Below are 139739 nucleotides of genomic sequence, written 5' to 3' on the forward strand. Positions count from 1 at the left end.
GGAGGGGGGAAAGCAGACATACCAGACCCGCCATACTAATCCTCTTTTCCAAAGGAGTGGCCCCATCCTTGCGAAGTGTAACCAAGGGTACTCAGATCATGGCACAGCCTCAAATGAGGAGCTGTGGGCTTTGTCCAGTTGGGGGGGGGGGATCTGGAGTGTGTTCCTAGCATGGTTATCTCTCGCTTGGACTACTGCAACGCACTCTATGTGGGGCTACCTTTGAAGGCGACCCGGAAACTACAATTAATCCAGAATGCGGCAGCTAGACTGGTGACTGGGAGCGGCCGCCGAGACCACATAAGACCTACACTGGCTCCCAGTACGTTTCCGAGCACAATTCAAAGTGTTGGTGCTGACCTTTAAAGCCCTAAATGGCCTCGGTCCTGTATACCTGAAGGAGCGTCTCCACCTCCATCGTTCTGCCCAGACACTGAGGTCCAGCTCCAAGGGCCTTCTGGCAGTTCCCTCATTGCGAGAAGTGAGGTTACAGGGAACCAGGCAGAGGGCCTTCTCGGTGGTGGCACCCGCCCTGTGGAACGCCCTCCCAGCACATGTCAAAAGAGAACAACTACCAAACTCGTAATCTGGGGAACCGGGTTCACGTCTCCGCTCCTCCACATGCAGCTGCTGGGTGACCTTGGGCTAGTCACACTTCTCTGAAGTCTCTCAGCCCCACTCACCTCACAGAGTGTTTCTTGTGGGGGAGGAAGGGAAAGGAGAATGTTAGCTGCTTTGAGACTCCTTAAAGGGAGTGAAAGGCGGGATATCAAATCCAAACTCCTCCTCTTCTTGCTTAAGAGGCTCCCGCGAGACCACAACCATGAGAGGACCTTAAAGTTCTGATGTGTAAACACAAAAGCACATTTGAGCTCAGGGGAAATAATAGGTAGTGTTGCTGTGGGGTGGGGGTTTTTTTGAGGGGGGTCTAACTGGATGCTTGGATGAGAAGTTTGATGCCTGCAGGTATTCAAAGAAGATAAATCACTATATGGGTAAAACCCACAAATTTAAACTGTTTCAACTTGTATTTTAATAGATGTGCAATTGTTTCTTGAACATCTTAACCAGAATGTTTTTTTATACAGCCCGTTTACTCAAGGAGGTTTTTATTGTATTCCCCTTAATCATAAGGCAAATTCCATTTTATCTCATTTTTTGGCAATTAAAGTGTCCATTTGAACTGGGCTATCAACTTGTTTTGCTGCATCTACTTGTTTTATATATAAAATAACGTCATAAGTTATCCAATTTTGAGAATAACTGCATATAATTTTTTAAAAATTTGGTTTTCACAGTGCTGCGTGGTCAGGAATTGTTCCTCTCTGACTAACCCTCCATCCGCTCGCATCCCATCCAATGCTCTTTTCAAAATGACTTGCTGGCTTCCCCAATGTCCACACCCTTTGAAAGTGGGTGGTTAGCAGTTCTGCCCCACTTCAAACCTGCCTAGTCTCCACTGCTGCCCACCAGAGCAGAGCTCCTCCTTGGCAAGTGGCAGCATTTGCTGCCCTCGAATGTTACCCTGAACAGCTGTCACCTGACAAAGCCTGGAAATCCCAACTATGAACAAAAAAACCAACAAATGAATTGTTACAAATTAAATGACGCATGTAATGATCCTGATGAACCTATGTGGGCAGAAACGCGGAATCAACCTGCAGACACTGTAAGGAGAGTAACTGATCCAGGATCTCCTCCAAAGTCTCTTGGGACCACTTGATCCAGTAAGCCCGTGTTTCCACGTGCAAGCTCATCCCCAGCACCGGAATGAAGGAAAAGCACAGAGATTGGGGTGGTGTTGGGGGTTCAACCAAAGTTCAAATCCCCACTCAGTCTCAGACCAGGAACCATATTGCTTCTTCTGCTTCACAGCTGGTTCTGATGGTGGACTAGGGCTGCCCAGAGCTGAAATCCTAAGCGATTAGCTGTCCGCTTCCTCCCCCTCCTCCTCGTTTTGCTCCTCCTCCTCCATCCTTTCATCCTCCTCTTCGTTCTCATCGCCTCGGTTCTTCTCAGGGTCTTCTGCATCTCCCTTCTGGTCTTTGTCTTTTTTCTTTAGCTCTGAGGCTCCCTTTTTGCCTTTCTGCTCACGCCTGTAAGCTAGAAGGACAAGCAACTGTCAAAGCAAGCCCAGGCAGTGGCTATTATCATCACACACCCGGGCACAGGAGAATGCGAACCAGAAGCTGAACAGAGGACACTTGAACATTTACCTTCTAAGGATTCCTTTAAGGGGACAACAAATCTCTGGAACTCCATCTCCTCCATGGCTGAGAGGACGTCTGCAGCATTCAGCGTCTTTCTTTTCCCCTTCATTGCAAAATTGTTGGCACTAATTATGGAGAAAGCAAAGGAAAAATTACTCACCCGTCACTAGTAAAAATCTCCTACCAGTCTTTTTCCCTTGGAAAAATTAAACTTTTAATAATTCTCTTCCTCCTGCCCCTCATAAAATTAAACAGCAGCAAAATGAATGGCTACACAGTGCAACCATGTGGTTTCAAAGCTTTAATTAGTTTTTTCCCCAGGTGACTATCCATATGAAAAACATACATGCACATATATCAATGCACAGCTCTTTTGAGGGTACTAAAACAAACATCTTAATTTTCAAGACCAACATTGTTTAAATAACTTTTTATGAGGAGGCATGGCTTGCCATGGTGCAAGATAGCAGCATGACCTAATTTCTCCCATCAATTGGACCAATAGAACTTGTACTGAAGCCTTTGTTGATATACAACAATATTTGCGTTGCTCTATACTGTCCACCTTATGGAGGTTGAGGCTACTGGAAGGCTGGAGCGCCACCAAATTTATTGCATTATGTTTGTTTGTGTTATTAAAACTGGTACGGTCATTATTCTTATAAACAACATATAAATTGCAAGTCAGCGTTGTGAAATGTCACACAGGAAAGGTGTGTGTTGAACAATTGTGAAGGGACAGCCCAAGCTCTCTTTCCTTTTTGTAGACCGAGTGAACACCAAAAAAAAAAACCCTACCAACATGACCGCAACCAGTTCCACTAGCCACATACCACTGTCAGTAAGTAAAAATGGTGAGAGGCTTGAGCTTATCCAATCAGGCTCATGGGTCTCACCAGCAGCAGCACTCACTCACCATGATGTGGCGTACAACACAAACACACTGGCAGCTCGGGAGATCGCACTTCGGGCTTCTTTGGAAATATTTACTCCATCAGGAAGCTGAGGGGAAAGAGGCGTGCGTAAGCCTGGGAGATCCATGTCGCGTCTGCATTCAGCAGGCACCAGTTGCCCACAGCGTTCTGTCCCTCTCCCATCAAGACACGTCTGACATTGCACTTCTGCCACTGATGAGGGTGTTTTCTCTCTCCCTCTATGTCTTGCACACCAGCCACTAGCGCCTCTGTCTTCTCCAATGCTCCAGATTCCTAGCATCTTGTCCTCTTATTCATGGCTCCCACGGCACCAAAAGTATTTTTACAGAATGTTAACCATGTAATGAAACATGACAAATACGTAAAACCCAAACCAAGGCTTGGCACGGGAGTGTGTTACATTCAGCAGAGAAAATGTTAAAGTAGGTTATCCGGGTAGCTGCAATAAGATAAAGGCAGGTAAGTAGAGAGGGAATGAGAGAACAAGAGGTGAGGCAGACAGGACTTGTAAGATGTACGGAAACACAAACCTTTAACAGAAGTCATCGGAGCCACAAGAAGTACCAAGAACAGGGCTCAGCCACACTTCCATTTGCTCTGAAATTTCTAATCACGGGTCCAAGAGGTTTTTCTTTGGTTCTGCCACTTTCCCCGGAAAAACCTGCCGTTTGTACTGCTGAACAAAGGCCACAGAAAACCCCATCGATGTTTGTTCTGATTCAATAGCAAACGGTGGGTTTTCCTGGGGAATGTGGCTGGAAAAACAAGAAAAGAAGCTACTTGCACTTTCAGGAAACATCTGAAGGCAGCCCTGTATCAGGAGAGTTGTAATGTTTGGGTATTTTTGGAGGGCTGGGGAGACCCAGCCAGACAGGTGGGGTATATTGTTATGTTTGTTGTTATTATTTTCATCATCATTATTATTAATTGAGTTTATATAACACCCTATACTGGTAGGTAAAATATAATAAAATTATTATTATAATTTTATATTATAACAATAAAAATAATGATATAATTGTTGTTCTTGCCTGCAACCCTGGGGCAAGTGGTGGAAGTGTGCCTGAGCCCCGAGAGACTGCCTATTACTCACGGCTTCCTTCATGATGCGAGTGATGACAGCGTTGGGCAGGTTCAGGTCTTCGGGACGTTCTGCCATGGCACCCCCGGAGCCTGGGGAAAGGGGGGACACGGCGGCAAATGGGTTATTTAAGTTTAGGGAAGCTTATAATGTTTGGTACATTACTGTATTTCAATATTTTGCTGGAAGCCACCCAGAGTGGCTGGGGAAGCACAGCCAGATGGGCGGGGTATAATTAAATTATTATTACTATTATTATTATGCGCTCTCTCTCCCCCCACGCATAGCTGCCAACTTTTCCCTTTTCTTGCGAGGAATCCTATTCAGAATAAGGGAATTTCCCTTTAAAAAAGTATTTGAAGACTCAACAAAGCGAACTGGACTCCTTGGCTGGCTTTGAATAAACATTCACAAACTTCTTTATTGATGATATATCAGCTAAATAGTTTGAGGATCTATACCGCAGTACCTCGGGTTAAGCACTTAATTTGTTCTGGAGGTCAGTTCTTAACCGGAAACTGTTCTTATCTTGAAGCACCACTTTTGCTAATGGGGCCTCCTGCTGCTGCCGCGCCACTGGAGCATGATTTCTGTTCTCATCCTGAAGCAAAGTTCTTAACCTGAAGCACTATTTCAGGGTTAGCGGAGTCTGTAACCTGAAGCGTATGTAACCCGAGGTACCACTGTACAACATGCAGAAAACAGCATTCTCAGAGAAACCAAAGACTGGAACTGAGGGAAGCCGGGGGGGGGGTTGTGTGGGAGTGAGGAAAAATGGGGGTAAAAATAAGGATGATATGTTTCTGGATAATACGTTTTGTTTTAATTTTGAATACAAAAAGTTGTTTTAAAAAAGGGAAATCTTGGCAGCTCTGCCCCCGCGACGGCCGCCCTCGGCCTCTGGGCGGCTCTTTCCCTCGCTCCGCGTCCCTCACGGGGCCCAAGCGGCCGAGACAGGCGACCCCCGACCCCCTCACGGACAGGCGCCTTTGGAACTCCCCGCGCAGGGAGGCCGGGCTGGCGGCCCTGAGGGGAATAATCGCCTCAACGGACCGCCGCCGCCAGCACTGCCCGCCCACGGCCTCCCCGCTCCCCGCCCCGGCTGGAGGGCGGCCCTTTCGGCCTCCGCAGCCTCCCGCGCGAGGGTGCCCCTGAGCCTGCACAGAGCGCGGCGCCCCCTCACCGCTCGCCGCAACGGCCGCTCGGAAGGCGCGCCGCGAGGGGCCTCCTCAGCACTCCCGGCATGCAGCGCGCCTGCGCACGCGCGGAGGGAAGGAGGGGGCCTCGTCGCCGCCACGACGCTTCCGGCTCCTCTGCGGTTCTTTCCCCTCACGCCGCCCCGCAAGCGGCGCCCGCGAAGGAGCCGCGGAAATGGGGCGGGGGGGGGCGCGACCCTCGACACGCTTCGCGTCGGAAGCTGCCACGTAGAAAGCCTGACGAGACCGAGAACGACGGCCTCCGCGGCCTTTGTCCCGCATATGGCGGCGGGACGAAGGGAAGCCGGAAGTTGGGGGCCGCCAAGAGTGCGCCGCTGGTCGGCTTTGCTAAGAGGCCTCCGCGCCTCTCTGTCCCGCGCGGTGCACTATGGGAAGGGAGAGGGAGGGCGCTGGACGTTGCTTAGCAACCAGAGAGCGGCCCGGCTTAGCGCAGGTGGGGGAGAAAAGGCGGGAGAAAAGGGCGGGAAAAGGGGGCGAGGGCGGGGGGAGGGGAGCCGCGGAAGCTTTTCCTCACAGAAAAGGGCGGAGAGGGGGCGAGGGAGCCCCTGAGCATGCGCAGAGTGCTCCCCCCTCACACCTCGCTGGTTGACACTGAGACTTTGTTCCTCTCCTTCTCAAACTCAGTTTTCTCCTTCCATTCAATTCGGGTCCTCTTTACCTCCTTCCATCTGGAGACCTGGAGCCGCTTTGCAGCATAAGGGGCAGGGAAAAAAGGGGGAAATCAAGATTATGCGACCCCCGAGCGAGGGGCGTTTTTAATGTTTTTTGAGCTTCTGTTGAAAGCCGCCCAGATTAAATAAATTATTATTTAATAATAAACAAATATTATTATTATTCATCATCATCATCATCCCTTTCTTCTCCCCAGCCCCCCTTCTGACTTTTGCCAAGGCCATTTCCAAGCCTGATTCAGGGTTTGAGGCGGTGAGATTTTGGTTTTATTTACTCCAGGCATGTCGAAAGTCCGTTTCGGGGGCCTAATCCAGCCCAACAGTCGGTTTAATCCGGCCCTGTGGCAGTTTATTTCCTGGGGCAAAATCCTAAAAAAAAACCTCAACAACTTCAATCCTAAAAAAAGTTCAACAGCTTCATTAAATCATTAAAAATCATTTTAAAAAGTCAACAACTTTGCTTGGCCCTCACGGCCCTTCACTTCATCAAATCTGGCCCTCTCTGAAAAAAGTTTTGAAAATTTTTTGGACACTACTCCGTTTTTGTTGTTCTGTAGTTCCAAACATGTTTTCTTTACTCATTTGTTGTACTCATTTCCTCTTCCCTGAGGAAAAGCCTACAAACACTGCCGGTGAAATAAATGGGAACTGAATTCATTTCTTTTTTTTTTTTTAATGATATTTATTAAAGTTTCACAAAGAAAGAATCACATCAACAAAAAAAGAAAAATTCAAGAATAAAAAGAAAAATACACAATGCAAAATACAAAAAGAAAAAAGAAAAAACAGTTAAAAACAATTCCCTCTTTTCATCACTACTTTTACATTTACTTGTTTCCCGGACCTCCTCATACCTCCCTCTTTTGTATTCCAATTCAGTTTGTTAGTCCAGCAATTCCTTTCCCTCCTTTTTAATCCCAATCCTTAATCTTAATATAGTATAGCAATAAATTTTTACCTATTAAAAACCAATTTTTCCATTCTTTTAACCTTTTTAATCCTAATCCTTAATCTTGATATATTTATAACTTTAAAGCCTGTACAGCTAGAAGCCACTTAATTTCAATCCAACATCACTCTAACATTCATTAATTTTGCAATATTTCTGTAAATAATCTTTGAATTTCTTCCAATCTTCTTCCACCGACTCTTCTCCCTGGTCACGGATTCTGCCAGTCATTTCCGCCAGTTCCATATAGTCCATCAGTTTCATCTGCCATTCCTCCAGTGTGGGTAGCTCTTGTGTCTGGGAACTGAATTCATTTCTGTTCCATCTCTGGACACAAAGGATGTCTGAGGGGGATCACAGACATTTTGACTCTTCTTTTTTCCTTTCCCCATAGGGTCTCCCTTGCCTCCCCCTTCACAACAGCCCTGCAAGGTTGCCCTAGGCAGAGACACGGTGGGTGAGCAGCCAAAAGCTTAGTTTCTGAGCGGGCGATTTGAACCCAGAGCCCCCTGGCACCATTCCCACCACATGCACACAATAAAAAATCAAATAGAAGTTGAGGAGCAGCAAGTATCAGCGTAGCTCCTAATACCTGTAACTAAAAGTTTGTGTTTGTGTGTGCGTATTTTAAAACGTGCAGTAAACATTGCAGTTATAAACTAACTTTTTTAAAAAGGGATGAAAGAAAACAGTGCAAAAAAACACAAGAAAGATATGCAATGAGTATAATCAGTTTCAGTGACATACATTATTATATTTGTATATATAAATATTATTGTCCTACATGATTATCAGAAACCTACTATATTCTGTATAAACTCCTTCCAAACGTCAGTATATTTAAATAAACCTTTCACATTTCTACACTAACTTCTCTGTCCGTAAGCCCTGCTGAATTCCATTGGATTTATTTATTTAATGTCTATAGACATCCAGCCGTTCTCTCAGATTGGGACTCGAGACGGCTGCCAGCGTATTTCAAAACACCACCAACAAAATACAGAGTAACAAAAACAGACCACTTAAGATGACCGGTAAAAGAATAAAGCCAGCCTTGAAATAACGATTGTCCTGATAGCGGACTTACTTCCGAGTAGATGCATATGGGATTGGCTCTTCCCCTACACACGCCACCTGTTTTATCCGGACAACAACTCTGCAAGCTAAGTTAGGCCAGCAGAGAAAGATGGAGGGAGAGCCACCAGCCCCAGGCCATCGGGAACCAGGCAGCTTCCCATCCCATCCAGGGCTGTTGTGATTGGTGTGCAAGGTCTTCTGGCCCTGGGCATCTCTTGGTTTAAAAAGCACAACAAAGATTCTCTTGCACCCACTTTGTCTCTCTTAAAAAGTTGTGTCTGCCCGGTCAGGATTTCACCAGCAGCAGATGAGGGAGTCAGCCAGCATCTCTGGATTGTGTCCCATTGGACTAAAGAGAACTTTTATAGATGAATGTTCTTCCATACTTCTAAATACGATATTTTTTTTGCATATACTGTATGCAGTCAAAATGGCTGCTCCAAAGTAAGAACCCAGTTTAAGGTGTCTTAAAGGAGGGGGAGGGAGTTTTTATGCATGCAGGTGTGTATTTATTTTGTAAAGCGCCGTGTGATCCTCGGATGAAGGGTGGTATATAAATTTGATTAATAATAAAATTACTTTGCCATCTTTCCCCTTTGCAAAGGCTAAGGGCAAGTAACCAGAGGAAGGTTTTGCCATTTTTTCTTCAGGAAATAAGCAGGCTATTGGATGGGAAACGAATGGCTTGAACACCTCTTGACATGCCCTGGTTGCCTTGATTTCTGCTCATATGATTTGGACCAGGAAAGCTCTCTCCATCTGAATGAAGGGGAGGTTCTCTCTCAGGCTTAGGAAGCAGTCAGGCTCCTAACTAGCACATTGAATTGCATCTGGAATACTAAAGACCCAAGACTTAGCTATACAGCTGTAAATATGTTTTAAAATGCAATATACAAATGTGGCACTAGATGGTAACAGTGAGCTATGCAAAATTCATTGTATTTTTTCAAAACATTTTTTTTTTTTTAAAAAAGCATTTCCACAGCGTTTTTTATATGTGTGCAAATTCCACCCCAATGGGGTTCTAACCAGAAGCAGGACAGTTACTGGCCAGCAGCCTGTCCCTTCTGAAAAATTTGCTCACTGTTTCCGCTTGTTTTCAGGCTGCTCTAGAAAGCCAGGATGGCGACCATCGATGCCAGTCAGTGGGATGAAACCATTTGTGATATGATTGCCTGCCAACACCCTCCTTGCTGGGAGGCAGTCCAGAGGATCGTGAAAGGGCAGCCCCGGATCATGTTGAGAAGTCTTGACTCTCCAGAGGGAGATTCCCCCGAACCTGAAGGTAAGCCAGAGAAATTCTCACCCTGCACAATACGCTAAATTTATTGATTAAATTTATATATCGCCCTTCATCCGGAGATCACAGGTTTACAGTATAAAAACATAAATGATGTAGCGTAATAACAAATAATAACAATTTAAACAGGAACCTCCTCATCGTTTAAAAGGCCCAAGATGATGATGATGATTAGTTATTAAATGTATATGCTTCTGGTAGCGATTGGATGCCAAACTATACTAGCCAAGTTTGACCCTATAGCCGTTGCAAGCAGTAAGCTGGAAGTGTCGCCACTCATACCTTTCTGCCTTTCCTTCTGTAGCTGGAGTGCTCTTCTCTTTGGTTTTTCCATGTTTCAGATGAACTGCCGACACTAAAGATTGTGGACCTTCCCCTCAACTATTCTCAGAGAAATCAGATAAGATGTGCTGAAAGTTTACTTTCCATCTCGAAAACTATCTCAAGCATTAAAGGTTCTAGAAGTTATTCGAATACCACCCTGAACAATGTTTTGATGCCCCCAATTTCACGAATCAGGTTAGCACACCGAGATTTCCCATAAATATGTGCTTCTGGAATCACAGGCTTTGGGTGTCTGACGTTTAATGCATTCTTTTGCTACTCCCATGAATTAGATCCATTTTGGTGCCCTTGGCAAAAAATCCTCATGACAGCCACCCCCCCCCAACAGACAGACCCCCCATTGAAACAAACTGGAGCTGAGCAGATACGTTGCAGTATCATTGTGGAAACCCCATACGTTTATTTTTTTTTTTTTAATGATATTTATTAAAATTTCAGAAAAAAGAATTACATAAAAACAAGAAAAGCAAAAACAAAAGACAGAAGTAAAAATACAAGAAAAATACAAAATACAGAATAAAAGAATAAAAAACACTTTTAAAAAAATAGATCAATCTTTCCATGCCTTACATTCATATCCTTGTTTCCCTGACCTCCTCATACCTCCCTTTTTTGTATTCCAATTCAATTAGTTAATTCAGCAATTTCTTTCCCTCTTTATTTTCTCTTAATCCTTTAACTTAATATACTATAACTTTAAATTTTCACCTGTTATCAATCCATTTTTACATACACCTTTATAGCATTACTGCTTAAACCACCTAACTTCATTCTAACATCATTCTAACATTCATTAATTTTGCAATATTTCTGTAGATAGTCTTTAAATTTCTTCCAATCTTCTTCCACCAACTCTTCTCCCTGGTCTTGGATTCTGCCAGTCATTTCCGCCAATTCCATGTAGTCCATCACCTTCAGCTGCCATTCTTCCAGAGTGGGTAGGTCTTGTGTCTTCCAATACTTTGCAATAAGTATTCTTGCTGCTGTTGTGGCATACATAAATAAAGTTCTATCCTTCTTTAACACCAATTGGCCCACTATGCCCAGGAGAAAGGCCTCTGGTTTCTTCAAGAAGGTATATTTAAATACCTTTTTCAATTCATTATAGATCATCTCCCAGAAAGCCTTAATCCTTGGGCACGTCCACCAAAGGTGAAAGAATGTACCTTCAGTTTCTTTACATTTCCAACATTTATTGTTGGGCAAATGATAGATTTTTGCAAGCTTGACTGGGGTCATGTACCACCTGTATATCATTTTCATAATATTCTCTCTTAAGGCATTACATGCCGTAAACTTCATACCTGTGGTCCATAACTGTTCCCAGTCAGCCATCATTATGTTATGTCCAACATCTTGAGCCCATTTAATCATAGCAGATTTCACCGTTTCATCCTGAGTATTCCATTTCAACAGCAAGTTATACATCTTTGACAAAATCTTAGTTTTGGGTTCTAACAGTTCTGTTTCTAATTTTGATTTTTCCACCTGGAAGCCAATTTTCTTATCCAAATTATATGCCTCCATTATCTGATAATAATGAAGCCAGTCTCGCACTTTGTTTTTTAATTTCTCAAAACTCTGCAGTTTCAGTCTATCTCCATCTGGTTCCAAAATTTCCCAATATTTTGGCCATTTGACCTCCATATTGAGCTTTTTCAGAGCTTTCGCTTCCATTGGTGACAGCCACCTTGGGGTTTTATTTTCCAATAAGTCCTTATATCTTATCCAAACATTAAACCATGCTTTCCTGACAGGAAACCCCATACGTTTAAACGAGGCTTGCACAGTTGAGCTTACTGGTGGGTTGTGCCCTGTGTCAATTCATGCTTTTGCCCATGTGGTTTTTCCAGTTCCGAAAGGTATCCCTTCCCAGGACTGAACTCCAGGATGGAAACTCGTGCTTCCCACTTCACACCGATAAGTTTCACCTGCTTGAGGCAAGCTGAGAAAGTGAGTTCTCTGGATTGCTGGGAAGCCGGCTGTGGGTTGGGAGGTTGGAGAGAGACAGTAGGTCAGGAGGGGCAACTTACACATGGCCAGGGTCCTGCTGGCTCAGCACCAGCAGTAAGCACTTCCAGGAAGAGGCTGCTTCACGCTGCACTCTCTCCCTCTCCCTCTCTCTGGCTGCTTCCACAAGTGAAATTGCCTACCAGCCCTTAGGTAGTTTATTATTTTGCTCCATCCCCAGCCCCTCCACTGGCCCTTTAATTGGTAATTTCCTCCTAGCTTTGGATACAGTTGGCACTTTAATCGATTCCTTTCCCTTTGTAGCCTGAGTGCTCCTACCTCCTGCTTTTTAACTTCCTACATATTTTTATTACTGTGATTGCCCACTTAACGACATTGATTACTGCAGTTGCTCGATGGGATTTCTTTGTAAACAATTAGAGCCTTAGGATTAGAAAGGGACCTTGAATTCCATCTAGCCCAACCCCCTACTGATGCTGGAAACTTACCGCAATTGCTAGTTAAATTAATTAATTTCCTTGAACTTGCAGTTGCCGAACTTTTGTTATGCACCTCCTGCCCAAATAATGCTTGGATATGCATAATGGGAGAGCTCATAGCCTTCCCTAAACTCCTAAAAAGTCTTTATATTATACATCTTTCTTTTTATCTCACACATGCTGTTTACTTACAGCATTGCCTGAAACCTTGAATTGCTCCTGACGCTGAGCTGGCTGGGCCCCAAAGGCATGACTTGGGGTAAAGCAGCTTCCTGTGTTCCTAAGCAGGCAAGAGCTATGTGTTCCTTCTTGCCAGCTACATCACAAAGATTATTTAATGGCCAGCAGTGGCACTCTACTCATGAAATATCACAAACATTGACAAAAGCAGCTGCAGAAACCACTTCTTGGGAAATCTTAGTTGTGTTTCTCTAGTGACCTTGTATAAGCTCTTTGGGGGCATTTGGCTAAATGGAGCATCTCATTTTCCCACATGTATATGATAGATACAGGTGACGGACTTCAGTGAGTCTGCTGTGCACGGGCTGTGCACACACCTGCCCCCCTGTGGAAGCTTGGTGGTCACATGGGTCCCAGACAGGCGCCACAGGCTTCTGCGACCTGAGAAGCCGGCCACAAGAGGGTAGGTAGCAGGATGCGGGTCCACATTGTCCCATGTGCATCTTAAGGGTTTCCCCTTGTGCTGGAGGCTTCAGTGGTATGAACTTCCCTTATGGCCTGTAGAGCAGGCGCTATGAAGCTGACTCCCCTGGGCAGTTCCTAAATACAGAGCCTGAGGACCTTACCCTGTAACACCTGTAGGAAATGATCCTGCTCACTTATCTATTTCTTACATCTATATTCTCCTTTTCAGCCAGTCTAGTCATGCCCCCCAAAAGGAGCTCACATGAACTAAAATCCAAAATTAAAACTGAATGCCACGTACTCTGTGGGGAGTGGGAAGTCTCAGCTGGGTATAATAATAATAATAATAATAATAATAACAACAATAACAACAACAACAAGACATTATGGGAGGGGGTGCTTGACCAAGGGTTTCAGTGGCTGGCTGAGAGGGGAGTTCTCTGCTGGAGAGTCCTCCTTCCCTTCCCTGCCTGCCTGCCTTCCTCTCTCCTTCCGATAGCCTCAGCAATGGTAGCTGAAGGGCTGGGTGTAGGAAGTTGCCTTACTAGAGATGAGAGTTTGCAAGAAGTTAACTGTGGGGCTTCTCTTTTATTAGAGTGCGGGTGAAAGACCTTGCTTTGGAAAGCACCCTCATGGTTGTGGAGAAGAAGGAGATGGTAAGTTGAGCTTTTTGCACTGTCTAGATCTTGCTCTTGCTTTCTAGGTCAGAAGCTGCCTGCCCAAAGTGTGCTGCCTCTTTCCTTTTCTTGGTGTGCTGGTCTGGCTCCTGTGCCTTTAATGGCAGCCTGTAATGCTGAAATGTAACATGTGAAGCTTTTTCTGGCATTGGGAGAAAGTGTTGAGGGAGCACTCTGCTTGCTACGTTTTTGTTGGCTGCTGATAAAGGCAGGGGAAGGTCTGGGTGTCCCACTTCCAAGCTGTTCCAAGTCTACAGCGGGTGGGGGGGGGGAGAGATTCCATCAGGCTGAATTCTGTGGCAGCAGGTACTCAGTGATGTTGGGTTGGGAGCAAAGGGGAGTACACAAGAGCCTGCCTGTTCCAGGGTGTTTGTGTGAGTACCAGGTGCCAGTGGATGGACCTGCCTTTTTGGAGGGCGTGGGAAGGGCAGGGGTGGTAGGAGCAGTGGGAGAGTGTTTGTGGCTTTCCTCCCCTCCTGCCCACTGGAATTACCTTATTTCACAGAAAAGAAAAAAATCGAATAAAGTTCCTACAGGTGGTCAGCCCTACCTCCTTCATCTAAGGAAGAAGCCAAAGGAACCTGCCAATATGCCGAGGTCAGCTCCTAAACCACCATTTCCCTAACAAGGACTCATGCCTCTTAAAGAGCCAGGCCTGTATCTTGGTCCGCTGGCTTTGGTATCCTGACCCCTAAGAGCAAAGAGAAGAAGAAGAAGAAGAGTTTGGATTTGATATCCCGCCTTTCACTCCCTTTAAGGAGTCTCAAAGCGGCTAACATTCTCCTTTCCCTTCCTCCCCCACAACAAACACTCTGTGAGGTGAGTGGGGCTGAGAGACTTCAAAGAAGTGTGACTGGCCCAAGGTCACCCAGCAGCTGCATGTGGAGGAGCGGAGATGCGAACCCGGTTCCCCAGATTAGGAGACTACCGCTCTTAACCACTACACCACACTCAAGAACCCTCAAGAAGCCCATGCACCACCAGCATCGTCCTCCAGGGCTTGGCCAAGTTACTCCAAATTCTGCTTAAGAGGCAGAAACTGCAACAGCTGGGTGGGCAGAGTATGGTCCCCATTCTGTACTCATCGTGTGCTGTTGTTTTTGCCCTAAAGTATCCTTGCAGGTAAAGAAAAGGATCCCAAGGGAAGCCTCCTTGTGAGTAAAGAAAGGGATCCCAAGGGAAGCCTCCTGGGGGAGAAGAGCTTCTCATCCTGTCACTCACAGCTTGCTCCTGTTGCGCCCCCACTGCCTCGCTGCAAGAGCCTCCTGCATCTAGAGAACAGGAGGGGGGAAGTGGCAGCCAGGAAGGAGGAGCTGGAGTCCCTCTTCACTGTGCAGAAGGCACCCAGTGCAAAGGTAAGCAGTAACTGGGAGGGAGTTGGGTCCATATGTCTTCATTATAGGGAGGCAGCTAAGGTGTGCCTTTGGCCTGATGGTCTCACGTTCAAAACTCCTACAGTGGTACCTCGGGTTACAGACGCTTCAGGTTACAGACTCTGCTAACTCAGAAATAGTACCTCGGGTTAAAAACTTTACTTCAGGATGAGAATAGAAATCACACAGCGGCAGCGGGAGGCCCCATTAGCTAAAGTGGTACCTCAGGTTAAGAACAATTTCAAGTTAAGAATGGACCTCCAGAACGAATTAAGTTCTTAACATGAGGTACTACTGTATTGTGTTCAAGCACTGTTGCTTTTCACATTACGGCATCCTTGACACACGGATAAGGTGGGGTAGGGGAGGCAAGTGCTTCTGACTTGCCCTTCAGCTTTTACCTGCCTGCCTTGCCCTGAAGACCTGTGGGGCTGCAGATCTTCTGCCAGGGAGAGGAGCCCTGCCTCCCCACTGCAGTGCCTCAGTGGCCTTGGGACCATCTGCCTGCTGAACCTGCCAAGACCCCTTGTGGGATTCTTTGGCTGGAGTCCTGGGGACGTGGCCTTTCATAAGAAGCTGTGACAAAGGTGTGCAGGCTTCCTTCCCTGTGTTCGCTAGAGCAACTGCCTATTGCTTCTTCAGCTGATGCCATAATCCAGGCAGTGCTTCTGGGGCAGTGTGGTGCTCAGCAGGGATGCAGGTTTTACTATGTGCATCAGTGATTCCACAGTGTTTTTGTGGAAAGGGAGAAAATGCCTTCAGTTTCCACATGCAGCAACTTTTTAAACATTTTGTTGCTGTTAGAGTCATATAGAATAGGAGAATCCACGAGCACAATCCACAAGTCTTTGATAGATAAAGATTATAAGCCTATGATGGCTCCTCAGTTCACCCTGCCTCTAGTACCCAGCCCGACTTTTGTGTGTTCTTTGCATGAGGAGCACTTTTAGTCAAGCAATGTGCTTTTTTATGTGTGTGTGAATTTGTTTTATTATATGTGCTTTTGTGGTTGTAAGCCCCTTGGAGACACCTTAGTAGAATGCGACGAGTAAATGTGATAATCATAATAGAAACAACAATAGCACACCTTGGTGTGTCTGTGACGTGTTATTAAGAAATTGTACGTATTTATTGGCCCATCAAGCAATCGTACACCTGTTTGGTCAGAAGTGGGAGGGAACAGAGTCCGCTGGGGCCAGGAGTGAGTACAGCTGTAGTCTCCTAAAAGCTGCATCAGACAAAACCAAATCCACCTGGGAAGAGATCCTTGTGTCAAATGAAAAGGTTCATAGAATCCACCCTTGGGCTGACCCAATAAAAACACACCTATTTTGCAAGGACTGAGGGCAGGAGGGTTGCAGAAGAGGAAACTGGATGATACTTCTACATCTCCAGTTCATTTCCTTTGCACCAGACTCTTGTAAGGTGGAGAAGGCACAAAATCTATCTAGCTATCTATTCCAAATGGAAGTTTCATTTTGAAGTCGTACCAGGTAAGGATGTTAGTTCAGTTTCTCCTCCATCCTGTTACTGACATGTGGTTTTGAAACATGATGTGGTGGCGGATCAGAACCAGGTTCCATCTCACATGTTTGCTTTTGACTCAGGGGTGGTTTTTGTTGCGTTTGGCTTGCAAGAAACTCATTCAGAGGAATAACCGGCTCTAAACTGCATTCTCTTCTCTTCTTCCTTCCCCTCCATTCTTTAGATTCCCATGAAAGAAAATCTCCTGAGACGGACCCCAAGCCAACTAAAGTTTGCCTTAAGAGGTTTGGATAGCATACTTCTAGCTGTAGGTACTGCCTAAATCTAGCTGTGGGGGCAGGCATCCAATAGATTTTCTAGGAAAGACTGAGCTGTGTGTTCCGGTTTTGCTCTAGACTCTGTGGCTTTCAGGCGTCCAATGCCAATGTTGGTAGAGCAGCAGGAAGTTGTGGATCCCCCTTGCAGTGACGGAGGAGGAGGAGGAGGCCTCCCAGGCAAGGCCCAGCTCCACCAGGAAGGCATAAGTGCTGTCAGAGCAGGGCAGATCTCTCAGGTGGGTTAAGAAACTCCATTTCCTATGCAGGCACCAGCTGGGTATGTGGAATTTGAACAGTGGTAATCAAGAAGATAGGTTTTTTGAGAAAGCAACATGGTAGAACAACTTGCTAGAGACTAGAGAGGTGGGCTTGTTTTGTTAATTATTAAAATGTAAGATATAGAAATGCAGGACAAGCAAAGGAAATATTTTGTAATGTGTAATGATGAATAAAAGAGTGAATTCCCCTCCTCAATCCATTGCATGTCTTTTCAGGGTGGATTTGAGTCTTTCATGGCCCAAATTGGGCAAAAGGTGTAAAACATGTATCCCCAAACTGGATATTAGATATTTTTTTTTGGGGGGGGGGACTCTTCTCTTCTGCATAATTAAGGTTTCCATCACTCTGTCCCCCACCGGGCCATAACAGACTATTCTTAAAAGGGTACCTCATTTATTCACCCCAGCTGATAACCACCACCCCATCTCTGAACTTCCATAGACCACAGATTCTGCCTTTGGGAAAGTTCTCAGAATACACCATGGTGGTATTTTAAAGATGTTTTTGTCCTTAGCCATGAGGGCTAGGAATGCAGACATTTCAGACGCTTTAAGTTTAGTGTGTGTTTTGGTTCTCCAGTCAAATCTCTTATCTATCTTGGGCAAGCAGTCCTAAAGGGTGGGGTAGAGAGATCATTGCCACTTATTCTCCTTCTCAGCCTGCAGAAAACAGCAGAACACAGGTGCCGCCACCACCACCAGCAACAGCTGCCACTGCTGCTGATGGGCAAAAGCCCTCGGTCAAGTTTGAGTCGCACAAGAGCAGCACGGGCGCTTTGTACATGGAGGGTGAGTGCTTCCAGCACCTTCTGTCTTGTGGCAGCTCTTGCCATGCACTGTGCTGTGGAATGGAAAGGTGGGCAGGAGGGTGCAGGCACACCATCTAGGGAGGGGCAGCCCCCACCCCAAAATGTAAATGTGCAGGCCAGGCCCCCTCAAAGTTCCACACTGTCTTAACAACAGGCTAAATGAAGACCAGGCTCCATGGGCTGTTGTTGTGGTTGGGCTGGAGAAAAAAGATGGGCAGAAGGCCAGCAGCCCCTTGGGCTGAGGCCATGGACCTCTGCAGGCTACTTTGCTTAGTGAGTTGGGGTTGTTGTTGTTTTTAATTGATAAAGCCAGCAGTCAAATAACAACAGCAATGACAGATGGACCAATAATTCGCCTGAGGGTGGGGTGGAGGGGAAGAGAAAAGAGGAGAGCCATTCAGGGGCAGGAGAGCTGTATGTTGATCCACATACCATAAGCCTCTTTTCCAGCATGCTGCACACAACAAGCTCTTTCCCAGGGGACTTTGCAGAAGGAAACACAAGTGGCCGTGTAGAGGAAGGTCAGGTCCTGTGAGGCCTCCTCAGTCTCTGCCTTGTGGTGCTGCCCTTTGGTTGTGCTGTTTTCCTTAAGGACCTTGAGTACAGAAGTAGAAATGGAAGGGGGGGGGGAGCAAAGAGGAAGTGCTGTGGCAGAGGATGCTAAAGACATCGGGTTTTTTCCAGTGCTATTGCTGCTCAGAGTAGACCTATTAAAATTAATGGGCCTGACCAACTGAGGTCTGTTAATTTAAATGGATCTGCTTCAAGTAGGATTTAGCTGGATACGTCCAACAACAGCAACAAATTTCTTCGAATGCATCAGTAGCAGGACACCCATCTCAGCAAGCAGTTGGACCATTGGATGGCCAGGGAGTCTGAGATGTTCTAAAATAAGGAAGTTGCAGTGAAGCCCAGTAGATCCTTGGTTTGTTCCTCAAGTGGACTGACCAGCCCCACGGTCACAGGGAGACTCTCCTCCTCCCATACATCTTTCCTGCCCTCCTCATGTTGGAAATCCTCAGGGGGCCAAGTTTTGATCACATGACCAGGAAGCCAGCGTTGTGTGCATCCCTGTCCTTGTGCCTTACTCTGTTTCTGTTTTCCTCTTCTTCCACAGCTGATGGAGAGTTCTGGCTCAAGAGAGTGGCTCAGAAACAAGAGAAGACCCTCTTGCAGTTCCAGTCCATAAACCCCCCTCCTCCTCCTCCCTCCCCACTCATGTCTGAGACCAGCGATTAACCTCTAGGCCTGGCTTGAAGTGAAAAGGCAGCGGGGGGGGGAGGGGGCATGTGTAGGCAGCAGCCTACCGTAGAAATGGATTTTTATTCCCCTTATGGGGATCCCTGGTTGCTCTTCTTGGACTTGGAATCATTAAAATCCCAGCTCTTCCACTTTCCTGCCTGTGTGGCCTTGTCTCCAGAGGAAAAGTCCATGAGAATAGCTTCTTATCACAGCGCAAAGGTAGGAAGCGTGGTCATACCTTGGGATCTTCCACTTCATCAGGTGCATGAAGTAGCCCGAGGAGAACACTGGAGAATAAACCAAACTTGAAAACTGAGAATGAAATGTGTTTGGTAGACTAAGCTCACAGCAAAGGGGCGGGCGGCGGGCGGGTATCTGCTTTTGTCAAGGGAGAAGTCACACTCCGGCAGTAATTATTATTAAACCCTCAGAAACGCAGTTGCATGTGTTATTCTGCTCCAGTTCTGCAGAGTGTGCACTGCTCTCCCACCTTTGTCTTCTCATAGTTGATTGGTCTGAGTCTTGCAAGTGAGTCCACAAAAGTCACTAGCCCATGGAAAATGTTAGTAGCCCAGTCTGCCCCATCCTACCTGTTTGAATCGCTTGTGGCGCATGGGTGGCCTGAAAGGAATAAAAAGGGAAATGACCAACTCTTACTAGCTTATTTCAAAAATGTCTTTGCCTGGAAGACCCCTTTTTCTCCACAGATGACCAGAGGACACAGTGGCTGTTGAAAAGCCTGGTTTAGTGTAGATGCAACCTATACTCTAACCCGGTTGTAGTGCAGAAATGTAGTTTTTCCTCAATCCAGAGTCATTTATGCCCGTCCTCAACATACCACTTTCGATCTAGATTGATCCTAGCATGATCCGATCCTGCCGTCCGCAAGGGTGAGTGTGGCTGCTTGATACACATTTGGAAATGCTCCTCCTGATTAGGTTATGCACGCCTTTCCCTCTTTGCACGTGTCCCAGGAAGGAAGAGGGGGTGGCAGTCCTGCTATATGGCCACCCACCATTTCACTGAGCCAGTAGGACTGCCTACATCGGTTTGCAAGTGGACACACTGCGGAGTAACACAAAATCAATCTGCAGTGAGCTTTTTTTTTTGGAATGGAACCAGTTTCTCAAGAAGTGCTTTTCAGGGGCAGGGCAAAAAGTATGTGATTGATCTATATTGTGGGTGGGCTGCATAGAAAAAGCACGCACTCGGTTTCCATTGATTGTAGGATAAAATTCTTGCATAAGGCAATGAATTAACACAAAGCAGGTGAAGCCAGGTTTTGTTTCTCCCTGCTGCTCTGAGAAGTAGGAAATTCAGGGAGGAGACTAGGAACATCTTGAGGTTTTAGAAATAATGACCCTCTTCTCCCATGGCTTAGGATGGAGGTGCAGGCTCCCTGGGAGGAGATGACAGCCACTTTGCTCTTCCCTGGTTTGTTCTTGGGTGCAGCTTGTGACTGAGGAGGAGAGAGCAGAACCACCAACCTGAGCTTGGATGACAACCTGAGCTAAGCCATGGTTTACTGAGGAGCCACAAAGTGGGTGGGAGCTCCTGGAAGGGGCAGGCAGGACGGTCGCATAGTTTGGCTTACCATGTCACAATGTGAACCAGTGCATTTTAAAAATGACCATTGTGTACAAATGGACAGGGAGGCCTTTCTTGGCTCCAGCCCTGCCCTGCCCATCCAAACAACTGTTTCTGTTGACATTTGCACTGCATGCTATATTCCAAGCATAGTCCCATGACAGAATTGTCCAAGAATATTGAGCTGCTGACGGTTCTATTTTCAGTGCTTTCCCAGGCATCCTTTGGAATTTGCCTTTTTCATCACTGGCACTGGAGCTCAAGTTCTCCTTCCGGTGTGTGTGTGTGTGTGTGTGTGTGTGTGTGTGTGTGTCTGTCACCTCCAGTTCAGATCCTTATACAGTGGTACCTCAGGTTAAGTACTTAATTCGTTCCAGAGGTCCGTTCTTAACCTGAAACTGTTCTTAACCTGAAGCACCACTTTAGCTAATGGGGCCTCCTGCTGCCGCTGCGCCGCTGGAGCACAATTTCTGTTCTCATCCTGAAGCAAAGTTCTTAACCTGAAGCACTATTTCTGGGTTAGTGGAGTCTGTAACCTGAAGCGTATGTAACCTGAAGCGTATGTAACCTGAAGCGTATGTAACCAGAGGTACTACTGTATATATGAAGTTTCCCCAAATGGGCATCACTACATGGAATGGAATCAAATGGTATTTGCCCCTTTTCATTTCCTGCTCAACTCTTTTGGAGCTCTTTGCAACCCCTTTCGGCTTTTTTAACCACCCTGAACAATCTGCCAACTCAACCCCCTCATCCTGCCCCCCAAACTCCAGATCATTTGGGAACAAGTTGAAAGACCCTTGCTGGGGGAAAGAGCTTGACATCCTGCCCCCTGGCTCCCATCCAAGCACCTATTTTGGCCTTGGCGGAAAGGTTTTCAGAAGAGGCCAAACCTTTGCTCCATGCTGGGGATTCTTTTGGCAGCCCTGCTAAAGCGAAGCCGTTGTGGACAGAGGCCCCTCTTGTCTCCCTCCCTCCAAGTTGCTGCTTCTAATCCCCCCCCCATGCTTTGGTCTCTTGGCATCAGACAGGACTGTCTGTTGCAAATGAGACTTCAGTTGGTTCCTCATTCTTGATTTGTGGCCTCTCTAACTCCTTGTTCAGTTCAGTGATCCAAGTAACTTTGGACAAATAACGTTTGACAGTCCAGCCAAAAAACCAAACGCCAAAATACCCCATACGCCAACAGTTCTGGCAACCCTGGGAAGATTCCCATGCATAACCATTTTTGACATTTGCCATTTTTTATGTGCCTGGGTAAAAAAGGTACCTAGTTGTGTTGTGATGGAGTTAACGTCCCTGACCAGAGGTCCTGGCAAATGATTTATGCTGTTCTTGGACTGGAGAAGGAGGAGGCAGGTTATCCAGGTAGAAGGCAGGTTATCAAAAACGGCCTGCTAACTGGCCCTTTTCTGTTGCTTCCCAGGCTCTGAGGGACAAAGTCCTCACTGCTTGCTGGGGGTTCTCTTGGCAACGCTACCCTTCTGAGGAAAAGAGCCTTTTCCCAGGACTCCTCCCCCTCAAAGTTGTTAATTCTCCTTGTCTTCTCCCTCCCTCCCTTCCTCCCTCCCTCCCACTGGCTTCCATCCATGCTAGTCAGACAGTCCCAGTGCAAAAAGGCTTCCCTGCAGCTTCATCCCTTCGTTCCTTGGAGAGCAGGCGGGTTCTTCTACGGGACGCTCACTTGCCTCGTCTCAAGGTAGGTTCCAGGTGGCCCCTCCGTAAGTGCCCCTTTGCTTGGCGACAGTTGTTTGGGGAGGCTGGTGTGATCTGCTTGAATTTGGGGTCCTCAGGCTTGGCTGCTAGTTTGTTTTTAAATATAAACCTGCTTTCTGCAAGGAGGTAGCTGTGCAAATCCAAGGTCTGGCCTTTGGAACAAGGCAGCAGCACAGGGGGCTGGGGAAGTGGGATGCTGGTCTGATGACCCGGAGTTTCCCTTGACACCAGTATGAAAACCCTTCTCTTCCAGGCACTCATGAGGTGAGTTGCTGTTGGCCTCGGTTTCCCATCTGTGAAATGGAGTGAATAGTGGGACTATGGCCTAGTAAGGCTTTGTGCACTGTCCAGCATTTTAAAACAGGAGTTGCCAGACTATGGTCCATGAACCTCAACAGTGGTGTGTAAGCTTCATCCAGGGGGTCTGCAGCAGGTCTGCAAAAATTCGGTTTTTTCTTCTAGCACTGGTTGGCACATGACAATTGCTACAACAGGTAGAAAAATCACACTTAGTCCTTCAAGACCATCAGGTGCTTCTCAAGTGGTCTGTGGGGGGAGAAATGTTTGGGAACCGTAGAATTTCAGAGTTGAAAGGGACCCTGGGGGAATATGCAGCTGTCCCTCACAGGGATCGAACCTGCGACCTTGGCATCATCAGCACCATGCTCTAACCAAGTTTGTAAAATTATGCATAGTGTGGAACTTGCTGCTGCAGGAGACAGTAATTGCCACCAACTTGGAAGGCTTTAAAAGAGGATTAGCCAAATCCATGGAGGAGGAGAGGGCTATTGGCGGCTGCTAGCCAGGATGGCTCTGCTCTGCCTCCACAATTGGAGGCAGCCATGCTTCTGACTACCAGTTGCTGGAAGCCACAGGAAAGGAGAGTTCTCTTGTGCTTGAATCCCGTTTGTGGGCTTCCAGCAGTCATCTGGTTGGCCCCTGTGAGAACAAGATACTAAACTAGATGGGCTTTGGTCCTGCTCTAGCAGGCTCTGCCTAATTTCCTATTCTTGATGCTCATTGCTGCACATCAATCTGATGCCAATCGTGGTTGCAGGAGCAAGCGAAGCTCTTGTTTTTCTGGGCAGTTGGCAACTCCAAAGAATGCAGTAAAAAGGCAGTGTCAGGAAGCCGTGCCTAAAAGATGGAGGGAGTTTCTAGGAGACACACAGTGGCATGTCGGCCAGGCCAAAAGGAAAGCAAGAGATGCTGCGGGCGGGTTGGTGGAGCAGAGCAGGCGGGAGAATTTAAGGGACGCAGAGCGGGTTATCCAAGGGGCTGTCTAGAAACCACTCCAAGCGCCCTTGTCTGGCTGAAGGGTGTGTGTGTGTGTGTGTGTGTGTGTGTGTGTGTGTAGAAAAATGAGTCTCTGGAGGCTGAGAGAGGAAAGGGAAGCTCCCAGGTGAGACAAGAGAGCTTTGTATTTCTTCTTTCTTTTTGTTGGATTTTTTTTTTTCATTTTTATTTAGATTAATCTGTTTTTATTGTATTCTATGCTGAATAGTTCTATTAAAAATAAATGTATACACCCCCCCACACGAAGACTGAGCTGAGATGATAAGGAGCTACCACTCAGTAGGTCATGCCATGTGTCCCTTGATCCCAAGCTGGTCTATGTGAAAGTTCGAATCCCTGCGATGGGATGAGCTCCCTTTGCTCTGTCCCTACTCCTGCCAACCTAGCAGTTTGAAAGCACGTCAGAGTGCAAGTAGATAAATAGGTACCACTCCGGCAGGAAGGTAAACGGCGTTTCCGTGCGCTGCTCTGGTTTACCAGAAGCAGCTTAGTCATGTTGGCCACATGAACTGGAAGCTGTACGCCAGCTTCCTCGGCTAATAAAGCGAGATGAGCGCCGCAACCCCAGAGTCGGCCACCACTGTACCTAATGGTCAGGGGTCCCTTTACCTTTACCTTTATCTTTACCTTTACCTTCCTTGGGGAAAGAGCCCTGAAGCCCCATGTTTCCCTCCCCATTCATTCTTCCTCTAATCAAATGTCTCCACCTTCAGCTCTGCCCACCTGTGGCAGAGAGTCAGAAAACCAGATAATTGGACAATCCTTTGACCTATACAAAAGGAGCCGTGACCTTTCCAATGTGTATCATTCAGTACTTACTGAAATAAAAAGAAATGAGCAGGAATGCAACGTTTTACTTGTGTGTCGTTTGATTTTTATATGAACACTAAACAGGGAAAAGTAAAATAAATGATATAAGCATGTCAAGAAACCCTAAGTGTGCTGCTCAGAGCTGGAGAGGGAAAAACTGGGGGAAAGACCCTGCAGGATAAAGCAGATAAAGAAGGAAAGGAGGTGGGAGGGGATCACCCACAACACAGCTCCAGGGAAAGCATGCAGAGTCCCGTTCAGGAACTATTTTAGGACATGTTCAGAACAGGAATATTTTTTTCTTTGAGTTTGCCATGGATTGACTTTGCTCTGTTTCATGGATTGACTTTGCTCTGTTTTCCTGGGGAAAGGAGCAGGACAAAAAAATAAATAAAAAACCCCAATCAGACTCATCATAATAGATTGATACAAAATACTAGTAATCATGGGACACACGCCAGTGTGGATGGGCCCAGAGCCCTGCTTCGTAGCCCACCTGATCTCTCTCCTTCCCACCCACCTTTCTTTGTATCCTGCCTTTCTGCAGCTTTCAGCAATCCACAAAAGCAATAAAATTCACCAGATCATAATAAACCACAAGGATGAAAATAGCCATTGGCAAATAAAAGCAACAGCTGAAAAAGGATCTTGAGTCCCTGTGAGCACTTGGAAGGACCCACAAGGTGAGGATGGGTGTCCAGGGAGGAGACCCATAGAATGTGGCCACCTGCAAGAGTTTCACCCTCAGGTCCCCACCGCAGTCTGACACAGGATGGTTGAGAACACTGTCCGGAAAGGCTGCTATAATAGTTCCTCCTCCTGCCTATTCAGATAGTGGCCAAAGGCACCAGCAGCTGTCAGTTTCTACCTAGCAAGCTTCTCCCCAGAGCTCTTCTTTCCTTGCAGGTATGGAGCTCGACACCTGTGTGGAGGAAGGCCAGGGGCCTGCACATCTTCCAGAAAGCAGCAACGGCATTTCCAGAGCTCAAACTTCGCCGGGGAAGGCACTGGAGAGGCTCCAGAAGAACCGGAGGAGGAAGATCAGCCACTCCTGCGTTAGAGGCAAGGGTAGGTCCTGGTAGGTGGAAGTGGGCTGGGGGCTGGCCTGGAAGCACATTGCAAAAGGGGAGCTGGGGCAAGTGGAGTCCAGGTTAGCAGAGCCCTGGCAGGACTTTGCAGAGCCAAAGTAAAATCCCCTGCTCCATTTCAAGTGTTGCGTTTCTAAGGGTGTACACTCGGCGTCTTGTAAGGCAGAAAGCTTGCTGCTAAAAAGATTCTTACAAAGACCCTTGTTTCTTCCCTCCCTCCCTCTCTCGAGGCTGAAGAGCTACTGCCAGGCAGAGAGCAGACAATGCATAAAAGGGTCCATGGAAAAGGACCAAGTGAGCAGGGGCTGCAGGAGACCCTGCAGGAGACAAACACTAAGTTTGATGATGGACCTGTTGGCTGCCCCCCCCCCCCGCCCAGTACCCTGCCCCATAGAAGTTTCCGTAAAGCCAGCATTAGCAGTGCGTGAAATCAAGCTGTGACTGTTTGTGTTCTTTCCGGCATCGGGGAGTTAGAAAACAGGCACTGGAGAATATTTGTATGCTCACAGATGAGTAAATAATCACTATAATTCTAAAAAATTGTTAATGTACGTGCATGCACGCACCCACACCACTTAAATGTGGTGCACACCCACAGACACACGCTGGCGGTGCAATTTTGTACTTTGCCTTCAAGGCGGGGTGTCTCTCTCTCTCTCGCTCTCTGGTGTGGGCAGGTGCAGATTGGCTTTCAAATCCACCAATGGGCATCAGTGGTGCCTTTTGTCCTGTTCAAATAGTGGCGGTTAGGCCCCAGCAGCTGCTTCCTCCTCGGAGGAAATGACTTTGAAGCCTCTTTGAAGCTGCCTGGCTCAGCCCAGTGACTGGAATAGCAGGTGCCTCCAGTAGGAGAGAGTGGAGGAGCCGGGGTGCTCGGCTGGATGGGTGGGGGGGGGATGGAGCACGGAGCTGCCCCCCGAGCCTCCCTCTGTGTCAGGTCAGTCGACCAGCTGGAGCCTCCCTGCTATGTGAAAACCTTTGGTGAGTTGGGGTGGGGAAGTGTGGCGCTAGTTGCTGTGGCTGCAGAGCTTGTTGCCAGCAGGAGTCCCTTGTTCTGGCAGGCAGGAGGGGAGTGTGGTGGGAGGTGCTGCTGTTGGTGTCTCTGTATCAGGTGTCAGGGGATGGAGCCTGTGTGCAGCCCTTGCAGCAGAGGCAGGCTGTGGCAATGCTCCCGCCTGCCTGTCTGCCTGCCAGGGGCAACGGCAGGAACTCTCCTGCTCAGTTGCCCTCCGTGTGTGCTCAGTGGGTGGGGAGTGTACCTCTAAGCAGGGAGCTGCAGCCGCTCATAGCTCCCCTTCACACGTGTACACACAGCAGTGTCTGTGCTCACGTTACCTTCCTGTGTGGCACGCATGGGAGGGCTCATGCCATTTCCTCACTGCTGTGCCAGGACTTTGCTGTGACCCCCTGCGAATCTGCACCACGTCAACCAATGGGATTTACTTCCACGTAGAAAGTGGGATAATTTGTGCAATCTCTAGGTCAGGTGTCTTCGTCCTTTTCAGACCCAGGGCCTGTTTTTTACCAAAACATGCATTTGGGGACCAATTTCTTAACCTTTTATGGGAGTTGTAGTCCAAAAACAGCTGGAGGCCCAAGGTTGGGAAATGCTGCTCTAGACTACCAGCCAGTTTCTAGCAAGAGAGGTGCTGGGCTGAAGCTTGTGTCCTCTGATCTGTGGGGATCTCCTTAATGTTAATTTTAAAGGCAGGAGCTCTCTGCAGGCTAAGAGGACCCTCTTTTGTTTAGTACATCTTCAGAGCTTACCTTTTAGAATTAGTTTAACCATGACTGGCTAAATGGAGCCTCCATGTCCAGAGGCTGCCTACCTTTGAATACCAGTCTGTTCCAGCAGCGAGGATCTTCTTACACTCATGTAACCAACTCTTGGCTCAGAATTCAGTCTTGCAGATGGAAACGGATTTGAGCCTGGACAGGACTGGACTCACCCCTGGCAGAGGCACTGCTTACAGGGGGAGCTAAAGCCACATGAAATGTGAAACAGGATGTCCTTTAGCTCTGGTGCAGATGTAGGTACTCTAGCCTTGTCTGTTGTTATTTATGATTCCACGTCTGCTTTCCTGGAGTTCAGTACAGTATTAAACACATGGGATTCAGCATCCCATGAACTGGAGCACTTGCTTGAAAGCCACACATGAGTCTCTGGCCTCTGTGCTTATGAATATGGGCTTCTAATGGTGCCCCTAATATGGAATTTCTCATGCTCCTTTCCCTGCCCTGCTGGCTTTGTTTCCTGGGAGGGGATTCTGCTCCTGGCAAATTCTTCCCTTCTAGGCCTGGTTGTTGGCTGGCAGGATCTGCCAGACACGCTTGGCTGGGTCAGGGCCATTCCGCTTTCACAGCAGGCCCTTTGTTCTGTTGACCGGCTTGTTCCCACAACTTCTGAACTCAGAGTATACCCCACTAGTGAATGAGAAGAATCCAAGATGTGGCAGGCCTTCCAGAGGGGCCGCAGACTGGCCCTTGCTTCAGAATGATTTGGGTGTGCGCTTGCCTCTCTCTGTGGGCTACACAGGTAGCCACATTCATTCATTCTCAGAGACACATGCACTGCCACCTCTATTCATTTCCCAGTTGCAGGAAAGGGTTGTAATAGGGCTCCCCACCCCCACCCCCTGCAGGTGTGTGAATGGTAGAAATTAAACAGGTGAGGAAGCCATTAATCTCCCACTACATCTTTCTACCTGAGAAAGCTTTCCTGGTTGAATTTCAGCATTGCCTGCTGCTGTTTTATGTAGGAGGGTTTCTGTTGGAAAATTTAAAAAATGGCAAGAAACCATGCATGGATGGTGTGGATAGTTGAATATGAAGCTGTCTGTCACCAGGGATAACCACTAGTTTAGGTGGCTTTTGGAAAGGCTTAAGACAAGCTCATGAAGGAGATGGAGAGAGAGAAGGATCTTTCCATAGCTGTCAGCCATGGCTGCGAAATGGAACCTGCAAGGTCAGGTGTAGGCAATCAGATGGTGCATGGTTACAATGAGGGACGGCTGTCACTGCCTGTGAATTCTGCCATCGGAGCCTCTGGCTGGCCTCCATTGGAGAAAGGATGCTGGGCTTAATGGGCTCTTTTTCTGATTCAGCTGCATATATCACCCCCACCCGCTCCCCACTCCCCCTTTCTGTTACATCCCTGGATATTTTGAGGTCCTGGGTGAAGCACAAACGGCCTTGCCTCCTCTTGCCCACCAGGGGGCACCCTCCACGCTCTGGTCTCCCATGGATCTTTGCTGTGTGCCCGGAGGAGGAGGAGGAGGGAAGACTAATCATACAATGAGGATGCCTTGACACTTATTAAAGCAAACCATAAATCAGAGCCGTCCTTAACCTAGTGTTAAAAAGCAAACTGCTGACTTGCTTTGTTTTGCAAACAGTGTGCACACATAAACATACACACACCATGTGCAAACCACAAAAGGGTGCACGGGTTTTTTTGATATTTTTGTGGGTCTGGGGTGTTTCTTTGGTTCATTCTTTCAACTCCTGCTGGCTTGGTTTGGTTGATTCCTTGTTATGGTTTTAGCTCTTCATGTTTTGCTTATTATCTTGGGGGGGGGGCACAAATCTTACTGTGGTTCATTATTATTATCATCTTATTGCATTCTAATTGTTACCCACATTGGATATTTTGAGTAGTTATAAATTTTATCTCTTTGTCATGATTGGGAAAAGTATGCACCCAGTCTGTGTGTCAGTAACGGAAGCCACCTGTTGCTACAGCATTTCCTATGTTGAAGGCCTCCTTGGCTTCATTCTCCATCTCATAACCACCTTGAGCATTTGGGTCAGGAGGATGTAAGAATGTCCCCAGCACTCAGTTGCTCCTGGGGTCCAGTATCATCACCCACAACAACCCCTGTCCTTCCTCTAGTGTTTGCATTCAGATTGTCCCACTGGTTCTCTCCAGGCTCATTAGGAAAGAAATGAAACTGACAATATCATAATTCCCTTATACAAATCTATGGTGCAGCCAGGCTTGTACATTTCTGGTTGTGCCACCACAGAAAGGGTATTGTGGATTTGGAAAAGAAAGGGGCTGGAGTGACTCAGATTACAACATCTGGGGCCTTTTGCTTTAGAAAATGCTAGCAAGGGGCCACATGAGAGAGGTGTACAAAGTTATGCATGGAGTGGAGAAAGCATATGGAGAAAAGTTTTTGTCCCTGTCACCAACCCTAGGACTCATGGGCATCCACAGACTGACAAAAGAAAGTACTTCTTAAAGTTTGTGGTCTTCATGGACCAAAAGCTTAACATGAGTCAACCGTGTGATGCAGCAGCAAAAAAAGCCTAACACTATTCTAGGCTGCATCAGCAGAAGTATAGTGTCCAGATCAACGGAAGTAATAGTCCCACTCTATTCTGCCTCGGTCAGACCCCCACCTAGAGTACTGTGTCCAGTTCTGGGTGCCACCTTTTAAGAAGCATACTGATAAGCTGGAACATCTGCAGAGGAGGGTGACCAAGATGATCAATGATTGGGAAACCAAGCCTCATGAGGAACGGTAGAGGGAGTTGGGTATGTTTAGCCTGGAAAAGAGGAGATATGAGAGCCAACTTCAAATATCCAATCCATTCAAGCCAATGGATTCAAGTTACAAGAAAGGAGATTCCGACAAACATCAGGAATAACTTTCTGATGGGAAGAGTTGTTTGGCTGTGGAATGGGCTCCCTCAGAAAGTGGTGGACTCTCCTTCCTTGGAGGTTTCTAAGCAGTGGTTGTATAGCTATCTGTCATGGATGCTTTAGCTGAGTTTCCTGCACTGCAGGGGGTTGGACTAGATGATCCTTGGGGTCCCTTCCAACTCTTAAGATTCTATGATTCTTCGATTCTTCACACAGCACGTATTTAAATTCTGCCACAGGAGGCAGCAATGGCCACCAACTTTGAAAGAGGATTAGACAAATGAATGAAAGATAAGACTGTTAGTGGCTTCTAGCCACAATGGTTAGAGACAGTAGTATGCTTCTGGTTTTTTTTTTTTAAATTAATATTTATTACTTTTCCAACGATTTAAACAACAAAAACAATACAATACAATACATAAACACTACATAACATTGACACATTAAACACATTAAACTAACAAAACAAAACAAAAACAGTTTAAAATAAATCAAACAATTTCAATATCTTATCTTTCATTCACTTATTTCCACGACCTCCTCACACCTCCCTTTTTGTATTTTACTTCTGTTAATTGTTTCAGCAATTCCTTTCCATCTTCCTCTGTTTTCTATCCAATAATTATCTTAACACATTCTAACCTTATTTTTCCTTTAATACTCTATTAATCTATTTATACGTAATTCCTTATAACATTTCTACTAAAGCCGTATAATTTCATTCCAACATTTTTATAACATTAATTTTACAGTATTTCTGTAAATAGTCTTTAAACTTTTTCCAGTCTTCTTCCACCAACTCTTCTCCCTGGTCTCGGATTCTGCCAGTTATTTCCGCCAATTCCATATAGTCCATCAACTTCATCTGCCATTCTTCCCGGGTGGGTAAATCTTGTGTCTTCCAATACTTCTCACTGAGTATTCTTGCTGCTGTTGTTGCATACATTAAAAAAGTTCTATCCTTCTTTGGCACCGATTGGCCGACCATGCCCAGGAGAAAGGCCTCTGATTTCTTCAGGAAGGTATATTTAAGTACCTTTTTCATTTCATTATAAATCATCTCCCAGTATGTCTTAATCCTTGGGCATGGAGACAGTAGTATGCTTCTGAATACAAATTGATGTTGTGCTTGTGTCCTGCTTTTGGGCTTCCCATTGGGGCAGCTGGTTGGCCAATGTGAGAGCAAGACTGGATGGGCCTTTGAACTGACCCAGTAGGACTTTTCTTAAGTTTTTATGTCTCTCCTCAGGAGAACTGACTGTGGTGCATAATTTGTGTGGGCAGGAGAGAAAGAAAGAGAGAAAAAACTTCTGGATTCTGATGGAAGCCAGATAGCTGCCCCTAGTTTCGTATCTAGTTGCCTTTAATGCAAGTCCCCATTTCACAGATGAGTAACTGAGGCCAGTTAGCGAGTCTCTGCCTGAGGTGGTTCTCAGTGTCTCCCAGATTCCAAGTCCAGCTTCTCTGTACACTCTCAGTCATAACCCCTCTTGTCTCCTCTAGGGCAGCTGAAGCTCTCCATCACGACGGAAGGAAAGGACCTGAAGCTCTATGGTGAGTAAGCAACCTGGGAAGCCAAAGGAACTGAGCAGGTGGAGACAAGCATCCATTGGGTAGCTGAAATGTTCACTTTTCGAGGGGTGGCCATTACACACACACACACACACACACACACCAACTACATTGGTGACTTTGCTTTTTACTGGTGGTCTGAGAGCCAGCAGCCTCAGACAGGAGCAACATGGTCGCTGAAGCAGGGGCATATAGTGCTGGCTGTAAAACGGTGGCTCAGGTGTGGTGGTGCTTGTAACCTACTGCACCGTCCCCATCCCCACAGCCATCTGCATTGGGATGACCTGCATCTATGAGTATCTCCTGAGGGTGTCTGACCCCCCAGCTTTAAAACGGGGCTTTATGCTTAAGAATCCTGACTTAACTGGATGTTCCTTAAAATGTTCAAGTTTCCCAGAGGGTTCCCTGCCCTGCCTGGCTCATCTCTCTCAACCTCTGGGCGTTTTGATTTGTTGCCTTTGGCCAGGTCTCTGCAGCTGACCAGTTTCAGAGTTTTGCTTTACAATACCTGATCTGTCATCACTCAGGTGTGTGCTTGGCAATGGGGTTGTTGGGTGTGGGGAGCACTGAGCCCCTGTTATGCGTCTGGCTCTGCCCCAAGGCAGTGTGTTCCACCTGGCTCTGGCTGGTGGACACTTTTGAGGATTTACCGTAGTAAAGAAGAAAGTACATCTGGGGTGGGGGGTGGGGATACATCCCTGCCACCTGCAGTCCCTGTGGCTGCTTCTCTTCTTGTTCCACTTTTATGGATGGAATGGGCAGAGTAGGAGAGAGAGAAAATTCACTCAGCCAGGGCAGAACCACATCCTGGCTCTTTCTTCTGGGGGGGGGGGGGGAGCCAGTGCAGGGTGGGGATGGAGCCTGGATTCTGCAGCATTGCCCAGAGAAACTCCAGCCTCTCTTCCGCTGTGGTCGCGGCACAGCTGCGCAAGGATGAGACTGAGCTAAAATCAAGATGCAGCCTCTTGATATTTAGCTTGATGGTGCTTTTGGGCCTCCGGCACAGATCCTGTCATGGCGAGCAGGAGGAAGTCAGGCGCATGAAATGCAGTTTGGCATCTGGAAGTGGAGCTGTGCCTGCCTCCAACCAAATGCTCAGGCCTGGGTATTTTTAGTAGGCTTTTACTAATAGAAAACATTACATGCTTGTGTGTACACACACACACACACACACACACACACACACACACACGAGAGGCATCTATAAATCCTTCTTTCCCTCCCACCCTCTTTCCCTCTTCTGCTTTCTCTCCTGCCAGTGATCCTTAGTCGTGGAGTGGCAGGCCGCTGCAGGCAGAGGGGTTTAAACTCATTTCAACAAATTGTGAGGGGGGTGGGTGGGTGTTGTTCTCTGCTAGGTTTAAAGTGGCAGGCTTCAGATCGATTGAAAAATAGGTTGCCCAGAAAACCAGTGTGCTTTGAGAAGATGTCTTGTGGTTTCTCCTTTTATTATATGGCAAGTATTGCAGTGTTATCCACACACATCAATTCTCTCTCTGTCTCTCCTTTTTTCTCAAGCAAAATGAGTTGTTCATTTGGCATGCAGACCTACTTGTTTTTTGTCATCTTAATTGTAGCTGTAAGTCACTCCTCTAAGCACTGGCTGTTAGCAGGCCAGGAGCATTAATTTATTGCCTTTCCAGCTTGCCCTCCTCCACCATAATGCCCAGGGCAGTGCACATGATTCTCTTTCCCCCATTTTATTCTCAACAACAACCCTGTGGGGTAGGTGAGCCTTAAAACCAGTCACTGGCTCAAAGTCACCTGTGGCTGAACTCTCATCTCCCCAGTCCTGACCTGACACCCTGGGCCACCTGGGCTCCTGCAGATTAAACCATGTGAGCTGAAATCCATGGGGTGGGGCCCTGCCTGCCTCCCTCCCTGAATGGCAGGACTCTTTGCTGCTGCTGCCACCACCACCAGGGGTGCATGAAGAGGGGCTTGGTGAAGGGGCTGGGACCGGATCCTGTTCTCTCCTGGAACCCTTTGCAGCCAGTGGGTCAGCTTCTAAGGAAAGAGGCTGAAGGCCAGGTGGAAGACCCCTTGGCCTGAGCTGAGCCTGTAGGCTGGCATGTGCTCTATAGCTGCCATGGGAAGGTATGCTGCACGTGGTCAGAGGCCCTCTTTCTTTTCAAAAAACACACGATGCACATTTCCAGGGTTGAGCCCTGGTGCTCAGAGCAGGTTCCAGGAAGGAAAGCAGGATGGGGTGCCAGGAAGAAAACAAAACACTGGCGACGAAAAGATAAATCCTGGACCTGTTATTTTGCAGACCAAGCTAAATCTGCATGCCTTTGCACACTGTTGTTATAAGAGAAGATTTTGTCATAGATTATCCTGCTTCTGCTGCAGGAAAGGCAGTGGGCGACATGAAGCGCCATTCCTGACCACAATGGGAGCTTTCCTGGACCCCTCTTCACTTTAGTGCCAAACCAGTTTAGCTTACCATCTGTTTATGCTGAAGGGTCAACAGTGCCCTCCCTAAACTACACCCCTAAGGTGTCTTTAGGAGAAACCCTGGAGGTGTTTAGACCAGATCCAGCTTGTAATGTGGATGTGCTTTGTTCACCATGTTTCCCTCACATACTTTCAAGTCTATATTTGCATCCATAGGCACAAAAATACCAAAAACAAAAAAGAACAGCTGAGATTCCCAGGATGCTGAATTCTGTGCCATTCTGGCACCAAATTCCTTGCTTTTATGGAGAATGGTGGAATGCATAGACTGCTGGGTGGTTTCCCAAGCTCAAATTAAGCCCTTTAACTAGGGAGAGGCAGGGCTATCTGCAGGAGGAGAGGAGAGGGGCTAGGGCATTATGCTGAGTCAGCAGGGAGCTGTGGAGTCAAGGGCTGAGTGAGTTAGGCAGATCAAATAGGCTGGAAGCTGCAGGGTGTGTGCGTGTGTGACAGAGAGAGCGAGATAGTGCACAATCTCTCAGTGGATCCAGCAGTCACCAACCTTTTCATGTCCAGGGGCAGATTTGGAATTTTGAGAAGACGCTGACAGCACCAGTCACAAAATAGCTGTGGTCACAAATAAAAAGATACAGTTAATGATGGGAACCTGTGGTTTTTGCTTCATAACTTCTGTTCTCGGAGAGCTGGAGACTTTTTAATGAAAGCTCAGCGTCCGGGACCCCTTCTGGGGACTCCACTGAATGCCTTTGGGGGCGCTGGGTTGGCAATCCCAATTTAACTCTTTTTTCCTGCTCTCAGCAAAAGATGCTATTTCTGTTCACGTTTCAATGTAATTTCTTCTTTTGTTTTTCTCTTCCCTGTCCCCCAGTCATGGAAGCCAAGGGCCTGATGGGGAAGGAGTACCGGATTTGTGACTCCTTTGTCAAGGTAGGATTGCCACCCTCAGGAGGGGTGCTGATGTCGAGACAGTAATCTTTCGTGGTGGGTGGATTCCCCTGAAAGAGCAGGGGAGGAGGAGGGCTGCTCTTCTCTTTCCCCCTCCTCCGAGCGCAGGCCCTCCTCCTTACCAAGCTGCTGACTTAAGTTGTCTGTAGCCATTGATTTTTGCTACATGCATCTATAAAGAAACAAAACCCTTCCGTCTCTTTGCCAGCAGAAGTCTGAGCAGGTGTGGAATGCAGGAATCTCTGCCGCATCTCAGCTGGCCCTTTGGTGCTGGGGATCTTGCAGCTGCTGCCACCGCTGCCTATGCTTTTCTGGAGGGTTGCAAAGGCAGTGTCGGGTTAACTGTGGCAGGTGCAATCCTAAAAGGAGCATCCTCTGCTGAGGGGCACTGCGAGTGGCGCCTGGCTCCATCTGTGCCTCATGGGCCCTCTCAGCCTTGCTGCCTGTGTTACCCAGCCTTAGGATTTCACGACCTCTGTGGAACTGAGCCAAAGCTAGGGGGCTCATCTGGATAACTTCGCAAAATGCAGGCTGTCTGTCCCCTTCTCTCCCCACCCAAAAATCCAGCATGGGATTTTAAAAGCCAGCACTGACATTTCGTTGTGGGTTCCATTCATGCTTTGACATCCAGGTGAGGTTTTTTCCCCATTTCAAAGCTGCCGGTTTCCCGCTCATCTAGGTGTGTTGGCTGGAAGCTTGCTCTAGCCAGAAGAGGGGTAACACGCAATAACAGTGACGCTCTTTCTCTTCTTCTCCCAACGAAGGTGTCGCTTGTGCCAGAGACAGATCGGAAGTGCAGGCAGAGGACCAGGACTGTGCTGGACAGCAAATGCCCTGTCTTCCACGAGCATTTCGTCTTGTGAGTATGGGGATGGGGGTGTCAGCTGCTGCCCCCCCCTCTCTCTCTCTCTCACACACACACACCTCTCCTCTTGTGTCCCAGAGAAGGCCCAGGCTGTGTCACAACAGGCTGATCAGGCATCCTGAGCCAAAGAAAGTGTGTTAGGATTCGCCTTGCTTCTCTGACTCTCAATCTCCCTCCCTCCCTCCCTCCCTCCCTCCCTCCCTCTCTCTCCTCGCCTCCCCCCCCCCATCTCTTGTCAGCTATTATGCCTCAGCACAACTTGCCTCACGCATGGGGAGCTGCTGCCATGAGATGAAGAGCGACAGACACTATTCTGCTGTTTTCTTGCAGCTCAAATGCCTCGGCCCTGTGCACAAAGCTGGCTTGTCTGTGACGGTCAGCCTGTGCTCATACACACACACACACACACACACAAGCGCTAGGCTCCTGCCCTCCCCACTGTTGGAGTTTCTGAACTACACAGCTTCTTCCGGGCTCTGAGCGGCCCTTGGTGTCGTGGGGGGACTTGGACCAGGTAATAAGGGTTTCTCCAAGGGTGCTGTTGCCTGGTGGGGGCGGGGGCAAGTGCTGTGAACTTCCTGGGTTGGATTCTCAGTCTTGAGCAGCAGTGCTGGTGCTGCTGGTGAACATGCATCCTCTTCTCATGGTGCTTGTTAATTTTCGTCTGAACTCCTGTGCCTCTGGGACACTGGCTTTCCTCCTCAGCTCAAGCACACCGTCCACTTGGGCCAGCCTCTTTGAGGACAGAGCTAGGTGAGGGGGTTGGATTGGAATAAATAATGCGAGCTGAAAATATGTACCCAGATCAGAAGCATCCATAAGCTGTGGCCAGCTCTCGATTTCTGCCACAGGTAGCCAAGTCAGTGTGAGAGGGCCTGAGGGAGAAGCCTCAGTCGGGACGTGGTCCTTGCTACCCCCAGGGGCTCATGGTTGCATCCTTTCTGATTTGTGTTCCAGCCCTTTGCCAGAGGAAGATGAGCGGAAGCGCCTGCTGGTCACTGTGTGGAACCAGCCAAGGAATTCCAGGTAAGGAAGATGCAGCTGTGAGACTACAACGCCATTGAGCCTTTGGTTGTTGTCATGGGAGTGGTGTTGCAGCAGAAGCTGCTCCCTTGAGTGTGAGTAGCCTTTGTGGGATTGGCTCCAGAGTCACGGGACTCAGGGTTCGGCTCAAGGCCTCTGAGGGAAGAGCAGGGTCCTCCTGCCTAGCTCAGGGCCAGCTTCTCCTATGGCACCCTGCCTTGCCCCCAGCATTTAAGGTCTTTTGAGCAGATTGTGTCTGTGTGTTGTTCCATCTCACCAAAGGGGTAGATTAGCATCTGCAAGGAACAGGGGCTTCTCTGCCACAGCCCCCAGTGCTGAGCATGAACTCCCTCCCTGTGGATAAAAGTTTGCTCAGCATGTTCCTCCAGCTGTCCTTTGAGAGACGGATGAAGATGGTGCTTCTTCAGAGAATTGTTCATCTGTGTTCCCTGTGCTGGTTCTGTGACTGTTTGCTGAGATGGTTTGACCTGATTCTGATTTGTGTTACTGGAAATAATTTTCATTCCTTTATTTTGTGAGCCACCATAGTGGTATGACCTTTAGATGATGATGGTGATGTCATCTGTACGTGTAATCTGATAGTGAACAGCGTGCGAGAGGGAAAGAGAGGGAAAACATAAATCCATTTGGTATTTATAGAAACTGCAGGATGAATTAACAGTGTCGCTGATGAGATTCGTCTTGGAATTTCATGTCGCCTCTTTCTGACACTGAATAAATATCTCCCATGTTCTTCCCCACCAAATGACATAACTGTAACTGAACGTCCAGCCTTGTCCAAATATTTCAAAGAGGCAGTTTTTTAAAAAATAATACCTACTTTACCACATTAAAATTCTAGGCATCATCACCAAGTGTCAGGCTTTGGGGTGTACTGTATCTGGCTGTTGTAACTAACTAACTAAAGAAAAGATAGTACATGCTCAGTATTTAAAGGATGAGAGAATGTTTAAAGCATGTGTGGCTGAACGAGAGGGCATCTGCTAGTTTGGGTGTTAAAGTGAGTGGCAGATAGGTGCCCTCATCCAGTGAGCCTTCCCTGCCTGTTGTGCCTTTCCATTATGGAACCAAAATTGCATCTCCAACCATGTCAGCACCAGAGAGTTGGATCAGCGCATTGGGGTTTTGCTAGTACCTCATGTGTATGAAGCATGCATCATCCTGATTTGTCATCCTACACTTTCTGGTATGTTTTCGCATCACTTTCCTTGTTGTAGAAAGACCTATCTTTTGTGGAAGTGAGTTTGTTGTGCAAGAGCTCCCAGCCAACTGTAACTCTGCAATCTGAATTTTCTGGTATCAGATTGAATCTCACCTGAAAATGATGGCGTGGCTTACCCATTCTGGCTGGCCGTGGGCCTTAGACATTGCTAGCAGCCACTGCAGCCTGAAACCTTCCTAAAATAATCACAGAATTATAGAGTTGGAAGGAACCCCGAGGGTCATCCAGTTCTATCCCCTGCAATGCAGGAATCTCAACTCAAGCATCCATGACAGATGGCCACCCAACCTCTGCTTGAAAACCTCCAAGGAAGAAGAGCCCACCACCTCCCAAGAGAATCCGTTCCCTTGTTGAACAGCTCTTACTATCAGCATATATAGAAACAGAACAGCTACAATGGCTACAAGGAACCTCTGTTCTTGCAGGCAAACTGCCTTTAAGTCCTGGTTGTTGGGGAGCTGCAACAGGAGCAGACAGTCGTCTTCAAGCCCTGCTTAATGAGCTTCCCAGAGGCTTCTGAGGGACGGATACTGGGCTCTGGGTCTGATACAGCAAGGCTCTTCTTATGTAAAACCCTGCGCTGGATCAACCCACATTGGTGTGCTCTAGCAGTCGGGCTCTTCCTATGCATTGTTATGTAATGTGCTCCAGCAGAGCACGACTGAGCTCTTACATTACCCCAGAGCAGGTCTAGCCAAGACGCTTCTTCCACAGAGCTCTGGGGCTTTGGCAGGGCCCCTGGCCATTGGGACCTCTCACTGCCTCCATTTCTTCCCCTTCTATTTGCCAGGAGGTGATGGGACCAGTGGCCATGATCTTCGTTTTTATGATGTTGAGCTTCAAACCATATTTTGCGCTCTCCTCTTTTCCTATTCCTATTCCTTATTAAATTTGTTAGTGGAGTTATCTTGCCCAGGGCAACCCAAAGCGACTTACAACCAACCAAAATTGTCTCAGCTAGGCAAGTCCTCTGCAGCTACCTTCTTCACCCAGACGCATGGGGACGGGGAATACCTCCTTCTCTTCCTCTTCAGGGTCCCCACCAGGCTCACTGAGTGAGGCCACGGGGCACATGGGCAGCTTCCTGTTTGCTGTGGGACTTTGCCAACCTGCATGGCCGACGGAGCCTGGTGATGTCCTAAAGACGTCACTTGGGGCCAGCCAGGTGTGTGAGGAGCTTGGAAGGTGCAGACCAAAGTGTCTCCTCGCTCTGGTTCAATGCCCAGATCTCCTTGCAGGGGAGACTCCCATGCTGGAGACAAAATGGCGAGAGCCCCCAGCAGGAGCCGTGGGAGCAGCGGCAGCACTGATCTCCATGACTCTGTTTCAGGATTCCTTCTCCCCACAGGCAGAGCGAACTCCTCGGCTGCATGAGTTTCGGTGTGAAGACCCTGCTGAACCCAGACAAGGTACGGGGGAGCCTCCCACCCTCCTGGGTTGTGCGGTGGGGACACAGCTGTGGCACAGCTAATTGTCCCAAGGAGAAGGAAGTCCCTGTCATGCTTTAATGAGATGAGGCGTGACAGCAGCAGCAGCACACCAGTCTTTGCCTTACGGGGGTGGGGAGGGTTGCTGACGTCTTCCCAAGCTGGACAGGGAATTGGGGGTGGGGAGATGTATAAAGCAGGCTAGAGAATCCTGGGTCTGGGCCTGTTGCAGGGCATGCAGTTTCCTCTCTATAGTGGTGGGATTTGGTGTGTGCTTTCACTGAAATCCCCCCATATCAAAAACTAGTTTGCTATTTCTGAACGTGGAAATTCCATGCAGTCATGATGCCTAAATAGAACCCTGGGTGGGATTCTACTCATGAGACCCCTCAGAGGAAGCCCTGCACAAGGTCTCCCGCCAGCACAGCAGGGCTTTTGACCAGGCCCTCGTCTCTCACCCCCACCCCCATGCCCCCTGAAATTGGCTCCCCTCCAAAAAACAACAACACCCCATTAACCAACAGCAACCTTAACTAGGTGGTTTTTTTAAAAAAGTAAAATAAAATACCGTATTTTTTGCTCTATAAGACTCACTTTTTCCCTCCTAAAAAGTAAGGGAAAATGTGTGTGCATCTTATGGAGCAAATGCAGGCTGCGCAGCTATCCCAGAAGCCAGAACAGCAAGAGGGATTGCTGCTTTCACTGCGCAGTGATCCCTCTTGCTGTTCTGGCTTCTGAGATTCAGAATTTTTTTTTTCTTGTTTTCCTCCTCCAAAAACTAGGTGCGTCTTGTGGTCTGGTGCGTCTTGTAGAGCGAAAAATATGTAAATTGGGGAGCAGAGAGTGCTGAGAATGTGTTGTCCACCAGCAGCCATGTCAGAGCTGTGGGCAGAGGATTGGGTGCTGCCCTCTGCTGCCAACTTTAAAATAAAAATGTAGAAACCACATTCAGCAGTTTCCAAACATCTATAGTGACTTTAATTAGAAACGTATTTGAAGCTGTAATGGTTCTAGGGGTTGCTTGTGCGTAAGTAGGTGCCTATCTCCCCGGCTGGGTGCAAACACCTGGCTGGGTTGCCAAAGTGAACCTTTTCTGTCCGGACAGCCACTCACCCGTGGCTGACTCAATCGCTGGCAGAATCCGTCAGTGGGCGTTTCTTAAACTTCTTCCAGCAAAGAAGCTCTTTGACGCCTAGTCTCCTCCTACTCTCTCTGCGCGAAAGCCTTCTGCGCAAGGAGGGCGTAGGCAGCGGAGGACCTCTACTCTCCCCACTGGTCCCCGGCAAGGAGTCATGGGACCGCCTCACCACTTCCCCCATCTGCCCCCCTTCTCCACTGGTGCTACGCTGATTCTCTTCCCCAGAAGATGGGCTGCTTCTCCCGATCCCTGGACGCTCTCTGGAATCCCTCTGGCTTTTGCTCTCTCCCTCCGGCACTGATGGCAGTTCCCTGACAGAAGCCAATTGGGATGTTCATCCTCAAGGCAGATCAGAAACTGGGGTTCAGCGACATCCCCTTTTCAAAGATGGAGATTGAAGGCTTGGAGACGTCCAGTTTGAACATAAGAAGAACCTGCTGGGTGAGGCCAGTGGCCCATCCAGTCCAGCATCTTGTTCTCACTGGGGCCCACCAGGTGCCTATTGCAGAAAACCTGCAAGCAGAACATGAGCACAAGAGCAGGTTCTTATTCCCTCCCATCATTCTGCCGTCCTGTCAGCTGGGCTGCGGAACAGAACACAGATAGGGTTTCCCAGCGTGGATTTTGTTGGGCTTTGCAAATGGGGCGGGTGCTACCTTGGTTTTCTTTAATGATGGGGTGGGGTCTGTGCTCACAAGCTCACATGCACACGAACAGTGATGTGCATTTTGCTAGCAAATAACAACACAGCTGGGAAGGGATTTCTAAATCCTGAAAAGTTTAGGATCTCCTACAGCTTCCTTCTACTGACTCTCTTTCTAACTGCAGGAGATCTGTGGATGGTACTACCTACTGGGGGAAGACCTGGGCAGGACAAAGCACCTGAAGGCAGCTACTCGGCGGCTGAAACAGAGCAGAGGTGGGTCCCTCTGGGAGATGCTTGTGGGCCTCCCTCAAGGGGGGAAAGGTGGTAGGGATGTGTTTCCCCCTGGGGTCCTGTTGCAGAGCTTGTGGACACTGTGCAGGGGAAAGACCTCCAGGCAAGCCTGCCCTGACTGCTCTGGACTGGCCTCCATGGCTGCTGCAGGGAGAGCCAATTCCCCCCCCCCCCCAGCCTGCTTGAGCGACCAGAAGGCACACGCCCCGCCCGGCTTAGTTGGAGGAACAAAGAATCGCTCAGAAAATGGCTAGTCTCTGGGCAGCCCTTTTGCACATTTTTCACACACAACACAGGCCTGTCAGTACAGTGATACCTTGGTTTAAGAACAGTCCTGTTTACGAACGATTTGGTTTACGAACTCCGCAAAACTGGAAATAGTGTCCTGGTTTGCGAACTTTACCTTGGTCTAAGAACGGAATCCGAACAGTGGGAAAGCATGCCTCAGTTCAAGAACAGACTTCCGAAATGGATTAAGTTCGTAAACCTAGGTACCACTGTAAACAATTACGAGTCAGTCCAACTTGGCTGGTTTCATTTCACCTGCTTAAGCAGTCACGGGCTTGGGAACATGTTCAGAGTTCCCTGCATGTTCAGAGTTCCTTTCAGAGCATCTTTGGAAGGTTTGGAGGAAGGCAAAGGTTAAAGGAAAAATCGTACGTATTTATGGGCATTTGAGACTGGCGAGTCTCTCTTCTAAGACAGGCTGCCTGTTGGCTCTGTGGCAAAACAGGCCTCACCTCTGACATCACTGGTTGCTATACAGAGAAACATGGGATGTTGGTTTAAGCTGAGTCAGACCCTTTGGGTCCATGTCGCTCAATATTGCCCACACTGACTGGCAGCAATGGCTCTCCAGGGCTTCAGGCAGGGTCTCTCTCCCAATCCTTTCAGGAAGTGCCATTGGGGATCAAACCCCATGCAAAGCAGGTGCTCTGCCCACTCAGCTACAGCACCACCCCATTGCAATGTTGTGTTTTGGCCAACCCCAAAATCCCACCTCTCTGACATTTCAAGAGGCATGGCTGGTTCAGGCCAGTTGAGGCATTGCTTCGGAGGTCTCAACCGCTGGAGATGCTTCTTCAGAGACCATATAGTGGGCTGCTGTCCATTCAGGTCCCCAGCAGGGGTGAGAATCGCCGGTGCTCTAGGTGGCGCTGTTGAGTTGTATCAGAATATCCATTTGCCCATTGATTTGCCTGCTCTTCCCTACTCTCCTTTCTCCTGTATTCCACCAAGCATTTCAGTAAATTAATTTGATTAATAGCTGGTCATTTGTTCAGTATTTTATGGTTCTATAATTTTAAGATTTTAAAGTTTTAGGGTGCTTTAATGATTTTCCTGTATACTGGCTTGAGTTGGAGGTTCCTAAATATTCTTATAAACATCTTGCCGATGCTCTAAGATCCTATTCTGTGGTCCTGCTCTTCATCCCATCTTTGTGGGAGATTAGGTGGGCAAATACAGGAAACGAGGCCTTTTCAGTGCTGGTCCCAAACTGTGGAATGCCTCCCCTTGGGGGATCTGCCAGACTCCGTCTCTTCCTGTTTTAGGACAGGAATTGAAGAGAGGTGGCTGTTGGTGTTTTTAAGCCAGCAAGCTCCTGTTGTAAACCACTCTGGAGTCAACTGATGAGTGGCAATAAGCAAATCTCTAAGATAACCAAAGAAAAACCAGCTGCTTTAAAGAATTGTTCTACTTTACAGTGGTACCTCGGGTTACAGACGCTTCATGTTACAGACGCTTCAGGTTACAGACTCCGCTAACCCAGAAATAGTACCTTGGGTTAAGAACTTTGCTTCAGGATGAGAACAGAAATCGCGCGGCGGCAGCGGAAGGCCCCATTAGCTAAAGTCGTACCTCAGGTTGAGAACAGTTTCAGGTTAAGAACGGAGCTCCAGAACGAATTAAGTTCTTAACCCGAGGTACCACTGTACTAATACAGCTGTTTTAGTGCTGCTGCGTTGCAGTGTTTTGTATTTTTGCATTGTTTTTATTTCCCACTTACGTTTATTATTGCAGGGTTAGATATTCCTGTTTTTGGAAGCCATGTGGGTACATTTTGCAGAACCATTGGACGCTAGTAACAAATAGCAGAAACTCTCACCCTTGTGATAGGGGTGGAAGAGGGCAGAGAGCAGGAGACTCCTATATTACATAGCTCTCCACAGCAAAGTCTGTGTGTAATGTGTCTTAATTCCATTGCCCCCCAGGATCAAGTCTGCCCCAAGTTGCGCAGATAATGAGAAGCCGTTCCGACGGCTTCAGTGGACATTAGGCATGTAAAGCAGGATATTTCAGTACAGGGAGGTTAGGCCTTCCCTCTTTTTTCTGCAGAGGTGATGGACAGATTCCTCCCTGTTGTTTTGCAGAGCTGATGTTGGCCAGGCCAGCTGCAGCAGTGGCGTTACTGGGGAAGCAGCAGCAGGACGAGAACATGGAGCAGCTCAAGGTAGGAGCATGCAGGTGTGGGAGGCCGGGTTCAACAACCACCTTTCCCAGGGCAGGGAGCGAGTGGATGCCTTGATCATATTCAGCTGCTCCTGCTAAACACCCATGAAGGGGGCAGCCAGTCAGAAAGTGCTTTTTGCAATGAAGTTGAGGAGATTGGGGTGCCTCACCGTCCTCCGTCATCTGCCCACAAGCAGGAGGACTGTTGCAGTGAAAATCCTGCTGCAAATTGCACCCTCCCTCCTGCAGTTCTGCAAGTGTTTTCCTCATGTCCCTCACATGCTGCTGCCTGCTGGGAAGGAGAGGAAGCTTGAAACTCTTCTTGCTTTGACGTCCCTGGCAGCATTCCTGTATCAGTCTCTACAGCCACAGCAGGCGCTGTAACTTTCCCCCTGCTTGACCACACCCCAAAGGCACACTCCTGCATTGTCTCCTGAGACAGGCGGATACCAGCCATTTCAATACAGTCGCCACTATCTGTTCTTTTCCTTTCTAATGGGCACAGGCAGGCAGGAGTCAGGCGGCTGCCCCTCCCTCGCATGCTTAGGAAGGCTCAGCTGTTGGGTTGCTTTTTCCCTCTTACGCAGCTAGCCATGAACCGGTCTGATTTGCGGATCCCCATCAGTAAAGAGTTTACTTGTGTGTGAGTGCGTTATAGAGAGAGATTTTTCTGGGCATCTTCTTTCCTTCCTTGGTTACTTGCAGTCCTTAGTCTTTCTCCTCCACTCTCCCCATATGAATGTGAATGTAAGCCCCCCGCCCTTTTGCACAGCACTAGTGGAAGGCCCCCTCCGACATCCTCTGACTGTTTGTGAGAACCTGGGCCGTGTCTGTGTGCCGGGGAGATTTGCTTCGGTGAACAAAGGCCGCCTGGGTGAAAGAGCTGACAGGAGCTTGACTCCAAACTCACTCTCTCCCTCTCCCTCTTCCCCTCGAGTTCTCAGGAAGCCTCTCCGCTTATCATAAAGCAGCACATGGCAGTGAGAGCTGCCCGGGAGGTGAGGGGTGGCTTCCTGCCATTCTTCTGCTGAGCAGCTCCTGGGTTCTCATGGGCGGCCATGCCAGGATCACAGAGGCTTATTCTCAGCTGCCAGAAGGCAGGCAGGCAGGGAGCCTCTGTTCTGCGCTCGCCAGGGAGAGCGGGGAATGGTTTAGCTTTGCCTGGTCCGGCCGCAAGGCTCCAGGCCGCGGACATGAGCCGATTCAGCGGACTGTGCAGAGTGTGCTCGGAGCAGCGCTACCGGCAGGTCGGTTGCATGCGAACCCAGGAGCAGGTGTGCACGAGGTTCAAGGAGCGTGGCCTTCTCCAGTGGGTGTGTTGAGAGGAGACGGGAGCCGCACCCCACGGAACTGGCTTTGGTGCTGGGAAGGGCCCACACTTCTCCCTGCCAGGGCTGAATAATTCTGTGGACCTGCCCCACTCCTCTGGGTGGCTGACTGGGCTTTCTAAGAGGAGTCAAGGGTGACCTCCTTGATTGTCCCTGAATCATCTGAAGGCTTGGACCCTGGGATGGGTGTTCTCCCTTCCCTGTCAGGGCAGGGAATGCCCCTGAATGTTGCTTGTTGGGGATCCCAAAGGGGTCGAGCCCTGCCATGGCACTCAGATCCTGTGCTTGTGAGGACAGGAGGCTGGGCTAGACAGGGCCTAGTTGACCTGATCCAGCTGCAGCCAGGCTCTTCTAGTCTCACCGCTCCCTTGTTGAGAGAGGCTGGCTTGCCTAAAGGCCTCTGACAGCCCAGTCCTAGGTGGGCTGGCTCAGGGAAGTCAGCCTCACTGCTTTCCATTGAATTGGTGCCCTAGTCACCATGCACTGGGTGGCAGCTCTGGTGGCTTCGTAGCTGAAGTGAGATTCGATCCAGGGAAGTGAGCTCAACCGCACAGCGCCGTCTCTTGTTGCATATTGATTTAGTCTTGTTGTTTGTGTGTGAGAGAGAAAGAGGGAGAGAGAATTGTCTTTTGAGGGTTCAGAAGGAACCCCCTCCCAGCCTTACACGCTGCCTTCATCGCATGTCTAGCAAGAGGCTCCTGGGAATCTCACAGAAGGAGGGCAAGCAGGTGGTGGAGGGTGGTAGGAATCCAGTTTTATTCTGTTTGTCTCCACCAGTGGCTGCTAGTCAAAGGGATGCTGCCTTTGACTCCAGGTGCCCCATTGCTAGCTGCCCTTATTACCAGCCAGCCACGAATTGGACCGCCTGATCTCCCCTCATGTGTCCAAGCAGCCTTTCTTGGGAGCTTTCCCCTCAGTGAGTTCCTAAGGGGCAGCCCTGCTTCTGCCACACTGTGCTCTGAGGATGCCTCTTGCGGTGTGTGGGTGTGTGGGATGCCTCCTGCAGAGGGGTCTTTCACTCTGAACCTTTTGACCCTGTGGCTTTGGAGTGATGAGATTGTGACCTGGAGGGAGGGCGAGCTACCCACGCTTCATCTAGGTCCCCCACCTCTTTCTGGCATCTTGGCGTCCAGTTGGGCATCAAGGAGGTTCCATCAGGTCCATGGGTCTCCAAAAGATGAAGCAGCAGCTAAATAGGGCAAAAGCTGCCCTGTGTGTTTGCCCTGATGCAAACAAATCTCCTACCCTAAAACACCCTGAATAAAGCAAAGGAGGAGGAGGAGGGAGGCAGTGTATCAACATGCAACCCTTCGCAGGCTACTCAAAAGTAAGCTCCGTTGACTTCAGGGAAGTGTGTGTAGGATTGTGGCCTTTGTCAGCTTAGAGGGGTGCAGCCTTTCCAGTTACACAGAACTCCTTTCCAGGTCAGTTCAAGAGGGAAACCCAGCCAGATGGGCGGGGTGTAAATAATAAAAATACTATTATTATTATTATTATAGGGTGGAAGAAGAACTCTGTGATTCCTCTGTTGTGCCCAGGGGAAAACTTGGCTTGGCTTCTCTTCAGGTTGCTGTCGTGAGGTAGTTTGTGTTGATAACTAGTGGATAAAACGTACAATGTGAAACTTAACTCTTCATTCTTCCTGATGAAGTGGGGCTTGAAGGCTGGCATGCTTTTGTTCTTGCTGAAGTGGGTCCTCAGAGCTTGACTGGATTGGGCAGAGGAGGATCCGCTAGGTCCTCCTAGCCAAGTGTTCTGCTTTCTCTCCACAGTGACTGGCCAAGTGGCTGCCACTGCCCCTCCAGGAAGGCCGCAAACAGTGCATGAAGCCAGCAGCCTTCACCCACACGGCTTGTTCTCCATCAACTAGTATTCAGAGATAGACTGCCTCTGAACATGGAGGCTCTCTATACCTGTGATAGAACCATGAATTGCACTAGTTTCCCCTTTAAAGCTATGTTAAGCTTGTAGCCACAATCACAGATTGGAGCAGTGAATTTCACAAGTTAATTACACGTGTGAAGAAGTAGTCATTTTTCCTGCTGGTCCGTTTCCACTGGGTGGCCCTGAGAGAAAGAGGGAAGCGTTCTCCCCATCTACTACTGGTGTGCTTTATGTAATCCTTAAATCCTTTCAGTTGTCTCAGCTAAGCAGCCCACAAATGCTTCAACCAGGGAACTTGGGCTCCAACTTCCTATGGTCGTTCTGTCTGCCTTTTTCTGACTATGGCTCCTTCCCCCCGTCTTTCAAACCACCCTGTGGCACAGCCCATGCACTGCCCTTGGACCTCTGCAGAATCACCAGGGAGTTGCCCTTTTGCTCCCAAGCAGGAAGAGTGTGTCCCACAGCCCCTTTGAACAGACTCCCTCCTCCTTTGAGCAAGCCCTGGTGGAGGAGCTCTTAGTGGGGGTCTTCCTCGGGAACCGGAAGGGCAGATCTTTCCCCTTTGCTGGTCAAACAGGATACGCAAGAGACAGTCATCTCTGGAACCACTCAGGCTCCACATGGGATGCAAGTCCAAGTCTGAACAGTGTCTGTGGTCAGACAGGTTTCCTATCTTCCCATCGGCAGCCCAGTCAAGATGCCTCTGCCTGCTCTCATGGGCCATTGAGCTTATTGGGTGCTTAACATGAGCTTAACATGAGTCCACAGTATGATCGCGCACCAAAAAACAACAGCCAGCTAATGCTATTCTAGGCTGCATCAAGAGAAGTATAGTGTCTAGATCAAGGAAAGTAATAGTTCCACTCTGTTGTGCCTCGGTCAGACCACACCTTCATCCAATTCTGGGTGCCACCATTTAAGAAGGATGTTACAAGCTAGAACTTGTGCAAAGGAGGGCAACCAAGATGATCAGGGGTCTGGAAACCAAGCCTTATGAGGAACGGTCGAAGGAGCTGGGGATGCTTAGTCTGGAAAAGAGGAGATGGAGGGGAGATGATACAGCGACTTTCAAATATCTCAAGGGCTGCCACAGGGAAGAGAGAGAGCAAGATTGGTTTTTCTGCTTTGTTTTTTTTTTATAAGATATTTACTGAAATTTTCAAAGTGTTACCACATAAAATAAAAGCAGTAGAAAATACAAAATAAGCATAATTAACGAAGTAGAAAAAGAAAAAAAAAACAAACCCCTTCCAACCGTATGAATACAAATTCAAAGATAAGAAAAAGTGACAAAAAAGAAAAAGAAAAAAAAGAAGAAAATATAGAAATACATCACACACAATTAAAAAACATTTAAAAACAAATTCATTATTCTCAAATCCTCAACTGTCATTACCTTCTTTCTTTGACCTCCTCCTCCTCCCTTTCTTTGTATCCTAGTTATTAATTATCCCAGCAAATCCTTTCCATATTTCATAATATTCTGTCATTACATTACCCTAAACTGTTTTAATCTTATCTTTCTATAATAAAATAAACCTTAAAGCTTGAAACTTAAATCTTATCCTTACCAACTTCTCATAACCATAATATTCTTTCATAATTCTTTAAACATCTTTACTAAAGCCAAGTAATTTCATTCCAACATTTTTCTGACATTCATCAATTTTATAAAACAGTTCTAATGGTAGAAAAAAGAAATGCAAACAAATCCAATCTTCATCCAGCGTCCCTTCCTCCTGGTTCCGGGTTTTGTCAGTCCTTATTATCCCATCGATCTAGCCCATTAACCTGGCAGCCTTATATCCGAGGCCCTCAAGTCTCTTCCATGTCCCTTCCGCAGCTCTTCTTCATATTTGTAACTGTATTTTCCCTTGTCTCCTGCTCGTGGTAACTCCAGCTTGGCAATATTTTTAACCCTTCTCGACAGGTCAGCCCCTTTTCCATATTCAACACTAAATTCCATATGGTATTTAAAAGCATGTTTCAAAGACCCTCCAAAATTAAGAGCCCCCACAATCCCAAACATCTCACGGCCCATTGCCAGATTTGAAAAGTCCAAACATCCCAGCATAGGGGGGTCAATCCAGCCCCCCATTTCCAAGCCAAACCAAACTTTTTCTTTCCAAATCTGGTTTTTTCCAAGTTCATTTGTCAAATCCGAAAACTCATATTCCTGTTGGGCCTGTTCTGTCAGGACACACTCCTGATTTAATTCCTGAGTGGGCTCCACATATTTTCCCACTGTCTGTTCAAAGTTTCCCACTGCCTGTTCAAAATTTCTAGTCGAAGTCACCATCCAATTCACCTTTTCATGTAATTGTTCCAGTAGGGCATTTGTTTTATAGAAAGCACACAACAAAGCTTCTGAATACATTGTCCTGCAAGGTCAAATGCCTGTTCCCACGGTTGTAATCTGTAACAGCTGCCAGCTCCCTGGAGTTGGTTACAGTTTCACAGTCTCCCTCTAGAGGGAAAACTTCTATTTGTTCTTACAACAAAGTTTCCCTTTTTGAGATACTTTGTCAATATTTGTTGCTTAAAGATGCGAAGGGAAGCAGTGGAATCGCTATGTTTCTCTTCTTTTAGCTATCTGTCAAAAACGCTTGTCTCTGGTCAATGAACTTCAAACGTCAGTCCTGACACCCCGCTCCAGGATCAGGACGGAGGAAAGTTACTTTACTTTAAACTCACTTTAAACAGTCCGGAAAAGATCCCCCTCCTTCTCCTGCTGTCGAATGGGGGTCCACAATTTTAAATGATGAAATCCAATCCTTTAAAGGCGATTTTGTAAGCTCTAGTTTACGTTGTCTTTGCTTTATTCTGTCTACAGAAGAACGGAAGGCTGTCTTCCTGTTTAAACCTTCCCGTTCCGTACCAAATTTAAATAGGTTTTTAAAATCCAATTCCTTTCTGCTCGCAAGTCCTTATCTAATGTCCAGTTGTTCAAAGTCTAAGTACTCACGGGTGCTTATTTTAGAGTCCGAATTGTCCCAGGAAAAAGGCAGCGCTCTCCGGCAACGGCTGTGCGGCTTCGCTGCACGGAAATAGCAGTTGACTCACAGCACCGCGCCACTTCCCCCTCTTCACTTCGGAGCCCGTTGGTGGGTTCCTTAGCGAGTTGGGGGGGCGCTAAAGGTGCCCGCCGAGTCCTATGGTCACAGGCTTCATCCGCCTGTGATTTTTAAAAGGGTCCCCGCTTTGCCGTAGCGGAAAAGACCCGTTTCCCGCGGAGCTAGTCCCTCCTGTTCAGAGAGAGTCCGCTATTGCCGATGGCGCCACCCCGGAAGTCACTGGTTTGGTTTTTTTTTTTTTTCTGCTTTGGAGAGTAGCCTTTCGAACCAGAATAGACTAGAACCAGTGGCTTCAAGTTACAAGAAAGGAGATTCCGACAAATCATCAGGAAGAAATTTCTGACAGTAAGAGCTGTCTGACAGTGGAGGTTGTGGACTCTCCTTCCTTGGAGGTTTTTTAAGCAGAGGTTGGATGGCCATCTCCCAGGGATGTTTTAGCTGAGATTCCTGCATTGTGGGGGGTTTGGGCTAGATAACCCTTGGGTCTCTTCCAACTCTACCATTCTGTGATTCTATACTAAGACCCCTAGACCCTTTTCACATGTGCTACTGGTAAGCCAGGTGTACCTAGCCTTATATTTGTTCACCTGGTTCTGCAGCACCTTACATTTACCCCTACTGAAATTAATTTTGTTAGTTTGGGCTCAGTTTTCCAATCTGTTAAAGGCATCTTGAATCCAGATTTTGTCTTTTGCAGCATTCACTGTCATGAAGGGAATAAAACTAAAATCATGAGGAAATAGCACCAGGGTCATGACGAGGATGCACAGGGCTCCATGTCAGACCTTGGCACATCTCCTGTGGTGCTACCTGGTGGGGGTGTGCAGCTGGTGGGTGGGGTGGGGACCATCCATGCTCCTGTTGTGGTACAATGTGAGTGGTGACAGGATCCTGGCTAAGGACCCTTTTGGTTTGACTCAGCGGCCCACAGGCACCTGTAGTCTCTGAGGCGGCTGAAAGCTCTTTCTGCTGGGGACCAAATCCCTTTGAAGCCCACGCTGCCTAGTGGCCTGGCAAGCCCTGGCTTTTGGAAAGCCCCTTCAGCCTGAAGGCACAATGCTATTTTGAGGAGAGCTGCTGTGGTGCTTCTATCCTCCCTGTGGCAACGGATGTGGGTGAGGCTAAAATAACCTCCTCCTCTTTGTGGTGGTGGAGGCGGCTAAGGTAGGGATTGATAAGATCAGCGCAACCTTTCAGCTTCCTGGCCATGTGTGGCCAGTGGAAAGTTCCTGGTGCTCATTGCTCAAGGAGAGAGGAAAGTGCTCCCCACCCGTGGCTGCCTGCTGAGCCCACCCCAGGGGACTCACTTGGCTTGATGCCTCCCAGGGGGGCTTTTCTTGTTGTGAAGGCCGAACAGAATGGCTGTGGGCACAGTTGCAGGGTGTGCGCTTGGGGTTCGGGCTAGTGGAAGAGATCCCACTTCCCTCTCCTGGGGTTCAGTGAGCATGTGCAGAGTGTGAGTGTGCATGCATCCCTTTTGTCTTTCCCCACCTGCTGCACAGATACGACCAGTGAATGCAGAATGCATGAGGGGCAGCTGTTGCTGTTTGTTAAAAGGCATAACTTCGTTGTTTCTTTCCAGATTACAATCCCCCGTGGCAAGAATGGGTTTGGGTTCACCATCTGCTGTGACTCGCCTGTGCGTGTGCAGGCAGTGGACTCGGGTAAGGAGAGCAGAGTTGCCTGGATGGTGGATTAGTTCGCTTTGCAAAGGGGCTGGGCTCTGGGCTCCAGCTTCTCCTGCCTCTTGGCACTCTCCTCCTGGTCTAGGGAGTGGCATGCTGGCCGTGCACTACACAACACAGGTCCACTTTCTCCGCCACTCATGGCTCCAGCCTGCAGACTTCTGACTTCAGCATTATTTAGGCTCTGGAAGCTGGCAGGGTCTGCTTTTGGACTAACACAGAAACGTGCACCGCTTTCCCTGTTTTCCTTCCTGTCTAGGAATGCTAGGGATTCTCCTAACTCCTATGTTTGAGTAGTTCTGTTTGGCTTCCAAACTGCTAGGTACTCATCCACCCAAGTTTGCTTTGGTGGGAAAGGCTATGAAACCAGTTTGCCTGTGGTGCAGACATGCCCTGTTTCTCCCACCCCACCCTTTGCAGGTGGCCCAGCAGAGAAGGCTGGCTTGCAGCAACTGGACACCATCCTCCAACTCAATGAGCAACCTGTCGAGCGCTGGAAGTGCGTGGAGCTGGCCCACGAGATCCGGTGACTATGACACACGTGTGGAGAAGGAATTGCAGGGGCGGAACCAGGATCCCTGGATCCCTTGGGGTTGTGTGCATGGGTGGAGAGTAAGGGGTCTCTGTGCCTGTGTCTGAGTATGGAAGGGCTGCTTCTGGGAAACACCCAGACATTGGCAAAGGCCTGACGTGTAGGAGATGTGCAGATGTTGCAAACACTTTATGGTCGTCATGGGGCCAGCACAGAGAAGACCTCCCTCGCAACATCTTGAGAATGGGTCTGTCTGTGGCCCTTTCCATCTTGACCTTTCCTCCCACATTTTCCATTACTGAGACCTTTGGAAGAGCCTGTGCATGCTGCTCCCTTCTCTACACCTTGCCAGTATCTGAGGTGCTTTTTGGGAGCATTGCCAGGAGGCTCCGGAAACTCCCTCCCTGGGGAGCCTCCTCAGAACCCTTCATCTATCAGCAAGCAAAGCCTTCTTTGTTTTGGAGAAGGCTCTGGCCTGATTTCCAAGCAAGGGTGGGAGAGACAGGGCAGAAAGGGCGGGGGCGGGGGGACACCAAGAACGAATCTGTGTCAATGCCAATCTTATTTCTTGCAGGAACTGCTCCCGCGAGATCATCGTGCTGGTCTGGCGCATAGTCCCTCGGGTCAGACCTGGCCCAGAAGGTGTCATCCGCCGCTCATCCTGCAAATCGACGTACGACTTGCAGTCACCGCCCAACAAGCGAGAGAAGAACAGTGCATTGCGCTCCCAACACCTCGATCATCGCCAGAGCTGCCACATCGTCTATGGTGGGAACGAGGGCCTGGCACTCAATGGCTGGGAGCGCTACACAGAGCTTGGGAAGGTCTCCCAGCAGCACACCATGCCCTCCCCTTCCCGAACACCATCAACGAGTGGGGGCGACAAGAACTACATCATCCTGGCACCGCTCAATCCAGGAGGCCAGGTATGGAAGCAGAGGTTGGCTACTGGTCAGGTGGCTCATCCCACCTCTTCTCTGGTCTGAAATCCTCCACTTGCACACTCTCCTCTCAGAAGAAGTGCAATTGGCTGGTCAGAGTCTCCCAGATTGTCATTGTTTTCATGTGGGATTAAGTCACATCCTGACAAATTTGGAGTTCTGGCGAAACAAACAGCCTTCCTCCCCTTGCGATAAGGAAAATGGTAGGAATGCGTTCTTGGGAGGGTGGGATATAGCATTTGCCTAATACAGGCATGGCCAAACTTGGCCCTCCAGACATTTTTGGGACTACAATTCCCATCATCCCTAGCTAACAGGACTAGGGGTCAGGGATAGAATCATAGAATCATAGAGTTGGAAGAGACCACAAGGGCCATCGAGTCCAACCCCCTGCCAAGCAGGAAACACCATCAGAGCACTCCTGACATATGGTTGTCAAGCCTCTGCTTAAAGACCTCCAAAGAAGGAGACTCCACCACACTCCTTGGCAGCAAATTCCACTGTCGAACAGCTCTTACTGTCAGGAAGTTCTTCCTAATGTTTAGGTGGAATCTTCTTTCTTGTAGTTTGGATCCATTGCTCCGTGTCCGCTTCTCTGGAGCAGCAGAAAACAACCTTTCTCCCTCCTCTATGTGACATCCTTTTATATATTTGAACATTGCTATCATATCACCCCTTAACCTCCTCTTCTCCAGGCTAAACATGCCCAGGTCTCTTAGCCGTTCCTCATAAGGCATCGTTTCCAGGCCTTTGACCATTTTGGTTGCCCTCCTCTGGACACGTTCCAGTTTGTCAGTGTCCTTCTTGAACTGTGGTGCCCAGAACTGGACACAGTACTCCAGGTGAGGTCTGACCAGAGCAGAATACAGTGGCACTATTACTTCCCTTGATCTAGATGCTATACTCCTATTGATGCAGCCCAGAATTGCATTGGCTTTTTTAGCTGCCGCGTCACACTGTTGGCTCATGTCAAGTTTGTGGTCAACCAAGACTCCTAGATCCTTTTCACATGTACTGCTCTCAAGCCAGGTGTCCCCCATCTTGTATTTGTGCCTCTCCTTTTTTTTGCCCAAGTGCAATACTTTACATTTCTCCCTGTTAAAATTCATCTTGTTTGTTTTGGCCCAGTTCTCTAATCTGTCAAGGTCGTTTTGAAGTGTGATCCTGTCCTCTGGGGTGTTAGCCACCCCTCCCAGTTTGGTGTCATCTGCAAATTTGATCAGGATGCCCTTGAGTCCATCATCCAAGTCGTTGATAAAGATGTTGAATAAGACCGGGCCCAAGACAGAACCCTGTGGCACCCCACTAGTCACTCTTCTCCAGGATGAAGAGGAACCATTGATGAGCACCCTTTGGGTTCGGTCAGTCAGCCAATGATGGGATGATGGGAACTGTAGTCCCAAAACATCTGAACGGCCAAGTTTGGCCAGTCTGGCCTAATACAACATTGTCTCCCCACAAACAAATCAGGATGAAACCTCATTAAGCAGGTTGCCTGGAAGGGAACCCCTTTCACTGCCAGAAGTGAAAATATAAGGCCTTCATCCACAGAAGCCGCTCATGAGATGATTAAAACTGGTCTTGCAGGGGACAACAGGCTGTGGGTGGCTGGATGCTCCAGAAGAAGACCACCTGCATGCAGAGAATTGGATGTCAGCCTGGAGGTCAGACTGCAGCGTAGCTCTTTCCCTGGCACATTTGCTCTCTGTGTAAAAGGAATTCCTTTTATATCAAAGAGAAGTTCATGTGTTGAGTCCGCCCTGCAGGCTGAAATGCAGTAGTTCAGGTGCTGTCTTTCCAGAGGATGCTGCTGGGCCCTTGGCCCTCCATCCCATCATAGTCCTCTGCTGCTGTTCCCCTCCGATAGCCTTGGTTGGGTTTGAGTTGCCCACCTGAGCATGTTGGCTGTGCATGGACTACCTAGAATAGTTCTTCAAGGGTAGTGACATCTTGTCCCAAACAGTGCTGACCTATATTTCAAAAAGAGAAAGGCTGAGATCTCAAGATGCTACATACTGCATCCAGCATTAGAATTGCAGGGTCTTCCCAAGCCCAACAGTGTCTTCTGAGAGCAGGGAGGAGGAGGTAACCCCGGCTCTCCTGTCTTGTGTCTTCCAGGTGCTGAGGCCCATCTACCCGGAAGGCAAGGCCCCTGGAGGTGAGTTAGTGAGTGAGAAGGGGGTCTAGCTCCATTCTTGCCTGTGTCTCAGGTTTTGCTCATTTCTGTGTTGGAGGTCTTGTTTTTCTTGAGGCAGCAGAATATTAAGTGAGGCCAGGAGCAGTGAAGGGAAATCTTAGGGAGCCTCTTTTTACTACTTTTTGTGCTTGTTTTATTGTGTTTAGAGCACAGAGCAATGGAGAGGAGTTCTAGAGAAGCTGGGAGCCGCAGCAGGTGGCCTGTTAGCTAGTTGGGCTCCCGGAGTCCCCAGAGGTTTGCCTTCTCGCAAACAGCATCTCATTACTTGTTGGGAGTCATGTGTATCCCAGCCTTCAGCAAAAGAGGTTGCAGGGGCGGGGAGGTGCCCCAATGTTGTTATTGTGGCAGCCCTGAGATCAGAGGGCCTGGCTCCAGGGAGGTCGCCCAGGGAGCTTCATGGCAGGGCAGGGATCCAGAGCCTCCATCCATGCAGTCCATTAAAGCAACTCACTCCTGGGAATGCAGGGTGGGGGGAGGTGGAATTGCAAAGGGCTGCATGCGAGGAAAGGACCCTGGTCTGGGCCAGGCCAAAGAGTGGGGGCTCTATAGAGGGTTTCTGAGCCAGGAAGTCCCTGCTTCAGATCTCTTGTCACCCACTGACTCACTCCCCCCATGGCCACTTACCCACATCGTCACTACAGAGAGGGTGATAATGCTGACCTGCCTTGCAGGGCTGTTGTAAAAACGGCTGTGCTTTTTTTGCCTGCCACTGTTTGAGACCTGCCAGTTGAGCATTACTGCCCCCTACTAGAGTCTCAGAGGCCTTTCCCCATCTCTGCAGCAAAGGGTGGCGGCTTCCAAGCCATTGCCAGTGAACATGACTTGGTACAGACCATTGTTTATCTGAGAGCAAACAAGCCCTTTCCAAATGGCTCATGGGATGGTCCAGTTTGTTTACTTTGGAGCGGCCCTATCTGCTTCCCCATCTGCATCCAGGAGTGTTTGGGTTCAGGGGGACAAGGGAGGTCAGGGAGGCTGCTGCGCTGGTGCCAAGGCAGGCTCTTGAATGTTTGCCTTTCCCAGGGCAGCATCAGAGCAGCTACGAGGGGCCTGCTGTGTGTGGAAAGGCAGCTGAGGGCAAGATGCCTTGCCAACAACACTGGCACATTCCCCCAGGTGTGGCCCTGAGCACCCCAAGACTGAAGAGGCTCCACATTGGCCACCCAGCAATGGCAATATCCTTAGCCCAAATCATCACAGTCAACACTTGTAAAAGCGGGAGTGATGAAAGCAGGCGAAGAAAAGGCTTTGGGGGCCACTCTGCTCATCATAAGGCCAGCCTGGGAACAGAGAGGCCCTGGTGGAAACGGTACCATCTGAGCTGCCGTGTTGTTTTCCAAGTCCTATGTGGCAGGAGCAGCCACGTAGGAACTTTGCCAAAGCGACTGGCCAACAATGAGCCGGATTGACTCACCGTTTCCGCGAGGCTCCGTTTCCTACTGACTCTTGGAAAGCGTCACGCCCTGAGCAGGCACAGGGGACGGATGGAGAGAAATAAACACATAAGAAGCAATTCCTTGATGTTTCCGGGGAGGCCAAGCTAGTTAGATGTGTGGCGTGGGGTGTGCACAAGGTTTAGTTTGGGCACTTTGCTCTTGGAAAGGGTCAGTGGCATCTGCCCTCTCCTCCCCTCTGCCTCCTGCTCCTGCTTTCCCATCAGAGGGGGAGCTGCCCTGTGTTCCTTGCAGGGGCTTCTGTTCTTCTGGCCAGACCTGATGGTGGCTGCAGCCCAGAACACACTCAATTCATAGGCTGCAGAGTAAGCTCCCTTGAGCACCGTGGGGTTTACTTTTGAGTGAACCTGCATCAGGTTGGGCTGTGCGTCTTGTAATCCTTCCCCTGCTGTGTTTAAGGTGATTGCAAACTGCAGAATGGGGAGAGGATTTTTCTTGTGCTGGTGGACTTGAGCTCCTGCTCACTACTTTCCGCACTGTTTGAGGGTTGGGCTGGGCATGGAGAGTTCTGTGAAGGGACCCCCTGGCCTCTTTTCCTCTTACAAAACCAAGCTGATGGGGGAGTGAGGTGTAGAAGGGGCATCCGGACCATGGCAGAGGCCCTGCTCCTTGGCTCTCTCCCATCCCCTGGCAGGGCTCTGTCTTCTTAATGCCTTTCCCCAGACCAGGGGAAGTGAAGAGGCTGGCATGTACTTAAGGGGACTGTGTTTCCTGATGAATCTTGACAGTTGAGTCAGGCTCCTGACAGATGCTGGTAATTGGACAGGAGGCTCATCCACACTTCCACTTGTTCTGTGCCTAGAAAGTACAGGGCTGGGCAGTTTTCCACTTGACCTGGGCTTTCTAGGCACAAAACCGAGCAGTTTCCCCTTTGCCTGCTCTTTTCCCAGGGAAATTCCGCTCTTTAGCACTGAATCAGAGCAACAGGAGAAAACCCGAATTGCCGTTTGCTCTGACGTGAGTGCTAAAGAGCAGGTTTCCTGACTGGGTGGGGTGGGGGAGCAACAGGACAAGAGGAAGTGGGAATAAACCCAGAGTGGTAATGGCCCACTTGGCCATTCTGATCTGCAGAACTGGCACTGCTACAGGTGCCTCATAATACTCGCTCCACAGTTGTAAGAAATCAGTGTGCAGCACCTACACTTTGGAACTCCTTGCTTATTGACATCATGCAGGGCCTTTGGTGTATGCCTTCTGGTGCTTCTTTAAAATATTTTTGCTTAGACAAGCCTACCCAAAGATCCAGAAAGTTTATCTATGTCTTGATCTCTTTTTAGTGCACTGTTGGTTTTAATGAACTTTTGAATGTTTTTAATTCTTTATTGATAATTTAATAGTTTAAAAAAAAACAAAACTGTTTTGTGGTTTATTTGGATGCCTTTAACAGAGGATTAGACAAATCCGTGGGGAATAAGGCTGTCCTTATAAGTTGCTGGAAACCTCTGGGGGGAGGGAACTGCTGTTTCGTTCAGGTCCAGCTTCCTTGTGGGCTTCTTGCCTTTGGGGCACCTGGTTGGCCACTGTGAGAACAGAATTCTGGACTAGAGGGAGCCCCTTTGGCCTGATCCAGCTTCAGGGCTCTTCTTGTGTTCTTACAAGGTTTTTACTTCAGTCAAGCAGTAAAGGTAAAATGGTAAAGGACCCCTAGACCATTAAGTCCACTCAAAGGCGCCTATGGGGTTGCGGCACTCATCTTGCTTTCAGGCCGAGGGAGCCGGCATTTGTCTACAGACAGCTTTCTAGGTCATGTGGCCAGCATGACTGAACTGCTTCTGGCTCAATGGAACACCGTGACGGAAGCCAGAGCACACAGAAACGCTGTTTACCTTCTCGCCACAGCGGTACCTATTTATCTACTTGCACTGGTGTGCTTTCGAACTGCTAGGTTGACAGTATATTATGTTGTTACACAAATTAATTAGTGTGGTCTTAGTACACACTTAGTACACAGTCCTGCAGCAGAGGGAACAATAAGCTGCCCCCCTCTCCCCCTTTCCTCCAGGCAATCCATGCAGAAGCGGGTCCCAGGGCAAGAAGTCCCGGCTCATGAAGACGGTGCAGACCATGAAAAGCCACAGTGACAGCCGCCCCCAGAACTGCACCCTTGTGAGACCTGGCATCCCACACTCCAGCTATGGCACCTACGTGACGCTGGCCCCCAAAGTGCTAGTCTTCCCCATCTTTGTGCAGGTAAGTCTCAGGGAGGGAGGGGGGAAGGAAGCCCTTTCTGCTGAATAGGCGCTTCCTCCTGTCCCTGCTGTGCTTGCTTCGGTACTACCACCTCAGTAAAGCAGTGCTCTGTGTGCTGCCTCCCACAAAGTGCTATCGGCCAAAGTACTAAAGCCAGGGTGTGGAGTGTGGAAAGAGAAGAGGGACTTGCATAGTTGTGGGGAGAGAGGTGTAAGGAAGACCCAAGGAGGAGGCTCAGAGCCGTGCTGCAGCTGCTGGGCCAGAGCCACGGGCTGCCCAAGCTAGCATCCCTCTTCCGAAATAGGAAGCTCCCAGCCAGGGCTCAAAGCAACATTGCTTTGTTGTCAATTTGTTTCCTCTTCTCCTTTGAGGCAGCCCTGGGAACATTGTTCTAGGGGGCAACTCTAAATCTAACAAGTAAGTAAAGGCTGCTCCTCCCCAAGCCACTGTGGCATCACTGCTTCTTCATGTGGAGGCTCCGTCTAGTCACCCTGACTCCTAGCCATCGATAGGGTTGGGGTTATCCCCAGCCAATATGGCCACTGGGCAGGGACGATGAGAGTTGTGGTCCGCAGCATCTGGAAGGCACCATCTTGGTGGCTCTTGGGTAAGGGTCTTTGATAATGCGGGAGAACCAGCTTTAAGCAACTGTGGGGGAATTGGGAGGTGGGAGGTTTTTATTTTTAAAAAACAAACACACCTGGGGACCAGTAACTTAAAAGTTGAGTTAGAATGTGGCCGGTGTGGACCTACTATGAGGACATAAAAAGCAGGGTAATTAGCCCTGACTGAATGATTCAGAGTGAGTCTTCATGGCTGTGGAGTGGAGCATCCTTTTGTGAGGACCCCTTCCTCTGCCAGAGTCCTGCAGCATTTCCCTAGGAAGGGTCCAAGGGTGCCAGTCTAGGCCAGAATCCTGTTCTTACAGTGGCCAACCAGAAGCTCACAAGCAGGGCCTGAGAGCGGCAGCACTCCCAGCAAGCAGCATTTGGAGGTGCCCTTGCCTCTGATAATGGAGGCAAAACATAACCAGTGTGGCAAGTGGCCATTGGGAGCCATACCCTCCATGCACTTGTCTTAGCCTCTTGCCTCCCCACCCCCACCCCGAGCCTTGATGTGGCCATAGTTATGGGCAGAAATGGTCAACAATAGAAAGTGTCCTTTCATACTGCATCACGGTGTGGTATGCTGGTTTGACATCATCTGATAGGAAGTGCCTACAGAGGGTGGTGAATACAGCACAAGATATTATAGGCTGTCCCGTGAATCCGCTGGATGACATTGCGGAAGAACGTTGCCTCAGGAGAGTGAGGACAATTCTCAGGGATGATTCACACCCTGGCGAGCACTTTCTTGATCTCCTGCCCTCGGGCAGAAGATATAGAAGCAGGATTAGTCGCACCAACAGGGTAAAGAACAGCTTATATCCGTGGGCTGTCAGGCTGCTGAATGAAAAGAGAACAACAGGGCAACTGACTTTCGGGTTTGGTGGGTGTGCGTCAGTAAACGAGGGGAATTAAGACTAAGAGAGCTGAGTGGGGGGTGCTTGTGTAATCTAACTGTATACAAGTTGTACAAGTGACAATAAAGTATTTCAATTTCAAATGGCCAGCATGGCTGCATCTATGCACCTTGGCAAGGGAGGATCTTCCCTGTGCCCAACCTCACCCTGAGATGTTCAGGGGCTTTGAGGAGAGGAGCTGGGAGAGAAGAGCGTTGGTGGCCATTGGTAGCTGGCAGCTGTGGGCCTCTCGCCTCTCCTCTCCTGTGCCCTCCACACTCACACCCCTCTCACAGCAAGCATATCCTGCCTCCCACATGCCTCTTCCATGCTCCCCCTGATCGCTTTCAGTCGCTGTTGTGGCCGCTGCAGCTCAACAGTGATAACCACACACAGGGGCAGAGTGTGAGAGATCTTTTTATAGTTCCTGTGTGTGATGTAGTTGTTGGGGTTGCAAGGAGCCATCACACACTCATACACAACCCAGCCCGCCCACACCAAGCCCTCAAAGGCATCTTGTTTTCCCTCTGCTGGACTTTCCACCTGCAAGATCCGGTTTGTTATCAGGGGCTTCCCAGCCTCTCTGCAAAGAGGAGGTTGGTGGGGCTCTCAGGGGGCTGGCATTGTTCTTCACACCCAAGTCCCAGGTGTGCCTCCCTCCTTCTCTTCCTCTTCTTCCTCCTCTTCCTTTCAGCCTCTGGACCTTTGCAATCCAGCCCGGACACTGATGCTGTCAGAAGAGCTTCTCCTTCACGAGACACGGAACAGACCAACCAAGGTGAGGCTCTGGGCGCTTGCTGGTGCTGGTGAATTGTGTGAGGCGGTGTCTGCTTGCTGATGGCAAAGGAAGCCAAGGCCCCCTCTTGCCTTCTCTGCTGTCAGCGGGATGCTGGAGCCCACCTCCAGAAACATGAAGATGGGACAAAGTGGGGAATATGCCAGGGCAAATGTGCCCCCATTCCTTTGGCAGCAGAAGCACTGAAATGGGGCTTAAAAGGTCTGGCATGTCTTTGGGCTGAGGTGGCTGGATCTCCTCAGGTAGCCCCCCCCCCCAAGAAGTGCTGGTTCCCCAAGGCCAGAGCTGGGAGGAGCTTCCTGCTCCTCACCCTCTTCCCTGGTCCTGCTGCCAGGGGACATCTCCAGCCATCACTTCAGCTCCAGGATTCTTTGGTGGGCTCATCAATTTCTGTGTGCTGCTGAGATCCTCTTAAGGAGACCAGAAGCAGGAATTTGGGGGGCGGGGTGCAGAGGAATTAGCCACCCAGCAGCAAGCAGTGCCAAGCATTGCACATCAGGTCTGTCTCTGCCAACCCTTCTTTGTGGCTGCTGGGGGTCTCCTCGAAGATAGTTGGGCTGTACCGGGCACTTTTTTTGACAAACACTGCTCTGCTCCTGGACATTTTGCAACAGCAGAAGAAGCAGAGGGACATCACTTCTCCTGCCTCCCTGTCCCCGTGCCAGGCAAAGCCTTTGCCCACCAAACGTTTGTGCACCAGGCTGCCCCTGGAAGCTTCGTGGGGGAGGTTGCCACCTCTTCTAACCCCCAGCTTGACTACCCATCTCTGCTAATGTTAAATGTACTCACATTTATATGCTTCCCCCACCCCGCATTAAAAAAGAAAGAAATTCCCCGCATGTAGATAGGCAGTATGTCAGGGGGATGGAGTCCTTTGTCCTGAGGCACTTGCTTGCTTGCTTGCTTCCTGCATGCAGAGGGCTTTCCAGTAGGAAATGGGGAATCCACCCCAACCCCTTGCATGCAAGACCCATGAGGCCCAGGAGGAGCCACACTGCAGACAGGCACTTCTTGATGACAGAGTGGGAGAGGATGGCACCCACCCCTCTCTTCCGAGGAGGAGGCCTTGCTGCGAGTGGAGAGCAGGGGCAGGAAATGGGCCTTTCATGGAAAAGGATGCGCCTTCTGTGGGGTGTGGTTCTCCCTTTGGGCCACTTGCCTTCTGCCTGCTTTTGCCTCTGGTGCAGGCTGGGGGCTTTGGCTGGTGTCTTCTCTCCCAGAGGGAAATGATGATGGTTTTGGTATTGTTCCTGAATTTGTCTGTGATGTACTTTGCATGTCCCTAGAGGGCAAACTGGGATGGTGCTTCTGGCATGATGGCCTTCAGGTGCTTCCAGGGCTTTGCTCAGAAAGGGGGTAAAAGTAAATGAGCTGAAGATGCCACCAAAGGATTCTTTTCTTTAAGAGTGGGGAGAAGATGGTGGGTGGCCCTGGAGGGAGCCATGCCAAAGCCAGTCCTTCCGCCGAATTCTGATTCTGGCTTGAGCCACATCCTGTCTAGACTTGACGGTGGTTCCTTTAGTCACAATCTGCTGAGATCTTGGTCCCGGGTTTCCGCTGCTGTGTGCTACAGGAGGCCCTTGTGCTCTTGGCTCCTTGGCCTGGCACCCTACCATCTCTGATGAGAGAAGGAGAGTCCAGGGGGCTCTTGTGTCAGCAGCCTCCTGACAATGCCATCGGGGCCGTGGGAAGGAGCCTCTGGGATGCTAAGTGGAGGCTGCACGTTCAGGGACAGATAGTTGGAGGCTAAGCCTCAGAAGATCCCCCAAACCTAGCCTGGCATCCTCCTTCCTACGCTGGCCGTCAGACGGAACAATCAGTCGATCAGCTTAACAACTCACACGGGGAGTTTATAGGCAAATGCTCTCCCTAGTTCTATTAAAAGTAATTGCTCTTTGGCCTGCCCATCCATTGTAGTGTTGAAGCAAGAACTTAGCAAGAATTTGGTTTATATAAAACAGGGGCAAGCAAGCTCTTTTTTTTACCAACCTCCTGAGAGTTGCATGCCAGTAGTGGGTGATGCCACACACAAAGGCTCACAGCACCCCCTCCTGGCTGACCTGTGCAGAATGTGTCCTTGTCCATCCCTGCCCTCAGCTGATCAATCTGATGTTGATCTGCACCCCCACCCGGGAGTTGGGCTCAGCTCAGCCCAGTGTTAGGCCTGGCTTATTCTCCCACCTTTTGCCACTCCCACCAAAGCTGGGTGGCCCTGCGTGCCTCAAGTGACCCCCCTGTCCTCTTCCCACCTTGCCCAGGTGACTCTCTTCATCTACTCAGACTTGCTGCTCTTCACCAAGGAGGATGAGCCGGGACGGTGCAATGTCCTCCGAAACCCCCTCTACCTGAAGGATGTCAGAGTGCAAGAAGGTGAGTTGTGGAAGCAGGGGGTTAAGAAAGGACACGACACCTGCAGGTGCCAGGGCACCTCTGCTCCTTCAGGAAGTGGACTGAGAGCAAAGATATGCAGTCCTCTCCTGATTGCTTTACAGCAACTGGTATACTGCTCCATTTATTTTTATATATTTACGTTTTGCTTTAAATCTTGCCTTCCTTCACGGAACTCAAGGCCGTGTACATGATTTCTCTCCCCCTCCCACCCCAAATATTATTTCAACAAGTTTAGGGTGAGAGATAAGGTAAAGACTGTGTCGTCCGGTGAGGTTTCACCCAGACCTGCCTCCCTGCAAGCTGCTGTCATGGCCCACAACCATGGACAGACCTCTCCTCTGCCACTCTGTATTCACCCAGCTCTTTCCCTTAAAGCCCCACCCCACCCTGTGATTGAGGGCTGTGGCCACCAATTGCAGGCTTGAGTTGAGCGTAGAATGAATCCTTTTGCCACTCCTGGACTTAGCACTGACTTGCTAAACCAAGTATTAGGAGGCTGTGTGAATTCTCTCTGCCTGTCCTGCCCGGTGCTATTTTTCTAGAAAAAGAGGTGCTGGAGCTCATCGTGAACTTCTCCCTTATTCTCTTAGAATGGCAATGGCGCCCACCTGAGAGGTGCCGGAGCCGAGCTCCTATGAGGAGAGAGAGCCTGTGATGCTGCCTAAGGCAGCTTCTTTGTCTCTGCTTATGTGAGAGCTTCACTTCTGCGGGCTGAGAAACTCTCCATCTCTTTCCTTTTTGCTGAAAGCAAACAAAAGCAGATAGGAAGCGAAACTCAGTTGCTCAGTTGCCAGGAAGAAAAAAGCATTTTGCTTGTGGGAGCCACTTCAGAGTCAAAGGAAAGCTAAATTCTTCTGATCTGCTTCACTTGCAGCTTCCTCAGAGGATCTGAAGTTCTGCATCCTCTACCTGGCCGAGGTGAGCATTGGACGGAGCACAACCACACTGTTTTCTGTAATCGCATGCCAAATGCTTCCTTTACCTGAAGCGCCTGAAGCACTTCCACCTGTTTGGGGCAGAAGCTGGCCCTCTAGGAAACCCAGCGGGGGTGGGGGTGGGGCAGAAGGTGAGCAGGCTGGGGAAACTTCTTCCAGGAAAACCTCATTTTACCACTTAATAGAAGCAAATGTCAACTGGGTTTTCTCCGGATATATGTTTGCACCAATTTAGCTCTAAAAAGTGGGTTTTCCAGGGGGAAACGACAGAGCAAAGGCAAAACCGCTTGGACCCATGCCTGGAAAGCATGGGACAAGCAGGAAAGCATTCGGACCCAGGCTTCCCACACACGGGGCAAACGGAAATGTGGATCAGCATTTTCTCACCCTTGGAAGAGGTAGTCTGTTGTGTCTCTGGATGAGCCTCTGTTTTTGGATTTCTTCCGTCAAGAGTCCCTGGAAGTGAAGGAGAAGGGAGAAAGTCTAATCAGCTTTTAAAGGGGATTTAAAGGGAAACATAACCTAATCCACACTTTCCAGAGTAATGGATGAATGGAAACTCAGCTACCCTTCCCAACTCCTCCTTCTTCCACTTTTGCAATGCTGTTCTCCAGTCAAGGAATGTATACAAACATACATGTGTATAAAAGCAAACATCAGATAAAAAAATAAGGGGAATTATTTTGCAAAAGTGTGTCTGTTAGGCAAACTTGCATGCAGAGATATGTGAATGTGGAAAAATTCACACAAACATGGTGATTAATTTTCAGCACGCCTCCCCACTCCCCTTTTAATGTCAGAAACTGATGTGGAAATGCAGGGGATGATCCTAACACTGGGCAAATGAGACACCGAAATGCTTAAGGGCATGTTCATAGGAAGGGACGGGTGTCACTGTTGCCCTCATACCCTTTCCTGGGCACCTCCCTCCATTTTAATTCAGAGGGAGAAATGTGAGCCTCACCTGGAATAAATTTGGCAAAGGCAAAATCTAAACATGGTTTGTGTGTGTGTGTGTGTGTGTGTGTGTGAGAGAGAGAGAGAGAGAGAGAGTTTCAGCCCCAGTGCCAAGTGCTGTCTGTTGGTCACAGAACCTCCTGCCCTCCGGGGTTTGTGGAGGGGTTGTGTACACCCATGTAGGGAAAAAGCACCGCAGAACCATCTTGCCACCCCGTGTGGCTAGCAGTGTTTGCACAGCGTTCCCATCTCCCGCCCAGCCCTGATCGAATTGAGTTGCAAGCCGTTAATCCCATTAGCTGTGGGATTAGGAGATGGGCTCCTGAATTGCTCTTGATGGAGAGCACTTGCAAACGTCTTTTCAGATGCCTCTTGGGGCACATTCTGGTGGTGAGCTGCGCAAATAGTGTATTCATTCGCTGCAACAGCAGCACAGCCAATCCTGCCCCCTGCCCAGCCGGCATTATGCCTAGTTAGCCTGAACTGATTTCCCGTAATTCACCCTCTCCTCCTGCTCCGAGAGACACAAGCGTGGAGAGGGCAGAGCTGGCTGAGCACGCACATGTCCCTTCCACATAGAGGAGGCTCCTCTCTTGCAATCCTTCATGGCGCCGGTTCTGCCTCATGCTCTGCCCGCATGGCTCTAGAGCGCAGGGGCTTATCCTCTCAGGACTAGGTGCTGTTCTGTCTGTCAGGTAAGCTTTGGTCTGGATTTAAAGACTAATGCTATGGATCAGGCTAAAAAGAAGTCTGTGTTGCTGCACACAGAGATGTAACTTTGTTGAGTTGGCAGCAGCAGCAGCAACAACAACAACATCTGTGTCTCAGCCACAGAGAGAACCTTGCGATGCCCCTCTGGGCATTCTGCTCCTGCGGGAGGGCAGGGAGGTGTCCTCTGGGCAGTCTGTCCTCCATGGTGAGGCTTGGGCCAATTCAGACAGCCCTCCATGCTGGGCATGTTGTGGCTGCAGAAAGTCAGAAGCGATCCCAGTTTTGAAAAAGCAAGGATGGGGGGGTGGAGGGGGCAAAGCCAGGCCATGTCTTCCTGCTAAATGACCCTTGATTCCTCCTGCTGCCACCCTTGTGGCAAGTGTTCTGGGACCCCCATAGGGCTCCTTTTAAACTTCCTGTGCAGCTGCTGCAAGTCAGAGGAGCAAAGGCGTTCAAGGCAAAGGAGACACCCGGGTGCTGCAGAATACTTTTGTGACTTGTCAGGATGTGGGGTCTCTAAATAAATGAGTGAACTACTTGTCACTGCAACATTCTGCCCATCAGAGCTTGCACATCCTGCTAAAAGGGTAGCAAGATGAAGTGTCGGTAAAGCACGCAGGCACAACCCCTCCCAACTATGATACAATTAAACTGTGCCCGCCTGGCGACAGGCTGCCGTGGCGCTTTGTCTCAGCAGCCCCTGTGGCGGTGAGGGCAACCTTGTAAGTGGATGATAAATCCCTGCCAGTCAGTTTCCTAGCCAAGGAGCCTTTTAGCTGAAAGACAGGTGGCAGCAGTGACGTCTGCCTTGCCGTCGAGGGGAAAGGGGGCTGTAAAACAGGAAGAAAGCTCTGTGGATGGGTCCGTCCCTGTGGAGGGTCGCTTGACAGCCTGGCCCATCGTGATTGTTCAGCAAGGTAACCAGTGAGCAGAGTGAAAAGTCGGCCTGGTTCACCAGACTTCCATCTCCCTTTCCTGCCAGGGCAGCCCAGACAGGAGCAACGGGAGAGCCTCAGCAAGGTCTTCAGTCTTGGATTTTAGCAAGTCTCCAGTGCGAGGGGAGCTGCCCTGCTGGGGGGCAGCCCTTGGGCGTGCCTCTTCTCTTGCTGCCTCTGTTGCCAGAGCCCAGCACAGGGACCTCCTCGGATGGAGGCATGAGCAGCCTCTGTGTCTCTCAGGTGTGCTGGGCTTAAGCCGCCATGAGGGCTCCTTTGCTCGGAGGGACCACGATGCGGATGTTGCCTTCGGAGAAGGAGGCCGGCCTATGGGCCCAGGACTTGGCTCCAGGGTCTGGCTAAGGGCAGGTGTCCTTCTGTGTCCCTAGAAGCTGGAGTGCGTGCTCAGCTTGGAGGCTCACTCCCAGGAGCAGAAGAAGAGAGTCTGCTGGTGCCTGGCCGACAGCATCTCCAAGCAGCAGCCCACGACCCCCACAGCTCCTCCAGCCGAGAGCAAGGTAAGCAACCGGGGAGGGGGTGTGGTGTGCTGAGAGGGGCCCGCATCACTACCACCACCTACCCTTCCAAATGTTGAAACCCCCCCCCCCCAAGAAACCTGAAGTTCAGTCAACCGGTAGATCAGTCAACTAAAGGCATAGATCAATTGCAGTACTGTTGTAGAAAAAAATTGGGATTGGCTGTGTTTTTTATAACAGTACATAGGAAGCTGCCTTTATGGTGAGTCAGACCACCTTGCTCAGTACTGCCCACACTGACTGGCAGCAGCTCTCCAGGGTTTCAGGTAGGAGCCTCTCCCAGCACTGTCTGGAGGTGCCTGGAGTAAGGGAGGGGAAATCTTAACTGATGCACAGCAAATTAGTTAAGGGCAAGGGTAGGCAACCTAAGGCCAGGGGGCTGGATGCGGCCCAGCTGCCTTCTCAATCCGGCCCACAGACAGTCCGGGAATCAGCATGCTTTTACATGAGTAGAATGTGTGCTTTTATTTAAAATGCATCTCTGGAATATTTGTGGGGCCTGCCTGGTGTTTTCGTGGGGCATAGGAATTCGTTCATTATTTTTTTCAAAATATAGTCCGGCCCACCACATGGTCTGAGGGATGGTGGACCGGCCCACGGCTGAAAAAGGTTGCTGACCCCTGGTTAAGGGGATCTTGGATAGCAAAAGGAAATGTTGTGATGGCTGCTCAGTGACTGTGTCTTCCTTGCTTGCTTGCTAATGGCCTGCAATGACTAACTGTTGCCTTCTCAGTGCCTGCTAATCATTAGAGAATTGTTTTCCCCAAAGGCCCCTGGTGGCTGGTAGCTTCTTGGAGGCGCAACCCAACACCAAGGGTGGGCAGAGGCCGCAGTTCTGCCAGTGGATGCAGAAGTCAGTGCAGTTTGGGGGAAGCCCACCAGCTGTGCATGGGGGCAGCTGCCCTCCTCCCCTTTTGCCCTGCCAATTGCTGGCATTCAAAGCTTGACTGCATTTGGACCTGGAAGTTCCTTATATCTGACAGGACCAAGAACTCTGGGTTGCCCTCTCCTCCACAGAAGCAGCAGAAGCCAAGAGAAAGGCACAGTCTTGCTGCTGCTTCTGCTACTGCTAGAAGGGCAGGGCAGGGCAGGGGGGGATTTTCTTTCCACGGGGATTGTAAGTTTTGTCTGGGTACAGAGGAATAGACTGCAGTCGCTGCAGGAACTCAGAGAGTAGTTGGGGGTTGATAACGAAAACCAACACCCACCCACCCACCCATCTGCTTCTGAAAGCCTCTCCCTCCCCTCTCCCCAGGCTCTACATCCTGCAGTGCATCTTGGGAATCGGGCAGCTTCTGCCCTGCTATCTCCTTGTTCTCTGGACCACTTTACTGTCTTTGGGGAAAACCACACCTCCCTGTTTCAGAGGAGGCTGCTTCTTATTTTTCCTTGGCAGACCTCCCATGCTTTTCATGCTTACTGCTCCGGCAGAAATTTAACAGACAAAGCACATTCTGCACAGAAATGAGCAAGGTCTCACCTGTTGATTTCCCTCCTACTGTGCCACTGTTGAAGGCGTGGGAATCCTGCCAGGGGAGAAGGGATGGCATCCAAGTTCCTTCCTCTGCAGCCTGTTTCCTGGTTGCAGCAGGTGCTCAGCTGGGCTGCCAAGAGAAGGCTGCCCCCTGGGCAGGGAGGGGCTGATGTCCACTCCAACCCCTGGCTGGGCAACCTGAGGGCTTTGCTTCCTCAAGCCAGGCCTGCCCTGAAAGCCTTGCTTTTGTTTCCAAGGAGGGAGGGAGGGAGCAAGCAAGCAGTGCCTGCCTCTGGGCAGCCAAGATCAATTGGGCATCTGGCGCTATGAGCATAATTTGAATTGGCTGCTTTCTGGCAAAGGTCCTGACGAATGCTTAATCCAATGACGAAGTGATTTAGGGAGGACAATGAAATCTTGTGTGAGTGTCCCTAGCTCACTCCCAGCCAAGGAGAGATGCTCCCCGCAGAAAGGAGAGGCAGAGCAGCCAGCGGGAGGGCCTCTGCCTCCCTTCGTGGCTCTAGCCCACCTGCGAGGTAGGCACCTGGCGCCTGGTCAGCAGCGCCCGACATCTCTGCCTCTCTGCCCACCTCGGAGGGAGTGAGGAGAGGCCACGTGGCAGCCTCGGAGGCAACGGCGGTGCTTCTGCCCTGCTTTCTGCCCACTCCAAGAAGGGCCTGGGTGATCTCTGGTGGGTATTCTGGCTTTTAGCAATGAGGGTGAACTGTGCCTGAGCAGGGCTGGCACAGCTGCTGGGCGGGTGTGAAGAGCATATGTTGCTCCAGGCCATGGGAGAACAAGGCTTCCTTTCTCTCTGGCTGCTTCTAACCTTCATGCAGGTTTCAGTTGCTCCTCTCCAGTGCTTTAATATGAATGTGTTCGATTGCAGTTCCGTTGGCAGCTGTTTGTGTGCTGCCTTGAGATTTTTCATTTGGGACAAGAGATTTTGAAATGTTGCGAGTAACCGCTTCCCATCCCCAGTGAAGCTTCTTTCTAGGGTGGTTAGGGAGGGCGGACGTAATTTTGCAATGAATGGCCAAGAGGGCAAACCTGGTCTGTGTTACTGAGGGTGAGTGCAGAATCCACTGTGTTTGGATGTGTTCACATGCAGGTGTGGTTGTTTTGGACCAGTTCGTGCTTAGCTGAGAGTGTGATCTCAAGGACTGGGAGTGGAAAGGGGAGGGCTTAGCCTAGTCCCTCCTGTTAAATTACAAGAGTCTGCAAATTATTTCTGTGGTGTTACTTTTTCCCAAAAACAAACAGCAGGACTCAGAAGAAAAACTGTAAGGTTGCCCACCTTTCTGCACTGGTTCTGTTGTTGTGCTTTAACAGCAGCCCAACAGGTAGAAATTAAGCATTTGCCACTGTTTTATCTCCCTGCTGAGAATTTTTTTTTAATTGTGCTGTGCGAGGCAACTGGGGCAAGGCGGTTTGAGCATATAACGTCAATCCTGGCCCGACTGCATTGCTGGCCAATTAGTTTCCAGGTCCAATTCAAAGTGCTGGTTTTGACATATAAAGCCTTAACTGGCTTAGGATCGCAATACCTCAAGGACTGCCTCTCTCCAATTATGGCTGTTTTGCAGAATAAGTACAGGTGCTTTGATTGTGAGGGCCTGTATCCTTTGAAGCTTCCTTAAATTGTGTGAAGAGGTGAGCAAAGGATGCTTTGATTTTCACCAGTGAAATTCAGCGTATGGCTGTGAGCATCCTTGGTTTTGTCTGTTGAGTGTTATGCAATGGAAAAACATTAGAAGTTACGAACATCCCATCCGTTGCTCACCACAGAAGTCACTTCTGCTCCCATTCCAGTCCCTTAACGCACCTTGCATAATTTTTGTTACAAAAACAACGGCCGTGATGCAAAAGGGACAGATGAGGTCGCAGAAAAACAGAGCGTCCCACAGCCTGTTGCCAGCTGCCCAGCCTAGACTTCAGCCGCCCAGCCGCTGCGGAGGGTGTTGTTGGTTGTGCACTTGCATTTGTGGTGGCATCCGTGGTTCTTCCCCCTCCTCATTTAATGTCCCCCAACAACACTGTGAGGTAGAGTAGGCTGAGAGGTGGTGGCTGGCCCCCAGGCTCACCCAATGAGCTTCATGGCCAAGTGGGGGAGATTTGAACCCTGGTCTCTCCCAGGTCCTGGCCCAACACTTGAACCACTACACCACACTGGCTCCCAGTTTTAACAAGGCAGTGCAAGAGGCGGTGAAATGCCTGGGACTAGGAAAAGGGGGGCTGTCCTTGTGAAATGTGAACAACTTGAAGGGTATGGAAATCTCTCTCCTAAGACCTCTGCCGTTTCCCATGTGGAATCAGAGTTGCATCATCATCATCCTCATTGGCCTCGATTGCGCTCACTGGAAAGATGTGGATGGTGAGATTTCCATTCCACCTTAATGTCAACATGTCGACAGTGACATCTTGTGTTGCCGTGGGCATGTTTGAGGGCAAAGCCATCCATGGGCACCCACTGCAGCAGGAGGAGAAGGAGGAGAAGGAAGGTGTTTACATGCCAGAGTCCTCCTTCCCCAAAGACCCAAAGGCCACTGGCTCCCGGTGAGCCACTGAGGCGTGTTGGAACCTGACCAGCTCTGTTTGCTTCCGCAGCCGGAGCCTTGTTTATTGGCTTTTGAGCCTCTCGTAATGATAGGTGAGTCCATGGTGCAATTAAGCACTTCAGCTGGCTCAGAGGAGCCAGGAGCTGGGTGGACAGGAAGGGCTGCTGTCTCAGCCGAGGGATGCTGCTGCTGCTGGGTAAACATCTTGAGGGGAAGAAGGCTCCCCGCCAGCTCTCTGGCTGTGAAAGAGGGGCTGCCCAGCTCTGAGAGCAGCTGTGGAACTGCTCTAGATGTTAAATAAGTAGAGACTGTGGGTGTATTCCTCTGTGTGTGTGTATACCGATAAGTGTAAAAGCGGTGCTTCCTGGTCTATCCTATCTTTACCATCACTCCCTAGGAAGCTGGGGAACTCTCCTTCCTTAGAGATTGTTAAGCAGAGGTTGGATGGACACCTGTCATGGATGCTGATGGCATTGGCAGCAGGTTGCCAACCCCGGAGCCCCCCGGACCCTTCCAACTCTACGGTTTTATGATCAGGACCAAAATGGCCCACAGAACCATGGGATAGTTGGTAGGGATGGGAGGGACACACTCCCACATGCACACCCCCTTGCACAATTCAGATGCCGGGTTCATCAGTGGATGGGTGGGGGAATGTACTTGCTGACCGACACAGAACACATTTTTCAGCCTTCATTTGTTTATAATTTCTAAACATGGAGGTTGCTGCTAATTTAAATGGCTTTAGGGTTGGGGAAAGAATTCGGCAAATCCGTGGAATAATTGTTGTGTTCCTAAGGTTGTTTGAGTTCTTGTGAGATGTGAAAAGGAAGACAACTGTGCAGCCCTTTGCAAAACATCCTTGGGCATGTCCAGACGTCTCTCCCTTGCCCCTCGCTGAATCCCCCCTCCTCCTCAGTATTTCATCACCTTCTCTGTCAAATTCAATGAGCAGGGATGGATTAATTGGCATGATTAAACAGACAGCGGCTTAACCTCCATTTGAAAAGCAGAGCCCCTGTTAATTGGACCTGATCTCCAGGAAGATTCATGCTTTCAACTAGCCCACTAATTCCTGCCCCGCCTGTCTGTGGGGAGGAGAGTGCCCCCCCCCCCCGGTTCAATGATGACACAAAGCAGCCACAGACCAGCCCATAGCCCAGTATTGGCCACTGTTGGGCTCAGGAGCGATGGTGGAGAGATCTGATTGTGTTTCTGTAGGGAGCTGCCTGATTCACCTTTCTCAAGCCAACATAAAATTGCAGTTCCCGCAAATAGTAAGATGCAGTTCTCCAGCCAAACAATATATACAGAATTGCATTGTGTTGGGGTGGTATAGCTTGCAAAAATGTGTATATTAAAAATGTGTGTTTATTAATGGGAAATTTGCATTAAAATGCTGGTGGATTTTTACAGTATTTTTTTTAAGCGAATTGCTGCAGAAATGTGGGAAATATTGGCAAAATGAAGAACATTATTATTTAGTTGCTTTTTTGAAAAGATGAACTCAAAGCAAATTACAGAAACGAACTTTGATACAAGCATAAAAACCAAGCTTAACACTCGCAATAATATACAGAAAAGAGCAGATCCAGCTCAGGCCCACTGACAGGCTCTGCCACCTGCACTCTTGGGAGCCAATCCTTCCTCCTCTAAACCTGCTGCTTATTTTAGGTTGTTGGGCTACTGGGCATCAGTCAAACTCTTGCGGAACTACAAAAAATCCCAATTTGCCTTATATTCCACTCTTGTGTACATCATTTCTTAAAGGCACCGTGGCAGCCCATACTTTTGCAGCAGTAGCAGCAGGTTAATGCTGGGCTCTCAGGACTTTGCAGGAAGTGAAGGGAATGGCAGAGAATTTCAGTGTGGGGTTAAAACATCAGGTGCCAGGGCAGACGGTGCCTCAAAGTCACTGTGGGGAGCTCCCAGCTCCCATCAGAGTTCCTCCTCCTCCATTTCCTTATTATCCACTTGACTTTCAGAAGTGTTTCCCCTGTTTTCTCTACAATTCAAGTGGAAAGGGTAGTGCATTTAGTTGTATGTCTTGGGGAAAAGAAGCTCCCATCTCTCTGAGCAAATAGGCTTCTAATGCGTGTGTATAATAAGACACTAAATCAGAAAGGAATTATTTTCACTTGCTTTTCAAAACAGCAGCTGTAAAACATTGATTCTCCAGATCCTTAATTGATAATTATTTTCAAGTATACCTGTATGCTAATCTGAGGTAGTCATAGTAAAAACAGGAGCAAGGTGGTCTTTAATCTGGATTAGTTCAGCTAATCCACTTTTGCCGGAATTTTTCAGACTAGGTTTGGAAGTGCCGAAACTGCTGCATGCCCGTGTGTGGCATACTGTCTATGCAGCCTTAAAACCACAAAAACCATGGTGCAGTGCAAGTGCATGTGCAAAAACTGTGATACCCGTCATCTCTAAGTAGGGGAGCCTTTAACTGGAGGCAGCATTGAAAAAGGCAGCGTAAATGGAACCAGCTGCTGCTCAAATGGGGGGCAGATTTTCCATGGGAATCTGCTGCTGTTTATCTTCCTGACTGTATATGCTGCAGTGCTGTCATATAAATGATTATCGGACTATCAGTTAGGACTTCATGGCTACTGGATCCAGGAATGGGTCTTAGACACACACACACACACACACACACGTGTTTCCGTCTGCCCTGATTGGGAGAGGCAGGGAATCTTTTCCCTGTTGATAGTGAAGGTCACTTTCCGCCCCCTTCCTTATTGTCAGGTACAAGAAGCTCCCGGGAGCCCCAGAAGAGCCAGAAATAGATCGACAGGCTCTGAGGATCACTATCTGGGGAGCCGCAGCTTCTGCTTCTCCATTAATAACCGTAGAAGGCTTGGCCGGCTGCACGGAGGTCTCCGTGCCAGAGCCTGGCCTGGGGTGAGACTGCTGGGTGCTGCCAAAGGTGCTGCTGTCATTGTGGTTCCTTGCGGGGAGGGGAGGGTGACCTGTAAGAGCAGCAGGCTGGAGAAGAGGGGTCCTGCCTGGGTAAGTGCTTCTGATATATAAGGTCAAGGAACCCAGGAGCTGGGGGCTCATTCAGGCAGGGGGCAGGGTGGCTCTTGCCCCATTGCTGCCTGGCAAGTAAACATTAGCTGGAAGCAGAGCAGTCCCTCCTCTTGGGGCAATGCTGGGAAGACAGCACACTTTGTAGCTGGGGGTCTGCAGTGGACCGGCACCCACTTCTTCACGCAGAGCCCCTGGGCTGCCAAGTCTTGGGGCAGGGGGAGGTTGGACTGGAAACGCCACTGGGCAGATGGGCACTGCTAGGAAAGTGAGGAGCTTCTGAAATACTCCAGCTTCTCTGGATGTTGAGCTTTTTTTAAAAAAATAATAGACTAAAGGTTGTATCCAGTGTGAGTTATATTCAGAGTAGACCCAGTCAAATGGATGGAGATGGCCAGTGGGTCTACTCTGAGTAGCACTCACACTGGTTTCAGCCCCGAGTTTTGGTCAGTCTTTTCTTGTGTCCTTCTGAAGTGCTGCTGAATAATAACAATAACAACAACAATAATAATCTTATATGCCGTCCATCCCCCCCAGCCAATCTGGGCAGCTTCCATCAAATTAAGATACAGTCAACCAAACATTAAAAACTTCCCTATCCAAGGGAGGGGAGTTGATGCCCTCAGAGCCTCCAGCATTTCAGCTGAGAGATGCACCACTTTGAGAAGCAGTTTTAAAAGTAGGATATAAAAATGTAAATTGATGAAAGGAAGCACTTGGCCACATTGCACTAATGTTTGAGTATGTTGATGTTATTTAACGAACACAGTGGGCTGCCTGGCTTAGGGGATTTTATTTGTTTTGTGTGTGTTTGTCTATTTAACATTCAGGAACCAGGGGCAGATTAGCCCAATGTTGCCTACTCTGCTGATGGGAGACTTTCCAGGGTCTGAGGCAGATGTGTGTGTGTGTGTGTGTGTGTGTGTTTGTGTGTGTGTGTGTGTGTGTGTGTGTGTGTGTGTGTGTGTGTGTCTTCCATCATTACTTGCTGCCTGCTCCTTTTTAACCAGAGTTGCTACCAGGGTTTGAACCCAGGGATCCCCTGCATGCAAAGCGCCGTGATGCCCCTCCCTCAGTAAGCACAGCCCAGGGGATCCCCCACCACCACTGCCTCTCTGCTGGTGGAGTTGCCTGGGTGCCACAAATGATTTTTGGGCTCCATCCCTTAAAGAGCTGCTGTGGAGAGGCAATGTTAGGCAGGGACAGCTGATCCTCCCTTGGAATCATAGAACTGTAGAGTTGGAAGGAACCCTGAGGGTCATCAAGTCCAACCCCCTGCAATCCAGGGATTTCCACGCACAGTCTCATGTCCAATTTGAAACCATACTGGACCCTGCTTAGCTTTTTCTTCTGGGCCAAAGCCCCCACCATCCAGGCTAGTTTCAGGACTTGGCAGCTGGTCTTAAAGCTTAGGTTACACATGAGAGTCCTGTTTTTATTTTACTAAGTGCACATCAGGCACCAATTGTTGTATTCCACCACTGCACCGCTTGGCTTTCTGCCTGTGAAAGGCACACTATCACCAGATGTGTGCATCTGCAAATCAACTTCCTTGCTCAGCCAGGGCAAGTGACTCTTTGCCACCTGGCAAGACCCTGACCCCGCACCCCATTCCAGAATGCTCCTTTGTGTGGCTGTTTGGAGAAACCCGGAGAAGCCAAGGGAAGAGGGAAAGCAGCAAGGAGAGATTCCCTCAGACCCTTCCCTTTTTTTCTCCATCTCCATCTTCCTCCCAAATCTCTCCTGAGGAAGGAGTGGGGGGGGGGGGGCAAAGTGTTTTGAAGGGTCCTTTGCTCTAAGTTTGGGAGAGTGCAGAAACTTCAGGAATAGCTCCTGCTTTTTCTTAGCTTCTGTACACCCTTTGCGTCTGCCAGAAGATATTTGGGGAGGGGGGGGGGAATTGTTGTTGGTCAAAAATTACTAGCCAAGCCAAGATTTGCCTGTCCAGTAGGGTGCCTGGTGTTTGCCCATTGGCAGTGTGTTTTCCAGAGCACCCTCCTGTGACCCTGAAGAGCAAGCAGGCGGAGGCTCCTTCTGTGCAGGCACGAAGCTTCCGGGGTCCAGCTGCAGAGGTGCCCTTGCTCTCTGGCCTAGGAAGCTCTCCAGCTCCTGCAAGTGCCACTCCTGTTGCTTGCTAGTCGCTGGGTCTCATGAGTGGCTCTGGCTGATAGAGCAGCTTGCGGTGCGTGACGTGTGGCCTGGAAGAATTTCAGCTGCCCTCGCTGCTGACAGTGGTGCTGTGATAGCAGGCAGCCTCTGTTTGTCTAAGCTGGTTGCGCTGACGTCAGGGCTGGGCAAGCAAGGAGCAGGCCAACCTGATTGAATTACAGAAGGATCGGCCCTTGGCTGAGGAGTGGGGGAGGCAGAGAAGCTGCTGGCCGCTTCTTCTAGCCAGGCAACAACAGCCGACCCCACACATGGCTGCCAGGCTGAAAAGAGGATTAGACCATTCTTGCATCATGCAGGCGTCACTAGTTGCTAACCAGTAAAGAATGGAGCTTCAGTCTCCAGAGGCACTCTACCTGAGTCCCAGGCCCTGGGGACAGATAACTGGGAGTGGGGTGGTGGTTGCCTAGTGCCCTGCTTGTGAGATTCCTGGAGGTGCCTGGCTAGTGGCTGTTAGATACTTCTATTGGACACCAAGATGGCCTCTCAGGCTGACCCACCTTCGGGGCTGCTCTTCTCTTCAGGGGAGCTGCTTCCAGGCCTGCAGGCTGACCGCCTGGAGAGTGGCCACACCTACTCTGCACATGCCCAGGATAAGGGGGCAGGGATCGGCCTGTCCCATTTTCCCATATGCAACTGAAAGGGCTGTAACACATTTTGGGAGCATCCCTTTTGCATGCAGGAGGACCCAGATCCCAGCCGGGTAGGGCAGGGAAGAGAGGGCAGCTGCCAGTCAGTGAAGGCAGAGTGGAGTTAGGTGGACCTACCTGCCTGTCAGTCAAGGGCGGCTCTTTGTTTTGTTTCTGGAACTTGCATCCGAGGAGACCCCTCCAAGGCAGAGACTGAGGCTCCTGATCTTCTCAGGAAGATCTCAGGCACATCTTTAGCTCTTCAGGCCCTTTGTCTGAATTTGCAAGGAATTTAATGTAATCCCCCCCAATATTTCCCAGTCCAAAGGCACTTCTTCATTCCTGTTGGGCCTTTTTCCAATGGGGCAGCCATCCCCCCAAAGAGCGTTTGTAAAATGCTCTTGTGCAGCCTCTCCTAAGGACTGTGGGAAAGCAAATGTCTGCACATGTCTTGGACTGACCATGGCCCCCACCAGTAGACCCAGAGGGCCCCAGCCCACCCTCAGGAGCCTCTGGTGAAGAAGGGCTCTCAGGTAGCAGCAAGTGATGAGGAAGGGGCCTCTGGCTGTGGCTGGAGCAGAGAAGTGGGAAAGAGACAAGCAGTCTGACTTGGCCAAAGGTGGCTTTCTTATAGATTGGCATCCTTTCCCCCTTTGTAAAGGATCTTGGGTCCCGATACAGCGGAACACATGGCAAGCGAAGGCAGGTTTTTCTCTGCCCCAGCTTCCAAATGTGCTGGGACTTGGGGTGGGCTGGGTGATCATAGTTCTGTAGGTGGTCTCTAGAACAGAAGAGGTTTGCTCCCTTCCCAAACAGCAGCTTTCCCTGGACTCTTTGAAGGAAATGGACACCTCTTGGGGGTCACACGGGTGGGTCTCCAGGCATGCCAAGCCCCTCTTCACAGAATTGTAGACCCCTTGCAATGCAGGAATCTCAACTCAAGCATCTGTGATGGAGCAATCCATCTTCCTGCTGCTGCAGTTTTAGACCTGAGCCCCTCTGCCCCCCCTCCTGGTGCCTGCACTACCCCTACCCCCAGCATGTGGCTGACCCTTTTCCCCTCTCTACTTCCTCCCCTCCCTCAGATGCTCGAGCCAGAGGCTGCAGCACCAGGGGCCTTGCCCTCCACAAGGGAGGACAGAACAAGTCCCACGGCCCACGCCATGAGGGAGGACTCGGTGGAGGAGACAATGGCAGTGCCCCAGGACCCCCCAACAACAGGATCCAGGGAGAACGGGGGCCCCAGCCCTGGGAAGCACAAGGAGGAGGAGGAGGGGACCAAAGAGACCCATCTCAGCCCCACAGCCTTCGCCATCCCCAAGCTGCGGCTGGAGGACACAGCAGCCATCGCCACATTTGATCTTGATGGCCCAGCAGACTTTGGGGAGGAGGAGGAGGAGGAGGAAGAAGAAGAGGAGGAGGAGGAGGAGGAGGAAGACGAGGAGGATGAAGAGGATGAAGACAGCCACGAGGCCTACTTGAGCAGAGGGGAGGTGAAGCGCTGCAGCATGTTTGAAGCCTCGGCCGGCGAGCCACCAGCCTGCAGCCTGAGTGCCCAGAACTCACTCCGGCGGCGCACCCACAGCGAGGGGAGCCTCCTGCAGGATCCGAGGGGCGGGCACTGCTTCACCTCCGACACCAGCCTCAACTACGCCGAGGCCCAGGGCCCAGGCACCAGCTGGACACTGCCATCCCCCCAGACACTCAAGAAGGAGCTGGCCAGGAACGGGGGCTCCATCCACCAGCTCACCCTGCTCTTCGTCGGGAACCGGAAGGTAGGGCGCGCAGAGGGATTGTCTGCGGGGAATCTGGGGGACAGTGGGGGTGCTTGGCATAGGGGCAGAAGGTGTTTTCCTCAAGAAAGGCAGGCCCTGGGTTCTGGGGTAGTCTCGCAGCCCCCAGCCGCTGCCTATACCACCTCTAGGGTAGGGGCAATTCTGGCTCCTGCTAGTTGCCTCAGGCAGGGGGTCGCCTTCTTCATTGCTGTCCTTTCATGGCTCATTTGCCGAAAGAAAGCTAACCAAGTGAGAGTTCAGCATTCTGATAACCTATTATCTTTTTTAAATGTTTCTAATCCTTAAGACAGAGAAGAAAGGCTTGTTTCTGCCCTGCAGATGCAATTCCTTTCCCAGGGAAAGCCAATAACTGGCACATTTGGGTTCAGTCCTTGTGCTGCTCAGACCTAAAGAGCCCTAAGGTCACATGCAGCTTCCAGCCAAGACAGCCTTCTCTGCAGCCATCTCCAAGCGCCAGGAGCACCCATAAGCCTGGTGCACAGTCTGGGAGTCATTCTGGACTCACAGCTGTCCCTGGAGGCACAGGTCAATCCTGTGCCCAGGGCGGCTGTCTACCAGTTCCATCTGCTGTGCTGGCTGAGACCCTACCTGCATGCGCACTGTCTCGCCTGGGTGGTGCATGCTCGGTTATCTCCCGCTTGGACTACTGCAATGTGCTCTATGTGGTTCTACCTTTGAAGGTGACTCAGAAACTACAACTAATAACAGAATGCGGCAGCTAGACTGGCAACTGGAACCTGTCATTGGGACCACATAACACTGGTCCTGAAAGACCTACATTGGCTCTCAGTATGTTTCCGAGCACAATGCAAAGTGTTGGTGCTGACCGTTGATGCCCTAAACGGCCTCAGCCCTGTATACCTGAAGGAGCGTCTCCACCCCCATTGTTCAGCCAGGGACACTGAGGTCCAGCACTGAGGGCCTTCTGCTGGTTCCCTCATAGCGAGAAGTGAAGTTACAGGGAACCAAGCAGAGGGCCTTCTCAGTAGTGGTGGGGCACCAGATGTCCTTTGGCCTTTTGTTGCACCCATAACCCTGGAGAGGTCAAACTGAGCAATGCTGCCCAGGATGCCGGTGGGCAGGGAAGCTATGTGCTGCTGCTGCTGCTGCTGTGAGGTTCTTCTGCGCTTTGTCCATTATTGCTGCTGCTGTTTTGTGATTGGTCCATCTGCTGCAGCTCAGCCTCCTTGGAGCCCCCGGCCAGGAACTGGTCTGTATCTAACCTGATTAGCTGCAGGAAGCCTGGCTTGATGGCAGCTGCAGGGCTGAGGCTGCCTAGTTCTGAATTCCTGGTGGGGGCTCTTATCATTTGCTTGCCCAAGATGCATGCGTGTGAGCACATGCTTCACCCCTAGGTGACCCTCCTGAGAGGCAGCTAGAAGCTGACTTCTGCTCTCCGGAGACAGGTGGCTTGACAGCACATACAAGTGGAGAAATGCAAACAAGTCCTTAGAAAAGTATTTCTTTGGAGATAATTTTCTTCTCTCCCTCTTCCTCCCTCCTCCCCACAAAAAGCTGCCTGGGACATGGGAGGGAGAGGTGAACTGGCCAGGAGGCCACTTTCTTTCAGCCTTTTGCACAAACTGTTGGTTGGGAATGTGGCAGTGGGGTGTGTTGCTGGAATGGCTTGACAACCACCATCACCCTCCTTTTGCTTACAGAATGTTTGTTTACATTCCAAGGCATCATGGGGGACAAAAAGGAACAGCCATTTTCCAGTCTGTTTCATAAGGATGCTGTTTGCAGTTTTTGTTTTTGTTTTTTAAAGTAATATTTATTGAATTTTAAAGGGTTACAAAAAGAAAGAATTAAAAAACAGCATATTTAAAAAATACAAAACATCACATCACGATAATAAAAAGAAAAGAAACAAGAAGAAAAGAAAAGAAAAAAAGAAAAGAAAAAATACAATAAATCTTCCCATAACTTATCTTTCATTTGCTTATTTCCTTGACCTCCTCACACCTCCCTTTTTTGTATTCTAGTTCAATTAACTATTTCAGCAAATCCTTTCCATCTTTTCCAGTTTTTGTCCTCTATCTTAATACAATGTAACTTTACTTTCCCTCCTTCACCATTTAGCAATCTATTTTTCCTTAATCCTTTATAGCATTTCTGCTAAAACCACATTATTTCATTCCAACATCCTTCTAACATTCCTTAATTTTACAATGTTTCTGTAAATAAACTTTAAATTTCTTCCAATCTTCTTCCACCAACTCCTCTCCCTGGTCTCGGATTCTGCCAGTCATTTCCGCCAGCTGTTTGCAGTTTTTGACCCCACTTTCAAAACCTCAGAATGCCTTCTGCGATCTTTCTCTATCATCCTCACAGACAAGTCACCACGTTCTCCCTTTCACAGATAGAGAGGCTGAGGCTGAGAGTGCGGCTTACCAAAAGCCAGCAAATCCACGACTAGAACTAGGACGTAAAGCAAAGTTTCCTAGATTAGACCCACCTAGACCAAAGGTCCCCTGAGCTCCAGTTGCTGGTGGGCACCCAGGGGAGAGGACAACGGCCCTCACATCTGGTTGGCTAGTGGGCGAAGCAGGGAATCTGGAGAAGATCTAACCCCACCCCCCACCTTCCACCCCACCCCCCGGAAAGATCCAGTCGCCAGCACTGTGAGCAATTGTTAGCTCAATGGAACTCCCACATTGAAAGGCAGTCTGCCTCTGGATGCCGTTGGCTAGGGAGCAGCAGCAGCAGGGGCAGGGCCTTTGCTCAAGGGTAGACCGTCTGCCTAGCATGCGGAAGGCCCCAGGTTCCAGCCTCATTGGCATCTCCAGGCAAAGTTGGAAGAGCCGTTGCTGCCAGTCTGTGTAGACAATACTGATGGACCAATGGCCTGGCTTAATATAAGCTGCTCCTTGTTTCCTTGATTTCTGTTGGCATGATGCCTTGCTTGGCTGGGGACTTCCTGGTGGCAGGGGGTGGAGGGAGGAGGTTTCTCCAGAGGAATGCAGAGGTCATGAAGGCAGATCTGCTCTCAGCTGCTTAGACTGCAGGCAAGGGGGTCTTATGGTGGCCCTTCTCTGCTCCTTGACCTTCAACCGGAAAGAGGCAGTTGCAAAACTCCTGGTCCTTGGCAGGGGTGGAGCAAGGGGGTGCAGACCACTCTGGGTGTCATCCTGAGGGGGGGGGTGACATTCGGCACGCCCCCCGCCCACGACTCCCAAGGCTACAGCGAGCAGCGGCTGCAATGGCAAAGCGGTAGGCTTGGGACTTGCTAGTGCAGGGGGTGGTGACAAATTTTTTTTCGCACCGGGTACCACCTGACCTTGCTACACCTCTGGTCCTCAGCAGCAGCTCCTGCCCACCTGGTTACCAAAAACCCCCTTCCTCCTTACCGTAGATTCTGGTGGATAAGACGACTTTTTAACCCCGGAAAATCCTCTAAAAAGTTGGGGGTTGTCTTATACGCCGGGTATGGGTTCGCTGGGCAGCGGCAGTGGGCGGCGGGTTTCGCGCCGGGAGGAAGCTGCCCAGCGATGCTAAGCTGGCTTCGCTGGGCAGCTTCCTCCCGGAGCGGAGCCCGCCGCCCACTGCCGCTGCCCAGCGAAGCTGCCGCATATAAGACTGGGCGTATAAGTCGACCCCCCAAATTTGAGGGGTTGACTTATACGCCCAGTCGCCTAATATGCTGGAATCTACGGTATTTCTCAAGCCAAGAGTTTCCCATACTGCGAGGCTGGGCTCATGGTGTGTCTTGGCTGCCTCCTGGAGGTCATTTCCAGGATGGCTTTGGGCATTCCAGATCAGCCCTTCCTTGCAGGGAGAGACCAGAAGGGGCTCATCTACACAGGGAGGAAGCCCAATGTGGATTAGAAGCTGCTTCTGCCTCAGTTTTTTGAGGGGTGGCAGTGGGGTTCTCCACACCAGGTCCTCATCATCCATCTGTCAGCCTGAATGTTTTCCCATCAAGATTTGTTTTTCCCAGCTGAGGGATAATCCAGTATGGGAATTAAAACCAATATAAAATTGAATGTTGCCTTGGAGGGGGTTTACATAGGTAGTACCACCTATCCCCAGCCTCCTATTTTGTTTCTGTCATGTTTATGGGTTGTTGGTTTTTTTTTAATTTCAAAGCACTTTCCCCCCAAAAAACAATTCTTTCTGTGTGTGAATGGGCAAGAGCAGCGCAGGCTTGGAGTGTGTGTGTGTGTGTGTGTGTGTGTGTGTTTGTGTTAGAGATGAGCCATTTTCCCGGCAATTATTGGACAGCTTACATCGAAGCGACCAATTTTCAATTACTCAGTCTGCAAGATCCTGACACAAAGCAGGGCCTCCCATTCCCTCTGTCTGTCTGTCTGTCTGCCTGCCTGAGAAAGGGCTCAGAGGTGCCTTCTCCAGCCTGGCTGTTCCGTGCCCTCTTTGTAAGTTGCTCCTCAGCAGGCTGCCAATGGGGCTGTGGGCAATGCACACACACACACACACACACACACACACACGCATATATTTCATTTTTTCACCTGCTCATTTGTGCAAACCTGGTAGATTGAAAAAGCTATGTTTTAGACATAAAAAGGGACTGCTTTGCCCACTGTGGAATATGCATTAAATGCTGGCTTTGCTGGAAGTTTGTTTTGCAATTCCACATCCTTTTTTTCCCCCTTTTCCTTTTAAGGTGCAAGTGTGCAGGCAACCAAATACCTGCTTGCACATCACAGCCTCCCAAGGCAGACTGTTCCACTGTCAAATGGCTCTTACTGTCAGAAAGCTATTCCTCATGTTTAGTCGGACTCTCCTTTCGTGTAAATAGAGCCCATTGTATTGGATCTTACCCACCATAGCAGCAGAAAGCAAACTTGCTCCATTGTTTTCTTTGTCCCTTCTCCCCCAGCTGGTTTACATAAATGACTGGAATTCTCTCTTTCTCTCTCTGTGTGTAAACTGCACAATTCTGAAACTGACTAGATAAAAAGAAGGACCCGTCTGCATTTCAAGCCACTAATATGTCTACAGCCACTGCTAAGTCATTCTTCTCAGTTTGGATTGAAACTGGGTAGTGTGTGGGTTGGGGAACAACACATAGGCGCGCAGGGTAGATAATGGACTGCAGTTTGCACGCAGCTTCCCAAAGCAGAGCAAATGGGAGTGTGCACAGCACACAGCCTGGTTGGAAGCCCCCCTCCCCTGTGCTGGTGAGGGCTTGCCCCCTTTCTGTCGGGCAGCAGCAAAAGGAAGATGGGCCCCCAAGTGCTCAGCTGCTCCCGCCTGCCTTTCTGCCTCTGCGTGGAAGCAGAGTCTCTCCCTTTCTCCCCTTCCAACAATGGGAGGAAATGTGTTTGGGGCAGGCTGCTTCTTGGAGTGTCTCTGCCAGGGAGGGAGACGGCCAGGCCAATAATCTCCGGAAGCCTCACCTAGCAGGGGAAGGAAGCTGCGGGACCCTCCGGCTCCTTGGCTGGGGAGCCCATTCCCACGGGTGAGCGGAAAGCGAAGGGTGGGGGAAGGGAGGCAAGTGACCAAGAGAGAGAAATTCCTCAGCAAATTCTCCTCCTGAGCTGAGCGTGCAAAAAGGGAGGATTTATATTCTTCCCAGGTTACAGCCCAGTGTTGGACACAACGGGGCTTGCTTCTGGGATGAACTCATACCCAGCCAGATGGGCGGGGTATAAATAATAAATGAAAAAATTAATAATACAGAATTGGGTTGCCTCCTATTTCAGTATATTCAGTGAATGGTTCTTTTGGTTACTGCTACTTATTGGAGCTGGAAAGTGTTGATTTGGGGGCAAATGTTTAATTCATCCAGAAAAGCTGCTGTTTCTATTGCGTTTTGTACATTTTGTACATTGTCACAACTTCTGCCGCAGCCATAAAACGTGGAGGAGGGGTGTTGCAGGAAATGGTTGCAGAACAGCAGGAGCATAAATGCAACAGAACACCCTATATAAAAATGGTGCTCTTTCTAAGTGAGCAATTAGCAAGAATTTCATTCCCTTTGAGTAAAAGGAGTCAGAGACTTGCTGTGCTTTATAAACCGGAGAGAAATTAAGGGAGAAGACCATTTCAAAGAAAAGCTTGCAGTGATTTGGTTCTTGCGTTGTGGTTATTGTTAGAGAAGCAGGAAGAGGAGGAACAGAGCAGGGAGCAGAGATACCCCACGGCAAAGGGTTCAGGGCTCAGCCCTTGGTCTTTGGAGGTGGCAGGAGGATTCCAGGGTGGCTCCCCTCAGCTGCAGCCTGCCTTCAAGGGGCGTCTCACTCCCCAGGGGCGTCTGCTTACCTCCCACCCCCTCCCATCTCATCCCTGTCCTTCTCTCCCCTGCAGCAGCAGCAGCAACATGGGCACCTGCTGGACCCCGACTGGGCCCTTGACCGAGGAGTTTCTTCTCGAGGGGCCTGCAAGAAGACAAACAGGAACCTGTAAGTTGAGGGAGGGGAGGGAACCCATCTCGGGAGGGGGCTGAGGCCAGACCCAGAGTCCCTGCCTGGAGCTGGGGAGGCCCCACACCAGGCAGGTAAAGCCCTCATGTGCCACTTGAAACAGACGCACACCCGTGTGTGAAGATTCCTGGGAGCTGTAGTTTGATAAGGGGGCCAAGAGCTGTTAGGAGAACCTTAGCGCACTACAATTCCCAGGATTCTTTGTGTGTGGTGTGGGGGGTGTTAATAAGAATGCTTTCAATACATGATATGGCTGTGACCCTGGAAACCCAGATCCCAAGCTGTGGTGGGCTCCTTTGAGTGCACTCAATAGTTATTGGGGAGTGAGAGGCAAACGGTTATTTCTTTTACTGTTCCTTTCCATGGAGCTGGGCTGGGATGGGGTCACTTTCTGCATGCTCAAGGTATCCTCCGATTATTCCTCACATGTTCCAGGGCTAATTGCATGTTCATGGATGGGGCTTGCTTGCTCACTCCTGAAGGAAAAGTGCTCTGCTCGTGCTCAGAAGCCCCTTGCGTGGGGGCTTCTTCTGCCAGTCACAGCAGCCACAGAGGAGGCGGTTTGCAGGCCATCCACACCAGTCCCCACGCCTGCTTCATGTAGCCTGGCCCAGAATGAGACCCTGGGTGCTGGGCAGCCTGGGTACAAAGTCAGAAGCAAGAGCTCTGCTTAGTGCAAAGGCACTGCACACTTTCCCCAAAGGGGAGGGATGGGCAAGGCAGACAGACAGCCTCTGGGTCCCTATGGGGATTTCCCCTCTCCTGGCCGGCCACACCCTCTTCATGCAATCTAAGAATTGTGGTTGGGAGGGGTCTCAAGGGTCATCTAGCCCAACCCGCTGCAATGCAGGAATTGTAACTGAAGCACCATCTTTGTTCCTGGGTGCTACTCTTGAGTAATCAGCACTGGGTTGCTGCTCATCCGTTGCAGCCAGCTCTCATTTGTTTCATTTTTACACGAGAGATAAAACAGACGAAGACGGCAACTGGGGTCGTCTATCCCAAAGAGGGGATCTGAACCCAGGACCGCTTGAAGCCCGCCTTACACTCTGGCCCTGAAGAAGTGGGGCGGGGCATCTAAATCAGCCCCTCCTCCTCCTCTGCAGATGCGGGCAAGGCGGTGGGCACGGGAGGGCTTCAGGAGTCCCGCTGCGCATGCTCGAGCGTGGGGAAGCGTCTTTGCGAGGCGCTGCCGCGGGGTGTCGCTCTGGGCGCACTAGTGGAGACGCGGCGGAGGGGAGGATCCGGCGCCCCTTTCTCAGCCCGAGGGTCCGGGGAGGGAGAGGGCGGGGGGCTTCAGCTGCCTTTGAGGTCTCCGCGCATCCAGATGCATCCCTCCGCGCGGGGGGTCGCCGAATGGTACTTGGAGAGGTGAGGGCGGCAGCAGCAACCCCACCGGAGCGCGGGAGATGCGGCTTCCTTGCGAATAGCAGGAGGGCGTGCGGCTTTATTTTGAAAGTACCGGGAAATATTATTTTGAAACGGGCGTAGGGCGCTCAAGGATGCCTGCGGGCGGGACGCCCTTCTAAATCTGCACTCTGCATTTGCTCAGGAGCGCTCTCACCGATTCCCCACGTTGTTGGCTCGCTGGCATTCCAGTCATTGAAAACGGAGTTGGGGGCGACGGGGGGCCTGGGCGCAAATCCTCAGAGCTGGACTCTTGAAATCAGTTTTGGGGATGAGACGAGCCCCCCCGGCCCCACCTCTCGAAAAGACCCGGGTCTGGAAAGGACGTGGGGAGATCAGCTCAGCTCGCCATCAGTCAATCAATCAATCAATCAATCAATCAATAAAATTGGGGGGGGGGGGTTCCCTTTCAATTAGAGCAAGGTGATTGGGGGGGGTGCGGGTATGACGCTTAATCTGGACATCCGCTGCGTCTCAAGGGCGACCCAATATGACCCTAGTCATTCATGCACGTGGAGGTAAATGCAGGTTGGATGGGAGGCCAAAAAGGGATGGTGCTTCTTGCGAGAAAGCTGCCCCTTTGGGAGGGTGGGCTACCCCTTGCCTTGCCCCTACGGTCGTTAACCTCCCCGCGAACCAATCGGGGCGAAGGGCGACCATCGCAGGCTGCCCACGAAATCCCTTCGGAGTAGGGAAGGCGCGGTTCCGTCCCGGAGTCTGCGGGGAAAGGGCCCGTCCGCACTGCCCTTTCTGAGCTTCTCCAGGGCGCCTTTAACTCAGGGCTGCCCTTCTTGCGGCTGTCCCTTGTGATGGGTGCTGGAAAGGGCGCCTCTGGGAGGGCCAAACTGCAGCTCCCGCCAGGATCGCTCTGGGATGCGCGCTGGGGATGCTTCGAGCGTGTAGTGTGGATCTGGCCCGTAAAGAAACGGGAGAGCAGGCTTTGGGCTGCGGGGGTCGCAGCCTCTCCGCTCCCCCCGTGAAGAGGGCGCCCGGACTTGGCACAAAGGTCGCCAAGGAAGCCGCGACCTTCCCCTGATTGACATTTCCCTGCCTCCCCCCCCCCCCCGCGCGCCTCCTGTTTAACCCTCGGCGCGCCAGGAGCTCTATAAATAGCCTCGCCCCGCCCCGGCCCGAAATAGGATCCCTGGGCGGCCCTGGCACGTGCAGCCGCTCCCCTTCCGAGGGGCCGGCCGGCCGGCTGCAGACGCGGCTGTGCTCTGGCTGCGCTCCGGCTGCTGGCGTCCCCCGGAGCGCCCGGCCATGCCCTTCTCCCGCGAGGCGGCCCTGGCGGTGGAGCTCCACGCGGAGATCCTGCGGGGCTCCCGTGGGAGAGGCGGCGTCACGCTCAGCCTGCAGCGGAGACACACCTTGAAGGAGTACGTGGGACACCCCCGGCGGCTGCTGAAGGAGTGCGCGCTCTTTGTGTGTGCTCAGGGGCACTCTTGGCCCTGGCTGGGAAGCCTCTGCGCTTACGCGGAGGGCGGTGTGCTCGCTCGGAAGACTGCGGAGGGTTGGATTCCTTGTCGGGGTTTGCGGCGTTGTTCCTTAGCAGGGCGCCCGGACCCCTCCTCCCTGCCCTTGAGGACAAAGGAGCTGGGCAGGGCTTGTTCCTTTGCTTCCACCCAGCTTCGCTAACCCCGCTGCCCCTTCTGCTTTGCATCTCCAGGGCCAAAGACATGAGGACCCGGCTGGGGATCTTCCGAAGGCGGAACGAGTCTCCTGGAGGCCCTGCAGCCTGCAAAGCGGACAAAGCCCTCAAGACCCTCAAGTAAGGAAGGGGGTGCTAGGTGAGAATAGGCTTGAGGTGTCTCAGGGGTGGTCCCAGACCCCTCAGAGGTGAAGCCAGGCTGGGACATTGTCTCTGAGTTTCTCTTCCCAGCACAGAACTTCACCCACCCAGAGCAGAAGCTGCACTTGAGGTCCCAGATGGAGAACATTCCTGGAGCTTTTTCTCCTCTTCTGGCCCAATCCTGCTCTTCCATTTGTAGCAGTTATATCCTGGGTGGATTTCCAGCATCTTTAGACTGGAGAGGGTCTGAGAGGGAAGTGACGGAAATCCCTGCACACACAAGAGGATTTGTGCTTAAACACATTTTGAACAAATGCAAAAATCTGTATTTCCCAATTTTTCTTTGCGAGAAATCTTTTTTAAAGCATGTGTAGGATTTTCAGACAATTGCAGGTTTTAGCCTTGCTTTTTGAAATCCATTAATTGGTGTAAAGCTTGGAAGGCTGCATCTTGGAAAAATGAATGTTGGCTACTACAGTATAGTAAGAGGAAGTTCAGCAATGTCTGTGTTTTGGGAATGGGGGGTGTTGTTTAGTAGGGCAGAATCAAAATGTAAGCTACTTTCATGTATGTTAATCAAGCAGCATTTGCCTTAAAAATTTAATTTACTTAAGTTTGTGGGGGGGGGGGGCTTAATCCTCTGGGGAAGGGGTTTCCCTTTTCCCTGCCTTGCAGCTTCTCTTTCCTGCCAAGTGACTCCTCCCCTCATTTTCTCCTTCTCCTCAGGCCAACTCCTGAAGAAGCTCTCAAGTGGGGAGAGGCCCTGGAAAAACTGCTTCAGCATAAATGTAAGGCGGGAGGAATTTTGCCATTTCTAGCTTTTGAGAATCACTTCAGTTTCAGAGACACAGAACCCAAACTCCTGAAACATCTGTGACTCTCAGATATGTGCAAAATCTTGTTTTTAAGTGGTACCTGCAATTCAACCCTCCCTTTCTCTGACATTTTTAAAGCACTGTGGAGATAACAGCATCCAAGGCTTGGCAGGGTGTGTGTGTCTTTGTGTAACTCTGAGGGCGATGCTCCTCCACTCCCCATTGGCTGCTTTCACCCCCAGATTGCTCTACCCGGCCAGTGGAATCCCACTGGTGTTGCCTGGCACAGAGGCAGAGCCCACTGGCTCATCTGACACATGATCTCCTTCTCTTGGCTGGCAGTGATGCTCCCACAGTCTTGGCCAGAGAGAGGCTTTGGACAGTTTCTGCCCTCTGAGATTCTTTTCCAAGCTGGGCGTGTTGCAGTTTGTGGGGAACCTTTCTCTGTGCCATCCTTGGATTGTGGATCTGCTGTTTGGTGTTAGGAAATGGTTGCACCTACAGGACTCTCACATTTTACCCTTCTGGTGCCTGAAATGCGCTGCTGGGGGAGACAGGCCTGGTTCAGCCTGCTGTGCCACCTCAGAAGAGGCTTGCTGGTTTAGACCCAAGGTCCATTGAGTTCAGTAATCCGTGTGCCAGCCAGGTGCCTTTGGCCCTTGCCTTCATCCCCTGCGTGTCTGGTCTTTAGAGGCAAACCACTTCTGGCTATGCATCCCAAGAGTTGCCCTTTCCTATTTCCTTAAGAGCAGGCGTGCCCAAACTCAGCCCTCCAGATGTTTTGGGACTACAGCTCCCATCATCCCTAGCTAACAGGACCAGTGGTCAGAGATGATGGGAATTGTAGTCCCAAAACATAAGGAGGACCGAGTTTGGGGATGCCTGCTAAAGAGGAAGGGGCCAGAAGGGGAAGGCTGCTGGCTCCTGCCCCCCCCCCCCCCGGCCTCAAGGCTACTTTCTCCCTCTCCAGATGGTCTGGCCGCCTTCCGTGCCTTCCTGCGCACCGAGTTCAGTGAGGAGAACCTGGAGTTCTGGCAGGCATGTGAGGACTACAAGAAGATCAAGTCCCAGTCCAAGATGGTGTCCAAAGCCAAGAAGATCTATGCGGAATACATTGCAACCCAGTCTTGCAAAGAAGTGAGTGAGTGGCCGAGTGGGGGGTGGGGGGTTGGCAGTCCAAGGCCTGTTGGTGTTGGCTATGCCAAGGTGCAACGCAGACCAAGAGGCTCTGCCAAGGTCTGGGGTGAAATGGACACCTGGATGAAGGATTTTGAAACTTAGCCTTGAGATTTTGCAGCTCAATGCTTATCTTGCGTCCGGCTGATGAACAGGCTTAAGACAACGCCAAAGTACTAGGCCACCCGACCTAAGACACGTCTTTAACTGAAGCTTGTCTATGGGCAATGCTTACAGCTGGAGGGGAGCAACTCAGGTCTAGGTTTGTGCCAGCAAACTGCCTAGAAACTCTCTCCTCCCCAGCAAAAACTTGCTATCACCTCTGAGGGGCCTGTGAAGACTCTTAGAGAAACAGCTCTGAGGCGAGCAGGGCAAAGCCCAGTCTGGTAAAATTCTCAATTTGTGCCGGTTTCTCTGTCCTGGCTGCTCTGCAGAGAGTTTGGGAACTTTCCCGGGGATTGTGTTGGAGAGCCTGGGGATGTTCTCCTCGCCTGACCAGAGTTTCCATTTGGAGAAGGGAATGGCTTCTGTTTAAGTCCATGGAGCTGATGATGACTCCCAGGAGAAGGTCTGCTGGCTGGTCAGCTGCTTGGCAGAGGGGGAGACGATCTAGTACAGGGGCCAGCAAGGTTTATCTTGCCTGGGCCGGATCAGTCCCACGGAGATCCCTCTGTGGGCTGGATCACATGTGCGCCTGATTTTTGGCATCGCGGAAGCAAGTCCCTGTGCCGTGCTGGTTTAGCGCAGTGCGTGAGCGGGCGGCATGGCTCGGAGGCCGGTCAAACGACCTCTGTGAGCCGCTTCTGGCCAGTGGGCCTTAGGCTGCTGACCCCTGATCTAGTAGCTGGCAAGAGGCATTAGTGGGATGCCTTTGCCGTGCCTTTTGCCCACTGCAGGTTCAGAACAGGGATTTGTAGCTTTCAGGAACAGGCAGCATTGGGAAGAGACTGTCTGCCATGGGCACTCTGGCCTCAGCTGCTCTGCCTTATTTTAAAAAGAAAATCCCAGCTCTTTTTGCTGCTGGAAGGGATCTCTAGGTGTATCGGCCACGCTTCCCAAGGGGCTGTGCTGCCCCCCCCCCGACCATTCTTCCAACCAACCAACCGCCCTTAACATAATCGGAGCTTGCTGGATGAGGCCAAAGGGCACCTATCCTGTCCAGCATCTTTCTGTGGGAAACCCTTGAGCAGGATTTGAACACGAGAGCCTTCTCCCCTCCTGTGGTTTCCAGCAACTGGTATTCAGAAGAATTGCTGTTTCTGACCATGGAAGTATAGTCATCCTGGCCAGGAAGAACTGTGAGGGGAGAGAGACTTTGTGTGCTGATCACAGCTGTTTCCACTTGCCTCCCCCCCCCTTCCCACCCCCAGTGATCAGCACAAAGTCTCTCTCTCTTCACAGTCCTTCCTCTAGAAACAGCTCCTTTTCTCTCTCCTGAATATGCCCTCCTGCTATTGTATTTGAGCTGCAGTGGCTGAACGGGGACTTTCCTCCCTCCTGCTCTTGTAGGTCAACCTGGACTCCTACACCCGGGAGCACACCAAGGACAATATGCAGAGCATCTCCCGGAGCAGCTTTGACCTTGCCCAGAGGCGGATCTATGCCCTGATGGAGAAGGACCCCTACCCTCGCTTCCTGCGCTCAGAGTTGTATTTGGACCTCATCAACCAGAAGAAGCCCAGCCCTCCGCTGTAGAGACGGCCTGGCCGGCTTCTGAGGGGAGACTTGTTTCTGGGAGGTGTATGTTTACATGTGATCTGCTGCCTTTCTGGTCGGAGGCCTGCCTGGACAAAGAAGCCACCGCTTCCTTCTGGAAGAGCCGCTTCCCCCCACCCCTGGGGTCAGACAGCTCGGCCTCCTCATTCTCTTCCATCCCAGGAGCTTGCTTTGTCTCTCCGGTACGACGACGTCATGGTGACCAGGAGCTGAAGGCTGGGGGTCCCACCAGACCACTGTGAAGTTCAGAGCTGTCTTCCCTCCCCCTGCTGCGCCCGGGGGCTGTTGCAGAGGGGCCGCTTTCTGAGCCTGGACCCAGAGGGAGTTTGTGGGGTGGCAGACAAAGATGGCTCCTCCTTCCAAAGAGTTGCTGACAAAGGGACTTGGCAGCACTTGGGGGAATTATCGCCCTTGGCACGTGGGCATCTCTGCTCTCGATAAAGAACTCTTTCTTCCTCTTCTTCCTCTGTCTCGTCCTTCTCCCAAGAAATGCTCAAGCAGCCCCCTACTGCTTCCAGTTGTCATCTGTTCCCCTATTTATTGAAATCATCTAGCTGGATGCTCAACAGGTTGTGTGCATGACCACTGCTCAACTGCCTGTTGAGTTTTTTTGTTTTTTTACTTCCAAGTGCAATATTATTAATATTATTACTGTTTTTGTTTATGTGCCTCTTCTCTCCCCCCCCCCCCAAATCTCCCAGAACTTTGCAGTGGAGCGAATGTGCCTAAGTTCTGAGTGTGTCCAGCATCTCTGACGATGCTAATGACTGACGACATCTGCTGTACCTGCAGGCAGCCGAGAGATCTGTAAGAAGAGGGCTAAGGGCAGACTGTGACCGCTGCAGTCAACACACAGAGATGAAAGAGTGCTGTGTGAATGGGATGGTGACTGGGCTGGTTGGGCCTCCAGAGGGGAGAGTGTGCCTGTATGTGTGTCTGCGTGTGTGCGAGGCCCCTGCTTGCCCATGCTTTGGTCCAGGAAGTCCCAGCTGCCTCCTCTGGAGGAATCTGCTGGATGGACGCTTGGCCAAGGGCCTGGTTTACAACTGAAGCCCATCTCTGCAGGTAGCTGTTAATGTTGTGCTGTTGTTTTAAAACCCATCAACTTCTTTTTTTTAATGTCATGGCTATTTAGGATAAATAAAGAGAGAATAAAAGTCCTTAGCTTCTTTTTTTCCTTCCTGTTTCTTCTTTCCCAAGGCTTTCCTTCCAAGCAAAACTTTGTCAGAGACCAATCTGGGATGGGCTTCTTAATTTAGAAATTGGTGTCTGCACTTTCCCTGAAAGGAGGGGTGTGGTTGGGCTATTGGCTTTGGGGAAATGGCACCATTGTCTGCCTGCCTTCATCTCAGCTGTGCAGAAGGGCTCTTGGTGGCTGTCAGTCAAGAGCGCTGGGGAAATCTGCAGCAAAGGATGTCCTGAGCAGAGCTCTCTTGAGGCTGCCAACCAGCCCACTAAGCCCTCGTGATGAGACTTTGTTCCATTCTCCCTGCCCCAGTCAGTGAAAGTTGACCCATGGGGTGCGGGGAGGGTTCTCCTTCACAAGCACGTTCCTTGCAGGGAATGCACTTGTACAGCAGCACTTAGCAGGATCGGGCCCTACCCATCTACTGATATCTTTCAGTGAGGTTGGTGATGGATGGGGCGTGGTTTGGGGGAAATGGTCTCACAGGCCAAATTGGACCCATGGCATGCTGAGAGTGGTCCATGGGCCAGGGTTTCCCCACTTCTAAAGATAGAAGGAGGGGGTCTCTGGGACCTTCTTTGTTCAGATGCCTTTGAGCCCCTGCTTGGTGTCCTGAGATGTTAGCTCTCTGGAGAACGGAGGAGTCCAACCTCACTTCCATTTGGGACAAGAAGGCTCGGCTGGGCTTCACTCTCAGTCTTATGCTCCGAGGGCCTTCAAGCTGAAGAGGGCAGCTAGACTTGAACTCGTGTCTGCCTGGGGCATTTTCTTCACCACTGAGCAATTGGCCCCTCTCTGGCGCTCTCCAAAAGAACAGCAAGAACATCTCAGAGCTGTTCTCAGCCACTTACTTCGTTTGGACAAAGTGCAGGGAAAATTTCATTTCATTTTCCATTTCCTCCGACCGCATTTTTTTTTTTTTTAAAGTCCGAGTTATTTTTAGGGATTGCTGTGAGCAACAGGCCCGCTAAGCAAATAAGAGCTTCACTTTTCTTTCCTTCTGCAAAATGTGCACAGTGGGTTTTGGCAGGAGGAGACCCGAGATGGGGCTCCGTCCTAAGAAGAACATTTTATGAGGCCCCTGAAGGATCTCCCTGGCCTTAATTATAGCAAAGTTAAAGCCACGCTAATTGCCAGCACCACCTCAGCTTTTCCAGCTCCTGACGCTCAGAGCACTTAGTTCTCCCTCAGGGCCTGCGTCTGGGTAGAAAACAAAAAAGTGGCCAAGGATGATGCCACCTTTGGGTAACATGTTGGGGGGAGTGCAAGCAGGTCGGGTGAAAACTCCAGAATTGTAGTGCTAGCAAAATGACTGGTGCATAATTTGTGTGGGAAGGAGGGGGTGTGTGTGGAAACCTGGGATTCTGATGGAAGCCAGGTAGCTGTCTTCAGTTGCTTATCTAGTTGCATTTAATGCAAGTTCCCATTTCACAGATGAGTGAGTGAGGCCAGTTAGTGAGTCTCCCCCTGAGGTGGTTCTCAGTGTCTCCCAGATTCCAAGTCCAGCTTCTCTACACTCTTGGTCACAGCCTCTCTGGTTTCCCCTAGGATAGTTGAAGCTCTCCACTGCCACAGAAGGAAAGGACCTGAAGGTGAGTAAGCTACCTGGGAAGCCAAAGGAACTGATTTCTCACTGCCTCCCCCCCCCCCAGCCTCAGACAGGAGTAAAATAGTGGCTGAAAGGGGGGGAGGGAGACACACACACACACACACACACACACACACACACTAGCTCTGTCTGTGAAGCGGCTCAGGTGTGGAGCCACCAGGTCCTCATCATCCAAATGAGCCTGAACTTCTTCCCACCAAGACAGGGTTTTCCCAACTGAGGGATGACCCAGTAAGAGATGTAAAACCAATATACAGGTAATGTTGTGATGTGTTTTTACTATTTTTTTGTTGGAAGCCACCCAGAGTAGCTGGAGCAACCCTGTCAGATTATTATTATCATTAACCTGAATGTTGTCTGGGGGAGTGGGGCTTTTCACATGGGTGGCACTACCTATCCCCGCCCCCTATTTTTATTTTATTATTAAAGTTTCCCCCCCCCCCAAAAAAACTGCTGTAACAGACAACAAAAGCAACTGATTTCTGCAGGAGCATCATAGGCTTGGAGGAGAGTTTAGAGGAGCCATTTTCCTGGCAATTATTGGACAGGTTATAGAGACATGGCCAATTTTCAGTTACAGTGGTACCTCTGGTTATGTACATAATTCGTTCCGGAGGTCCGTTCTTAACCTGAAACTATTCTTAACCTGAAGCACCACTTTAGGTAATGGGGCCTCCCGCTGCTGCCGCGCCACCGCCACACGATTTCTGTTCTCATCCTGAAGCAAAGTTCTTTACCCCAAGTACTATTTCTGGGTTAGCGGAGTCTGTAACCCGAAGCGTATGTAACCTGAAGCGTATAGAATCATAGAGTTGGAAGAGACCACAAGGGCCATCGAGTCCAACCCTCTGCCAAGCAGGAAACACCATCAGAGCACTCCTGACATAGGTTGTCAAGCCTCTGCTTAAAGACCTCCAAAGAAGGAGACTCCACCACACTCCTTGGCAGCAAATTCCACTGTCAAACAGCTCTTACTGTCAGGAAGTTCTTCCTAATGTTTAGGTGGAATCTTCTTTCTTGTAGTTTGGATCCATTGCTCCGTGTCTGCTTCTCTGGAGCAGCAGAAAACAACCTTTCTCCCTCCTCTATGTGACATCCTTTTATATATTTGAACATGGCTATCATATCACCCCTTAACCTCCTCTTCTCCAGGCTAAACATGCCCAGCTCCCTTAGCCGTTCCTCATAAGGCATCGTTTCCAGGCCTTTGACCATTTTGGTTGCCCTCCTCTGGACACGTTCCAGTTTGTCAGTGTCCTTCTTGAACTGTGGTGCCCAGAACTGGACACAGTACTCCAGGTGAGGTCTGACCAGAGCAGAATACAGTGGCACTATTACTTCCCTTGATCTAGATGCTATACTCCTATTGATGCAGCCCAGGATTGCATTGGCTTTTTTAGCTGCCGCGTCACACTGTTGGCTCATGTCAAGTTTGTGGTCAACCAAGACTCCTAGATCCTTTTCACATGTACTGTTCTCAAGCCAGGTGTCACCCATGACACCTCGGGTATGTAACCCGAGGTACCACTGTACTCAGCCTGGAAGCTCCTGACACAGAGCAGGGCCTCCCATTCCCTCTGTCTGTCTGTCTGTCTGCCTGCCTGAGAAAGGGCTCAGAGGTGCCTTCTCCAGCCTGGCTGTTCCGTGCCCTCTTTGTAAGTTGCTCCTCAGCAGGCTGCCAATGGGGCTGTGGGCAATGCGCACACACACACACACACACACACACACGCATATATTTCATTTTTTCACCTGCTCATTTGTGCAAACCTGGTAGATTGAAAAAGCTATGTTTTAGACATAAAAAGGGACTGCTTTGCTCACTGTGGAATATGTGTGAATATTCTTCAACATCAACTTTGTTGGACTGGTCATGTCTCCCAAAGCAACTACTTTATTCCGAATTTAAAATGGAAAGCGTAATGCTGGTGGTCAACAAAAGAGGTTTAAAGACTCTCAAGGCAAATCTAAAAAAATGTGGTATAAGCACTGATAACTGGGAAGCACTGGCCTGCGAGTGCTTCAGTTGGAGAACAGCCTTTACCAAAGGTGTCAAGGGCTTTGAAGACACTCGAACTCAGGACACAAGAGAGAAACGTGCTAAGAGGAAGGCACACTTGGCAAATCCGAACCATGATCAACTCCCACCTGGAGGCCAGTGTCCCCACTGTGGAAGGACGTGTGGATCCAGAATTGGCCTCCACAGTCACTTACGGACTCATTGTTAAAACCGTGTTTATGGAAGACAATCTTACTCTGCTATGAGGGATTGCCAAAGAGATTTGTGAAATGCTGGCTTTGATGCGTTATGCGAATTCTAATATGTCAAAAATTAAAATGAATGTTCATAAGAGCACAAGGTGAACTCACACATGTAAGTACATAAGCCACATGTCTCCAACAGTACAGGAGAGCAATCCTGAAGCCATTTCGAGCTGTGCTTTTCTGAATATTGCAACCTGATGCGGAGGCAGCGGTTGCTCTCTTCCTGGAGCCCCTCTAGAGAAGCGAGGAGGGAGAAGCGCAAGCGCCACCTGCAGCTCCTGTTGGGAAGTGCGTCTCACAGTCCAGCAGGAGACTCAGGAGACGCAGTGAACTCAGTTTAATATACACTGAAATAAAGTTTCTCTTTATCCAGAGGATATTTCCTAATATTTGAAGGGTGATAGACTGTAGAATATTTGTCTATGTCTTTCCCTTAACATTCGTGCAACAAATGCAGTAAGTGCCCGTAGCTGGAAACTGTCTGCATGTGGGGAGGGGGTGGCGGCGGCTGCTGCGCTCTGGTCCCACTTGTGGGCTCCTTGGCTGTGGGGTGCCCCACCGGTGGCCCCTGGGAGAACAGCGGTGGGCTGGGCTGGATGAACCCCTCAGGGCATGATGACGATGATGATTTTATTCAGATGCTGCCAGTCTCTTCTGACTTTCTCATGGGACACACGTGTCTTGGAACATGCAAATATCTCCGCCCCCTTCAGCCAATGCCTTTAGCCTTTTCAATTTTAGCCATAAGCCGCCTGGAGACCTCATCGGCGGGGGAAGACGGGATGGAAATACAATACCATAAACAAGCTATAGCTTAGAGCCCCACTCTCTTGGGAGCACCCAAAAAATTTAAAGGAAAATAATCTGGATGTACATATCCAAAATATAGGATAAAAAACCAAGTCAAATAAAACCTACATACAGCAGCAGTGGCAAATGGCTTGAGATACCTATTAGGTCCTGAATGGGGTGGCTGTGCCCCTGAAGGACCAGTTGCGCAGCCTGGGAGTCATTGTGGACTCAGCTATCCATGGAGGTGCAGGCCAATTCTGTGTTCAGAGCAGCTGTCAACCAGCTCCACCTGGTACGCAGGATGAGACCCTCCCTGCCCGCGGACTGTCTCGCCAGAGTGGTGCATGCTCTGGTTATCTCCTGCTTGGACTACTACAATGCGCTCTACGTGGGGCTACCTTTGAAGGTCACCCGGAAACTGCAACTAATCCAGAATGCAGCAGCTAGACTGGTGACTGGGAGCGGCTGCCGAGATCACATAACACCAGTCTTGAAAGACCTACATTGGCTCCCAGGACATTTCCAAACACAATTCAAAGTGTTGGTGCTAACCTTTAAAGCCCTAAACAGCCTTGTTCCTGTATACAGTGTGTAGTAAAGTTGCCTCCAGCCGCTCGCTCCTCCCTCACCTGTCTTTGCTCTCCGGCCAGATCAGGTTTCTTGAACAGGGCTGGCAGGCAAAGTTACGTTATACAGAAGCAGGACAAAATCACACCGGTAGAGCTGCCACCACTCCCTCTGTTCCAGGGAACCTAGAGTCACAACCCAGGGAGAAGGCTGTGCCCTGTTCTTACTGGTTATCCCCACTCCACAAGTTGAATCCACAAACTTGCAGACAGAAATTCTACGGTAGAGCGTAACTAAGCGTAAGGCTAGGACTTAGCCTTTCCCCCCGGAAAGGCACACAAACCAAAACAGTTTCTTAATTAAAATTTATTTTAAAAGAACATGAGAAAACATGCTAAAATAGCAGGCACATCTTTAGTAAGTTACAGACAAGAAAAATAAAAACACTGTGAAATCTAGCTAGCTTGCATACTCACAACTAAAGCACAAAAGGAATAGATAGAGTCCTTTCAAGGTTCCGCAGTTCAAAGGCTTTCGCAGTTCTCCATCACAAAGGAGGTAAAGACAGCTACTTAGATGGAACATCAGCAGCCGGGCGATTTGCGGATTGCAGAGCGCACTTTCTCAGCCATTTCCCAGATCTTTTAACCCTGATTCACACGTGGCGTCGGAACCCCCAAAACCAATCATAACTCTTGATTATTTTTAAATTCTCCAATGACCGGCTTGCGGACTAATCAATCTAACTTCTGGCAGCTGGGCCAATTAAGAACCCAGAGCCTCAATCAAAGGTTGTCCTCCCTTCCGTGGCGCCTCTGCAGATGCACATTCCCAGGCCATCAAGGCCAGATAACATCGCTAACGGAATGCGCAGAACTTGGACCCAGGTGTCAGGCCTCCCATTAAATCAGGGGTTTCCTCTCCCATAATAAAACTTTCACACCCTGGGTGCCTGTTAGTCTGGGGTTAAAGGGACAGAACTTATTTCCCATGGTCCTTGTGGCTTGTTGGTTACCCACAAGGCCTCACTCTCATTGCTTGACCAAGGAACAGCTTCTAAATGATACTAGCTTTACTACACCCTCCCCCCTAAGATGAAATTACAGGGTTAAGTCCCGCAATTTCATCCAACATCATATATACATTGAGGTAGTTGGACCAGTCTGGGGGGGCAGCAGCTCCCAAAATCATTAGCACCATCCCCCAGTCTGATATTTACACAGTTTCAAGACAATAATCACCAATAGTTTTTTCCAGCTGAGGATTCAGGCAAAATACACCTTAATACTTCATTTAACAGATTGATACATCCTAGACAAGGTATCAGCAACCACATTGTCCTTCCCAGCAATATGTGTGACGTTAACCTGGAAATCCTGTAAGGCTAGACTCCACCTGAGCAATTTCTGATTGGATGTCTTTACTCTTTCCAGCCAACAAAGTGGGGAGTGATCCGTTTGAACTTCAAAGGGGTTGCCCCACAGATAAGAACGCAGTTTGGTCAGAGCCCAGACCAAAGCAAAACACACTTTCTCAATGGTTGAATAATTTTGCTCCCGGGTTATCAGTTTTTTACTCAGGTAAACCACGGGACGCCAATTTCCCTCTTGATCTTCTTGGAGCAAAACTGCTCCCAGCCCGGTCTGACTGGCATTAGTTTGCACCACAACCGGACGTCTCTGATCTGGGGCCAACATAACTTGGGAACTCACAAGGGCATGTTTTAACAGATCAAAAGCCCGTTGACACTCTTCAGTCCAATCTACTTTGACTGGCAAAGACTTCTTACAACGGTTGGTAAGGGGAGCAGCTAATGTGGCAAAATGATTGACACCCTTCCTATAATAATTTACCAACCCTATGAAAGACTGCACATCTTTTTTCACCACGGGGCGGGGCCAATCTTGAATGCATTGCACCTTGGCCTCTAGAGATTTGATGTTTCCTGACCCCACTCTGAATTCCAATGGAATCACTTTTCCTTGAGCAAACTGACATTTATGTTTCTTCCCGGTCAGGTTTGGTTCTTGCAATCGGGCCAAAACACTCTGCACATGCTTAAGGCGTTTTGGCCACAAATCAGAAAAAATCAACTTAACTTCTTCCAATCCCTCCCATTTTCCTCTGAGCACACCCAAGGGATCTTTTAGGGGTTTGCCAGAACCCAACACAAACTCTGAATTCCTTGAGTAGATTTCAACCAAAACTCCCAACAGATTTTGAACACAGGGATTGGGCAAAATGGAATTCCAAGCAAACCTGAAAACATTTTTGCTCATAACATCATCATCCTGTTTCCTAGGACTGAAATTCTGTAAAAGACCCACCAAATTCAATTTCTTCTTTACACAAACATTTGCATCATAAAACATCTTTTGAAAAGCAATAAACACATCATCAGGGTCTTTAAAGTCCTTGAGCTGTGGGCAAAGAAATTCTTTGTCAGCCCCAACAGAGATAAACTCAGTCTCGCCAGGGGGAGTTTCTGCAGCTTCCCAGCAACCTAGGAGAGAATGACCAAAAAACTCAAAGCTTCCTACGGCGGCTTGACTGGGCTGGGCTGACCCCCCTCCTTCTGCTTGCCTCTCAGCTTTTGGTTGAGAGGGCCCGCTTGCATAGTTCACAGTCTCTGCTACTAGGGGGTTTGCTGCAAGCTGCTGCAACGGAACTGCAGATTTCAAAGCATTTCCCCCAAAAGTAAAATTTGCACTAACTTGGGGTTCAGGAACTGGAACAAAAAGATCCCCCATAAAATCCTTGGAGGTAAACACATCAACAGTTGCAGGTTGGGGAATTAAATTTCCACCACCAGGATTACTCTTCTGGAAGTCAGGCTGGTTCCATTGGGACAAAACTGAGTCTTTTGGTAGAGTCCCGGTAACAGAGTCCATACTTTGAAAAGAAGGCACAACAACTCGATGAACCCTGGGGATTACGTCAGACGTTGAGCAGGGCCAATTAACACAGGGAGTGGCAGTGCGTATTAAGCCAACCCTCCTCCCAACCAATTTCTCAGATGCTGCAGTCCCAGTAGTTTTGTGAGTTATAGCATCAGGCGCTAAACTTCCACCTTCCCCATCCGGGACAAGGTTCTCCTCAGCCCTCAAACTTTGAGATGTTGTTCCCCAGTTCTCCATTCCCTGTACCTGGGTGGGTGAAACCTTAATGGAACAAATGTTGACTGTATGTTGTTGCTGGTGAACCCGGTATCCCAAATCATTACCAACCAGGACAGGACTTGTACACATCTTTGGGTCATGCACTATAACTAACAGTTTTCCTTGAAAACCCATATACGAAATCGGAATAATAGCAGTAGATTGAAAAATCTCTTTCACCCCATAGGGACTAATTTTCATGGGTTTATCCTGCATTTGTATAGGCATAACCAGATCATGGGACACACTGGTAATATCCGACCCCGTTTCTCTGAAAGAGTTCACAGCAATTCCGTTGACTTCAATGGGCGCTGTAAACTTCGAAATAGCCCACTTCACATGCGGCGCATTTGGATCAGCACTGGTACCCACAGGTCCCACTATAACAGCATCAGAAGTGGCTTCAGCTGTTCCAGGAGCCATAACGTCAGGAGCTGCCACACCCTTCCCATCCAGGATCGGGGTTTCCCCAGCTCCGGCTTTTTGTTGTTCCCCTTCCCAGTCCTCTTCCTGCCGCTGAATCAGGTGCACGGCAGGGGTGGAAGTGAGAATAGGAGGCTTCTGGGGGCAAGCCGCTTTTACATGCCCCGGTTGTTTACAAAAGAAACACAGTCCAGAGGTTGGGGACAATTTGGTACGTTCTCCCCCTACTACAACAGAGTCTTTTGCAGGCGCCGGGAAACCTTTGCTTTGTTCCTTAATGGGGGGAGCAACCTTCCCCGTCGAAACTGCTGGTTTGTACACATTACTTGGTCCCTTGTTGGTCCAATGGGAGCGGTTAAGCCTAAAAGACTCAGCAAAGGTGGTGGCTTCCGTTAGAGTTCGTGGCTTTTGGTCCGCAACCAGACTAGCAATTTCTGAGGGCAGGGAACGCATCAGTTGCTCAATTAATATAAGCTGTTTGAATCCTTCAAAGTCCTCCACCCCTTCGGCTGCGAGCCGCAGTTCACAGTTTTGCGCCATTTTTGCTGAGAAAACTGCAATATTGTCACTGAGCCCCGACTTCTCTACTTTTCGAAAAGCCTTTCGATAATTCTCAGGGTGCAATCCATGCCTCTGCATGACTAACTTTTTGAAACTTTCATAGTCATTGAGTTCAGATGAGGGCAGGTGACCCATAAGCTCTGCCAGGTCACCACAAACTAGGGGGCGCAAAACAGCCATATACATAGTTGGCGCAACTCCCATATCTTTGCAAGTTACTTCAAAAAGAGTCAGATAACTCAGAACGTCAGTGGGGGGCTGATATTTCGGGAATACCCTCCAATTAAGAGTACTCAAAGTCAGTCCTGGAGGGGACTGTTGGCGGTGATTTCCCCCCCTTACTGGAACAAGTTCATACCTCGGCGCAGGGTTTTCAAGCACCGGCCCCTCCGGGCGTAACAGTTCAGCTGCCGTTGCGAATCCACGCTTGGGCCGCTGAAAAAACTCCTCCTCTTCCTCTGCCACATACCGTCGTACCGGCACGTACACCTCTTGAGCTCTGACTGGCGAGTAGACTCTACCCGGACTGAGTGACCGCTGTCTCCCCATCCGGCGGACGTCGGGCGCGCCCGCTTCTCGGCGGCAGTCTCCCACAGTCACCTCCTGCAGCTGGTGCAGCAGACCTTTGTAGTCATACGCCATCCGGCTGACTCTCGGCCCCATCAGGATGGATTGGCCCATTTTTGGATGTTTCTCTCGGCAACGGAATCCACCATTCACCGGATCTCGCATCCACTCCACATCATAACCCTCTGAGAAATCCATCTCTTTAGGCTCTGTGTAAACAAGATAGTTCCCACTCGGAAGTGTGGAGGCATCCACTTCCTCACGAGGCGATAGGGGTTGGGTAACTGGCGTGCCCCTTGCTCTTTCCGCAATACAGGACTCTCGCCGACCCTTCCGGACAGTACTTAACTCGCTGGCATCCACCAGCTCCCCCTCTGAATCAGGGTCTTCTGAAAACCAGGAGGCGGATTCCGCTCTGGGACTTAAAGCTTGGGGGGGATTGGTCTCCACAGGAAGGGAACTGCTTCCTCCCACCAATCCCCACTGGTCTAACGTTTGCATGGTGCATTCCTGCGACGACGCGGCATCCATCTCCTAACTATCTCTAGCCAAAAAAATAAACTACCTGTAACTCCCAAAAGATACGTGCCAATTTAAAAAAAATCAAAGTGCCCTTCCGCAGGGAAGCTCGATCCCACCGCTGCCACCATGTAGTAAAGTTGCCTCCAGCCGCTCGCTCCTCCCTCACCTGTCTTTGCTCTCCGGCCAGATCAGGTTTCTTGAACAGGGCTGGCAGGCAAAGTTACGTTATACAGAAGCAGGACAAAATCACACCGGTAGAGCTGCCACCACTCCCTCTGTTCCGGGGAACCTAGAGTCACAACCCAGGGAGAAGGCTGTGCCCTGTTCTTACTGGTTATCCCCACTCCACAAGTTGAATCCACAAACTTGCAGACAGAAATTCTACGGTAGAGCGTAACTAAGCGTAAGGCTAGGACTTAGCCTTTCCCCCCGGAAAGGCACACAAACCAAAACAGTTTCTTAATTAAAATTTATTTTAAAAGAACATGAGAAAACATGCTAAAATAGCAGGCACATCTTTAGTAAGTTACAGACAAGAAAAATAAAAACACTGTGAAATCTAGCTAGCTTGCATACTCACAACTAAAGCACAAAAGGAATAGATAGAGTCCTTTCAAGGTTCCGCAGTTCAAAGGCTTTCGCAGTTCTCCATCACAAAGGAGGTAAAGACAGCTACTTAGATGGAACATCAGCAGCCGGGCGATTTGCGGATTGCAGAGCGCACTTTCTCAGCCATTTCCCAGATCTTTTAACCCTGATTCACACGTGGCGTCGGAACCCCCAAAACCAATCATAACTCTTGATTATTTTTAAATTCTCCAATGACCGGCTTGCGGACTAATCAATCTAACTTCTGGCAGCTGGGCCAATTAAGAACCCAGAGCCTCAATCAAAGGTTGTCCTCCCTTCCGTGGCGCCTCTGCAGATGCACATTCCCAGGCCATCAAGGCCAGATAACATCGCTAACGGAATGCGCAGAACTTGGACCCAGGTGTCAGGCCTCCCATTAAATCAGGGGTTTCCTCTCCCATAATAAAACTTTCACACCCTGGGTGCCTGTTAGTCTGGGGTTAAAGGGACAGAACTTATTTCCCATGGTCCTTGTGGCTTGTTGGTTACCCACAAGGCCTCACTCTCATTGCTTGACCAAGGAACAGCTTCTAAATGATACTAGCTTTACTACACAGTGGTTCCTCGGGTTACATACGCTTCAGGTTACAGACTCCGCTAACCCAGAAAGAGTGCTTCAGGTTAAGAACTTTGCTTCAGGATAAGAACAGAAATCGTGCTCCAGCGGTGCGGCAGCAGCGGGAGGCCCCATTAGCTAAAGTGGTGCTTCAGGTTAAGAACGGTTTCAGGTTAAGAACGGACCTCCGGAACTAATTAAGTACTTAACCCAAGGTACCACTGTACCTGAAGGAGCGTCTCCACCCCCATCGTCCAGCCTGGATGCTGAGGTCCAGCTCTGAGGGCCTCCTGGTGGTTCCCTCCCTGCAAGAAGCCAAGTTACAGGGAACCAGGCAGAGGGCCTTCTCGGTGGTGGCGCCCGCCCTGTGGAACGCCCTCCCACCAGATGTCAAGGCAATAAACAACTATTTTACTTTTAAAAGACAACTGAAGGTGGCCCTGTTTAGGGAAGTATTTAATGTGTGACATTTTAATCTATTTTTAATCTTTGTTGGAGGCCGCCCAGAGTGGCTGGGGAGGCCCAGCCAGATGGATGGGGTACAAATATTATTATTATTATTATTATTATTATTATTATACATAAATGACCATATAGCATATATTCAACACAAAAAACAGCGAAAATTTGTTGTTGACAAAGGGCAGCCGGACATATAAAGGGCCCCATTACCTTTAGTATCCAACCTCATCCAACCTAAATCCGACCCTGATAAACAGGAACCATGAATATATATAAGAAATGCTCTGCATCTTCTCGGGCTCTTTTGGGGGAGCCCCGCCCTGCCGTGGGAAGCGAGCAGAGCGTGGCGGCGGCAGAAACACTCTGCACAAGCTCAGAGGCCCGCTCCCCTCGCCCCGCCCCCTCAGAAGGAGGCGGGGCAGCGAAGCCGCGCTGGAACACGACGCGCCCCGGAGCCCCGCCCCTCGGCCTCTCGGGCGCCTGCGCGGCCCCGCCTCCTCCCTCTTGCGCCTGCGCCGCTCCTTTCCCGCCGACGGGGCCGCAGCTCAGCTCGGAGCGAGGCCGGAGGCCCCCCGTGCGCCTGCGCAGTGCGGCCTTCCCAGCCAGTCCCTCAGCCGGGCGGCCTAGAAGAGGCGGACGAGGCGGCGGCGGCGGCGGCGAGCGGGCGGGCGGGCGGCCGGGCCCATGGCAGAGAGCGCGCTGGGCCAGGTGGGAAAGGCCGCTGAGGGGAAGCGGAGGCCCCGCTGGGTCTCCCGAGGGAGGAGGAGGCGCCGCCTGCCTGCCTGCCTTCCCTTTCCCGCCTCGCGCGGCGGGGGGAGGGGCGCCAAGGCTCCCTCAGGAAATGGGGGGGGAGGCAGGCGAGCCCGCCCCACAGACCACGTGACGCGCCTGCCTCGGGGGGGGGGAGAGGCGGACGCCCCTGAGGGATTTCCAGGGGGGGCCGGGGGAGAGACCGGGGGGCCTTTACGGCCTTCCTCCTCCTCCTCCTCCTCCTGGTGGCCGAAACGGTGTCCCCCCCCCGCAAAAAAAATCCCATTTAAACACCCGCAGCCACCCTGCGAGGCGGGAAAGGCTCAGCGACTGCCCCCCCCCCCCGAGCCGGGATTCGAACCCAGGTCCTGACCCTCGGGCCGCCCCTGCCTCTTCTCCCCCGGGGCCAGGCGCGGAGGGCGGTGGGGCTGGAGGCGAAGGAGGGTCCCAGCCCCACCATGGCGGGGGGGGGGGAGGAGAAGTTGGAGACAAGTCCCCAGAGACCAGTGTCAGGCAGATCAGCTGCTTTGCATGTCGCGTAGTACAGTGGTACCTCGGGTTACAGACGCTGCAGGTTACAGACTTCGCCAACCCAGAAATAGTACCTCGGGTTAAGAACTTTGCTTCAGGATGAGAACAGAAATTGCATAGCGGTGGCGCGGCAGCAGCAGGAAGCCCCATTAGCTAAAGTGGTGCTTCAGGTTAAGAACAGTTTCAGGTTAAGAACGGACCTCCGGAACGAATTAAGTACTTAACCCGAAGTACCACTGTGGTAGGTTTTGCGTGTCTCTCTCAATCTATGACAAGGGCTTTCTGGGGGGGGAGTTCAGTTTGCATTGAAAAGGTAGGGAATCATTTGATTCTAGCTTCTTTAGTTTCGCTTGTATTTAGTAAACTAAGTCTTCTGCCTTTGAACTTGGCACCTTTTCATCGTTACTGTTGTACTCAACGAAATAGAAAATACTCCATAGAAAAATGAAAGCGCTGGAAAATGTTCTGCCCCGCAATTTTTAATCATTTACTAAAATCCCAAGATATTTTGGTAGCTGGATATTTTGATAGTCTTTCTCCTGCTATGGAATAAGCCACATGGGAGTGTGTGAAGATTCACCTCCTTAATTGTTTTTGGGGAAGGCATGTGACGCTTTGCTTATTTCAATAAGACTTTCTGGTCATTGGCTGCAGTTAGTGCTGTTTATTTAGGGCTGCGGCTTATTGCTACTATTCTTTGTTTTTTATGGGTGGGTTTAAGTGTGTGGACGTTTTATACTCTTTGTTTTGAGAGTCGTACTGAACATTTTTAATTTTACATACTCTCACCCTAAGGGCCTAAGGTGTGTCGCACCATTAGACTAAAATACAACATTAAAAACAGTTTAAAACAAATTACAATTACAAAAGTAGGGTGGGTCCTAAAAACAGAGTAAGCCCGCAATTTACAAGGGGTTACATTCTGGGAAGTGTGCCAAAGCTAAAATCGGGTTGGGTGCAATGTCAGGTGGGGTTGCCAGAGCATTTTCTTTCCTGGACACCCACCCCCTTTCTACCCAGTTTTTCATTTTTAACAATTCTTTTGCTAAGCACATAAAGCTGAATGTGCACAGGTTAAATGTGCATAAGTTGTGTGCTAGACCAGGCACAAGTGGTCAAATGCACTCCTGGCCACTGCAGAAAGCTGGGCATGCAGACTTAGGGCTACATCTAAGAGCACACCCAAATTTGTGTGATGGTTGAAACTTTAATTTTCTTCATCACTGTCCAACCCCTGGAAAAAATCTGTAATTATATAATTGCTTTTCATTTTATTCTGAAAGTATTAATTACTTAAGCTACATTTCTCATGTAGAGATGCTGGGAACTGATTTTTACTGTCTCTGTTATAGAAGTGTTGTGATTGATGATCATCATCAGCCTTGATTACAGGTTGTTAATTGTTACTGTCTTGCTCATAAAGCAGTACTGGAGAAAACCCACATCAAGGCCTGACGCTCATTTCTCCTAGCTTGATTAAATTATGTGGGCTTGTTGCTCTCCTCTCAAACCTTTGGCCTTCCAAAGTTGGGGATTATCACAGAGGTGGTGACTCATGACTCTCAGGGATGGGATGGGGTTTTTGCAACTAGTCTAATTGCACGCTGGGGAAGCCACTTTGCCAAGGTAGGTGCCCCATTTTGCTTTAAAAGCCATTGTGGTTTTGAAGATTTGGGGTTTAGATGGTTGCAGGTTGTCTGACTGTGCAGGGAATAGGGAGGGCCTCTCTGACTGTTTGGCATTTCAGCGCACAGCTCTTGGAGCCCTTTTCTGAGGTGAGAGTTCTGAGAGCATCTGGGCTGCCTTACAAAGGAAGAGTGGGAGATGGGCTGGCTAGAAGCATTTGTGCCTGTTGTTGCTTACTTGTGTTCAGGGGTTGTTGGGAGCTCACTCTTTTCGGCTGGTCTTCCAGAGTAGGGAATGTGATTGTTGTGTGCTTTGGAGGATTTATGGGGAAAGTAACAGCTGGGGCAAGCTGTTCCAGGGTGTGTGGATGTGGGTTTCAGTTTGCAAGAAATTCAGGAACTGTGAGCGGGAGGAAAGATGAGTCTCTAAAGGGCTAGTCAGAAACATCAGGAATAATTTTCTGATAGTAAGAGCTGTTTGACAGTGGAATGGTCTCCCTTGGAAGGTGGTGGACTCTCCTTCCTTGGAGGTTTTCAAGCAGAGGTTTGGGTGGCCATCTGTCAGGGATGCTTTTGCTGAGATCCCTGCATTTCACAGGTTGGATGAGATGACCCTCAGGGTCCCTTCCAACTTGTGAGTCCCTTTTATCTTGTGGGGCTTGAGTTGGACTTCCCGGCTCCTCTACAGCTAGTTGTCTGTGTTTTGTTGTTAGTATTAATAGGATTATTTCAGAGTATCTCAACCAGTTAATTGGAACATTACATTCAGAGAGGGAACTGAAATGCAATTCCGCTGTCATAGTTAGCACAGCAGAAAGGCTACAAGTTTCCCAACAAAAGCATTAACCTTCATTTGGAGGGCTGCCACTTATCTTTGATGGGTGTGTGTATAAAAGAAAGGCCATGTGGCTGATAAAGTCCCAGCTGTTGGAATGAAAGATAGGCTAGCCAAGAGCTCGGATGATAGTACAGTACTGTAACAGTATTTTGTTATTAACAGCATTTAATAATACAGAAGACTTCTATATAGCTATCAGTAATTTTAGGTATTTCTTCAGGATATGAAACAATTCAAATAAATTTACTTTCTAGTAAGTTATGTAGGCTAAGGTTTGGGCTGCAGTGGCATTTTCCAGGTTTGTTTGTTTTTTACTACTAAACTAGGAGAGCTGGGATTTAAAGTATGAGCACCAAACTTTTTTAAGGTATGAGCACCAAAGTTTGCTTTGTTTCTATCAGTATTGAGTGCACACCTCCTTCAGATTTTGGTTCGTTCTCTTCGTCTTTGGATGCTTATGTGTGTGTGCTTGCTTGTCAATCTCTTACTGCTCTGCCTCCCCCACCTGCCCTCACCTTCAGATTTATCTGAGAAGTGCAGGTACAGCAAGTGGTATTCAACCAAAGGTTTTACTCCAAAAATGCCCATTGAAATTAATGAACCTACCCTAATCATGTTCCTTAATGTCAGTGGGTCTACACTGAGTAATATCACCCACTGTTTACAAATTGGGGACAGTTCTTAAATTAATTATCTTTAGCCAGTAATTTGGTTTTGGCCTTCAGGCTTCCTTTCTTCTGATGCCAGAGGAGAGAGTCTGAAAACTGTTTGCTTCTCACTCAATACTTGACAAATCCATTGACTAGGAGAACCAAGATGCAGAACTGTAAGTCAGTTTTAACTCTGATATCTAGGATTGTATCCCAGTCCAGCCACTGATGCTCAGGGTGTTTTGGTGCAAGTCTCATTCATTCATCCTTGGTTCTTCAACATTTTTATTCCCCTCTATCTGGGGATGTATAGTGTCAGCTGCCCTTGTTTTAGGAATCTTATCCCCAGCAGATGATGATGACGATGATTTTCCACTTCAACAGGTTATTTTCTAACAGAACAAGAGGAGTGTCTTGTCGCTATGCAGAGTTCAGATCTTAAGGACGACAACAGTAACTTGAAAAGCGAGAGCATGGGCAAGGACACGGATGCCAAGAGTGAGCAACCAGCTGACTTCAGCACGGAGATCATGAGTGTGACGGAGATGGAGCAGTCCCCTGACAACTCTCCCGGCGACAACACTCTGGAAGAAACCACCCAGGACAGTGAAATGGCAGACAATGAAGCTGCAAAGACGGGTGACCCTGAACCTTCATTCCCTCCCGAGTTTGAAAAATTCTGGAAGGTGGTTGAAACCAATCCCCAAGATTTCACAGGCTGGGTCTATCTCCTGCAGTATGTAGAACAAGAGGTAAGCAAGTGGTTTGTCTTTTTCTCTCCCATGTCCTCTTTCAAATGGGCAGTGCTTCAGTACGTCATTGCTGATTTTGATATTTCAAGCGTTGCCATAACCCCCAAAGTGTTCCTAGCATGCAATGAAATAAACAAGAATTTAAAGTACAGGATCTATTAAAGCATCTGATACAAATAACTGGTCATCATCAGCTGGTTCAAAGGTCTTGCAACATTGTCTGGAAGATACTTGTGTTTTGGGGGTTTTCACAGCAGGGAGAGAAAGTTCAAATAATAGAGACAGTTGCTCTCACAACAACTGGGAAGGTCTTCCCTCTGCATGCCTAGGCTGTTCTAAATTAGACAAATTAGAAGACTATTTGCAGCAGGCTGTAAATTCTTAGACAGCAGTTCTTAAACTTAGTATTTCTTTGGATCGTTGAATAAGTTTTTGTTCTACAAATCAAATCTATATAACTCATATGGTCCAGCCCTTTGAAAAGAATAGTTCTGGTTCTTTAATACAGATAGCACTAGACTAACTAAAGTACTTCTTGAGAGGTTTTTTTTTAATCCCAAAGACTAACTTTGTGAGAGGTATCCCTTTCATTTTGGTGGTTTTCACCTGTTGAAAGCTTTCATAAAAACGTTGGTTTTCCATTGCTGGCCAGGATTTTGAGCATGTTGTGGAAGAGCATTCCAGAGTTGAGGGGTAGTGCTTGTGTATGCCTGTCTTTGTGCCGTTGTTCCACGGATTCTGCTCATTGATAAATACTAGAAAGATTCTTGGTTATTTCTTTATAAGATGGTTGTGAAATCCAGAGGAGGTTGTGATTTCTAAGGTTTGCAGGACTTCTGCTTTTCCTTCAGCCTTTTCTTTTGTTGTGCATGGATGAAGAATGTCCAGGCAAGCAGCTCCTGTTGGTTGGCTCTTTTAAAAGAAGTGCTATTGTTCTGGATTTGGGGAGGCCTCACTTTTGACAGAACTTCCTCCTGATAATGTGTGGAATGACCTATGCAAAGTCTAAGACCTCTGAAACTGAGCTGTGTGTTCCCCCCCCAGAACCATTTACTAGCTGCCAGAAAAGCCTTCGACAGTTTTTTTGCACACTACCCATATTGCTACGGCTATTGGAAAAAATATGCAGACCTTGAGAAGCGGCACAGCAACATGAAGCAGTCGGACGAGGTATGTAGGCTGTGGGTTTCAGCTGTTGCTCTTGGGTCCTGTGAGCCAAACACCGACCAAACCACAGAAAGTAACTCTTTGGCTGCCAGTACCTTCCACTCTTCGTACAGGGCTTTCTGTTTGCGCTTGTCCCTCCTTGTGGCACTCGGAGCTAATATCTTCTCTCTTTGTTGGCAGGTGCGTTAAACCTCTACTACAGTTTGTCAAGCTTTGCAGTGCAAGCGTCTGCATTACACTGCAGCTTAACAAGTAGGGCAGGGCTTTTCTGTCACTTACGTTATACATTTATTATTATTTCGCAAAATTCGAACACTGTGGTTGGTTTTGCTGGTCACCATTGCTACATCTTATTGCATTTTTGGTCAGACGCTGTCATTGGTGCTCTAAAGGGTCTGTGCCCTATGGTCTGTACCCCAAAGCCTGCCCACACAGCCTGGTCAGATGCAGGGACTGCTGCGCTTTGAAGATCAAGACTCCGCACGTGGAGATCAGAGCATTGCCATGTTCTAGCCAACCTCCACCCAATGGTAATGGTAGACTATTTAAACAAAATTCCAGTACATTAGTATTTCTTAAGGTTCACCGGATAACACAGTGTTGCCTCTCTCTTGCCGCCTAAGTAAGGATTCGAAAAATAGCCTTTTGGTGTTCTCTTTGTAGGTATATCGAAGGGGACTCCAGGCAATACCTCTTAGTGTTGATCTCTGGATCCATTACATAAACTTCCTCAAAGAGACGCTGGATCCCAGTGACCCTGAAACTGTTGGGACCATTAGGGGGTAAGTTGTTTGCAAAAACAATCCAATATAAACACCCAGTGGGGTGGAGTTTTGCTTAGAGCTGTGCTCGGTCATGTGAAAAACAGCCTTCTCATTTTCCATCTGAGTGGAATCCCTGTTGAACAGAGGGCAGGCACACGGCTTCTGCTATCCAAGCTCCTGGAGTAGACCACTGGGGTGTGAAATTGAAACTGTTTTTTTGCCAAACGGACTCGTCTGAACTGGTCTTGGGAGACCTGGATGTAGACCTCTGCTCAGCCCGCAGCTCTCAGCTTGCAATGTCTTTGAGTTAACAGCAATTGGGGTGGAGAAACTTCCTTAAGGGACACATTCTTCTCTGGGTCATATGCCCTGAATGCCAGTATGCCTGGAAGCACCCCATGCTCATTAATTCACACACAGGTTTGTTTTGTTTGGGTTCTTGTTTTGATTATGCATTTTGTGTTTTCATCTTGCATTTGTATGCTGTGAACTGCCCTGAGATCTACGGATAAAGGGCATAAATTTAATAAATAAATTTAAAGGGGATCAAATTTAATAAAGAAACAAATTAAATAAATAGTAGTAGTAGTAGTAATTTCTTGCCCACATGCCACATCCCATTCATTCATATTGTCTCTGCCTTGCATTGAGGGGGAATACTCCCCCCCCCCAATGCAAATTGCATGCATCAGGACACTCCAGGCATTAGAAGTGGAAGCTTCACCCCTTTGCCCCCTGCTGCTGGGGGGTAGCCCTCCCCACCCTGACTCCTGTAGTTTGGAACCCTGAACGGGGGGGGGGGTATTCCCATTGGAATGAAAGGGAAGCCATCGCCCACTGCGCCACGCATGCAAACTACTGATACGGGGATCTGTTTGGGGCTGCAACCCAAGGGAGTGGGGAAAGGATCAAAGCCTTGTTGTTCCCCATGCCAAAGTCCTGATCTGGATTAGATCTGCACTGCAGGTGGTTGGACTAGGTGACCCCCTCCCCTCCCCAGGAGCCCTTCCAAGTCTATGATTCAACGAAAGAAATACGGGTTAATAATCTAGATGCCTGCCATTTGCTGCATTTCTGTGCTGGCTGGGGCAGAAGAGAAGCCCTTCCATCTGCAGCCAGCGTGGAATCCTCACTGGCCAGATGGAGTCTGCAGGGCAGAGGAACGTTCCCCATCCCTGCCTTAAATTGAGGGAGGGGCCAACAAGGATTAAAACGCATTATAGGCATGTTTTGTAAATTTAAAAAAATGGTTCACACGGAATATTTTCTGGCATTGCACGGTGAGAACCCTGATCGTTTTCTGTGTCATCACAAATTTCATTCTTTTCAACAAGAGGGTGTGGAAGTCAGCTTTTAATACCTTCTCCCAATTTGGTTAATGAGATGTGTTCTGTGTTCACATTTTTCACTAGTTGCTGTTAAAGCCAGTTTGTCAACTGGACAATTCAGTCAAATTGAAAAAAACTTTCATGTCACCACATCCTTAGTCTAGCAGTCTTTTTGAGGGTCTTGAAGAAAGGGTATTGTTTTGAAAGAGTGAGGGAGCTTTTTGTTAAATTTTACACTGGATTCTCTTCAGATCTTAAAATTTTTACATTGTCACTGATGGAAGGAAAGCGCTTTTGATATTTTGCATCAGTTCAGGAATTGGGGGTATAGAATATTGCAGAAATGACATCTGAGCCAAAATTGCCTAAAAAATGAACAGTATCAAATTCTATCAGAACAGTCAGATTTAAAAGGCTTCCATTTATTCCTTTAATTAATTTTCATACCATCCATCTGAAGACCACAGGGTGATTCACAGTTATTAATAAGAGAATTTTGGGTGCTACCCATTATATATTACGCCATTTTAAGCAGGCAATGAGTCCATGACTTTGCCACGTTTTATTTTTTATTGAGTGGGAGAAACTCTAGCCATCTGAGCAGGATCTGTGCTCAGGACTAATGAAGTATTTCCATAATAACATAAATTGTCTTACCTCCCAGGACCTACGAACACGCAGTCTTAGCTGCAGGGACAGATTTCCGCTCTGACAAACTCTGGGAAATGTATATAAACTGGGAAAATGAGCAGGCTAACCTGAGAGCAGTGACTGCCGTATTTGACCGCATTCTTGGGATTCCCACCCAGCTTTACAGCCATCATTTCCAAAGGTAAGGAGGTTGTTAAGGTTGAGTTAGTGTTACACTTTTGGTTTCTGTAATGTCCTATTATTGCAACACTGAAAGGCCTTGAAATTGTTTTAAACAAATGCATTATTAGTTGCACGTGTGTTCTGGTTGTATTCTAAAGGAGGAAATTGAGACGACTTTACACCTGAGCAATGTAACTGTGAAAATGTCATGTGTAGTGGAGCATCTAATAATTTTCAGCACTTTATACATGGCATTCATTATGATGATGAGCACTTATAAATGTTCTGCCAGGCATGTATTCTCTGCTAGGTAGCATAATTTTATCTGTCCCAGAGAAATAGCTTGGCATCTCTAAGAGCAGTTCAGCTATGGAAAGCCCTGGTAATTCCTGATAGGGTGACGAATCTTCTCCTTGGGCACAGACGTTTGCTGTGTCGTTGTGTTCTCTGTGAGCTGGGTGATGGGCACAAACTGGATGTCAATTTCTGAAATTTTCTCAGGGGCTAAATTCCTGACTAACTGCAAGTGTGAAATAGAGCAGCAGGGGTGGCTTTCTGAGTTATTTGTGGTAATGCAGCTGAGCTTCAGGGCTTCCTTTTGGAAGATGAATAAGCACATAACAAGCAACTTAACATCTTGTGTTAGTGGGGTTTTTTTTTGTAATATGTGATTATAAAGAAGAGCTGCAACGGTCAAGGGCAACCAGATGAAATGAGAAAAGGCGTTTCTGGAAAGCAAGGCCAGCTAGTTGCTTATTAAAAAGTAACAAATGCAACACTTGCTGCCTGGGTCTTCCTAGAGCAGTTTCATTGTGGCAAAGAGCTGTCCAGTTTCATCTTAGAACAGTCCACAAATTCATTCTCATTCTCTCTCTTGACTGTAGGTTCAAAGAGCATGTCCAGAATAACCTGCCCCGGGACCTTCTTACTACTGAACAGTTTATCCAACTGCGCAGAGAACTCGCTTCTTCCAATAGCCATAATGGGGAGGATGCCCCCCCTGGAGATGACCTCCCTTCTGGAACTGAAGATATAACTGACCCTGCTAAGGTAACTCTGCATAGCGTGCCCTGTTTTTTTCTCGGGGTTAATAACAGCAGTTTTGCATAGGCCTAATTTATTCAGCTACTCATAAAACGCCTGGATCTTTTGCTGACTAGAGCTCTTTGAAAGCACATTCAGAAGCCGGGCGTGTCTGCATTTGGTGTCATGTTTCTGCATTTGCCAGCTGCCATCCTTTGCTTTCTGCCTTTAAAGTTATTCCCTGCCTTGTCCCTCTCCATATTCCTGTCCTAGTTTTAGCACGTGTGCTTCTGAAGCCTTTCTTCTTGATTCTGGTTAGAGTAGAGCCTGAACTGACGCAAGATCTGACCTCTAGCATTTACAGAGGTACCTTGGGTTACATACGCTTCAGGATGAGAACAGAAATCGTGCTCCGGCGGCGCGGCGACAGTGGGAGGCCCCATTAGCTAAAGTGCTGCTTCAGGTTAAGAACAGTTTCAGGTTAAGAACGGACCTCCAGAACAAATTAAGTACTTAACCCGAGGTACCACTGTATTTATACAAGTAGTTTGCAGGCAGGGTCTACCAGTTTTTGGCCAGCATTGCTGTTGAGACAGATTGGTTGTCAACAGCAAACCCCCTTCCCCATTTCCCCCCTTTTTTCTGGCTTGGCCACTTCTTCATTTCTCTCTAAATGTCTTTAGGTAGCAATATCCACACCCCTCTTTCCTGCCTTTCCTTGGCAAGGAGAGTTCTGTTATGGGTTCCTAAGTACCCTGATGATGTAGCTACAAGACATGTTGTCTTATGGAAGCTTTTGCCAATTTTACTGTACCTTCTTATGTTATATACAACCTTTATATGCTTTTATGAAAAATGCAGATCATAAATACTTCAATAAATAGAGAAAGCCCTGCCTTACTCACAGCTGAGGAGGTGGATGGATTACCCTGCAGCTGTTGGCACAATTCCAGCTCAGCTCTGCAGCTTCAAAGTTAAGGGGAAGGCTGGCTACCTGTCGCAGGAAGCAGCACCTCAGGCAGCAGAAATGCTGAATCCTGTTAGCAGTTCCCTTCACCAAAATTTGGAAATGCTAGAGTTCCTTCTTTCAAAAGATGGGGATAAGGAGAGCTGTCACTCCGTGTATTTGTGGCAGGACCTATGAAGCATAGCGAGCAGCAGGGTGTGTCGTGCTGTGCAAGGTGCTCCCTGCCCCTTTGTTGTGGGTGTTTAGAAGAAAGAAGGATATATAAGCAGCTGCCAGACCTATAGACCAGTGATCCATCTAGCTCAGTATTACCAAATCTGACTGGCAAGAACTCTCCCAAGATTCTCAACCAGAGGTCTTCTCCTGTTGCTTTAGATGGACGTAACGAAAGTGGTATCTTGAATTTGGAAAACTTGAATTCTACCCTTGAGTTAGGTACTTGTTGTTCTCCTTCGCTGTGGTCAGACTAGAGGTTTGTCCTTAAGAATTGGATTCCGCAGATCCCAGGTGATGTGCTGGCAATAGAGTCCGAGGATATAACATTTCAAAGTCCCAGCTGGGCAGATTTTCTGGATCCCCTCTTGAGCACTGTGTGTTCTTGCTTCAGAAGGAAAATTCTGAAGCTCACTGCCTCATAAAAATGTGTCTGTGTCTGGATTTTGTCAAACCCTTTCCTTTCTGTATTTGTTTAGCTAATCACTGAAATAGAAAACATGCGACACAGAATCATTGAGATTCATCAAGAAATGTTCAATCACAATGAGCATGAAGTCAGCAAGAGGTGGACCTTTGAGGAAGGGGTAAGTTCCTTTGCATAACATGCTTTTGAAATTCAGTGGAGGAGGAGGCAGCAGCAGCCGCTGCTTTGGACTTCCATGGAGAAGCTGTTTCTGGCATTTGTGGGTCATGTCCAAAGCAGCTTGTAGTTGAAGCACACAAACTTAGCTTTTGAGCCACCACCTGGTTCCACAGACTTCATCCACAAGACTTGCTAAGCGTCAGTCCTGCAGTTCTTCTTATGCTTGCTAAGTCATTTGTACAGTGAAATAATGGCTTGCCTAAACAAAAATGTTTTCAGCAAGCACCGAAAAGAGTACAGTGAAGGTGCCTGCCTGATGTCCATAGGCAGGGAGTTCCTAAGTGTAGGTGCTGCCACATTCAGAGATTGACTTCTTACATATTACATGGCATCTGTTAACGGTGCTAGTTCTGCTGATGGAAGCAGTCAAATGGGCATATAGAAGGCAAAGTGGTCTTGCAAGTAAACTGATCTCAAGCTGCCAAGATAAAGGTTACACCTTGAACCCGAACCTGGAGCAGATTGATAATTGGTGCAGATCTCTGAGCCAGAGGTATTACTTACTCAGAGTCAGAATTCTACACAGAGGTGCCATTGCATCAGCATTTTTTGTGGTTGCCTTACCGGAACTTTCCCTGTTTCCCTGTCTGCTGCTTGTAGGCAGGCCCCCTCAGTGATGAAAGAAGAGTTGTTTAATCCCTGAGATAGTGCATGCCCGACAAACTTGAGATTGCAGCCTTATCTCTTGCTTGCATTTGGAATTTCATGTGCATTGTTTGCTTTCTTGCCCTCAGGATTGCTATATGTGTGTGATGTGTAGTACTTATTGTTGGAGTCATTTCATTTAGCACTTTAAACCGTCTGGAATATCAAAGGTGCCAAGTTCAGGAGCTTTACATTGGCCCAAGATTATTTCTTCACTGTAAGGGCCAATAACAGTGTTCTCATCTGATCTCCAATTGGCTTAGTTTGCATAAAGAGAAAACGAACTGTCTCCTCCTATGACAAATAACTGCAAAGTGCAGTATTGAGTAAATGCACAACCTCTTGACTGCTGGGTGTGGTAGGTCATCAGTATTGGTAGGCAGGGGCCCTGACTTGAAAGCAGCAGAATGTAGTGACTCCCTGCCTGGAGGGTTAGCCACCAGGAGCCCAGGGCAGCCCTGGCCGCCTGCCTTTGCCAAGGGCTTCCTACCCTTTAGCTGACTTCAAGTGGAGTTAAGGTTATCATAACATTCTGCCTAGAGCTTGTCTGTGGTGGCGGCTTTCGGAGCTCCACCTTGGAGGAAGAGGTGAGTGAAATGGGATGTGTTGCAATCCGTCAAGGCCACCCAACTTGGGCAGGTTCTAAAGCAAATTCATACTCTGTAGATAAAGATAATCCTGAGTAACTTGGGTGTGGCTCCACATCCCTTTGTATTCCACTCAGCTTCTGCTGCGGTCAGCAGACTTTAATTAACAGCTTTGCATTCGACTGGGAGTATTTTGAATATTAGATACACATTTAATGGGCTAAAGTGCAAGCTTTTTGTTGAATCCAAATGGCAGAGGGATGTACCTGTATAGTATAGCTTTTTCATCCTTAATACACTTTAAAAAATAAATAAATCCAGAGGGATCGCTGTGTTAGTATATTGCCACAAAACCAGCACAGAGTCTTCTTGCATCTTGAATTGCGGTTCCAGATGTCCAGTTCAGCTTTCTCATCCTACCCTTCCCCAATGGCGTTCAGGGCAGGCCAGGCAGCCTCTCGTAGCAAGTTAGACTAAGGCAGGGGTGGAGATGTTGCTGATCTCTGGCTCGTATCTGCCCCAGCCAGCATGGCCTCTGTAGTCCACCAGCACTTGAAGGGGCGACAGGTTAGTCACCCATGGGCTAAGAGTATGTGACTTGCTTGGAGTTGCCCTGTGAGTCTCGTGGTTTCAGTTTTTTAATGGCATTTGTATACACCTTCATGGCTGAGCAGGGTTTGCAACTGGGGTCCCCTATTTTGAGGTTCAACACAAGGCATTTTTGGAGTCTGCACTACACTTCACTGATTGCTCATTTAATTTAAAATGTGTGGACTGCTTTTCTAGAAAGTGCAAATCAGAGTGCAAAAAGACCAATGAAAATCATTGAAGTCAAATTTCCTGTTAACATAATTGATATATTTTCATTTCAACAATAAACACAACACATCAAATGGCTGCTATAACAAAAGCATAGTAGTTTGTGATTACAGCCATACCTCGTGTTGCATTAGGTTCATGTTGCGTCTTTTCGGCTTGCGAACGCAGCAAACCCGGAAGTGTATACTTCCGGGTTTCGCTGTGCGCGCATGTGCAGAAGCGTGCTGTGCGCTTCATACATGCACAGAAGCGCTTTATCATGCTACACGCAGAAGTGGCGCTCTAGTTGCGGACTTTTCGGGGTGCGAACAGCACCCCGGAATGGATTGAGTCCGTAACTAGAGGTACCACTGTATGTAGATCCTTTATACTCTCTGGGAGTGATACCTGAAATCTTGGGGCATACAGTTCTTATGCCTCTTGGACTACAGAATTATCTGCTTGGAGGCAAGCCGAGCACCTGTGAAATTAATTGATTTCTCTATAAATGTAAGGATTCATAAGTGAGGTCACTTGCTTGATGTCTTCAGTACCCCAGCTTTTCTGGAAGCAGGAGCTGGTGGTTGCTGGGCAGAGCACTTTCCCCCTGTGAGATGCAATTCCAGCCACTGTGTCCCAAGACAGACAGATGCCAACAACCAACCAAAGCTCTCTCTCTTTGAAGCCGTAACACCAATAGCAAATTCCTTTACAGGCTGTGCTGTTGCTTCAAATGTAAAAATTTGCTACAAATTAATTGTATTGCTTACAGTGGTGACCATATATGAACAAAAGGCAGTTTTCCTATTGCGTTCCCCCTTGCAAGCAGCTCAAAGTGGCCAGAGTTCAGTACAGCGTTAGGCAGGCATGCTTAAGCCAGGCTTTGCTGGGCTGATGAGGGCAGATAGCCAGCAACATGTAGCAGTATTGTGAAAAGATCTGCACTGGCTGCCCATCTGCTGCCAAGCCGTGTCCAAGGCCCTTGTATTAATTTACAAAGCCTTGAACAACTTGGGTCCAGGGCACCTGAGGGGTTGCCTGAATCCTTATATCTTATCTCAATCACCAAGATGATATTTAGTGGTGCTGCTGATTATCCCCCAAGTTGCAGAAGGCTCCAGTATTTTTGGAGTTTTGTAATGCTCCAATACTCATATTTTTAATGAAATTGCAGCATTTTTATAAATGTTATGAGACGTGTGGGACTTCTTACCAACACAACTGCTTCTGTTGTCTCCTTTGATGCTGCTTCTGTTCAGGGTGTTTGCCTGTCCATAGGCTCCAAAGAACGTGGGGTGTAGGAGAGATGAGATCCAATCTCTGTTGGATACTCTTAATTGGCTTAATAGCGTCTCAAGATTTCAGAGACAAGTGGTTTTTTAGGTGTGGCCATTAAAGAAGCAAAAAATTATAAAGTGGGATAGATCTCTAGATACCCACGTTCTGCTTGCTTTACCCTTCTAACTTAGTGTCTGAGCGGTTGATTTTTTTCAAGTCCCATGATCCTGTTTCCTCCGTCTCACCTAGCAGTGCTCTCCTCTAAGGCAGGGGCATCTAGTCCAGCATTTTTTCCCCCACTGGTGGCCAGCCAGGCACCTCCAGGAAGTCCATAAGTGCAGCCTGAAGGGAGCAACTTCCTAGCAGTACAGAACATTTACAAGTTGGAGTGGTTTAGGAGTGCTCCTTTAGAACACAGGGTGCTTAGAAAAGAAGAATGCTTTGGCCCAAATCTGAGCACAGGTTGTATTTTGGTAATTGGGAAGGACTTTTGGGCAAAGCCCCCTCCTGGTGGCCATGAGATAAGAAGACAGGCCCTTTTGAATTGGTGATGAGTCAAGAGTAGGAGGCAAAGGGTACCAATCAGTGGGCAATTCTTACAATGCAGGGAGGTAAGAAGTTGGGTTCCTTAAGAGCTTGAGGGTGTGCAGGGTTGGGGAGTTGAGATTGAAAACCAAAGTGGATTGCAAAGAGAGCTAAAAAGATCTCTCCAAAGTCAGTGAATGAGCGACAAAATGGCAAATGAGAATCGGCCGAAGTGTAAAGGATGCACATGGGGCACAATGAGCAGATTATACTCTCTAAGAGAACCGTAGAGGAGGCCCAGGTTTGGCAACAAGAAGCAATGGAAAGAGGGATCTTGCCATCGCATCCTACTTGGAATGAAGACATCTGTTTGGCCACCTTTGATACATGATGATTGTTCTGTATTCTTAAGGAATGCAGCCACTTAATTGTGCATTCTTATTGGACCCAAGAGTTCTGTGCCTGATCTTTGTTAGGTCTTTCTGTATAAGGAACTTGCTAGCTTGGTCAGCTGTTCTTGAAACTACATTTCAGGGGAAGGTATAGGGCTGATCACACATTAACCCATGTTTAAATTAATGTGTGGAAGGAGCAACAGTATTATTCCGGAGGACTGTCCACGACCTGTGGAGGGTCTTCAAACTTGTGATTGTCTTTTATGCATGCACAAGCTGGGCGCATGGAGGCCTTGTTCACAGGTTTGGGAAAATGTAGGGGGAATAATGTGATCCACCTCTCTCCTCCGCATTCACTTGCATATGGATGTGTTGATTCTGAGCAGGCCTTGGCTTAGATGGCAGCAGGTTCCGGTTTCTCACGTGCTTGGCGGGATTAAGTGGCAGATGAAAGTTGTTTTGTTGCCATTGTAAAGCTGGTTTACTTTCCGTTCCCTTGGTTCTCCTCCATTGCAGATAAAACGACCTTATTTTCACGTTAAACCTCTGGAGAAAACTCAGCTGAAGAACTGGAAGGAGTACTTGGACTTTGAGATTGAAAACGGGACTCATGAGCGAGTGGTGGTCCTCTTTGAGCGCTGTGTGATCTCCTGTGCCCTCTATGAGGAGTTTTGGATCAAGGTACGGGGCGTGTCTCCCACGCACAGCTCTCTGCCTTTGCAAACATTGATGATCAGTGACTAACCTTCTGTACTCTTGTTTGAATGTTGTTCATGTATAACTATATCTGTTGCATTAGGAGATGGTCTGCTTGCAACCAGATTTGACAGCTGCATATGCCAACTTCGTTGCCTCTCTTCGTCCCTCCTTACAGAAACTAGTCTAATGGTTCAATAAAGGTGCTGAATGGGTTTAAACACAAGAATTTTATAGTTCTCTCAAGTATTTAGCAGCCCAGAGTAAGCTGTGAATTGTTCAGTCTCTGCTCTGTCTTCAAATGCAGTATGCCAAGTATATGGAGAACCACAGCATCGAAGGAGTGAGGCACGTCTACAGCCGGGCCTGCACGATACACCTCTCAAAGAAGCCGATGGTGCACTTGCTCTGGGCAGCCTTTGAGGAACAGCAAGGTGAGTGAGGAGCCAGGTCTCCTAGAGGAAGGAACGGGTAGCAGAGGCATCCTTCAGCCAAACAAAACGGCAGGCTCTTGGAGGCTCACTGCTCAGTCAGTCATTTTCTCTACAAACTTAAATGCCGCCTTGTAAGCCACTCCATGAAGAAGACTATAACAAGAATAAAAGCAAATGAGGATACATGCACTTTTTTCCTTGCCACAGGATAAGAGTAAATGTAAATGGTCGTAGACCATGTGGAGATACACATCTCCATATCCCAGTATTTTGATCATTTGGCAACCCTGGAAAGGTTGCTCCTCCGTGGATGAAACAGCCACTGCAAATTCTGGAGAAGTGAATGAGGCCCTATAAACATTGATAATAGGGCATATCTTAAGGGTTCAGGTCTTCCGCTTGGGACAGTGATTGGCAGCTCAGTGATCAGACCTGACTGAAAGACCAGTGCTGTGAAGAGGATTCAAGGAGGTGCTTAATGCCATATCCCTGCTGTAACACTGTTGACCCCTCCTCTCCTAGTAGCAGCACTTTTTAGGGTCTCTTTCCAGTCTCCCTATGGGGATTACATGCCTGCAAAACAGGAACACTTGCCGTTTTCCTCTAACCTCACTTTGCAGTCTGTGCTAACGTCGTTGCTCCTCTGAATTGGTTGCAGAGCCTGGTTAGAAGAATAGATTATGCGGATGGTGAATTTTAGCCAAGTTTGTGACTCGAGTATCTGGTAGTAAAATGTAGATCAGGGTGTATGTAACTGTCTGTACCTTCTATCTGAAGTTGAGGATCTTTTCCAGGACATTGCAGAATCTGTGCATGGAATCTGCTGGGCGTGTGCATACACAGACACTTGCCACCCATGATGACTGTAATCAGCCCTCCTTGCAGGGAGACTCCTGCTTTTATCTACCTACTCTCAACCTCCGCACATATGAGAGCACACCCTGCTTCTCTCCACGAGAGTGCCAGAGGGCTTGGCAAGAGGCGGAGGAATGTCTCCTGCTGCTTGGAAGCGACTTCCACTATTCCCGCCTTGAAACTGCACCACAAAGGAGACTCTTGAGGAGGGGGCTGTGTGTGCTGCTGGACAGCTGATGGGCTGATTTATGAACACCTGTGCATTTATGCTCTTTGTACATTCCAGTTTCTCTGTTTGGTGTGAAGGAGACATTGATACCAACAGGTTACATATCCTTCAGGTTACATACGTTTCAGGTTACAGACTCTGCTAACCCAGAAATAGTACCTCAGGTTAAGAACTTTGCTTCAGGATGAGCAATTGTGCTCCAGCGGCATGGCAGCAGCAGGAGACCCTATTAGCTAAAGTGGTGCTTCAGGTTAAGAACAGTTTCAGGTTAAGAACGGACCTCCGGAACGAATTAAGTGCTTTACCTGAGGTACCACTGTAGTGGGTTGTTGCTTCCTACTTCTCAGGAAGGCGGGAATCAAGTGACCTGAGCAAAGTCTGGTGCTTGAAGCCCCCACCTCCCTTTCGTTCCCATCTGAAACTTAACTCAGCTAGATGACGGGGGCGGGGGAGTGTAAAGCAAAAACTGATATTTGGGTACCTGACAGGGAGTTGTGCAGGAGGACCCCAGCTAGGTGCCATTCCACACCCACACGTTTCCCCTTGCTTTTAGGGAATATCAATGAAGCCCGAAGAATTCTGAAGACCTTTGAAGAGAACGTTTCAGGCCTGGCCATGATCCGCCTGCGGAGAGTGAGCTTGGAGCGGAGGCATGGGAACATGGAGGAGGCTGAGCACCTGCTCCAGGAAGCTGTGAAGAACGCCAAGTCCAGCTACGAAGCCTCCTTCTTCGCGGTCAAGCTTGCTCGGCACCTTTTCAAAATCCAGAAGAACCTCCCCAAAGCCAGGAAAGTGATTCTGGACGCCATCGACAGAGACAGGGTAGGCAGCTCTCGGAGGAGGGTTAACTGGACCCCTTCCTTGCCACCTCTGCCAAGGGGCTCCCGTGCCTGGCAACAGTGATGACGACTCTTGACTCTGCAATGCGTGTTGCTGCAACTTGGAGACACCAGTCCCTCTAAACTGATGTTGCCAGGCTCCCTTCCCTACACACCCCGCCCCAAACTCCAGGCTTCCCACCAGAGCAGAGCTAGCTTAGCATGGCAGTGTCTGGGGTGCCAGATCCTGGGGCTGTAATGTGGCCAGGGGTGCAGCTCTCTCAATTTCCGCAGTTCCTGGGTCATAGATGTAGATGCATTTACAGAAGAATCAATAGAGACATTTAAATGGGAAAGGAGCCCCATACCTCACGGCAGAAGACCCTTCTCAGTACTGGCTTAAGGGGGGGGCACTCCACAAAGTTCTGCGCATTACAAATATGCATATTTATGTTAGATTCCATAATAGTGAGGTGCACTCACTAAAATTCATTTTTTTCAAGGCATTCAGATCTGGTGCATGTCTCTAGGCAAGCAAAAGTTTTTCCTCCTCAGGAAGGTACCAGCGCCTCCCTAACCTCCTGCAAGACTTTTGTGCCTTGATTGGGCCAGGAGGTGGAGGGATAATTCTGGTGTTCTAAGATGCACCTTGATGATACCATGAATCCCTGAGAATGCAGAGAAGACTGGTGCTCATGGGATTCTTGGTTTGCTGTGCGTATGCTTACTTAGAGGATCTTGTACATGGCTAAATTGAGCCGTCTAATTTTTGGAAGTGTAGTTGCAAATTACATGAAAACATTTCTGAAAGAGGTAGTTCTGAGAGGAAGAGGTCTTGCATGCGCAGCTTGCTCCCCCTGCACCCAAGCGGAGGCTCCACCGCGGACATACCATTCAGACATTCTCTCCTGTAATTTCAATATATTTAACTACCTCATCATTGCGGTTGTAATAATTTGTGTACTACTCTTGAATATTGCCATCTGAATGTTTCTGTATTTAATTTATTTTGCCTAGGATAACCCCAAACTGTATCTCAACTTGCTGGAAATAGAGTACAATGGAGACCTGAAACAAAATGAAGAGAACATCATTGCGTGTTTTGACAAAGCGATCAGTGGCACGTTGGCTATAAAAATGAGGATTATCTTTTCTCAGCGAAAGGTGGAATTCCTTGAAGATTTTGGTCTGGATGTGAACAAGTGAGGTTTTACATGTGCTTAACAGCCTTAGGGGAACTGGAGAGCATCTGAGCCCATTTTAATGCCTATTAATGGCATGTACGCTGCAGACAAAGTTCAGGAGGGTGGACAAGAGGCCATTCTTTGTAGAAACTGTTCTTCCTGCTAAAGGTTGCAGAAATTCTGGCCCTGGGAGTAAGTGGGTTTCTCTCTTCACTGATGCCAACTTCAGTAGAGAATTTAAACTAGTGTGATCCAGTTCACAAACTTTCAAAATGGAAATGTTTGTGCATCCTGCACTGACGAGCAGAAAGGCCTAACCTGCAGCCTGTTTTTTCTCCCCTCTCCTCTTTGCAGGCTTATGGATGCCTATGAAGAGCATCAGTCCCTTCTGAAGGAGCAAGAGTCTTTGAAAAGGAAAGCAGAAAATGGGTATGGACTGTCTTGTTTAGCAGAGAGCAGTGATGGCGTTAAGGCTTGACTGCAAAAGTGTATCAGGGCTGCCTACTCCAAACCATACATTTTGGTTCACCCAATATGACCATGCTTCCTGGGGGGGGGGGGGGAGGATAGAGAGACAGACAGACAGACAGACAGACAGACAGACAGGCCAGGGTGGAAGCTCTATTCCCAGATGTGCTAAAGAGCTTTTCTGAAAAAGCTGCCTCTGCAGGGAGGTGGGCAGTGCCTCAGGATTACCAACTCCGTGAGAATTACGACAAAGTTTGGCTAATACCTTAGCACGTCTGAAGTTGAGGATTTATTTTATTCTATTTTTTTGCATGCCCCTTGACAGTTGCGAATGATCTGATGCGCCACTCATGGAAATGCGCCTCATGTTTAAACGCAAGCACTCGAGAGCTTTTTACTCTTTTCCCATGAAGCATTAGGAGCAGCATTCAAGTAGCGGCTCGGGTTCTTCAAACTTTGGAAACTTCCAAGGCTGTTCTTCATATTAAGGGGTGGCCAGGCAACTGGCTTCTTGTTGTGCTGAAGATAGATGAGGAGCAGGTGGCTTTAACAGCCCCCCTCCCTGGGTTGATAGGATTGAATAGCGCCCATGGCTTGAATGCCTTGTCAAATGTGTAGCAGGGTTTCTTTGCTTTCTGACAAATGACATTTAGTTATTGGGATGTCAAGTCTTTGTTTAAAAAACTCACAAGGTAGCACACGACAGTAGAAAGACATCTCCCCCCCCAACATAAATTAATATAATTAGCTCATCAGAATCAGGGGAAAAAAGCTCCAAACAATAAAAGGAGATAGCTTGAAGGCCTGAGCAAATAAAAAGGTATTTGCCTGGCATTGGAAAGACACCAGATTTGGTGCCAGGTGAGCCTTGCTGGGGTTGAGGGTATTCCACATGTTGGGTGTTGCAGCCAGAAAGTTCCCCTCACTGATCACCTCCTGCCTAATTTCAGAAGGTTTGGGGTAGGGACTGTTGAGGAGGGCTTAGATGCTGGGGAAACCCAGCCAGATGGGTGGGGTATAAATAAATTATTGCTGCTGCTATTATTATTATTATTATTATTATTATTATTATTTTGTTATATTGGAAAAGGCAGTCCTTTTGAACTGAGGAATAAGATATAATGCTTTTGTAAACAGCTTAGAGGTTTACTTACAGTCAAGTGCTATATAAATTATGTTAAATAAAGGAAATATTTCAGAGCAGAGAGGCAAGTGCAGTATCTCAAAGGGAGGGGCCTGGATCCCTTCCTGAAGTGGGGGTCAGGGGAACAGAGATGTTTTGTTCTCCACCCCCCCCCCAAGACAGGTGAGTTGTCCTGCCCTTACAAAGTGGGCCACCGTTTGTCGTTCCCTAGAGGGTGGGGAGGGGAAGTGACAGACAGGGAGTTGGGGGTGTGAGAAGCCCCCTTCTCCACCAGCTCCTTACCATGCTGGGATACCAGACAGTGGTGTTAAGATTCAAGGCAAAGCAGACCCAGCGAGTCGAGGACTTGCTAGCTAGCTGGTGACGTTTCCATCTCTGGGCCCTCTGCTCTGTCGAATAACAGCAGCGCATTTGTCGCATCTTGCAGCTGCGAAGAGCCAGACGAGAAGCGAGCGCAGGGTGACGAGGCCGCTCTGGCATCTGGGCAGATGGCGGACGGAGACATGCAAGCGAACCAGGCTGCCTACAACTACAACGCTTGGTACCAGGTGAGCAGCGGATACGGGGGAAGTTTTCGGGCTCCTCTTTGCCACGCAACCCATCCCAAACTCAAGCTCTGCCATGACAGGGATTCAGGCTTTAAAAATGCCAAGGGCCTCTGCACCTGCAATACTGCAGCGGTGGAGCCGTTTAGCTCTTGGCCCTTTGCAGAGTTTTGCACAAGTGTGGAATGCGCAAAAAGTTTGCTAACCCACCTCCCCCTTTTGCTTCCTCCTCTAGTACAACTACCCAAATGCATGGAATTACGGACAATACTATCAGACTTCTTCCACCTGAGCAGAAGAACAATTTGAGCAGAAATGGGGTGTGAAAGTGTTTTTGGTTTTTATATATATATATATATATATAAATGGGGATGTGAACAGAGTCACACAATCCTTTTGTGTTTTCTGCATGTGCGGTGAACTGATGTCCACAGGGTTCTTGTGACAAATTCTTGTATTAATTGGTATCTTGCTGTATACATAGTTTTATCAGGATTTCGGCTTTCCTGTTACAAAAAATTCCAAGAAATTGCAATAACATCTATTGAATGCTGGCTAAAGTCGGCTCTCGGCAATGATCTGAAGGCGGCTAGAACAGGTTTGCGCCACTCCAGGAAATGGTGCTCTATGTGAGTTTCCTGCTCCTGTCCCTCAATAAGTTTCAAATCTACACCCTCATCCAGGTCTGTTTTGGCTTTGAGTTTACAGTTGCAGCATCCAAAAAAGAGAGATTTTTAAATATATATATATATATATATGGGTGGGTGGGACTACATAATGTGGAAGGGCATCTTTTGGATTTAAAGAAGTGACAAATGAAGTGTGTTGCTAGAACCATGCTGTGTTTGGGGTGGGTTTTGTATTGAATTTTCATGTATAAGTTTAGAAAGGTTTGTTTAAAATGTCCTTTTTTTAATAAAATTGTGCAAATTGAGCTACTTCTCGTTTCTCTTTCGGTCCTGAACAGTATCACAGTTGTCAAATACACTACCTAGTAACATTTCAGAGGCTCGAAAGCTTCTACAGGGCAAGAATATGTTTTTCTCATGAGAAAGCTACAGTCTGCACTAGTAATAGCTGGAGATCAGCAGCCAGTGCTAATTAGCCTCTTGTCCCCTCCGTCAACCTGATATTCAGAAGTGCTCCCTGCCCTATAGCAGAAAAAGTGGCTGCCTTGAATAGTCTCTAACTGTAGGGGCTGCCTCAAAACATGTGAAAGGAGGACCTCTTCAAATGTTATGACAACTGCACCATTTAAATGTGCCAAAGTAAAAAATATGACAGCCACAGATGGCCAATGACAGTCAGAGCCATGTATATAAACCAGTCTTTAGTTAAAGTGATGCTGTACACAGCAACTGGAATAAAAGCTTTTTCACCCCCACCCCACCTTTGCTGTGTGCGAAACAAGGCCACAAACACATTTCCTGGACTTCCAAGAGCATCTTCACAGTTTTCAAAGATGGGGGGCCAGGAGGAGCAACCCATCATTCAATATCCACCAGTTCCACTTCAAAGAAAAGTTTTGCATTTGGTGGAATTCTAAAGTATGCAAGTTAAGGAATTCGTTCTACAGTAGAAGTTACACTTGCAGAGTGGCAGTTCTGAAGAGAGTCAGATCACAAAGTTCACAGGAATATAAGGGGGAGGGAGGAGCAAAATGTAGTAAGCATTTGCCAATTGTTTGTTGTTGTTACATATCCTATAATTACCTGCTATATAACATTCCCCGCTCCCCAAAGTTCTTCAAGTACATGATCTGTCTGGTTCAGAGTTGGCATCACCTTCCCTTTAAATATTCAGTCAATGGAGAACACAAGTACTTAAAACTAGAGAGGCAGTTTGACTCTGTTCCAGAACAACTTCAGTTACAATTCCCAGCCACAGGACACGCCACATGGACTGGGCTGCAGCAAGCATTGTCACATGAAGGGGGAAGTGCAATGCTCTAGCCTGCCGCTTCAGTTCCTTATTTCCAGATCCTCTTGCCTCATCTTCAAACATCTTGGCACTGCCATCATGCCCAATTTTAGAGATCACATTCTATTTGACAGCACATAGGGATTCAGTTGACCAACTTAGTGTCGGAGCTGTGCTTTGCCCTTGTGGAAAGCGTGCTGGTGATGCCTGCCATGCTGCAGGCATTTCTGCCCGTTTGCTTCCCATGCTCCCCAAAAATTATGGAAGCGGGGGGGGGGGGCACTAGCAATGATGGCTGTGCTCTCCCTCCACAGTTGGAGCAGCAGTGCTGGAGGCCACATCAGGAGAGAAGCCTCTTGTACTCCAATCCCACTGGCAGGTTTCCTATTGGGGCATCTGGTTGGCCCCTGTGAGAAGAGGCTGCTGGACTAGATGGGCCATTGGCCTGATCCAGCGGGCTGTGATGTTCTTACCTGCACTTGCCCCATGCTTAGACCTAGGGAATTCCTTCACCAGCACCTGGCTTCCTGAGCCAGAGAATTTTGTGCACCCACATTTTCCATCAGATTAGTAGACTGCTCAGCGGCACACTTTGCAAGGATACTTGGCATCCGGCTGCCCTTTCTTCCCATAAGCCCATTCCGGTTCGATTTCCAGGTGAGCCTTCTCTCCTTTGCTCATGGTCAGCAGAGCTTCGTCCCACTGGGAAAAAAACAAAACCAAATCTACCTGAGAAACAGGCTGGAAGGACTGTTTTTGACCTGGGCTATTAGAAGATAAGCTGAAACAATAAGGGTGAGTGGAGCAAGTTCCCTCTGCTGGGTAAGTTAATGAACTCAGCAGGCTAAGACCTTTGTGTTTTGAGGAGGACTAGAGAGCCAGCATTTTTAGGTTAAATGTTTTACAAGATGTCTGTCTTATTGAAAATCTGGTTCAGATGAATTACTGCAAAATCATGTTTAATGAATGCATTCTAGTGCTTTTAAGATTATCAGAAAGGTAGAGACAGACTGATGCAGGATATGTAAAAAAAGGTAAAGGACCCCTGGACTGTTAAGTCCAGTCAAAGGCGACTATGGGGTTGTGGTGCTCATCTTGCTTTCAGGTCGAGGGAGCCAGCGTTTGTGCACAGTTTTCCGGGTCATGTGGTCAGCAGGACTAAACCGCTTCTGGCACACAGAGGACCGTGATGAGTGCCAGAGCACATGGAAACGGCGTTTACCTTCCCGCCGGAGCGGTACCTATTTATCTACTTGTGCTGGCGTGCTTTCGAACTGCTAGGTTGGCAGGAGCTGGGACAGAGCAAAGGGAGCTCACTCCATCGTGGGGATTTGAACCGCTGACCTTCCGATCAGCAAGCCCAAGAGGCTCAGTGGTTTAGACCAAAGTGCCACAGCTGTATACGAAGGAAAAGTGATGTCCATCCCACAAGTCTCTGCAGAAGAAGCCACCACTGTCATTGTCCCTACTGTTTGAGCCTCCTGCAAAATGCCAATTGGAAGGAAATAAACAACCCCTTTCTCTGCCTCTCTCTTCCTTAGGGGCTCAATAATACTGCTGTATTCTGCACAACTGATATGATGGAAGCCATTTCTCCTCCTCCCTCCTATTAGATAAAGGAATCAGTTTCCTATTCTCTGGAACCTTTTCAGGAGGCTGTAGCAAAAGGTTGCACCTTCTGCAGAAGATCACCCAAGGGCACATCTCCCTCCCTCTGCACACGCCATGGGAGTCAGGGAAGGGAGAGGTCAGGGACATCCAAAGTTGTGGGTCTCGCTGCAACTTGTTGGCCACTGCACTTGTCAGATGTGACAAGTAGCCCAGGGAGTGCAGAAAGGTAACAAAGGACACATAGAAACAGCCAAATAGTGAAATAAATAAATCCTGGCCATCCTTAAAACGGCATACAGTGGTACCTCGGGTTACAGACACTTCAGGTTACAGACTCCGCTGTTAAGAACTTTGCTTCAGGATGAGAATAGAAATTGTGCTCCGGCAGCGGGAGGCCCCATTAGCTAAAGTGATGCTTCAGGTTAAGAACAGTTTCAGGTTAAGAACGGACCTCCGGAACGAATTAAGTTCTTAACCCGAGGTACCACTGTATACACTTAGGTATCTTAATGCCAATCATCCTAACCTGCGCTCAGGTAAAACATTTAACACCCCCACCTCCTCCCTCCATCTTGGTGGGCAGCATAATCTGTTTCAATGGACTCTGATGCAAAGACCACCGAGCACAGGAAAGGAAAATGAATTTTGTCAGATGTGCTATGGAGGAAGGCTGACAGACAACATGCATCAGCTTCTCTTCTGGGAGGATTCAAGCAAATAGCCTGACAGCTGCCTGGCAACAGGAGCTCCTCCCTGACGGATGGGCGCAGGAGGTGGGAGGCCCAAAGACATGCTAGCTGTACCCACCCACCCTTCCGCCAGCATACTCACGCCTCGTATCACTTTTCCAACGCCGACTTTGAAGCTCAGTGGTTTTGCAGCTTTTTTTTTCTTTGAACCTGAAACGACACCAACATTCTGGAGTTCTTATCCCTCTCCCAGCTGGCTTCTCGCTCTACACCAGCCTCCCCCCATTTGGTGTGCTCCAGATGTTCTGGACTACAACTCCCCACCCGGAAAGTATTGCTGGTGGTCAAGGGGGATGAGAAAGTTTGCCTTCTGCCCAAAGGTCTCAAGGCAACTTAGATACAAAACAAATATTCAAAGCATGCAACAATAATACCAAAAGGTGGTCCCACTGAGCAAGAGTGATGTTTTGGGAGACCAAAACATCTGGAGGGCACTGCTTTGGGAAAGGATTGCTGAGGAGTCACCCACATTCCAGGTCACGCAAATTCACTAGGTAACTAGGGGGCAAGACTAGCCTAGTCACAAGCAGGCAGTCATTCCAACCAAGGAGTGAAGCTGTTTTGATAGTTGCTGAACGCCAACAAAACTCCCACCCCTCTGCGTAACTGTCAAGAAAGGAGTTTCTCAGTCAAAGCTAGTTTGCTAAATATTTAGTGTATAAAAGGAGCATGGAAGACTGAGAAACACTGCGATTTCCATCCCACTCTCCTTTGGAAGCCTGGTGGTGCAGCCTCACGAGGGGAATCTCTGGCGCAAGATGCACTGGAAGGCAAGCGACATGTGAAACAGCTTCCGTCTACTATATTTCAGGGCATTTTGCACTGAACAAAGGCTCCCTAAATTGTGCTTGAGAAAGAGACATCCGCACCATAGGAGCCAACTCCAGGGGGCCGTGGGTGCTTGGGCACCCACAATAATACAACTGTGGAGGTGGGGCACCCACAAAGGCATTGAGAAAAGCCAGCACTACCTCTGAGGGAGAAACTGTTCAGCTCTGCCCTCCGCAGTCAGCTAGCGAGGCACCCTTTTCCGGGCCGGGAGTGGGGGACTCAGACATGGAAAACGTTGCCTCACTCGCTGTGGCAAGGAGGAGGAAGAGGAGCCACAGACTTTGGGTGTGTGACGTCACAAATTGGGCATCCACAATCCTGAGGGCAAGAGGGCATCCCTGATCTGCCCAAACACCCAGGTCTTTGGGTACAGTACACTTCTAGGCCAGAGGCCAAGCAGACATGCAGAGATGGCAACAGGGGACCACAAGAAACTCCTGCCTTATACAGACCACTGGACCATCTAGGTCTGAACTGTCTTCTATAGTGAGAGGCAGCAGAGGTTCTCCAGGACTTCAGGAAGAAGTTCTGACTGTGCCCATGAGTGGTGTGTGTGTGTGTACATATTTGTACGTACATGTGTCAACCCAGACACACTGAATACATCGCATCGGCTACAATACTGTAAGTGGAACACTGCTCATGGAATGGGACTCTGCTTCCTTCTCTCCACTGCAGCTCCTGGGAGAGCTGATGCTGAAGGTCAGGGACCCTCTAGAAGCACATGGAACATGACAGCATGTGGGCTGTAGATTGGGGGTGCGGGAGTAGGAAGAAATCACTTAATCTCTTTTTCATTCAGACAATGAGACTCAAGTCCATTCAGATCCAACCCATTTGTCAGAAGGCAAAATTTGATTCCCCAGTGCTAAATAGACCATGCCCTCGAGAATCCATGGGGAATGCAAACTGGAATCCCCAGACGGGAAGAAAAAAAAATGCAAACTGCAGCCCAGAAGCAGAGGCGTGGCCTTGTGCAAGACCCGTTCACTTCACAGGCAACACATCTGCTGCATCGTGTTCCCAGGAGATGATCTGTAGGTGCACAAGGCCACCACCTGGCTAAAGCTAGGCAGATCTGGGTCTAGTGAGTGACTGGGAACCACAAGTAGAAGCTACCTTGGGTTCCGTGGCAGAAGACAGGTGGGGTATAAATGAGAGAAAATAAAGCTGTGCCTTCAGTCACAGCTACTCTGGTCTTTAAAGCCCACAGCTTCTCCATCTCTGTGAAGAAGAGAAATGCCACCTTTTCTGAACACTTACTTGTCTGAATATTACTATCGAAGACTGTTCCATCTTGCAGCTTCCCTGTATACCAACAGTGAACGACATCGCCCTTTTTGGGAAAGTTGATTTTATCCCCCTTCTTCAGTACTGACTTTGTATATTTTGGGGGACCCTGAAATGGGAAGAGGGATGAAACAAGTGTCATGGTCCCGCTCTCACTGTTCCAAAAGGTACAGAAGTTGACCAAAGAATCGCACAAAAGCCAATGAAGAAATGGCTTCTGAGGGCAGAAAGGAAAGACAGCTAACCATTAGCTCTGCTATTTAATATTAAAGCCTCAATATGACTAAACACAATGCTCCACACAGCTAGCAGACGAGATCACAAAATGATGTGCAGCCATGACCTACACTGGACAACAGGGTGACGGCTGCAATACTACACACAGTTCCCTGGGAGTAAGCCCTATGAAATACAATGGGACTTATTTCTGTGAGGATGTGCGTCAGCTCTTAGAATATGTGCTGAAGTCTGCCTGATTTAAGGTCGCCTGTCCAGAAAATGCTGCAACAGATTTGAGAAATCTCCAAGGGAACAGAGTTCCCTGGAGGAAATTGCAAATGGAACCGACAGCTGGTTCCAATCCAGATATTCAAACCCTTCATGAGGGGATGAACTGGGACTTCCAGGCACACAGCTGCACTTTCTGGAGAGCAGTTCCCACGATTACAGCACTGCATTTTCTCGGTGAGTAAGATCCTGAAATTCTGAAGTGGCTCTTCTATGTCCAGAAGAGGTGCACCCCCCCCTCCTGCCCATTTTGCCTGCTCCCTTACATTCCTGCAAGGGCTGCCTCTTCCCACCAGCCAGAGTCTGCAAATCATACCTGACTGTTCTCCTCACCTACCTCATCCACAGCTTCCTCAGGCTTTGTCTCCTTGGGCTTCTCCTCATCAATCTTGACATTTTTCACTTGCTCTGCTACATGCTCTGGACTCTCAGTACCCTTAAATCTCTAGAAAGAAAATGTGTTACATCGGTGAAGAAATTCCTGTCCCAGAGGCATCTGGTTGGCCACTGTGAGAACAGGATGCTGGGTCAGGATGCCGTTGGCCTGATCCAGCAGACTCTTCTTACATACTCATTGTAAAGGAGATACAATCCATATCATTTCGTATACCTTATAAAGGAAGGAAGCTGAGTCACACAGGCCACACTGAGCTTTAACTTACAGGGAAAAGACTTATGGAAAATGCCACAAACCACAGATCCTACAACACTGACTACCAAGCCAACAAGCAGACTGCACAAATGAGCACGGAAACGCTGATGGCTGAGCTTCCTGGAGAGCTCCACCTATACTGGGCCTTCATAGTCATTTGGTTAACTATACTGATCCACAGGAAATAATTACCAGGTTTTTAGAGAACTTAAGTAGGAGCTTGTATGGCAAAGGACATATCTCCCTCTCCCCACTACTATCAATGGCTACTGAAAATGGATTTGTGTCATAGCTTATTTTAAATAGCCCATTTCTACCTTTCCCCAGCTGATGTTAAACCTCTTACATTTCAGTTAAAAAACTGATACACAGAGCATTTCAGTAATATATGAACATATAAGGTGGGATCAAGCCTAATGCCGCCCACTCTGAATGGCAGCAGTTCTCCAGGACTGAAGGCAGAGGTCTCTCCTAGCCCTGCAAGATGCAGGAGAAAAGCAAAGAATTTGTTCTGCCCCCAAGGCAACTGTTTCTTAATTTTGATTTTGTTAATTGTTGTAAGCTGCCCTAGAACCAGCTAGTGAAGGGCTGGTAATAAATTTGATTATTATGAACATTAGTCACAAAGATTCTAGTAATAAGATCTGCTCAGACAAGGCAGGGTACCTACCTTGGTTTCAAAGAGCTCGTTATATGCCGTGATCAGCTGCTCCTTACTGGCGGTCTTGGCCACATTTTTTATCTGTCCTAGTAGTTTGTGCTCTGACAGGAACTAAAAGCGAAAGCAAGAGCGTTAGTTCAATACTGGGAAAGAAAGGAATCACGTCGCTCTCCTGCCATGCAATTGGGATTATGGGAAGTGCATTTTACAGAGTGGAATACAGTGGTACCTCGGGTTACATACGCTTCAGGTTACAGAGTCCGCTAACCCAGAAATATTACCTCGGCTTAAGAACTTTGCTTCAGGATGAGAACAGAGATTGTGCTCCGGCGGTGCGGCAGCAGCGGGAGGCCCCATTAGCTAAAGTGGTGTCTCAGGTTAAGAACAGTTTCAGGTTAAGAACGGACCTCCGGAACGAATTAAGTACGTAACCAGAGGTACCACTGTATTCTGCTTGAACCAGACCACATCCAATGAATGAAATCAACTGAAGCCTCTTCTTCCAACCAAGCTCAAAAATCTCACGTGGGCATTCACAGGTAATACCTTGTGGCCACACACTGGGGGTGAACTATAAACCCTGAACACAACCCAGCGGTGTTCCAATTTTAGTATATGTGCTGTTCATGTATACAACAACAGCGGCAAGAATTATTTTAGCCAAAAAATGGAAACAATAAGTACCAAGGAAAGAAGAGTGGCAGGTGAAAATGGTGAACTTTGCAGAACTGGCAAAGCTGACGGGGAAAATCCAAAACCAGCCTGATCAAGTATTCCAAATGGACTGGAGTAAATTTGTACGATATTTAAGAGTATTATAAGCAATTAACAACACTAATAGGGTTGTCTGAAGACTTGTAATGAGAAATATTATATTTATATAAATTTTGAGATGTTTTGCAATGTGTGTAATTATAACTGGAAAATGTACAAAATGCCATAATATGAAGGTTAATCAAGAAATCCATGAGGGGGGGAGGAAAGTCGACAGGCTCTAAAGAGTCAAAGAGGATAATAATGATGTGAATATATGTTATTAAATGGAAAATTAATAAAAAATATAATAATAAAAAAGGAAAGAGAGCCAGTGCTGCCCTTGTGACCCCCCCCTCCCCACCCAGCTGCAGGAATCAGCAGCTGTCACCCAACCCAGAGGGATCCCCCTGCAAGGGTGACCTCAGTCGCAGTCCTCAGCCCGAGACTGCTTTGGATCAAGAGTATTTTTTGCAAGTTTTATAGGTACAAAAGGGACGCAGATGGCGCTGTGGGTTAAATAGGTACTACTCCAGCAGGAAGGTAAATGGCGTTTCCGTGCACTGCTCTGGTTCGCCAGAAGCGGCTTAGCCCTGCTGGCCACGTGATCCAGAAGCCGTACGCCGGCTCCTTCGGCCAATAAAGCGAGATGAGTGCCGCAACCCCAGAGTTGGCCACGACTGGACCTAGTGGTCAGGGATCCCTTTACCTTTACCTATAGGTACAAAAGAAGGCCCTGCAATTAAACGAAACCCCAAAGTTGCTTCTCCTTTGACATTTATTGACTTTACCCTTTACCCCTGTCGGTGACTCAAGGTGGCTTACAGATGAAAGCAAAGGCGACTCCATTTGCCAGCGCAGATCCATGAACATAAGGAAGCTGCTTTGCCCAGAGTCAGACCCACAACCAGCTCACTGATGTCTACTCTGAACGGCAGCAACAGCCCGCAAGGTTTTCAGGCAGGAACCTTCCCAGCTGCCTCAGCCCTTCTGTCTGCAAAGTGGGGGCTCATAACTGGTTGCCAAAACTCTTTGGGGGGAGGCGGACTTGGTCCCTTCATTTCTTTTTGGGGATGATCTTTATTTTACAATTATAAAAGGAGGGGAGCTTTGAATGCCCCACAAAGACGAAAGAAGAGGGGCAGGTGAAAATGCTGGCAAAGCTGACGGGAAAAATCTGAAACCAGCACAATCAAGTATTTGGAAAAGACTGGAGTAAATTTATACAATATTTGAAAGATCATTGTAAGCAATTAACAACGCTAGTAGGGTTGACTGAAGACTTCTAATGAGATTTTTTTTAACCTTTCTATATTTATTTGAATTTTTAGTAATGAGTTATATTAGAATTGGAAAACATATAAAATGCTGTGATATAAAGGTTAGCTTTGGAAGCCAGGAGGTGGGAGGGAAGGAAGGCGACAGGCTCTGAGGAGCCAAGGAAGTAAAGTGGATAATAATAATGATGTGATTATATATGCTTAAAAATTATTTGAATGCCCCACAATGAGAAAGAGCCATTGGGCGGTGGGAGGCAGGAGCTGGGCTGGCCAGGGGGGCGGGCGGGCTCCACTGCAGGGGG

The 139739-nt window shown here is 48.9% G+C and overlaps 5 protein-coding genes across 13 annotated transcripts in view; 3 read left to right on the plus strand and 2 right to left on the minus strand.

Moving 5' to 3' along the window:
• Positions 1 to 1009: 1009 nt before the first annotated feature.
• Positions 1010 to 5489, minus strand: POLE3 (DNA polymerase epsilon 3, accessory subunit). Its single transcript, XM_080993240.1, has 5 exons — positions 5410 to 5489; positions 4239 to 4318; positions 3127 to 3212; positions 2217 to 2335; positions 1010 to 2103 (listed from the first exon to the last, which is right to left on the minus strand). The coding sequence occupies exons 2-5, from the start codon at positions 4302 to 4304 to the stop codon at positions 1925 to 1927; spliced, it is 450 nt and encodes a 149-aa protein (XP_080849366.1). The 5' UTR covers positions 4305 to 4318; positions 5410 to 5489; the 3' UTR covers positions 1010 to 1924.
• Positions 5490 to 9243: 3754 nt separating this feature from the next.
• On the plus strand, positions 9244 to 13545 carry LOC308463355 (uncharacterized protein C9orf43 homolog; the record flags this gene model as incomplete). Its single annotated transcript, XM_080981650.1, has 5 exons — positions 9244 to 9425; positions 9782 to 9959; positions 11639 to 11738; positions 12742 to 12878; positions 13476 to 13545. The coding sequence occupies exons 1-5, from the start codon at positions 9263 to 9265 to the stop codon at positions 13543 to 13545; spliced, it is 648 nt and encodes a 215-aa protein (XP_080837776.1). The 5' UTR covers positions 9244 to 9262.
• Positions 13546 to 19054: 5509 nt separating this feature from the next.
• On the plus strand, positions 19055 to 94380 carry RGS3 (regulator of G protein signaling 3). 8 transcript variants are annotated; one of them, XM_081012224.1, is made up of 25 exons: positions 19055 to 19951; positions 20443 to 22347; positions 25377 to 25538; positions 31710 to 31760; positions 35065 to 35123; positions 35906 to 36000; positions 36964 to 37032; positions 39603 to 39681; positions 41666 to 41756; positions 44147 to 44226; positions 52094 to 52175; positions 52617 to 52722; positions 53303 to 53654; positions 55788 to 55827; positions 59323 to 59510; positions 61706 to 61789; positions 64066 to 64177; positions 65073 to 65116; positions 68126 to 68254; positions 79218 to 79906; positions 86198 to 86296; positions 89391 to 89492; positions 90240 to 90301; positions 91299 to 91465; positions 93014 to 94380. In XM_081012224.1, the coding sequence occupies exons 3-25, from the start codon at positions 25379 to 25381 to the stop codon at positions 93197 to 93199; spliced, it is 3126 nt and encodes a 1041-aa protein (XP_080868350.1). In that variant the 5' UTR covers positions 19055 to 19951; positions 20443 to 22347; positions 25377 to 25378; the 3' UTR covers positions 93200 to 94380. The 8 variants fall into 8 exon arrangements, with proteins under 8 accessions (XP_080868350.1, XP_080868351.1, XP_080868349.1 ...); XM_081012225.1 differs by having other exon boundaries at positions 20514 to 22347; XM_081012223.1 differs by having other exon boundaries at positions 19055 to 19280; positions 19769 to 22347.
• Positions 94381 to 107044: 12664 nt separating this feature from the next.
• PRPF39 (pre-mRNA processing factor 39) lies at positions 107045 to 130117 on the plus strand. Its single transcript, XM_080976581.1, has 14 exons — positions 107045 to 107223; positions 111294 to 111661; positions 112706 to 112831; positions 113492 to 113610; positions 115585 to 115752; positions 116618 to 116783; positions 118416 to 118523; positions 123327 to 123491; positions 123814 to 123940; positions 125578 to 125846; positions 126860 to 127044; positions 127381 to 127455; positions 129066 to 129186; positions 129419 to 130117. Exons 2-14 carry the CDS (start codon positions 111332 to 111334, stop codon positions 129473 to 129475), a joined length of 2016 nt encoding a protein of 671 aa, XP_080832707.1. The 5' UTR covers positions 107045 to 107223; positions 111294 to 111331; the 3' UTR covers positions 129476 to 130117.
• A 379-nt stretch (positions 130118 to 130496) lies between these two features.
• Positions 130497 to 139739, minus strand: part of FKBP3 (FKBP prolyl isomerase 3) — a 9702-nt gene continuing 459 nt past the window's right edge. Inside the window, exons 2-7 of one of the 2 annotated variants that reach the window (XM_080992982.1) lie at positions 137414 to 137515; positions 136429 to 136536; positions 135558 to 135693; positions 133546 to 133613; positions 131708 to 131805; positions 130497 to 130725 (exon numbers count right to left, since the gene is read on the minus strand). In XM_080992982.1, coding sequence (XP_080849108.1) covers positions 130671 to 130725; positions 131708 to 131805; positions 133546 to 133613; positions 135558 to 135693; positions 136429 to 136536; positions 137414 to 137515 — 567 coding nt within the window. In that variant the 3' untranslated portion in view covers positions 130497 to 130670. The remainder of the gene's footprint in view (positions 130726 to 131707; positions 131806 to 133545; positions 133614 to 135557; positions 135694 to 136428; positions 136537 to 137413; positions 137516 to 139739) is intronic. The other variant, XM_080992983.1, reaches the window with a different exon arrangement.

The sequence above is a fragment of the Podarcis pityusensis genome (assembly GCF_964106645.2).
Source record: "Podarcis pityusensis genome assembly, chromosome: 1".
Taxonomy (NCBI): Eukaryota; Metazoa; Chordata; class Lepidosauria; order Squamata; family Lacertidae; genus Podarcis; species Podarcis pityusensis.

Bases quoted from the DNA above. Each gene is read 5' to 3' on its own strand.
- POLE3 (XM_080993240.1), bottom strand. From the start codon at position 4,304: ATGGCAGAACGTCCCGAAGACCTGAACCTGCCCAACGCTGTCATCACT. The intron at 3,213-4,238 runs GTGAGTAATAGG...CTTTCCCCTCAG, and splicing joins CTCGCATCATGAAGGAAGCC to CTTCCTGATGGAGTAAATAT. The intron at 2,104-2,216 runs GTAAATGTTCAA...TTGTCCTTCTAG, and splicing joins CTTAAAGGAATCCTTAGAAG to CTTACAGGCGTGAGCAGAAA.
- RGS3 (XM_081012221.1), top strand. From the start codon at position 19,107: ATGTGTAGGCAGCAGCCTACCGTAGAAATGGATTTTTATTCCCCTTAT. The intron at 44,227-52,093 runs GTAGGAGCATGC...GTTTCTTTCCAG, and splicing joins AGAACATGGAGCAGCTCAAG to ATTACAATCCCCCGTGGCAA. The intron at 91,466-93,013 runs GTGAGTGAGTGG...CTGCTCTTGTAG, and splicing joins CAACCCAGTCTTGCAAAGAA to GTCAACCTGGACTCCTACAC.
- PRPF39 (XM_080976581.1), top strand. From the start codon at position 111,332: ATGCAGAGTTCAGATCTTAAGGACGACAACAGTAACTTGAAAAGCGAG. The intron at 123,492-123,813 runs GTACGGGGCGTG...CTTCAAATGCAG, and splicing joins ATGAGGAGTTTTGGATCAAG to TATGCCAAGTATATGGAGAA. The intron at 125,847-126,859 runs GTAGGCAGCTCT...TATTTTGCCTAG, and splicing joins ACGCCATCGACAGAGACAGG to GATAACCCCAAACTGTATCT.